Raw genomic sequence first — 113,337 nt, 5'->3', positions numbered from 1 at the left:
GTAAGCGAGTTGCGCGATGTATATATATGTATACTAGGTAAATAACCATTAGCCTCTATAGCCAAAAGCACAGATATCTACTCTGCACTTAAGGCTATATCAGATACACAAGTACAGCCAGACACTTTGTTACAAGTATCTCACTGCCCTCGTGACTCAGGAACGAAGCATTGTGCTACTGGTCACCACTGATTACTAACCCAGTACTTTCTTCTGCGTTCGACTTTGCCACTTGCATTGGACGAAAGCTTAGATTAGTAACTTAGCTAGTATCACCATGATTTCACCCAGACTCTGCTAGATCTTTCTAACTTACGTATAAGGATATATAATACCGGAAGGTGATGCAAGCATATAATGCGTCAGCATCCTTTCATCAAAGTTACTTAGCTTTAATTCATGTCATGCTACAGAAGTCAGTTCACTACATATACGGTTCTAGCGAGCGAGCACAATGGCGCCAGGATGTAAGTCCAAAGTAGGCTACTAAACATAATGTACGTCATAAGACACAGGGAAGTAGCACCTGCCTTAGGACTTCAGCCAACCTCTTGAATTTACCAATTTTTAAGAGATCTTTCAACCCGTGCGTCAAGCACCTGCAGCTCTCCATAGTAAAACGCACTCTCATAATGGAGCTGAACTCAGGAAGGTACCTCAAGTATCAAATCGGATACTAACTAGCTCAAGACCAAAGTCAGAAAGCTTATAGGAACATCTGCTATAAAAACTTCGGAAGAGTAGAGGGTAACACGACCGAGACAGTTATAATTGCATTTACATTCCATACCGTCCATGGATGGCAAACCAATCGTCAACCCTAGACAGCAGCCAATGGGAAGCCTCAAGGGATAAAGTGCTGGACGCATATGCAGGCATCTTTTTCGTGCCCTTTTCGATAGTCCTTACATAAATCGTTAATTCACCAAAGAGTTTACTATTACGAAAGCTGCAATATATAGCTAACTGACAAATGCCCAAAATATCCCACTACGAGCCTAATCTGCACCCGCTGATAAAAATGTATTTTATTAAAGGATCACCGACGCGTACCTCGCGGTGGGCAACGTAATAATAAGAATGCTCGCGCAAGATAAGACTTTAAAATGTAAAAAAACTAAAGGTACAAAGCGCTGGTACATGCTCGAGCACCGAGATAGAAAAACTAGTTTACATTCTCTTATACATGCTTTTTGGACCCCTAATTATATTGAGAAAGTGTTTCTAACTAAAGCAAGGAAGAGTCCTCTTCAAAAAGTTTAAGGAAGATCACCAAAACAATAACTCCATTACATAATTGTTGATGATTCGTTCAATGGATAGATAAAGCTGAAATCTTTTAATTTAGGTATCTTCCGAGGTCAAGCTCTGAATAGTCATATAAATCTCCATTCTATGGATTTTACCAAGCTTTTCGCCAACCAACCTATAACAGTTCGAAAAAGACACTTAGACTAGTTTAAGGAATTTAGGTTAGCTAAACAGAATTAGCTTTAAAACACCAGCACCTATTAACAAAGTTAGCTAGATAGCGCATAACTCAACATGGTACTCTAAAGGATGATTCAAGAGCAGGGTCGAAATAGAAATATACTGTGTTTTCTTAGGAAATTTACCATAAAAAAGTGATTGTGGATATGATTACTTGTGAGGCTTTAATCAAAATCCTTCTTATATGCTCTACATGATGGTTTATTCGTAAAAAAAACGGTAAAAAACCCTAGAGAAAGGATAGATTTCTTCACCCAAGCCAAAATTTAAACAAAGGTAAGAAAAATACATGAGCATCTTTAACGAATTCCAATAATGCGAACTTATTCTCACTCGTTACGATGGGGGGAGGGGGGGTAGTACCATTGATTCAATTATTTTTTAATACTTTTAGCATTATCGTCTTTGATTGACTAGACCTCTTTAGGTCGAACCTATTTCTTTACCTGTTTTAAACTGAACCAAGGCAGCAATCGCTGCTAGTACCAACTTTTATGTTATAAAAAACTCCAACTCCACCACATAGCTTTGACAAATTACGATAAGGTAGGTAAGGCTTTATCAAAGATTTCAAGATTAGTAGATAGTAACACGAGTAATGTTGAAATTGGTATTCTTAGACCAAAGAAAGCTGCAGTTGAGTTAATGAAAGCGATACAGCATTTACAGTGTTTACTATGTTTAATAGGAACTTTTTGCACAAATCAGGGACGCGTGGTTACAAAATTATCACATTGGCGAACATTTCATAGCACAAAAGCAGAAATCTTCACTTGAGCCTTACTGCCGGATTCACTAACTTCCTGCAAAATAGATAGCCGGCAAAGAGAAATTACTATGGCACCGAACCCAAGCATTTATTTAGTAAGCATTCGTTCAATTCAAAGGTTTTTAGTTTAAAAAAAGAAAATTATTTGATTTATATAAAACTAAGATATCCAAATCTAAAGAGCTTGAGTAAGTGTTAATTCAGTTACAATTTCAGAGAGCTACTTAGTCCAATATTGATCAGTATACCCAAACAAAAGCTACCCAAATGGTATTCAGAAATTATGCCGAATGGAGTACTAGCATAGCTAGTAGTAGAAGATAAGTCAAAACTAGGAAGAGAGAACACTCCTTAATCCTTATGGTAATGCACAGAGTAGCATTGAAAATGTAACGTCGTACAGGTTGGCTAAAACCCAAGCTTAATGTACCCTGAGTACTCTTTTATAACTATCGACCTTAGGTAAGCTACTTTCATTTCCATTTCAATTATTTATTCATGTGTAAACAGGGATATTACAGGAACAATCCCCCCTTTTCTTTTCTTAATTATTGCTTAAATGCTAGATTGATTCCAAGTATTGCTGCTTAAGCTAGTTTAACACAGAAAACCTACACGCTTTGGGGTAAGGTTTTCAAATGAAGGCTCATTAACTTAAGCCTAAGAGTTAGCCCAAGCCCAGTGAGGAATAAAAAAAGTTAAGGCTAAACCTAATCACAAGTGGAAAGCTTTTAAACCTTGACTTTATCGATTCATTTACTCTTCTAAGTTTTTGGCTTTAAAAATTACTCCAGACATTTGAAGATGACTAGATTACAAACCTCTGCACAAATCTAAATAAGCCTTTTATTTTTTTCAATTACGAAGGACAAATTATATAACTTTCCTGGGATGGAATCGTTTCTCTATGTTAGTGCACCGGGAGCCTGGCATATTTAAATGACAATTCGTTAAACATATAGTCTATTATATTTTTTAATAATGGCGATGATTACGTTCTTTGAAGGGCAACCACTATCGAACCAGTGTCTATTCGCGGAACTAATTTATAACTGCCAAAGATTGCTGTCTTGTCAAGGTATTGTGATATAACTCTTGAAGTATGGATGTGTTGGGTATGTTCCTTAAAAAATTGGTAAAAGCAAGGTCCAATTTTTAGTAATATACTTTCTACAATGTAGGGATAATTTAGTAATGAAAAAAAGGTATCTAATATTTTCTGGATGATCAAACTCTACTAAAAGTTTTTTTCAGTATCTAGTTGAACAACACGCGGACTTCCTGTTGTTCCTTTAGTCACGTGCTCGGTAGGCCTCAAAAGTGATTTTAATTTAAACGGCCCCTTCTAAACTTAAATTGGTTTATAGGGATGAATAACTTTGCTTTACAAATTGATAGAAACATTTGAATATAACTGTCTCTGCTATTTTGCCAGTACTGGGTAGAATTATTGGGCGATAGTTTGTGGGCTAAAGAAGGGGGTTATCATATTTATAGAAAAATAACAGTGGCTACTTTCAATCAAACCGGGAATAGTAAAAAACAAAGGGTGATGTTAATATGAAAATTAAAAGTTTTTAAGGCTTTTTAGGTGAGTATTTTAGCACGAAGGTTTTTTTAACCATCAAGTCCTGGTGACTTTTTGTTTGAAAAGGTGTTTTTCATCATTGATAGTACTCTTTTGAAGTATGTATATTCGATTAAAGGTACTTTTTTCTTAGTGGAATATAAAATATGTGTGAGAGTAATTGTCCTATCTAAAGAATTATTAAGGATGGTCGCTTAACTAAAAGACATCCGCTTTCTCTCTATCGCCGTAAACCAATACCGATGTTCGTTTTAAATGGGTACGATGGCTTTAAGTACATTAACCTGCTATATTTTTAGAGTGCAGGTCACCATATAGGAATAAGAAGTTTTTAAAACTTATATCGGTATCCAATTCGCTACTTACTAAAAATTTCACAGAGATTTTTTTGAAGAGACAATGGCTATAGCACTTTGATCGTAGAAATTATTTTTTTTTAAATTGCACTTGTTCCGATGAATAAAATCTCTGAAGGGACAAGATGTCTACTGATCAGTTTTGCACACCTTTTCCAGAGGCAATTCTATCTTAATAATATACTATGTAATTGGGAAATTTAACTATATTTCCGGGTTTTCAGTTTATTTAGCTCACAAGAATTTAATATATTTTTCCTTATAAGAAGCTCTTCTAACTCCTCTCTTTGCATCGAATGCCCTTGGCGTTCCAAATGGAATATATATGTACTTCAAGTTGTTTCGCAGGACATAATAATTTGTGAAGTTCATTGGGCAATTTGGTTATAGTGAAGAATAAAATTAATTTCTTGCTTCCTAATTTACGGGAACATTAATGATGTACAGAGGGTTTGGAATGTTGGAACCCTCATAACCTTTCAAAATGTTAAATGCCACCTTAATTAATTTATAAAATTTTAATAAGAACATTCATTTTAATAATTTTAGTTTTTTAAAAAGTACTTGTAATCAAAAATATTGTATTATAAATAATTTAAATTTTTTTTAGTAATACTGTAATTAATACTAGAACAGAAACGAATGAAATTTACAAATAACTTAATTATTTCAATGTTTTTACTAAACACTAATTAAGAATGCCCTTTTTTCTTTTTATTAGTTTAATTCATATGAACATAGTAACAAAGTAAATTTAAAAATAATAATGATTTCATAATTATTTGTAATACTTTTTAAGACAGGACTAATTAATTTTCTCATGATAATTACATAAAAACCAGTGATTATTTAGTATGAAGTATTTTAGGCTAAAAGTTTTTAAAACTACTTCACTAATGAAGTAATGCATTATTTAAAAAATGGAAATAAAAGTTAAGAGAAATTTTAAACGAATGGTAAAATTAAAGAAGATCTTTTTGGTGTAGCGCGAAGCAATTTAATAAAGCTATTGAATATGTCAGTTTTTTACTCTTGGTTAGTTAAGGAGCACAATAGTTCAAAAGAAAGAATTAAGGCAAAAGACAGTTAAATATAGAAGTATAGCACGATTATGCGAAAATTAAGGTATTAATTTATTTACTAAGTTTTATTGTGGAAATTAACCCCAACTCCAATAGTGGATGCCCCACAGTTGGGTGCGATTAAATCCGTTATAAGGGTATAAGTTCGACACTTACACCTTTATTAAGTTATAAAACTGGCATTTAATACGCAAATTAAAATTTTCATTATTAAGAGATTAACGGTGCTTGTAATTTATAAAACTTCTCAGCAATAGATTCGGTTTTTCACTTTCGATGATTTTAGAGCCAAACTAACTAATATTAGTTAAATAATGATATATATTAAAATTGCTCTAAAGAATAAAATTAAATTAAGCAAACTAAACTTTGTGAATGTCAAATTAGCATCAAGGTACGCTCTCAAGGTTGAAAAACAATTCAAAAATTATTGCAAGAGATAATTATAGTCAATATTATTATATACAAATATGGCAATTACTAAATTTGTTTTTAAAAATTTCTAGATCTAAATCAAATATTCTTAATAATGCAAATAAAAAACCAATACAGTTTTAACAATTTTTTTAATAAGATAAAATAATATCTAGTAGATCTAGCAATAATTGAAATATTTTAATATAACAACCTACGTTTTTCAAAATTTTAAAATTAATCAATAGTAGCTCTCTTAAATAACCGATTCTTCTACTAGATAGCATGTTAATTAATTATGATAGATGACCTTATTATATAAAAAAGCCTAAAAAAAATAATTTTACTACTCCAGTTTCTTTATTTAAATATTTCTGGGTTTTTGTCTCATTATTGTCATCTTTTTTATTTAGCGAACTTATTTATTTTTTTATTTATTCGTACTTCTTTAATATTTACATATTTTTAACATAAAAAAGTCTAAATAAATCTAACCAAATATACATAAACGAAGATGAGGAAGTATAAATTTGGTTTTATTACTTAAATAAACTTAATATTTAATGTATGCTTTTCCTTTGTTCAGATAAGTATAGCTACCAGAAAATAACCAATTTCCTAAACGAACTAAACAATCCTATAAAGAACTGGTAAAGAAAGAGGTTGGTGTTTATTTAAACAGAAAAGCTTTTGAATTAATAGTTGGTGGAGATTTACAGTTCCTTTTCTATAGTAATCACAATATCAACGCCCAGGATCCTTTTTTGCAGCCCTTAACATTGGTTTTTCATTCTTGCCTTTTTTGTTTAAGAAGATTTTTACAGGTGCAAGGGGTAATAAAGTTACTTTGATTTTGTAGCTATGTTAAAAATTTATTTTTTTTCAAAAATTCTTTGTAGAATTTAGCGGATGTTTTACAAAATATTAAATCTTTGGAAGTAACTAACATCTTAGGTCTTTATGATTCCTGTCTTGTTAATTTACGATATGTGAGGTTAACTATTTAGATTGGTGAAAAAAACTGCGCAATTAATATCAGAAAATATTGTACAAGCAACCCCTATACATGTGATGGTCGAATAAAAGCAATGGTGAATTAGCGAATTAAAGGTAACTCAGTAAATGATGTCATGTCGTCAAAAAGAAATTGATTAATTATAATTTAAAGTCAGAAATTATTACAAGAAATGTTAGAAAGGGTTGTGTGCAACGTATTCCCAAAAATTAAAGGAATATAGAAATTTTGGCTTATTAATAAGGTATTAGGTTTAACTAATTTCGGGTAGAGGCGTTATGAAGTTTTCGAAGTATGATTGGGTATGAAAGTTAATATATATACTATTTAAAAAATTTTTTAGCTCTGGAATAATAAGTGTATAATAATATTTACTCTTTAAAAAAAAAATATTTTAAGTTATGCTTTCAGATAAAGGATCTAATTTTTCAAGCAGCAATGTATATAAAATTTTTGACAGGGCATAGAAATTATCCATGTTACTATCCAAGGACTAAATTGGTTATTTTTTAAGCCATTAAGAAAGCAAATTTGAAAATACATTAAAATTTGTCGTATGAGATAAAATAATTAGTGAGTTCTCGTTATTTTCTTAATAGAGCCTCAAGTTGTTTAAAGCCACATTTTTTTTGCTCTAAAACCACGTTCGCTTCTTTTATGATAACACTCATATTTTGAATCTTCAATAAATAATATTATTGTTCTGAAGCCTACTCTTTATCTAATAAGACAAAAAAGATTGCTTTTGAGTTCAAATAAAGCTTAGTTGTTTTAGGCCTTATATACTATGAAAATTTATCTGTCAAAGGCAAGGGAGTGTCGAAGTGTTTTATCAATTTTAAAAATTGGTCTTGATAAAAGAGGTAAAAATACTCAAAAGTTAACAACAATCTAGCGTAAGTTATATATTAAAGTTAAAAGTACCTTCCTTTAAACTAACGCAAGTCTGTGGAATAATACACTCCCTCGAACATTTTTGAAAAATTTAAGTTTTATAAAAAACAAAGGAACTTCTAGAAATTATGAGCTTGCTATAAAAATATGATCTGCAAATAATATATAAAAAAAAGTTTTGGTCCGTGTTAATTTTAAAATATATTTTTAAAAAATAGAATGGAGAGTTAAAAGAAATTTTTTTAGCAGGCTCTGAACTCCTGAGGCCTACTGTTTAAAATAAACTGCTTAGACCTTACTAAAACACGGTAACACTCTGTTGTGCCCTTACATCTAGAATTATATTAGCAAAATACTTTTTAGGCTCTATGTAATTCTTCTGATAGGAGTACTTTGCATAACCCAATATACGATATATTTTTTCTCTACTAATTATAAGATTAATGTGAAAATAGTAATAACTAAGTATACAATCTAAAAGTACAAAAACTGGATTTGAATAGGTAATTAAAATTTTAATTAATAGTATAAGTTTAAATAAATTAAATTAAATTATTTAAAATTAAATACAATAATTATAACAATAATTATTACTATAAGAAATTAGTAAAGATTTTAGAATACCAAAAAAAAAGAATTAAATTAGAAAACAATCTAAAAGTACAAAAGCTGGATTTTAAATGTGGACATTCTTGTGTTTATTTATGACGTTAAAGAATTTAAAACAATGGCTGGATAATCATATTAAATATATATACAAAGCAAATACTAATTTTGAATAAAATATTCTTTTTCTTTCATTTTATTTTTGCTCTCTTAATTTTTATCTTATTTTGTTGGTGTTCATGTGTACATTTTTTTATTCTTTTAAATACCCGTCCCTTTATTTTTAACATTTAATGTCTCTCCGATAGGTGATCTGCATCTCCTGTTTGCATCTTTCAGTGCAATGCATTGCACATCCTTAAAAACTTGTCAAGCCCTTAATGCACTTCTTTCCACGATACTTATAAATGATAGTTTCAATGAAAAGACTTGAATGACTTCTCTAGTCGGCTTTAAATAAATTTTAAATTTCACTAACTGTAATTACATGTATAATATGTGATCCCAGGTGGTGAAATTTGTTACTCTCAGTTCAACTTCCCCCATGGGCTCTAATTCTAAAACGCTTTTTTCATTAGGATCCCCACCTAACTTTTACTTCATACTTTTCCCCGCAACAAATTTATAAGTTCTCTAACAAGTTAATTATGTAATTCCTATAAGTTCATCATTCCGGAAAGTATTCGTCGTAGTAAAGCGTTTAAGAGCATTAGTACGCAAAACTCAAACCTTTTTTATAATCGCATACTTTGCTAAGGGCGTCTTGGAAAACTAGACCGTACCCAAACTAACGAAAATTTGCAAACATTAGTTACATTTACTTTAGGCCACAAACTTTTATTAATACTACGATCATAATTAAGTTACTTTCCCAGTTTTCTTTGTTGTTATTACTATTAAGATAAATATTACTACCTTTGCAACAAGTGTGGTTACGTTTGAGCCTCTAATATGCTAATAGCATTAAATTTACCTTTAAAATTCTTTCAATTCACTCTCTGCAATGAACTGCTTTAAGTATCTAAATAAATTTGCTCATCGTTTTAGTATATTTTATAATATGTCATTTCTCTTAAGGGGGTGAGTTTATTCCTTCAACTTATCGGTATCTCTTGTTGTTCCGTAACAACGAAGTCTTTTCTTTACAATTGCTTCTTGCGCTCTTCTTTGTATGAAAATCTGATTCGATTAAAGCGAACATGTAGTAGATAAATTCAATGTTGCGTAGTTCTATAGTGCCCTTTAACTGACGAGTATTATAGGGTGCTGGCCAAGTGCGTAGTTTCATACGCTTTTATTGTGCGCTATTTTCATAGAGCTCCATCTAAATTTTATATAAACTCTAACAGGTTAAATTCTCAGGTCACAATAATCAATTATAAGTTGATAGCTGTTTATGGGGACAAAGTGGTTATGTTCGCAATCATAGAAGTCCGAAAAAAAAAGTTGAGTCGGTGGAAATCGAGCCCACTACACCTTAATGGTTAACAAGATTTTAATAAAATTAAAAAAACAATACATAGTATCAAAAAAATAATAATATCCAATCAACAAAGATTTATGATCAATCTTAGATATCTTAACTTAGTGATATATAAAACTTAAAAAAAAAAAAACGAAGACCCCATCGATTAGCTATTTATCTTACTCTGCCCCCTTTATTTTTTGGTTGTTTTTAATTATATTTTTTTTATAATTTGTTTTTATATATATTATATTTGTTTATATATTTTTATATATTTTTTCTATAGTTTTAATAATGGTCCTTCCCGCTGAGTTACGACACAATTCTCGACTCCTGCATAATGGATTTTCACATTTAACCTAATAAACTTCTCCTTCCTTATATTGACCTTTTTAGTGCGTCAAAATTTTTTTAACTGCTAGCTTTTAGTAGGCTCCAAAAGTCTCTTTAACTCTAAACGCACTTGACCGCCTTCAGCTTTTCGAATATAGTATACTTTAAAAACCATATTTCTTTGTAAGGTTTGTATAACGTTTATATTAGTAACGATTTACCAGCTTACCTATTCAAGAAACCTTTATATAAACTTACAGTGTAAAGTAAAACAAAACAAAGTAAGCTAACAACTCAGTACAGTTTTAAAGCCCAAAAGAATTTTTTTTTAGGCATTGGCATACTACGACTGGTCTTCGTGGGAGGCCTTAAGCCGCTAGAACTGCTCTCCCCTCTACTGTAGGGGTTGTAGCACGAGTACCACCAGCCTATGTCCTTTATAGGGCTATAATAACTGTCCCGAAGGACTGAAAAAAAAAAAATTCTTAGAAGTTTACACTATGTATACTCGAAGGTTATGGTTAGACTTTAATGGTTTCTCTTCCTGAAAAGTCTTTAAGTTAAAGTACCCAGTCTTTCTCGCTGTTGCCATTGTGCTTTTATTCTAAGGGTTTATTAATGCAGTACTATAGATAGGTGGAGGGGTCCAACTATGTATGACGAGACGCCATGTTTGATAGTTATTTTACCATATAGTAATTAGACGGTATAATAGGTTGTAATTAAACTTTCCTTATGTCATCCCCCATATGCATTTCAGGTTCTAAGTTCGTTTTTTGAGGTTTTAGCTTCATGCTACCTTTTTTAAACCTCTAATCCCTTTTGTTTCGATGTCCTGCTCGCCAATCTTTTTTGACTTTTGTCCTTCTATCTTACCTAATAAATTTATTTGACTCTTCTGAAAGTTTTCAGTAGTATATATATATATATATATTATGAAAACTTCCGTCTTCCAATTTTTAACGCCACTTCAGTAACTATGATATGAGATTACCGACCATACTTTAAATCAAAAGCCCCCCAAATAATTTGTTAAAGAAAAACCGGATTGAGATTGTAAAATGTTCATGCTATAAACTTCTTGGTTTTTTTTTTAAAATATATTAGGGCGTATGCCTTCTGGAACGGAAACAGTAGTTCACTGTTATTTAAAGCTATAAAAATATAATTACTCACTTATAATTGCCACAATGGTGTTTCTACTTTCATTTATAACCTCTAAGTACCACGCAAGCCAAACACAAGCAGTTTTTAACCTTTCAACCGGTTCGAACGTTTTATATACGTTTTTTAAACTGAATTTTTTTCATTAAGGTCTATTCATATTATTCAAATATATTTTTGGTGGCTTATACAAAGGCCTACAGCACGGTCACTGCTGCACATAAAAATCGGGTACGCTTATACACGTTAAAGCACACAGTTTATTACGTATACGTACCTTCGTACCAGTTAAAGGATTTCTAGTCCCATAAATAGGTCTCGACTGTTGAGAGAGCGCCTATAGTAGAAATGGTTATATAAAATTATTATTTCTTTTATTAATGATATTCTTTGGTGCTCGATCGGGTGGTAAAAGGAAAACGCCGAATTTACGAGCTCTCAACAGGGTGATAGCGTACACATTAGTTTTAAGCTTGTGTTAAAGCAACCTCATATACATATATTAAAAATAATAACTTTACCTTTAGAGCCCATTGCACTGTCGGCAACAGCGTACACCGGCTCCGATTTCGTAGTTAACCTCAACTGAGTAATCGATTGTTGTGCTGATTGAGTCGAGTGTAGGTGGTGATAGCGTTGCGTGGAAAAACATTACACAGAGATTTAATCTGGAGGGGCCTTGATGTAATACATCGTTGCTAATAAACAACGGCGCGCCCGTTATAAGGCGTAGAAGCTTGTTTTGTCTCACTTGAGGCGAAGAGACTATTGCCGGTGAGTCCTAGGCCCAGGCAATGGACGCCTATGTCATGGTCGTCCGGATGCACAACAATACAAGAGTCGTTTGTTGTGCAGCGAGAGATTGCTTCGGGCACGAGTTTGAACCGCCGCCTTAACATTCGCCGCGATATAGTTTACCTGACCACCACGAGAGCTTATTGTCGATAATGATCCCCAGGTATTTTGCCTTAGAACTTCAAGGTATTACCTTATTTCCAAAGGTTAGCGGCAGTAGTGGTGTAGTGCGCTTCTTTGTAACAAAACGGGCTTTGTTCTATTCCGCATTAATAGTAATTTTCCAACGACGACGCCAGTTGGCAAGAGCCACTAGGTGGTAGTGCTAACGCTGGCGCAATAGGGCAGTTGACTTTGACGAGGAGTAAATCGCTGTGTCATCGGAACATAAGCTAGTCGTATGTATATGTCAAAAGGGTGTGACGCATGTCGCCTACATAGAGTGCAAAAAGTAGAGGTGATAGAAGAAATTCTTGTAGGTCGGCTGTTAGTGCTCTTAGGAGTGAGCGCGTCCACATGTATATTAAGGACGCGGTCCTTAAGGTAAGATTTGATCATGTTAAAAAGAATAGTAGGAAGGGCTATGATGCGCAATTTGTGAGGCCGGCCCTTGTGCCAAACTTGGTCAAACGCTTTTTCGATATCAAGAAAGAAGTCTCCCGTTGCCTTTTTTAAATTAAAGGTACGAGTCGTCCACTCTGCCAAGAGAAGGAGTTGTGAGTCGTAAAGTGCCCTTGTCGAAATCCAACTTGGAACTCTGGCCGGGCGTGGTTAGCTTCAAAAAACGCTTTCAAGCGGCGCAGTATGGCCGCCGCAGCTACTTTGGAAACGACTTACAAGAGGCTGATATACCTGTATTTGCTTAACGTAGATGCTGGTCGTGGTGTGTTTGGGAGCATCACATATTCACCGTCTTTCAGCGCAAGGGGGAGGAGCCGCAACCCAGGGTAGAGTTGATGAGACAGCATAAGCGTTCCACTGCCACCGTTGGTAAACGTTGGTGAGACCGTCGGGGCCAGGTGCCTTTCGTGTCCATAAATCGTTAATAATTTCTACTATTTCGACTATGGTGTTTGACCGGCTCAAACTGTGTTCGCCGATACCAGCAAGGAAGTTTGAGTTCGCTTTGTAAGCATCATTTTCCGCCACAAAATTGCCGTCTCGCAAAGTGGGTAATGGCCTAAGTGTTAGGTATTTGTATTTCCTAATAAACTTCCGGAAAGAGATGCGACTATTATCGCTCCCATTCGATATATTACTTAACTTTGTCTCCCACGGTTATGGTGCGCCAACAGCTTATTCTAATGCGCAGAGTAGTCTATTAAGCGCCTATTAATCGTCGGAGCGTCGTGACATCGTGACCACTCGAATAAGGCGTAGCCGCTCGCAGATAAGGGCGTTTAATTCATCAGGCAAACAGTGAAGGTGGGGCTCAACTTCATATGTTGACGTGGCGCTTGTGATAGGACATGGTCTAAGCCCCCTCGAATTCAGCACCATCAATGTCAAGCAAAGCGGGCTTTCTGAGTAAGAAGGAAGATGCTGAAAAGGCTCTCGGAGAATTGAGCCCAGTAAGTAAAAGTTCTGATTTATGTCCTCAGTAACTCCTTTTCGTCGCCTAAATCAATCAAAACTAGCAGAGGGCCCGATGAGATAAGGGCTTCCATTGCCTTAGAAATATGAACATTATTCAAAAGGGCAATATATGATTCGTGTGGTATACCTGTCTCCGCCGTGTATTTTGGGTACTGTGTTCCTAAGACGCGGAGTCCGCGCTCGGCAGTGTAAGATTCGAGGATTCGACCGTTTGGGTATCGACACGACTTTTTCAAGGGGGATGCTTGCAGTTAAGGTCCGCATTTTGATTTACTTCTTTTACTCCCCCGAGGATATAAAATACACTTCCTCTTCGGGACTGTAACTGGGATCGCTGCTCCTACTCTCCCAGAACAAGCACTTAGTTTTTGTGAATGAGCAAAAGTCGACTGGATTCGGTCATGCTGCAGAATGTATGAATTTTGATAACTGGAAAGAATTGGTGAACGAATGTTATAAATAAGGATGTCTGGAGATGAGATTACGAAGAATTATTACAAGCCTTCATTCCAGAGCCAAAAATGAGTTTTGATTAGAGTCAATTTAGTCGATTTTATTATCAACGTGTCCTCTTGTGTAGGAGCGCCTTTACAGGATGACACCCAAGGTGAACGCATAGCCTATATTTGGGGCTGATATAATATATTGTCACGCGCCCTGTATAAAAATGTCTTCCTCATAAAGGCATACTTCTAAAACCTGCCCTATAAACATGCGGGGATGGACGAGGAATTGTAAACAATATTTTTCAAAATTGTTTCAATGTTTTGCATTTTTTCATTTTATATAAAATAACTTTTTAATAAAGTGATGGATTACTTTAAAATTTATTTACAATAAACTTCTGTTCTAGCTACATTTTAATAACACTTGATCTTGAATTGGTTTAATATTCTAGTAGGTATGAGCTTGTAAAGTTGGGAGATTATAAATAAAAATTTGCACGTAGAAAAAGTTTAATTAAGTAAATGAGGTTTTAGTAATTAGTATAGCCCCCTTTTCCCAGGATCACTGCTTCTATCCTCTTTAACATTCTTGCAATCAGACTGTATCGTTGATCCGGTATTACATATTTCCCCTTATCCTAGTTAGCAGGGGCTGATTTGTACGCTCCCAATTTCCTCTTCAAGATCCCCCCCAAGCATGCTCACTGGGATTGAGATCAGGGGATTCCAGTCTAGCACTGGGAACGATATTTAAGTAAAAATTATTCTTAATACAAAATTTATTTTGATATATAATTAAAAAGAATAATTATGTATTTATACTTATATTATTATGAGGTAATTAGACAATAAATCTTTATAACAATAAGAAAAGAAGTTAAAATTTTTTTAAAATTTTATAATATAATAATAAATAATACTTTATGATGATATTTGTTAAAAAAAGATATTAAAGTTAAATAATTATTTATACTAATCTGTTTTTTATATTTGATAAAAAAAATTTGATATGACTATTAATAAGTTATTATAAATAAATAAGAAATAATAAAAATAAAAGTTTAATAAAATTTTATTATAAAAAAACCATAAAAATAACCTTAATTACTAATAATAATAAATTTTAACTTAAAAAAATATGTATATAATAAAAAGCAAAAGTTTACATAATGTAAATTTTATATTTTATATAAAAAAATACAAAAATTTTTGTATTTAAATAATTGATAATAAAATAAATGATTTTTTTATAATAATAAGTAAAAAGCTAAATTATTATTATTATTTTTATTATAAACAATAAAGAAAATATTATAATAATAATTAAATGAAGTAAATAATATTAATTATTATTAACAAAAAAAATTATTTCAATAAAAAATAAATAAGGACACATATAGTAAAAATATACATAAAAAGTATGGTAATAAAAATATTATTAACAATATAAAAAAATTACAAAGATAGTAATAAATGGAAGATATAATAAAAATAAGTAAAGAGCTTAATAATTAATAATATTACTAATAACTTAAAAATTTTATAATAATAATAAAAAAATAATAATAATGTTTTCATATAATAGTAAAAAGTAAAAAGTTTAACAATAAATAATAATATTATTATTAACATTAATAATAATAATAAATAAAAAAGTTAAGATATAACAATAATAAGCAAAAAGCTTAATACAATATCAATATTAATAACAACAAGAAAATATTATCAATAATATACATAATAACAAATAAATAAATAAGTTTACATGTAATAATGAAAAGTAAAAAGTTTAATAAATAATAATATTATTAACAACAACAAATAAAAAATTTATATATACTCCAACTGAACCATATGGAAAAACCTCACTCTATTCCAGTTAGAAATGGACCAATATTCGTACTTTTTACAAACAAATTTTAGTCGCTTGTAATCATCTGTCAGAGAGGGTTTAACTTTTTTTTTTTCGCATGAAAACCGGCGGAATGCGATGCTCTCGATACGGTCGATTTGGAAACTGGTCTATCCAATGTTGTTTCAATGAATTTATAAAGCTTTCACTGCAGATTCATTTGTACCCATGTCATTTGTTGTACAAGTAGAGCTTCATCCCGGTTATTAAGCTCAAATCTGGGATAGCGGGGCCTTAATCTCACCACATTCACGAGCGATTTCAGTATAAGACTTGCCTTGATCTAAAAGACATTTTACATCATTTTCTTTATTGACTTAAAGTTTATGCATCATTAATTAGATTCTTAAATTAGCTATCCTTAACAGTCTAACTCCTTAACCCCCCCCTATAATGGAGTGATCATGAGATTTCGTATGAGGATTAAAACATTTTAACTTGAAAATGGGATGTCACGTGCGAAATCGTTCCACGATAAAGACTGTTAAGAAAGCAAATTCCTCTTTTACTAACTACATTAAATAAATCTTAATCTAAAGATATAATTTTCACGAAATAACTTGAAACACAGAAACAATTTAGAACGATAGTGTATTACGAATAAGTTATAAAACCTAGAAGCTATATGTCAAAGTTAAAAGGGGTAAATGAGAACAGAAAAATTCCCAATGGAAGTTTTCCACCAAGTTTACAAGTATAAATTATATTTTGTGAGTAAGAGGAAAACAGAGTTTGATTAAAAGTCAAAGCTACTGAATAAATTATAAATCATAACTCTTACTCAACTAAAAATTATAACTCAAAAACGGATAAAAAACATATGTATATGGTTCGAGAGTAAAAGACCTGCACGAGTCTACAGCTAAACGGCGAAAGCCTAGAGGCTGTCAAATCTTTACTTTAGAAAATACATTTACTGACGAGAAACCTACTTTTTGAAAGTTATTGAAAATGTTTGCTTATAAAGTCCTACAAGTTTTGAGACCTTCAAAATTAGGCAAGAAACAAACAGACACATATTCAGAACCTCGTAAGGATATGTCAGAGGAAGAATGGAAAGCATCTGGAAAAGGCAAACATCTGAAATGCCAATTGAATGTTAGCTCAAAACCACACCTGGAACTATTCGGTAAAAAGTAATAGTAGACTAAAATCTATAATTTCTAAGGGCTTCACTAATCGAAAATTACGACTATCTAGAATGTAGATCTCCGGTAATCTCTATAGAAACATGAATATAAGGTTAATTGATGTTCACGCATTACATTATCACCTAAATTGTTTACAATTTAATGTTAAGAATGTCTACTTTCATGCAGCTATGGACTATAATATGTGATAAGAGTCCCCGAGGTTTTAAGTAATTTATCTTCACCACCTTAAGGTACTAAAGCTTGTTCAAACCTAAAGAAGCATTTTGCCTTGTTCCAAACATAAATAAACATTTAAAGGGGTCAAATTTTACTGCGTTAAAACTGAAATTATGCGTCTTTGTTATAAATGAAAATGTTTGTACTGACACAAAGATGTAGCCAGAAAATTAATAATGAAACCAAAACTCATTAAGATAAGTTCCAAGAAGCATGTTTATTGGCACGAACTTTATTTACATTATAAACGAACTACTTATTCCATGAACGGTTTATATAATAATTCTTCCTGAATAACTAGGCATATACATTCCAAAATGGTTAAATAGTAATTACATTATGTAAATTTAGCAGTAATAGAAGCAGTAGAGTTGAAAGCTCTTTTTAACAAGCTATTTGGAAGTCTACGATTACCTAGCAAGACCAAAATCGAAAAAGCAATAAATAAATTTTCTCAATACTTCAAAGGTTACGATAAGAAGCACTAGGAAGCCGAGACAGTTGTTTAATATATATTTAAATGGTACGTGGAAGCTGCTAAAATTACGCCTTTGAAGTTCGAGTCCTCTCTGACGCTAGCTATAGTTGTGAAAATAGACAGAAGCTTTGAAACAAAAAAACAAGTTAACGAATATTCCATATATGATAGTTTATTAAAAAAAGTGTTTGCTTCATAAATAGCAGAAGCTGGATATGTTACTTGAAGTAATGTAAAATATCTTAAATGGATAGCTAATCTTTAACTGAACTTAATACTCCCGGTTATCCTATCCAAAAAGGTTCATGATGATAATCACCCACCGACAACATAGCGAACAAACGCAATGAAAGGATGCTGTCATGACACTAAGATGTCAACTATTACTATGCAAGGGTTAAAATCGTTGACGGGCTTGTATGTACCATATATTGTAATACTAAGGGGATGATAGCTAACTTTTGCTAAGCCATTTCAGTATCTTAATTATTAACAAAATACTCTAGGTTATACGAAGTACGCCCTAAAAAGGGTTAAGGATGTGTGTTAAAATAACCACCGATCATGGGGCCTCGTTAAGTCCAATTAAACTAAATTCTCTTATATTAGTACATTAACAAACGCAACCTGATTAATTATTAATATTTAATGTATAAACTTTAGGCTTATTAAAAAATTCAAGGTGTTAGGATTTCCTTGTTGCCTTTTAATTGTTCACCTTGTACAATAGTCAGTAAAGGTAACCCCTGAACAGAGAAGCTATGAAACTGTTATGCCTTAAAAAAAACCGTAGGTAGCTTAGTCTTAAATTCTTATAGTACACAATGTATTATATCTTTTTAGCTGTGCAATTCATGACGACTCGGTTTAACCGCCTCTTTGTTATAAAAGGTAATTGTGTTCCCGAATATCATGTTGCACTAATAATATTGGGCTGTGGTTAAAATAAAAAAAATTGTCTATAGCTTTGCCCTAAACAAATAACTATATATCAGAGTAAAAACATTTAAAATTGTCGATTATGGTTGTTATACTATATATCTTTATCGTTACATTGATCAATAATCTTTTATCATTTACGTAATAGGGGACACCACGGCCTAAAACCAGCGTTTATCTCTGTGGAATTTATTGCGGTATTTAAGAGTTGCATACCTATTTGTATATTCGTCTTGTGAGACCAGAGTATTAAAATTTCACGTACTTTGATTTTAAATATTTGTGTAAAAGTTTGCTATAATCGCAGGGCGTTCCTTACAAGTATTGTTTTCCACGCCTAAAATGACTTCTAATTTTTGCAGGTGGAAAGTTGGCTAAAGCTTAGCGCTTATAATTTAAGAAAACAAGAACTAATTAGAAGCACAAGGCAATAAAATCAAGAAGCATTGACAAGTCATTTCATATCCAATAATTGGCTGGATATATAAGCCTTATAAAATATATTTTTTTCTCTTTTCCTTTCAAAAATTGCAATTATAATAGAGATTTGTGTTTGTCTCCTAATGCTGTTTACACGTAAAATTGTTTTATTTTAATGACTAGCGTTATCTTTTTGGTGGTATGATTATATTACCATGTTACAAAAGGAGCAGAAATATTTAATTTTTGAAGTAGAATATTTAAAATAGTATTTTGGGAGTTCATGAGCTCGCAGATCTATTAAATACTTGTATTTTGCACCTATTTTATATTAGTTTCTTACTACAGTGCCCAACATTAGTGGTTCAGGTTATGTTTATAGTTCGACTAACATTTAACTAACACTTAACAGTCGGGACATTCGAGACAAACGGAGTTAACTACCTGGTCGCCTATGGCAAAGTTTCCTTTGCTTTGCGCCAAGCTCTCGTCGCTTAGCGCTAGGCAGTTGTATGTAAGTTTAGTTCGCCAATCTTTTACTCGCCGGCAATAGCTTCCTCGGGTTAATAGAGAAAAATGATGCTCTACATTAAGCAGATAAAAAAGAGTCTCAGACAAACAAGAAAAACAATTCCTAATAGCCGTCCGTCCTTTTTAAGCATAGTGTTACATAAAAAGAACATCACTATAATCATATAAATTTGGGTCCAATTTACTATTTTACAGTTCTTTAATAAGTTTTTTTAAAATGTTTACCAAAATACCTTTGTAGGTTTATCTTATGAAAAAATACTTTATGCCACAACTCATATTTTTAGCACTTATTTTTAGTTTAAATAAATTAGTTTTAAAAATGTTTTGTCAACGCGTTACAAACTTCAAAGTTATGTCAAATAAAAATACAATAAATATTTTTGCATTAAAAGCAGCACTGCATTAATGAATAAAGAAATAAAATTATTATATTGTAGGTTATATATAAAATAATGGGATGTCGGCATACACAACTAACTGTGCGAGCACTTTAACTCCTTTTATGTAAAGTTTTTTATTAGACGTTCAACCTCTTCTTAACCTAAATTTAAATTGTTTGATCTTTGTACTGTAAAAAAAGTAATATAATAAAGTTTAAAAACAACAACAAAAAAATTACAGTTAACAAAGCAATGTAATTTAAAGTATTGTAGTTTATAAATACTCTAATAATTTATTAACAGCTTTTAAGTGTCTGAGCAGCACCATCTATTTGGTGTGAGTGCATACAAAGGATAAAGTTTCTCAATATTTCTCTACCGTACCTTTATATACTGGTGGTTGTTATTCTTTCAAACCTGATTTATTGCTGTTAATAAATTTGGTTAGTAAAAATTTTAAAAGTTAATTGAATAAGCGTCTTCCAAATATACTTGTTGAATTTACGTCTGTTAAAATATGTGCAAAGTATAATAGACGTTGTATAAGCTTATTATACCATCTCCCAATTTATGTTTAAACAAAAACTTCTGGTTAAGTTAGGAAAAGCTAACATATCACTAATTTTATAGGTAACCGGATGCTTAGCACGAACAACAGATCCAAATTTTAAGAATTATTAAACAAGGCTTATGAGAATGACGTTAACACCTCTATTAGAATAAAAAAAGGAAAACTCTCCCTTCTTCTCGCCGATCTTGTTAATAAATTCATTTATAACCTACATAATTGAAGTCTTAAGTGCGTATAAATAAAATTTATGCAATAATATTAGATATAACAAAGTCCTTGTACAACTAAAAGATTTATTTTATCCGAAAAATAGTATTTTTATAAATACATTTTAAATAAGAACATAAAATTAACTTTCTCTTTACCACTTTTTGTATAAATTAGTTATATTATCTCTAATAAACCGCTGACAAGTAAGCCTTCAGGTCAAAAAATTATTTTTGGCTTTCTGTTATTTGTTTAATGCAATGGCAAGCAACAGTCGCTAATTATTTATTTATAAAAGGCGTTTTCTGGAGCTCGATCGAGTTAGCAATACTAATACTTTAGCTTTTAAACACGTTTTTAGTCGTCCAAGCGTACAAAAAAAGTAAAGTTATTACCATAGAATGTGTCCTTCGCGTGCGATTTAAACTGAACGTAGCTTTCAACCATAATACTAAGAGCGCTTCGCGCGGACGCGGAATTGTAAGCCGTTTTACAACCTGTATATTAGTTCTTCCGCTAAAAGGTAGTTAGCGTGCCCAACTTTCCTTTTTGTAAAGGGCGACGGCATCATCTTAAAAGAACTCCAGAAAATTAGTTGCCTCAGTCTAGATAAAAATTGGCACAAGGTGAGCTTTAGCTTTGGAGGGTTGGGGGGGGGGGAAACGACGAAAACTGAGCAGCCAGATGATCTACAAAAAGTTTCGCTTTGTCATCGCTTTCGACTACGGTGTCGCCGTAGCGAAGTAGTGGCCGAAACAAATGTCCGCGATATCTAACTCGCTTGACAAATATACGGAAGGAGGCGCGGCCCATGACTACTCTGATGATCCGATGACACTCGCATATTAAGGCCTTTAGTCCCACAAAAAGGCGTTTAGGGCACTTCGCAACTTCACATATCGCCGATGCATTGCGATGAGCTTCTGTCATCAATCGCTTAAATTAGACAACAGAAGTTTAGTTTAGTGGGCGTTTCGAGTGATGCCGGGAATGGTAGAAGCGCCTTCTCGAGCAATTAAGTGAACTCGTTACAAATTATTATGAGTGGGTGAATGTCTTTATTGCTTACTTATCGTCGCACAGTTCGAGCGGGAGAGGCAAATGACCCGACGACAATCCCTCAGCGCCTCAGAAGCAGTTAAAAGGCATATAATTATTAACACGGCGAAATCCAGCGCGCCCTTGTGCCCGATTTCCTCTCCGTATGTACTGGCGACTGTAATCTTAGGACTCCCAACCGCGTTCCTCAGGTCACAGTCTCAAGGAATGTAACCGTTGCGGTTTGCGATCCGGCTTTCCACGCAGGGTGTTCCCATTTAAAATCCTCGTATAGATTGGCGGAAAGTCATGGACTAAAAGAGCGTTAAGATCAAACAGTGTAAGTGGTTGACTGTGTGGTTTTTAGATTGCGATTACAATCTGAGGAAAATTCAGTAAAAGAATAATACTTAAAAAAAAGGTCGGTTTATTACTTAATTAATACTCTATATCCTAAAATTTCGGATACTGCCGACCAATGAACTTCGAGATCTCAGTCAATGAGCCTCCTCTATTTGTAATTATTTTAACTAAAGTTTTTGGGTTTGTCAGTTAAAACACAATCTTCTCACGTAGTGTCTAACTATAGCGCCTAAAAAGGTAACGAAGAAAAACAAGAATTATATATCAACAGTTTTATGGCGTAGCTCGCCAGATATACAAACAAACACTCACTGAAATTAACTATCGCACAAAAGCCTAACCTTCGCGCAAGCTTCAACGCACGCAAGAATAAGGATTCCTGTGGGTCCTTCACAGAAACCATTTATATACCCTAAAATTGAGGACATGTTAAGGTTAATTACGAACATTTTAGTATATATACTAACATACAAGTTTTACAAAAATTAATTTTTCTCATTTACTAACCTAGCTTTCTGTGGCCGTTCTATATTTGGCAATTTTTAATTTCTTATTTAGTTTTAGTTTGTGCCATGTGGCGGCTTAAATTTTTATTTTATCTCAGTTCGACAACTCCCACAATGGGAGAACAAAAAAAAGGTTGTTTTATTATAGGCAATCACAGATATCGATTCTTTCGCGTTGCATTAACTCCTGCAACTAGTGTTTTTCCTTACACCCGACCTCCGCATTTCATAAGAGGAATCGGATGTGCTCAGGCGTTTCATTAGAAACAGTTTTTTTGTTTTTGTCAAACTTAAAATTTTTTTTTTTTCAAACTTTTAAATATTTTATTATAACAGTAGTTTATAACTTTTGTAATGTAGTATTTTTTTAAATAACTAACTTTAATAGAAAGCTTTTATTCATAATATTTTTCAAAGGTTTATGTTACCCCCAAAAAAAATAATTTTATAAAAAATTATTATAAAAATTTTTTTAATAAAAATAACCTGAGGATGCTTTTTCTTCTTCTCTGCGAAGACGTTTGGCTGCCAAAAAATTCTAAGCCTTTCACGGTTTTGATCATGGTCGAGAGATTCGTCGTCAAAATAGCTAACATTTGGCGTGAAAGTCAGTTGAGACGTAGGTCATTCGCGGGGGGGAGGGAATTGCTGCGAAGCACCACATGTAGTTGGGGTAATAGTAGCATCCCAAGTGTGAATCGGTTGTCGTGGGCGCGTAGACTGGTCGGCTTTTAAAGCCTCCACGGGTAACAGTTAGAGCCCCGGTAGTTGGCGGTATAAGCTTCACTGCAATTCGCACATCTTGTAGGCGAGTCTCGTGTTTTGGTACACCTCGCGGTCAAATGATTTTCCACAATTGACGCATTGAGGTGTCGCAGCGCAAAAGCTTGCAGCGTGGACATAGTTCTGGCAGCAGTGGTAGTGGCCAACGCGATTTGCTTTTTCAAAATCTTTGACTTTAATTTAAAGTTGAAAAATCGTCTTCAGTTTTAATAACTTTTGTCTTTTGGTTCCAGGTAAGTGCACCAGCACTAATGATAACGTACGTTTCCTTTCACCATTAACAGTGGCCTCCGTGTGCATTGTCCACTCGGAGGGATGTGATGCCTTTCACGTGCAGGTCCGCCTCGATAGTGACAACGTCGAGTTCATAATAAATTCTATGGATGAAAAATTGGGAGTGTTGTCTCCAAGTAGTTCACAGGTTAAATGTACTAATTCCTGATTGCGCATGTACGTTGTGATAGCGCATTATTTTCTAGCCTTTGTCGAAAAAATTTAAATTTTAATACGGGTATCTCAACTTCGGGATCTTGACACCACTGGTTTACAAAAGATGTACAAAAATGGGCCACTTCTGTTTTTCGCAAAAGGTAATGAATGGAGTTTACTTTTTCCGGGATCGCAGGGAGGTTCCGCAGTAGCTGGTTGTTTCGTTATAGTAGGTACAGTGTCAGAAGTGCCACCCATGCCATGTGTAAAGCTCTTGAGGGATTCTGGATGGTCTAAAATTATTTTTATACTAGTTATACTTGTTATGGTTTTTTACTGTCACCCTTGCTGCTAAAAGTTATATTATTAATGACGCTGTTATGAGAACCATTAGTTATAAGATTGATAATACTAATACTATTGTTTACTATTACTATTACTATTACTATTAATATTATTCACCATGAAAAGACATTCTTTTATAACCTTTAGAGTCTCGCTATCTTTTAGTAGCACTGCAAAAGCATTTGGTTGATTTAGAAGTTGCAAGACCGAAAATACTTTGTTATTGTTAATTATACTATCAAAGGGCACCTTTCGCATTTTAGATTTATTTTGGTTCTGAGTGGTTTCAGTAATTTCAAGAAGTTTGTCTTCATAGAATACAACTTTTCTCTGACTTCTTCAGTTTTAGCCGTAAGGAGCCATGGTCTGGTCTTGAAAATGAATTCCGCAGCTTCCTTTTTTACTTAACTGCGGTGGTAAAATCATACTTAAAGGATAGAATCTTTACTGCTAGAGAAAGTTCGCCGGAGTCCGCTATTAGACAATTAATGGTGGGTGTCCCACAAAGCTCATTACTCTCTATCCCTTTACTTTTCTTCTATCTACATGTCCGTTATGCCACTATCGTCAAAAATAAACTTAGCCCAGTACCAGGATGAACAAGGGCTCTATATTAAAGTTTAATACCGCCTAGCTGGTATTTAAAAACATATTAATTCTATATTAAATTTTTTTATAATATATGTTACTCTCTTTTGTTTACGTTGGGAGTTTTATGGTTATAACAAGAAGGAGTTTATGCACTAGCCCCTTGATCTCTCACTAAACCAAACTGTCATTTCCTAGGGTTTAGGCTTGACGACAGACTAACCCAGACTCCGCATTTTTCTTTCGTCGTTTCTAAAACCAGACAAACTCTAGCCGTTTTATATCCCTTACTATGCAGGAAAAGCAGATTGTATTAAAAAAACAAGCTTTTGTTATACAAATCGGCAATTGTCCGCTGATGGTCAATGCCTCTATTGCCTGGGCCTATACCTTAAACAAACATATTTATCGACTATTAATTCTACAAAATCGATTTCTAGGAATGGTGGTGAAGCCCTTTGGTTAGAGCATTGTTAGATTTCACACTACGCCTCACCTTAAGGGGACAGGAAATTATTTATTAAACAATCGAGTGCTAACTTGCGCAACAGCCAACTACATAGAGTGTAACCTAACGTAATTAAGAAAAATTTCATGGTCCTAGCCAACTAGAGCCAGTTGTAACTTTAATATACTAATTAGGTAGGCTCTTAGTTATGACACTCGTTGCTTACACCAAGTGCTCGTGGCAAAACAGTTCTTAGATCTATAAGGGGGGAATATGGCCAAGATCACAGTTTATTTATTAACAAATTATATATAGACTTTTTTTTAATAAGGTAGCGGTATTTAAATTTAACTATACCTTTATAATAATATTGTTAATATTTTGCTATTACGTATTTATTGATATATACTAATTAACTATGATAAAGCGACCAGTTCTTCTCGTTGATGGCGCAACGTTGTTTCCGCACCCTTAATATATAGAGGGAAAGTAGATTGAGTAGCAATCAAGCTTGTAGTAAGTCAGTGTTACAAATATCAATAACCAGAAGGGATTCTCTCAGCTCTTCAGAGGAGAAGGAACTTATAACTAATATTGAAGTAAATATATTTTTTTAGAAATTAAAGGAAAAGCACTATGGAAATAAGTAAAACGTTTATCGTAAATTCTAAATAAGAAGTCGAGGTGCGCAGGCCACATTTACAACGTATGTCACGGCCGCTATGCATTAAATAAACTACTTCCATTCCCCGTTAGGGGAGGGCTGACGAGGGCTCCCTCCTTGTAGGTATGCTTCCTGCAAAGGCTATATTAGTTCCCCGTCGGAAAGCAAATATAATGTAGTTTAGTCACGGAAGAGAAAAGTATAAGCTCTGTATAATAAAACCAAGGAGAACTTTTTGTAACCTCTCACACATACAGCTTTTAATGGCTAAGCTTGCATCAGATTTTCTCGTCCTCGACTATCAAAGCCTCCGTCCATGGGACACCGTTTTGTACATCGTTCAAGGCAGTATCGTTAAATTTCGGGGCACTGCTATAGTAAACGCCGCTGACTCTTGTCTTCTTTTATAATTATATAGGATTTAATAGATCCTCTTAGTATATATTTACTTAGACTGTCTTGGAGGCGGTGGTGTAGATGGGGCAATTAGTAGAGCGGGCGGTGAGATCCTAAGGAGAGCGAGGGAAGCTTTAGTACTTATTATTTTATAAATACATTTGTGTTCTAGATAAGGTAATGTGTCATTATAAAATTCAAGTGTCTGGCTAGGAGTATGTAACAATTTTCTCTATCTTATTTTTATGCAATTAAAGCCTGTAGACCCGGAAGGTTACCGTTGTCCTGTCGGAAATGCTAAAGTAACAGTAGCTGGTGCTCTTCCCTGCAAATATGTTATTCATGCCGTCGGTCCTTGGTTTTTAATTTGTATCATAACTATTCTTGAATATAAATATATTTTTTATAGTTTTCCTTCCAACCCACCCTATGATGAGTATGATCGTCTTCTCTCTTCGGCGTACATTCAGTCCTTGTTGCGAGCTAAAGAAAATGCTGTAGAGGTATTAGTCATTCTAAAGCCTGTTAGCTTTATACCTTCGAATAGGTTTCAGTCCATTGCCTTCTCTTTAATTTCTGCTGGTGTCTTTCGGGGTACTCGGGAACTCAAAAGTGTTATCACGATTGCTTTGAAAACCATCGCCGATAATATTTATGAAGGTGAGTTTTAGCCTTTGACTTTGATGGGAAATTTATTTGCTTATTCTTGAAAGGGCTCAAAGAGATCTACGTTGTCGCGTATTCGGACACGGACGCTAAAGTTCTTGTTTCAGTGTTTTCTCACTTATTTAAAAGCCCTTAACAACTATTTTGTTTTGCTTGGTTTTATTTAATAATACTACTTAACAATGTCGTATAAGTCTTAAGGGTGCGCGTGTCCACTATGCACTTACTCCTGCAGTATCTGAATGGTGCCCAAAAGGCTAGCAGTTTCTAAGATTTTGCTAAAACTTACTTTAGTCTTTTCATTAGAACAAGGTAAAAGCCTTCAAATAATCATTAATCAATAAAAGATAATTTATTTATTATATATTGAGGTGTAATAAAAACTGTTAGCATAAAATAAATAAATGATAGAAATTATGCGGTGGGGGGTAAGGGACAGCGACGGGACGATAGAGAGCTACATTCCCCCTCTATCCCTTTTTTTTCCTCCCTGCCTCATTTTTCTCTCGATAGAGCTTGATTTCTATACCTATATTTACAACAGAAGTTGTGTATCACCTGCCGTCCTTTATAAAAGTGATGTTACTTTTACAAAACCTAAAGTTACCGAACCTTTTTAAATTCGTGAGCCTTTAATTTTTATTTTTAATGTTATTTATTTAAACAAAGTGGCTGTATTAGCGATATAAATTCCATATATAAAAGTTGAAATAAGTTTTTTTAAGATTTGTTAACTTTTTTATCTTTAAATTTATATCTCGCTTAAAAACTTTACGGGGTTTTTTAGCAATATGAGTTGAACACTTGAAACCACGAATGAAATTTTTATTCTGTAAACTTGAAAGTTTTTGTAAAAGTGGATATCGAACATAAATTGTAAGAGACGTCGCTATTAAATAAAGGGAATATTCACTTCTTAGCTAAATATCTTTTCAGCCTTATAGTCGGTTTGTAGGGTTTGTGCTCTCTCCAAGCTTGCTAACAACAAAAGGTAGTCAGGCAGTCTACTTTATAAGTATAGATATTAAGTTATTTTAAAATTTTAATCCTTTAAAAGTCAAAGAAAGTTGCGTAGAGTTCACCTTGCTTGTAAATAATTTTAAATTAAAAATTTTGATAGTTTTATAAACAAATAAAAATTGGTCAATATCCAAATTATGAAAATTTCACAGAAATCTCAAGGTGATCGATATGTAGTTTAGGATAACTCATACATAACCGATAACAGAAGCTTAGTAGTTTCAGGATTTAAACATGTTTCTTGAAGGCGAATTTTATGACTATAAACTTGATTTTGAGCCCGACCGGAACTTTCAATCCTTAACTGCTTACTTTCAGCATCTATGAAAGGGATTAGTTCTACGGTATTGAGACACATATTAAGTATTTGGGATTCATAAACTCTTAAAATAGAAAGAGTGGAGATTTCCCGAGATAGATTTTGTAAAATTTTTGCAGCTCTCCACTGAGCCGTCAAAGTCGGCCGCCTTGGCCTCTTAGTTGAAATATTTTGGCTACTGCTGACACTATGAGGGCCATTGTTTGACCCTTCATAACTATTTATTTCGATATTATTACCATCTTTACAGTTAATATTATTGTTTAAAATATGATTTCTGCGTACATTACAATTATTGTGAATAGTATTATAAAGATTAGTAGTATGACTATTTTTGATGTCATTAATATTATTCTCTGCGGTATAGGTGTTCCTGTGATTAATAAACTTATCACACTCAATACTAGCATTTGCATACTCGGAAGCCCCAGTAGGCCTGCAGCTTTCTAAAAATCCTAAAAGAGTGCTTACGAGTCTACGATTAAAGATCCTAGCATTAAGAGGGGGGTCAGCGGAGAGGTCGGTAAGTAAGATCATTGCAAGTTCACACTCTTCGCTGCCTTGATGCTGACCTATTAAAAAGCATAGCACATCGAGTATAGCGCCTAAATAGTCCTCGCCAGCTAGTGAGAGCACGATGGGGGTATTTCCCTCAACCACCAAAAGTTTGATTAAAATTTCTAAAGAAAGTCTCGACAGATATAATATATCTTCGTCTTCTGAAAGGTCTTCATCAAGGCAATAACAGCCAGTCCAGCTGGTCTTGAATGCTAAAAATACTAAAAATAGTTGGCGAAGGAGTAACGCTTGAACAGTTGAAGAAAGCATGGAAAGTTCTATGTGGCCGGCTAGATTAGCAAGAGTAACAAGCGCGTTCACCCGAGAGAGATACTTCTAGAAATTAGAGTAATTTCGTTCATAAGTTAACGCGAATATTATCTGCATCAAGTATAAACCTTAGAACACAAGTCGGCATAGATCGACACAAGAACGCGCTCATTCTTGGCCAAGATGGGACTGTTATCGGGAACAAAAGAAAAATTTAAGAGTAACGTTGAAACGCAGAGAATTTTCATCATGATTTGATTCTCCTTAACCCGAACGTTACCAAAAGCTTCTTCCAAATTCTCACCGACTGCTGACTCACCACAGAAGTTATCCTCACAAAAAGTCGACTTTTCTAAGCCAGTTTGTATATATCCGTAACTGTTGACAGGCAGGAGTGGCGCCACTCGATGAAGGCTGCTACAAGTAAACCCTAAAGCCTGTAACTGTTTGTACTTTACGTTCAAGAGGGAGTCCAGCAAACAGTGCATAGGCATATCCTTCAAAAAAAGCGGAATCTTGTGGGAAATTATAAGTAAAACATCTAGGGCCCAGTTGATCTCAGAAAGTAGACCTAAAAGCGAGTAACAAATTTTAACTAACAGAGGATTGCTAAAAAAAAGCGTACCAGACTTAAGACTCAAAACGATTCTTTCCCAACAGAAAGGATCTTTTTCAAGATAAGAGCTTAATATAACCAAGTTACTGCGCATATTAAAAAATAGTACCTAAACCTTTAACTGTAGATCTAGGGAAACTAATCAGGCGGAGACCCAAGTTTTGATTGGAGTCAGGTTGATCTTGAAGGTTAAAGGTAACATAGTGAGCGCGAATTTCTTCTAGGCATAAAAAAACACGATTAATATCTTTCTATTATAGTAAATCATTATAATAAAAACCTGGCTCACTGGAAAAGTCAAAGGATGCTGTATTTAGCTCTAGAGGAGCACTCTGGTGGTTTTCAGAGCCTACCTCATATACACTTCCAGGATGAGCCTTTGAAGAAATTTCTTGAATTTTTATCGATGGTTGAAATTGCCTTTCAGTGCAGGTAGACTGTTTTTTAGAACTACTCTCCCGCACCTGTCGAATATTAAGTGGTGTACAGTTCGTTAAGGTTGCCTGGCCATCTGGGGCAGGTTGTGGAAACTGAACGAGTGGAGCGTCACTTCCTATAACAGGTAAATTATTTATTTTATTTTCATATGGTGTGCCAATCTCCCTATCCCACTTGCACGCATCCTGAGTTTCGAACTTATTATTATAAGAATGAGACCCAGGTTTTGATTGCCGGTAGGAAGCTTTATTATCGTTGAATAAAAATTCTGCATTCTCTTCATTCACTGGCAAAGGGCAAGAAGAATCATTACAATTATAGTAACCGTTGTTAAGGCTCGATAATTTAACCAAATTTTTAAATTCGAGTATAGGAGTATTACTATTAATTTCGTTTTTGCTATAGTCTAACAAAGTTTGATTACTATAATTATTAACCGGTATATCACAAAAGCTTGTGCTCTTTGGTGAATCCTGGCGATCTTTAATAGGTGTATGTGAAGATTTTAAGCTGTCATTTAGACTTCTTTTAATTCTGTTGGATACGCGACGCCTTTTTGGTCTCCAGTGACCCACGGAATATCCCATCTTATCTGAGCTTGTCCATTCATGGTCAGTAGGTATTTTTGAAGCTGGCTGACCATTTTCAGTTGAGTGAGTAGTGCTCCTAAGGCCCAGTCGCGTACGAGATGGGAGTTTATTTAAAGAGACAGCATCTGCGACTGGATAGGTGCCTTCAGAAAGGTTCCGGCAATTAACAACCTCAACAAGATTTAGACTTTCCTCTTTCGAGTGTCCTGTATCTTCAACAATTGGTAAACTTTTACTTAACTCGTCGAAAGTTTGATGAAGCAGTTCAGGAGGGGCAGGGGTCTTTTTATCCAACGATAAGGGATGCTGAGGAGGTCCAGTGTGAGATTTTTGAGAAAAGTTAAGGTATTGAGTGCTTTGCACAGGGAGCTCCTGGGGCTGTAAACAAGGGAGTAAAAGCGATGATACGGATGAAGAAGTCGGGAAAGAGGGCATGGGATTGCCCTTCTGATATGGCTCTGAAAGTGGCAGTGAGGCGGAATTATGATAAGAAAGTTCCTGTGAAAAATTTAGGCGAGAAAAGGGATCCAACGGAGATGGTTGTCTTGGCTGGTAGCCAGGAACGACATGATCAAGGTGCCCGGAAAGTGAGTTGAGCCCTGGGGAATGACTGACTTGACTACTCGACCGTTGCGCTAAATTAGAGAGGAGAGACACATCGCCCACGACATCTTGCGACGCGCCTAAGAGCATATCAGATTGAGTAGAGGAAAGCGGTTGGTGTGTAAGAGCACTTTTCTCAAACTTATCTATATGGAGTCGTTGGTTCACTGATGTTCTAGAAAGATTATAATAATTACCTTCGAAAACTCCTTGCAATAAATTTTCTTTCCTCAACGACTCTGCTTGCGCCGGCCCAATATTATAACTAAAAAGGGGTTGCTGTTGAGGTAGGGAAACTGAGTGCTGCGGCAGAAAGTTGTATTGAGGCTGCTGAAAAGAGGGCGATGGATAAGTGCGAGCCCTAGCTTGTGAGGTTAACTCTGAAGGAGCAGGCGTAGGTTGCCTTAAACCAGCAGCCTGTAGCTGAGAAGGAATTAGATTTTGAGAAAAGTCCGTAAAGCGAGAGTGTAAGAAGTTGGTAGCCGGAAGTTGCAATAGATTTGAGGGCGGACAGGAGACAGGCATAAGGGGCGTGGAGGGCGAGGGAGAAAAGGAAAGAGGAGATAAATGAGATGGGAAGGTGACAGACTGATAACCGGCGAATGGGCGGGAGGTTTGAGAAGGAGAAGGAAACTGTTCAGTCGAGCACTTTAGGTTCTTTACAGGAGATGGCAGCTGTAAATACATAGAATTCTGGGAGTGCAGATCGAGCTGGCCAAAATGGTTGCGCCGAGGCTGCTGTTTAGGAAGCGGAAACATTTGTTGTTGTTGACTATGTTGCATATTAAAAGCTAAGCTGTTATTACTGGATGACTGAGAAGATCCAAACAACAAAGGATCTATTGAAGAAATATTGCCTGCTTGACTACTATAATCCGTTAAAGAAAGGGTATCATCCCGCAATAAAGAGTCTAAATTAAGTGGTTGACCATTTAAAATAGAAGACGAAGTAAAGGAATTTGGATTAGATGGTTCGAAGTTAGGGTGCCTATAGAGTTGTGAATTCATATCAGAAACTGAACTGTCCATAAAGCTTAAAGGCAAATCTAAAAGAGGATAAAAAATGTTATATAAAAACTTAAGTAAATAATTGTTCATAATTTATAGTAATAAAGACTTTCAAAACCTTTTCCAGTTGAAATGTGTGAAAAACAAGAAGGTGATTCGCCTTGTTGGCGTTCCTTCAGTCTGCTATTCTTATAACCCAAAACCGAAGGTAACAAAAGATCATTGTGCCTGCAGAAGACACAGTATGTAAGTTACAAAACCTAGTTATTATTAAGTATGTTATAGTGACAAATATTCGGCTATATTATAATTTTTAGAAAAACATAAAGTTATAATTTTATATTACTTAACAAAATAATCAATTATTACTTTTTATATATTAATTCTAACTTTAAATTTTTCCTAAAAATTTCACAATTGCGGTTTAACTTTCTAAGTTGTTTATCAGCTCACCTTACATTCATTTTCTTCAGATATCAGAGTTTCATGCTCGTATTTAAAGTATGAAACCTATAACTGTAACGCGTAATACAATCTAAGAACTTGATGGCAATTGCGGGCGATGATAAGGCTCTAATCGAGAATATAAATGACAATCAGCAAAGTGCTAAAATATCTGCGCTCTTATAGCCCTCATGCCCGTAACTCTTTTTTTTATTTTTAATTGCATAATGTAAAGTTAAATCTTCATTAGTAATAATGTAGTATTTTACCAGTCATTGTATTATTTTACAAGACTAATTGCATTATATATATAAAAAAATAATAGAAAAAAGCATAAAATAGTTCAAAAAGTTTACTCGAAAGTAGACCAAGAAAACATTGTAATTCAGCGTCAATTGCTTTTTTTATTTGGCAAGTTTTTAAGGGTATTCAAATATGTACTACATTTATAACTTTATATGACTGTGAAGGCAAGGGTTGCCGCCTCTGTTTATTCGTTTGCCATTTAATAAATGGGCTCCTCTCTTTAGGAAGCCGCCTTACGAAGGATAAATGATGATTTATAGATATTATTGAGGAGCTTCGTAAAGGGTTGAAGACTGTAAAATTAATTACAGGATTTTGAAAAAAATATCTCCTATTAAAAACGAGACTAAACGACGAAAAGAACCTATAGAAAATTCTTCCAATATAATTAATGATGCTAGTCCTTACTCTACCTTCCAAATACTTAATGAGCCTTGGAAAGAAAAAGTCTTAGAGGAGAGTGAAGGAAATGCCCTTATGATAAAAGGCTTTAAAAAGAATTATAACGAAACTGGTATCATTAACACTAATAATAGTAAAAATAATAATCAGAAAAAAAAAGGAATTAATAGTAGTAGTAATAAATTTAGTGATAATATCTTTGCAAATGGCCTAAATGAAAGTATCAACCTTAATAGTAAAAATATTAGTAACATCTTTAAAAACTCCATTTTTAATGATACTGTTAAAGGCTCAGAGATGCCTGATGGAGAGCACGACGATAGCCCTGAAGTAGTGAAAGGCACTTCGAGCCACCTTTCGGGGCTGCATCTCCTCTTAGGTGAAAAGATTCTGACTGTGGTCCTCTGCGGAAAAAAAGAAGTGGAATTATTTTGTAAAACTTCTGCTAGCCAAAGGCGTTAACAGCATTCCAAATTCTAGGATATACGTTAAGGAATAAAAATATTTACAACAACAGCAGACGTGTAGCGAACCATCCCTAACCTTATGCGTGATGAAGCGCTACCTTATTTCACCTACCAATTACCAGGGTGTAAGCTTTTAAAGTTTGTTCTTCGCGGAATCTACTGCGATCTCAACGTCCAAACCATCGAGAGGGGCTTACGCACGCAAGGCATTCCACTCCTTCGCGGAGCAAGGAGGCACACTGAGGGCACCGACGATGGGAAATGCACGAAGCGACCTTTACCAATGGTGTTATGCATATACCGAGGTGTGATCTACAAAAGCTGTTGGCATCAAAGAAGGTTTTCTATCTTCAGGTTAGGTTTGAAGAGCTCCTAAGGAGTAACCGGCGGACAGCGCAAGTTTCTGCTCTGCAGCCCCCCGATGCGTTAAATGTGGGTAGGGCCACTTAATTACGTAGTGCACAAAAGCCTGAGAAAGACCTGCCCGTTGTGCTAATTGCAGTGAAGCACACACTGCCAATCGTCGTGGCTGCAAACATTACCCGCGTAGACCTATACCATCCACTCAAACTGCTCCCTATTAATGTAACTCTGACAATTCCTTATGCCGCTCACTTGGCCGCAAGGACAACTTCTCAGGCAACCCCTCAACAACTTCAACCAACACTTTCACAACTGCTTTCAGTATTGACGACAAAACCTGTCAACAATGTTAGAGACAGTGAAGGGTCTGGAATCCGTTTGCAATGGTTTTTAGACCCCAAGCGCTTCGTCATATACGTCTTTTGTCTTGGAACGCAGATGGCATCCTTTATAGGAAACAAGAACGGCTGGAATTGATGCAACGCGAAAGAACTGATGCGTTATTAATGAGACGTCTTCCCAGCGTGCCGTACAATCTCCGCAATTTTTCGACGTACCACCATGACCGCCTCGATAGGGGCGGCGGAAGCGCAGCTCTTTTGGTCTTTTGAAACATCCAACACAATGCGATTTCTTTCCCAGCCCTGCAAAGCATTGGGACAGTTCTTAAGCAGCTAGGGGACTATGTCGGTAATTGCAGCTTACAAGCCCCAAGCAGGTCACTTATTACCTCAGATCTTGATGCCCTTTTTAAACGTTGTTCCTCTGTCGTTGTATACGTGACAGAAGCAATAGAGCACGTGTTTAATCAGAGTTTGCTTCATAAAATATGTTATAATCCGAAAACGCTGACCATGGGTCACTAAAATCAATCGTAGGTTAGAACATTCGGGTTCACTTCAGCACAGATATTGCACTTAATTTTCTCCTACTCCTCCTTTGTTTTATATGTTTCTAAAGTTTTTATAATTTCCTTTCTTTAAATATTCCATTTTGTCACGCCACTTAAGAATCATTTTCATACAAGGCTTAGGTAGTTAATAATATTTGTTGTATTGCATTAATATCATTGACAGAGGAGCTCTAATTTCCAACTCCTATAATTTTAGACTAACAGCTTTGACTACACTTTGAGCACAAAGTAAACCGCCTCTTACGAAGTTTTAGGGGAATCAGAAACATATGGAACCTAGCTTTACAGAAATGTTATGCACATTAGAATTCTAAACAACCACTCAAGCTAACTCTAGTGTCGTCGCCTGTTAAAACTAACAAATAAAGTTTATTGTATTATTAAAAATGTGACAACTGACTTTGGAGTTTAGGTTTATTCTCTTCGTCAATTATGGTCAAGTGACAAGTTGAACAAAAAACCTCGTCCCCCTTCCTTACTGGTGTGTGGGCAATTTAAGCTCCGGCCGGCACATTCTTGCGAGGGGCCCGCTTCTCCCGCTTTAGAATTTACTAAACAAAAATTACTGGTGTTATATCCTTACCTCAGTGTGTAAATAGTAATGCTCTATTATTTATTACTTATTTTTCAAACAATAGCCGCTCGTCTTGAAAGCAAGTTACCCACACTTCAGTTCTTTGGGCGTTATTTTATTGGCAACAGTACTGATTAATCCTTTTTTAAACCTAATCTTTTCTCTTGCTTGAATTCTTTTTAATACCACATCTCTTTTGCAGTCTTTCCGTTCACTATCTTGTTGACGTTAACCGCAACTTCACTAAAGAACGTCCCATAGTTGAATACAATTGAATCCGTTATAAGGATACACAAGTTCGACACTAACTGTTGGAAGAGTCCAATGATTTCGGTATTTTCATCCTTTCTCTTACTGTTGTTTTTTGTCTTGGTTTCCTATAGTAGTACAAAGCAAATTAATTTTATTCGCAAGAGCTTGTAACATTTTACTTTTAGCTCTTCTCTAGGTCAATACCTATCCTTTAAAACTGTATTAAACCCTGTTATTTATACAGAGTTATTACTGTATCGACGCCTTTAATTATAACGGACTAATAAGATTCATTCGATATTATACTTAATTAAACCCCTTGCGATTTCCACGCTTACGTTTAACACCTATAGACAGCTTCGATGATGTTATCGCTTATAAATTTCATTTTCATAAGGAGCATCATATTGACCAATCTGCTTTGTATATTAATTTTTATGAAGCGCTAACGCCGGTATTAGTCGTATTATTACAATTACTGTTTGAGCTGTAACTACTTTATATCTTACTTATCCTATAATTTTTCTCCTCTCTTTTTAAGTAGCCCAAAAATTTTCAGCAGTAAACCTGAAAAACTCCAAAAACTAAGTTATCTAAGACTCTAAGATACGAGGATATAATAGCTTATGTTAAGGGACTGGCATGCATACTAACTATATAAGACAAAAGCTTGATCTTAATTATTAGAAGCCTAAATCTATACATATAATATGGTTAATTGGGTTCTTAAGATTATTCTCTTCATATAAAACTCTAAGTATTATTACCGTGTTTCTATTACCAATGCCATTGGGCTTTTACTCCTTTGGTTGATAAATACACTACTAGAGAAGATTAAACGCTAGAAACATAAAATCCATACGTTACCCATAGATATAATGTGGGTATTTTTTCGTGTTAAGGCCACTTGGATCTACTCTTTAAAGAGACACTAAAATAAGCTACAAATTCTACAAAATTTTTTCGACTGTTTACCAACACCCGGTAGTTTAATCTAAACTGTATCGTTAGCAAGACTGTAAGTTCTAATTTATTCAGGCTCTGATAAAAAGCAACACAGAAAAATGTTTAGAGCGGGTCAACATTCACTCCTTAAAATTAATATCTACAATGCTGACCTACAACCCCAGTACAAAAGACCTGTTCAATTATGCTGGCAAACTGAAAAGTATTAATAATGATATTAATTATAATAATAGAAGTTGTCGAAGTTATGTACCCTTATAACTGATTAACTGCACCCAACGGTGATTGTCTTTAGGGGTTGCAATTAATATTAATAGTAATTCTAATGATGTAAGAGAAATAATAATCATAATAGGAATAACATGTCTTTTTTTAGGGTCGCAGTTAATATTAATAGTAATTTTAACGATGTAATAGAAATAAATCATAATAGTAATAACAGCTTATATAATAACTTGGCTAATGTAATAATACTAATGCTAAAATATTAACATATTTAAAACGATATGTAATTTTATAAATTAATTATAGCTTACACTTATTAAAACAACTGCAACAAGTATGTATGTTCTAGATAACCATTAGAGGGTAATTCCTCTTTCTTGCGACTATTCTCCGACCTTTCTACAAGAAAATAAAGATTAAGCATTATTAAGGGCATATATTTTTAACTGTAGCACACCAACTTCATATGAAAGTTATATATTAATTTTTATTATTTTAACATGGTAATTCACTTTATAAAATTCCAAAGTTTTGAATTGATTGATAAGTTGCTCAAGTAATTTACATCTTCTAAAGTTAATAAAATAAGTCAGAGCTCGTTCTTAGCATAAACAGATGGAGATCGTTTCTTTAAAGTGAGAGGTTTTCTGGTATTTTACTGGACGGCCTTAGGTGGCGTTGGGCTTAAAATCTTTTGCTGCCTCTCCCGGTACCACTTTAGGTCTAATGGCGAGAGTTCACCTATATTACTACCGCTTTTTACCAATTTTTTGTCAGCCGTTGGGAAGCCTACACTCGCTATGTCGCTCTAAGTTTTATTCTTAAGAGAACTAAAAAAATCAACATATAATGTAATCTTTGAGTCTCCCAAACATTTTCCGATATATGATTAGTTGTTATCAAATATTGTAGCAAGTAATTTAAACCGTTGTGCATCGTCAAACTCTATTTTTAAATAATTTGTTGTAAACCCAACATGAATTTAAGCAATTTGAATCTGTTACAACTGTCACCCAATACAAGGCCGCTCAGTACTTCCATGGAGGCTTCTTCCTCAAAGGAGGGACCGTAAGGGACTAACCTCCATACTCACCGCAGTTTCCTAGCAAAGAAAAGTCGGATGGTTTGAACTTGTGACAAGACCATAAGTTTTTAACAACATTCTTTTAAACCCCAGTAAAACCTTTGGTATAAATAAGAGCCTTAAATTTATTAATACTTCTTGATCACTTTAAACTTGGAAAACCCACTTGCAAAAAACTCATTTCTTTTAATACTTAGGCGGTAACCCAAGTATAATTTTTGGTATGATAGTCGAATTCCTGATTGATAGCTTGCAGCCATTACTCCTTACTTTAGGACTTGTAAATACGCTCTAGGTGAGCACATGAAGAGTTATGATTACAAAGTATTGATACCCTCTAACTTACATACTTGTTTCCGTTATAGTGGGCAACAATGACTTCAACCGTTTACCTTTCATTTAGCATTGAACTTTTATCATCTCCTTTTTACTGTTATAGTTATAAAAGTTTAAGTAGGGTCATTTAACTTTAAGCTGTTCGCTTTTAAACGTATCCATCTCTTTTTTGACGTTTAAGGTCTGCTTGAGAGGTAGGTGCATTATGTGAATCGCTACTGCCTTATTTACTAACAGTATCATAAATTATAATTACAAATGAGATATACTCCAGCTGTAGAGAACTTCAACTGATGTAAAACATAAACTTCGAAACTATGTCGACTTGTGTCAGAAATACCGAAGTAGCCTATTTGGCCGGGTTTCTTTGTTATAGTACTAAGTTTTAAAACAAATAAAAAAAATTTCTTCTAGCCAGAATTCTGTTGGTTCAGTTTATTAAGATATCGAAGAGGACCTAATATTTTTTAGGGCTTCGCCTCACAGCGACTTTCTGTAGACCAGGATCAACAAGCAGAAGGGTGGGAACCCTCTCTTGTTAAACTTCCAGACAAAACTAGAATTCATTTGGAATTTCAAGTGCCAGACCTTGCTGGAGTAATAACATATTTATAAAATTTAATGTTATACATAGAGCTTCACTTCTAACTTTCGTAAGATACCATGACATGTAGGCACTATACACACAATTTTAGTATTTCATAGTTACTTAAGGCCGGTCTAAAAGGCTCAACGATGTAAAACTGTATGGACCCGAATATGCTGGCTGCTTGATGTTTAGCCTTTTCTAATTATTTTGGAAAGTTATACTTGTCTACTTGATAATTTTCGCAAGTAATATTGTAAGGGCGGCTCTCTGTTACATTAAATTCCTACAGATTTCTTTGTCTTGTGCAAAATAATTTTTTCAGGCACTTACCCGGTTTTCGAAGTCAAGTTTTAAGTATTTTTCAAATATGGAAAAAATAAAGTGCTACCAATGCTATTTAATTCACTCTATAAGTTGATGTAGACCATTGTCAAACCAATCTGCATATTATTTTGAAAAATTTTTTTAATCGCAGACAATATAGCACGGAAGGAAAGAAATAAGAATTATAAGGTTTATTTTCCAACCCCCTATAAGATTCATTTAACAAAGGTCAGCATATTTAAAATTGGGTGCAAGCATATCCTTTAAAAATATATTACATTTAGAACAGTTACACTTACGGAGGATTTTCTACACGTCCTGCGGTCTTCCTGTTTCTTTTAAACAGAAGATACGCATACCCTTATCACTGTATCATCTGTGGATATATCTTCCTATTTACTTAGTACGCTGGCGACAGTCGATTGTAAAAAAGATTTAAACTATGGCTCATTTACCAATGACATTGCTTTATTCTGCTGAAAATCCTTTTAAAAGCAGTTTATTGGCATCAGGTATTATTTTACTAGAGAGATTGCTGAATTATGTGCTCTGTATTTATGTGCTTTGAAACTAATTCTTTTTAAAATTAAATGGTCGTTTCAGGGCTTGAAGCATTTGCTCGCGCTTCCTTGGTAGAACTACGACTACAACATTCTAGGCTATTATTCCTGTCATAATTATAATTTAGGGAATAAACGATCTTCAGTTGTGTAGAGTGGAACAGAGGAAGTTGCTATGAAACGTAGGGGCAAGTTGTAAACTACAGAATTCCTTTTTAGAAATAAGTTATAGAATGAGTTCTCCTAAAGTTTAACTAGTTAGTCTCAAATACACCGAAGTCAACAATTCTAAATATTTTAGCTAAGATACTACCAGTTCGCGACTCATATTTAATAACAACCTTTTAACTAATTAGACCTTGACTATATTGCTTGAGATTCTTAATAAATTTTAGTCATTCCCAATGCAGGGTCGGCTGAACATACGGACTTATAGTGCTTCTTTACAATCAAACAAGCATAAGTACCCTTAATAATACGATATAAATATTAAAAAAAAAAGTTGTATAGTCATAATTATTTTGCTCAAGTCACATATTTATAGAGTTTAATCTTATCAACAGTACTTAATGAGGTTCAGTGACTTCATTGAAGCGCCATCTAATAAAAAATTGTCATGAGTGTTAAAACGTGAAGTACAAACCGAAAACGCTGTAATTACTTATTACACACAAGGTCTTCTGCTGTTAACTATAAGTGAAAAAAATTAATTGAAATAAACTTTATTTTTATTGCAGAAAACCAGTTAAAAAATTTGTAAAAGAAAATAAACTTACATAGGTTGGTGCAAGACTTAAACAAATAAGTTTAGTACTTTAAAAAAAAATTTAATGGGCTACTGGCTAAATTAATAATAAACTTGTTCTTCTTCACTCATAGTTGCAGATTGAAAAAAGCTAGTGTTCTTTTTACTCAACCACTTCAATGTTATAAGCCCTAACCTATTTGCGTGCGTTTTGTTAGTAAAAAAATGATTAGCATCTTCAATGATTTCTAAAGTATGACAGCGAATCTCTTTATGAAATTTATGGGCATCCAGGACCTATTACAATGCACATTAGCTAACAGTTAACAAACCTTGAAGTATATAATAGAAGGACATTATACAATAAAAAATAGACTTAACGGGGACAGTGTTATCTTTAGAACCATGTATAGTTAGCACTTGGCAGTTTATTTTTCTAAAAAAAATAGAGGGAGATTTAAAGTTATAATAAAAATTCGATATTAGGTCATAAACCTCAATTCCTCTTGCATAAAATGGATGTTTTGTTCCCTGTCCAAAAGATCTTGTTTGGTAATAAGGTAGTTGCAACCTACAATTGTGATGAGGCTAAAACTAATAAGTATACTGAAAAATTACCTCTGGAACCCCATAAAAAGGAGCCGTTAGCTTTAAAGTTTTTTAAGTCAGTTCTTATACAAAACCTTATAAGGATATTAACCAATTAACTCACTAATTTGTTGCTGACTAAATCTCTGATGGGGCGTCTTCGTAAAGTCAAAACGACCGGCAATGTTAATAATCTATTTATTTAAAAATTTAACCGAAATTTGGGCAAAGTGGGAGTGCATAAAGTACGAGAGGAAGGGGCTCTATGTTTTCTTCAGTACACTTCAGAGCATAGCGAAGGACAGAAGCGACACCCTTAGAATGGCCGATCAGACAGAAGACGGTAAATCCTCCAGCTTTTTTAAAATTACTACCACAAGTATTATCAATATTATCCTTTAATAGCTTGTTAATAACACATTGTAAGTCAAGATAATCCTCAGCATAGGAGCCATACCTTCGAAGACCTATATAACTATTTAATAGAATTCTCATCAAAAGCTGCTAAGCATGAAGTACACCTTCACTGTCCCCGTGACCACGTAAATCAAATCTTAAAGAAGGGTAAGGAAGAATGTTAGCCAGTTCAGTAAATATATTATTATCTTTTGAAGAACAAAGACCGTGGACCATAATAATTATCTACCAAGATTTTACAATATTTTTAATTAATATAAAATAATCTTGTTAAATACAAGTTACCTTATTTCTTAGTTTTAAAGGACATAAAGGAGAAGGCCCCTTGAAAATGCCCCGTAGGACATTACCTTAAAAATGCCATTCTCAAAGCCTTTAAATATGGTAAATAACGCAAGTATGAACACCTTTTTCGTTCACACCTTCAAAGCCTCTTTCCATTTCTAGCTATAAGTGCCGAAGGGCGTAAAACTTTTTAAATTTTTTTTAATTTGAGAATTTAGTAAAACAAAGGCTCTCTAAAAAATCCACGAAGTCTCGAGAAATATTTAAGTGGTTAAAAATAAAATTTTTAATATTAAGCATATATATGCCTAAGGGTGAAAAGAAGGTAGAGTAATGAACCCGTTATATCGATTTGATTTCACCGGGCCAAAGGTTTTAATAAGAGAATTGTCGATGACTTTGGCAAGTAATATTTTATACTGCTGTCGAACCACGCGCATGGACATAATTATTCGGTTTGTATAAATAAGCTGAAGTAAAAATGCGGCTGAGCGAAGTGGGATTCGAACCCACGCCTTTTAACAAGACTGGAGCCTGATTCCAGCGCCTTAGACCACTCGGCCATTCGCCCTCCCAGATGGTCTACCCCTTAAATTTACTTATGTCTAGTAGAAAAGCACCGTCACACCAATCCTCAGAAGTCAACCTCGCCAGGAGCGTGGCCCGTATCACGGTAAATGAGACCAAGCAAGAATACTATGTGCTCTCCACTTATAATATCGGGTATGGGAACCGTATTTCGGAAATAAGTATGCATCTACTAAAATGTAGCTCAAAATATTTAGGCTTTGAATAGTAGTATCGGTCACCAGGAAAAGTTATATATAAAAATATGAAGGCCATTTACATAGTCAGAACTCGATAATTAAATAGATGGCTCTTTGCCCCCTAATGCGCAGGAGCCCAACTTTTAGGCATGACGGGGAGTCTAGGTTTTCATCGTTTTCAGGTTGTGGTTTTAAGCCTTGGTTTTAAATGTAATAATATTGTTGAGATGGTTACTTGACCAAATTTTACAATCATATGTTTTAAAAAATTCTTAAAAATATAATCGTGTTGCAGAAGCATGAAAATACTTTTATAAAGATTTTCTTTAAGTTGAATGGAAAAAGTAAATACAGAAAAACTGAAGTATTATATTTAGAAAATTATGTTAAACTTTCACCTCAATCCCAGTATGCATTTCTGCAACAAAAGAATTAACAAGTTTGAATAATATTTAGAATTATAAATAAACAGGTGGAAAGTTCTAATAGTTACAGCAGCTAAATTTGGTATTTTTTTTATAGTCAAAAAATGTCAAGCACTTTTAAACTGTGTATTTTAAAAGAAAAAATGAATAATGGACCAGAAAAAAATATTATTAACAGTTCCAATAGTAACAAAAATTATAGTAAATAATTCGCTTTCATTTTAATAATATAGAACAAGCAAAATCAGAATTTTTTCTTTTTTAAAATTAAGGAATCCAAGAATATTTATGGGTTTTACTAAAAAAAAGTCAAGTTTTGATGAGATGGGACCTGACCATTATAAAAAACCAAAGTTACTTTTTCCAATTAAAAAATAATGATGAAACCAAAACTCTCTAAAGGTAATAGGCATCGATGACTAAATCAAAAAATTAAAAGTAATATAGTAGAAATAAAAAGGTAAATTAATAGTGAGTTCCGGGCTCAATATAATATATACTATGAAATAGCACTATAAAACATAACTAAGTCTTAAAACCAGATTGGAACTAAGGCGCAATTAGGTTGAATTTACGCATAAGAAGATAAGATGATCGGACCCTTTAAGAGGAAGCCTTAAGTATCTGTTTGCATAGGGCTCCATTATGATCCGAGCAAATAAGGTAAGCTGGGGGCACTAACTGACTTGTAGCATTAATGTGTCATTCTCTTTTCTAGCTACCCTTTTTGATAAAAAAGCTAATATTTTTGTCCCTATTTATCACATAGCTATTAACAAGCCTTAATAACATGTGAAACATTAATATTCTGTCTAAACGCTACTACAGGCAAATATTGGCAAGGCCTAATAAAAGGTATCGTAATAGTTCTAGAAGATCTATAGTTTGTACCTAAATTGGAGGCACAAGAACTTACACCGACCAGGTTGATTCATAGTAAACTTTCCCCTAGTGGAAGGATTTTGGTTTTTGTTATATTTATAATAAATCGCCGTCGTAATTTTGTTATTTACTGCTCTATTTTGCTCTCAGTTGTGCTTTATTTTTTTTTTATATTTCAGGTTTACTTATACTCTTTCTATACATATTTTTTTTTGCTTATTTTTTTTTTGTAGTCTTGAGTTTGCCTTATTTATAGTTATTTTAAAAGTTAAGTTTCCATCATCTAATTTCGGTTAGTCTTGCATTTTTTATCTCAAAGAAAGTTGTAATCCCTTAATTTATATAAGTATTACATTTTAGTATTGGTCATAAAAGGAGTAGGAAGAACAGAAAAGAAAGAGCCCCCTTGCCATCTTTATTTTGGCTTGTGCACACAATTTTTACTACGCGTAAATATAGATTTGGACAATTTAATGCAAAATATGTTTCTATAAATGGACATATTCCTGTTTATTTATGGGGTAAAAGAATGTAAACAAATGCCGGATAATCTTATTGAATGTATTATATAAAGCAAATACTGACTTCTCGAATAAAACATTTTCTACTCTTTTTCTTCGTGTTTCTTTCTTACTTTGTTTTTTTATCTTATTTGCGCTCGTGTGGATACATTATATTTATATATACTCCTCTATATTTTAACACTACGGATCTATAAAATATCACTATACATTTTTGTGTTTTATCCAAATTTAATCATATATACCTTTATTCCTTGTTTTGTTATAAAATGTAAACTTTTACTTCTAAATTTTTTATTTTTATTTTTCAAATTTTTTTAAACTATTTTTCTTACTACTCTGGCACTATGAAACTACAACCTCAAATAACTCAGCCTTACATAATCGACCTTACACCAAAAAACGCACAACTTTAACGTCTATCTTGGGGCTCCGGCCGCACTTATGAATAGGTAATAAGCGGTCAGACAACATGTTACTTTATCTATTTAACTCTGACATCTATACAGTCTTTTTTCGGGTCAGAGGGTTTTAGCAGAGATGACTGTCCCATAGGAGAAGGAAAGGAAACAACCACCGATTATTACGTTAACAAGCAGACTCCGCAAAAGACACGTTAGCAGTGTTCTCGTCAGTGGCGGTATTCAACAATTTTTTCGCAACAATAAATCCTTTTCATTATTTTAAGTAATAAATATAAATAAACCAATCTAAGGGCTTAACCAAATAGCATTAATATTGATAAATATACTTCTGAAAATACTCCACATTTAATTTACTTTTCCTCTCTAGACAAATTTAGAAAAGCTACTAAATTACCAATAGAAAACAAGTTTGAATACTTCACTTAATTGCTTAAAGAAAACACTAATATTGGTTTTAAGAGGCTCATGTTGTGAAATTAATAAGTAAAAATGGAGAAATCTTTGTAGTAGGAAGTTTCTATCTTTTTAAAAATAATTAGGATGTGGAATTTATAAGATTATAAGCGACAATGACTAAATCCCCTTCACCTTCAAAGATTTGGGGTTTTCTTTTACATACTAAAGCCGCAAATCTATTAAACTATCCGACAATATTAGATAAATCTTGTGAGACCAAGTACATTGCTTTAAGCAAGGTTATGCCAAATATAAGGCCTTAAAAATATACTCTGGAAAAATTTCCCAGGTATGGATTAAAAGTATAAGATATAGTAAAAGGTGAAGCATCGAGTAAGAGGGTAAGAAGTTAGAATAGCTTATCACTATATTAAGGAAGAACTATAAAGAGAAAAAATTTATATTGAATATATATCCTTAAATTAAATCTGGCAGACATATTTACAAAGCCACTTTCAATTCAGAAACATAGTTTGTCGATAACTGCTTTGTTAAAAACTAATATATGGTTGAAGTTATAACAACCTAAAGGCTACCATAACTTCAAAATATGAAGTGAGAATATTCTCGAACATTTTAACCCCGAAATATTTATAAATTCTATGTATAAATGCGATACTAACCTAAAATCAAATTAACCCCTATCCTATATTTCTTTGTTTCATTCTATTACAATCATGGTTATCTAACCAATACCTCATGAAAATCAGGCTTTATGGCCTTTGAGCCGGTTTTTTGGACTTGGCTAAAAAGAATCCCTTTTCGAAGGTCTTGCTGTAGTCATAAGACATTTCAACCTCCCTACATAGTCAATATAATAAGGCAGTCGCAAATTTTTATATGACGGGTTCAGATTTTTAAAGAATAACCTTGTAAGTGCCCAATGTACAATGAGAAACATTCTTTTTATATCTAACTAAACATCTGAACTATTATAAGACGCGCACTTTAGCGAAAAATTAACAAAGTTGTTTTTTAACAGAATCGGAGCTTTGGCAAATATTCGAAGTCAACGAAAAGCTCCAGCTAGAATATGACGTATTAACTGAGCTCTAAAGTGTTTAAATTCTTTACATATTTGAACTCTAACAAAAACAGAATAAAAAATTTTAAAATTATTCAGCACTCTAACTATTTCGTCAAGGTTGCCTGCCTGTTAACTGTGGACCCTGTAAAGTATTAACGAATTAAATGCACTCGACTTAGGGCGCTTTCTTCAAAAATTGCAGTTAATGTTAATAATGCCAAAAATAAACCCTTTTTTTCACGTGTATTTAATTTTTCGTTTTTAAAGCAATAAAACAGCTAAAAAGAATAAATAGTAAGTTAACACGTAATAAAAAAATTAAAAAAAAAACGTAATTTACAAATTTGGATTTCCCGAAGTGACCTTTCTTTTTTTTACAATAAAAATATAGGATAAAAACATAATTTGTTATAATGAAGTTTTTTAATATAAAATATACAGTTTACAAAAAGGACTTTAGAGCACCTTTAATTAAAGTAAGTATAAAACATAATTTATTGTTATAAAAAGTGGTCAAGGCTGCAAGTTATCTCTTTTTCTAGCAATATAAGTAAAAACGCCCTTCATAAACAAAAACCATCCTATAAGGGTTAATAATAATAACATAAACCACTCTGCTATACTGTAGTATTTAAGTCTCTCAGAAAAAAAGTGAGATTCTTGATAAAATCTACTAAAAACAACTCTTAATAAAGCCAATCCAAAACCAGAAATAGAACCACAACATCCTGCTACTGTCCGCGAGAAAGGATATGTAAAAAGAAAGCCGGCCCATGAGAAGATAAAGGATACGAAAAAGGTAGCTAAAAAAGTTTTGTCTCCTCCGAGAGTATCGTCAGGATAAGTAGAATTGCTTATAGCAGGTTGGTCAGAGGAGCTTTCAATACTAACCTCCGTATCTTCACAGTTAAGTTGAGCTTCAATTTCTTCGTAAGTTGGTGGATTACGTTCACAATTGCAACTGTTATAAGCAGGAAGATCATCTTTTTACAAAAATATAATAAGTAAAACGAACTGTTTAATTATATAGTTAGGAAATTAATATGTATTTTCATAGCAGCTAACTCTATACCTCCATAATTTCTTTTGGATCTGGCAGCTTCAGAACTTTGAACCTCTGGATATTTAAGTTTTTCAGTATAAGAAGGCGAAATAGAGGGATTTAGTTCACTATCTTCGACGGAAGACAGTCCCTCATTAGGCATAGTCTTAACACTTTAGTAAAACTGAAGTATGTTAAAAGCTCCGTACAAAAATTCATTTATTAATAAAACAGAAACTCCCAAAGGTGCCTATAACAACCTTATATTAATAACATAAATAAATATACACGAAAGCTGAGCAAATCACAAAAGAGTAACAACGAGAAACTATTAACTAAAAGGAAGCAAACTATAGAACGCAAAATATAAAACCTAGGCGGTGGAGCATCAAACATCATGCACATCTGTTAAAAAAGCTAAAAAGTTTAAGCCCACTATTCGCAATAAGGTCGAGCTTATTGGTCTATAAATAAATCATGTCGCTTTAAGGATTGCCATGTATGTAAACCGCGAGAGTTTAACAACTAGCTTTCCAACTGCCTGTAAGTGTATATTTATCCGTTTACATATTAGGGGGTACATATTTTAATATTTTTAGTTGAACTAGACTTTGGAAAATATATAAAAAAAAACAACTTTTTTACTTATTTAAATGTTTCTTAGTAGCTCTGAATGTCTGAAAACATAGAAATTTTTTTTTAATATATTTTTATACAACAACCTCTAATGAAGTGAGAACATTATAAGCTCTAGAATATCTGCGCTTATTTTAAGTGAAAACTCTCCTGTATAATGTCATTAACTTAAAAAAAACTGTGGTTTTAAATTATATTTTACCAAAATTGGTTAGTTAAATGTATACTGACATTTTGTTTTATTTTTTTTTAAAAATTTAGTCTTTTTCAGTTTCCTAGTCGTGGTAAAAAAATTCAAAAAATATATATTATTAAACCAATTAACTAATTATAAAAGATGTATATTTTTATCAATTTTTACCATTTAAACTGAACTATTACGCTTTCCTGATATTTAGGTATGATTATTTTCTTATTAGTTAGTGTTTGTTCCACAACAAAGCTTACCTTAGTAACTTTATCTACAAAGCTTTTAAAGACATTAGTACACAAACTAATTTTCACTTCCCTCAAAGGCAGAAAGAGTCATTAAACTAAAAGAGGGGACATCATTGCAATGCTCTCTTAGGGCATTAGAGGTTTGTTATTCGGGGTAAACTGTTATTCCTGGAAAGGCACTAACGCGGGTAGTGGCTATAAAAGCGTAGATATATTTATATCCAATGTAGGGAAAAAAGTATAAATAAATTTATTAGACAAATTATATATATAGCATGGTAATTAGGCTGCTCTCTATACCACAATACGTTCCACGCAGGAACAAAGAGCAGAAAAAAATAAATCACCCCCCCGCTGGGGTGTGCTACCTGTATTTATAACCGTGACATGCTAATTAATGGACGGATGACTAACAAAACTACCAAGGCCTGTTTAATGTTGGAATAAATCAGTAGCTCGTGTAGATATACAACTAGTACCGGCATAGTGCTATTAATGTCACCCATTACCATTCTTGCTTCAATGACTTGTAGAAACAAAAAAACTCCCTAGTGGAAGGGAAAAGAGAGAGGAAGTTTTTCCCTTTCTCGACTTACCGCGAACCTATAGAGCAGTTTCCAACCGACTTGACCGAGTCAAGACTCAAAAATCTACGCTAAGGAAGTCCCAGAGAAATAATTTGTTTCAAATTTACTATAGTGTACTAAGGAAACGAGAAGACACGCTCGCGCCTGTACGACCGTCATTGTATCTATTTCATCTTTTTGGCCTTTTAAACGCAAGTCTTGAGCGGTTATCCTTCGTTGCCATGTGGCCACATCGGCTATGATTTATAGTTGGGTAGGTCGAATGACTAGAGTAGAGCGAAACTAAGTAGCACCCTATAAAATAGTAGCTAACTGGCTTGTACTACCTAAGTAGTTAAAATATGAAACTATATAGAAGTAAGAACTATTTTTAATATATTAAGAAGACTACATAAGTTTGGCCATACGCTACTTCATTTAGCAGGCGAATGCGTCTGAAAGCGCTCGAAGCAAGAAAGGTACGATGAGTGACTTTATTAGCACTACGCTCTGAGCCGGAGCCGCTAGTATGACTTGAGAATATCGTGCTGGTGTTGTAGTAGTGCTAGTATATGGAGCAGTGATAGTTACTATGAATTAGAACTCTTACCTATAATGCTATTTACCACTATATACATATAGCACACAATTTTTTTTTTGTATCCTAATTAACAAGGTATTAATAGAGTTTTAGATAGTTAGCTCCTTACTTACACGATAATACTGACTAGATTCGAACTAGTTTTCCGATGCTGATGGAAGAGTCATGCTAGTATAGTATTGTTATATAGGGATCTTGCGGAATTCTATGCAGTAGTACAGTTATGGATAGTGTTATTACCTAGTAGTTATATAAATAGCGCGCTCTTCCCATAATAGGTTGATTTACCTAACATTGCTAATGCTTACGATATAGAAAAGTACTTCTCCTATGAGTAATATCGAAATGCCACAATACATTACATTTATTCTTTTCAAGAAAACTTATACGCAAATTTAAAATAGTTTAATGAATTAATATACACGTATATAACTGTTTTTAGAAGCAATAACAATTTAGAACTCGCCTTTTCCTATTAAATTTTTTTAAAATGGTTGACCAATGTTGCGACCAATAATATTTTTTACAAAATGTAGAGAGGGTATATAAATAAGGTTACTATTATAAAAGCTAAAATTATATTAAAGTACAGCTGTAGTTTCTCAAAGCTCTTTTCAATTGCTTAGATGGCATGCTCTTTTGTAATAGCGTTATAGACCAGCTTTTGCTTTCAGACACACGCAAACTTACCTTATATAATACTAAACTGGTCAACAAAAAAATAATCACTAACCTCACCAAATATTCTTTATACTTGAATGTTTAAATTTCAACGTTGCCTTTTGAAGAAAGAAAAACGGAATTAATAGCTGAATCACCAAACAAAAAACTTTAAATTTAAGTCTTTAGTATATAACGTAATAAAATTTGTATTGGGGGAAGACGTTCACGTAACCACCAAGAGTGGGAAGAAGTAAATCGCACCTATGGAAATCGAACCAGAGTTATTTGATTTAATGTATTATATCTTGATTTTAAACGCATAGTTAACTAGAAATTAACTTTAGCTCCTGTAAGAGAAGTAAATAGAGAAAAAGAAAAGGGGATTTGTTAAATTAGTAGCTCTAGGCAGACCTTTTAGCTGACATATGATTTAGTCGAACTAAGGTTTGAAAAACTGTACGCAAATAAATTAAATTTATGAATTGAAGAAAATGAATTCTAAAAGTATGCCTAGCCTCTCTTACACTCGCTTTCTAGTTAGTTGTAATATATAAAACCCTTCAATTAGGGACGCTTGCTCGCACTCCTTCAACATATGCTAGAAATTAGCTTAAATCTGTAGGTCATTGTTCAATTTGAAAACTATCATGAGATTTGCGTAACTTTTAAAATGGTATAATTAATGTAGTGGTCGTTAGTGATAATGGAAAGGTCTGTGCTATAATTATATTATACAAATCTAATAGTAAATTTACACCTATATAAAATTAATCAAATTTTACTGATCAAGTTACTATGCTTAATAATGTATAACCGTTCATGCAGGAATTAATTTCGTATCTCCGTTTTTTTAAAACTTGATGCATCAAGATTTTATTAATATTATAGCTGTAAAAAGGATGCTTCATTTACACAGGTATGAGGAGTGTTTACATAGGAAGCCAGTAAAGGCTGTATAAATTAAGATGCTAATATCTCCTAGAAATTAATAGAAGAGAGTAAATTGCTTAAATTAACCACATCAGAAAGGGTACGAAGAAAAAGAGGAGAAAATGATCAATTTGTTTTCCCGTAAAGGAAGGGTATTTATGCACACACACGTAATAACACGTGACACAATAATGTGGTTAATAATAAATGGTAGGAGCATGTGATTTATTAAAATTAACTCCAACAAGCCAAGCGCTTATAAACTTCAAACGGGAAGAACTTTCACAGCTTACAGAACTTCTGTTACGGAGTTATAAGCCAAGCTGGAGGTTAAAGAGAAGTATTTGTTAATTGTTAACTCTATGCAAATTTAATTATTTTCCTTTTGAAGATTTTTGTATTTTTACGAGTCTCTAAACTATCTGTATATATATATGATCTTTTAAGATATTATAATCACCATGTTTATAGATAACTTTTAAAGATACTTGATTCTGAACAATTTGTTTCTAAGCCTCTCTTAGTGTTGCTTTTACGCGATCGTACCCATAAACTAAGCTGCTCCTAAGCGAGGAGGTACAGACTTATATACTAGCCTTAAATATACCTAATCTGCTGCAAGTACACAAAGTAATTTTAAGAAGCTCTTAGGTCCATGAATAAAAATATATATATATCTTTTCCTATTTTTTGGTGGTAGTTGTTTCACAGGTATCTATATATCCTCTACTGATGGATCGGTTATACTGATTTTAGGTTTATTTATTCATAAAAACAAACTAAAATTTTAATAAAATAACTAAAAATTCGATGTCAAATAGCAATGAAATATAGTTATCTTAAAGTTGAAGTTATTTTTTGTGTATAATCAAAAAATACTTTTCACTTTTATTTTTGAGAAATATTAATGATTTATTTTTTAGGGGTTTTCACCTACTTGGTATGGAGAGCTCGTAGTGCCTTAAGATTAATTACATCACAGTTGTGAGACACTTGGCGTCTTTCTTACAAATCTGTTGTGCAGTGTCGTTGAAAACATGGGGTCTAAGGTTTCTATAGTTTAGGCGTGGGATGCCAAATCGGGAAATATATTAACAAAAATTAAGTTAGCACGTGTTTCAAGTATGCAATAATTAAGAAAATTTATTATTTTTTTGATTAGACCTTCGTTAACTGGCTAATATTTATATCATTGCTTATACTTGTCCTTTTTCTATTATATTTTTTTTCTTTTAATTTTATTGCTAATACTGATAGTTTCTTCTAAATTTAAAGGCGCATAGTATATTATTATTTAACCAATGATTTTCCTCTTAGTGGCTGCTTAACTTATACGATTTTAATAAATTGACTATTGCATTACTATAGGAGACCAGCGGCGTTATGAAGTACGCTGCTTGGTCACAGAAAAGACTTTGCTCTTTGCCACTTGACAGAGAAGTTACCAAATTTTTGTTTGTAGAGGAAGGATATTTATATAATCAGAGATTTAGAGAAATTAAAAATGTGAAGGGACCCCAACAAATGAGATGCCATGAAAATAAATCATACTTATCACCTATGTGAAGCACACGCTAATATCCACCTATCTTGATATAATAGCGCACGGAGTAATCTAACACGTGCTCAAAGCCCGTGATTTTTACAAAATCACTACATTCATAGCAAATTTCGCGCCAAGCTATAAGCGCAATCAGATAGTTTTTCAAATATTGGCAATGTAGGGAGGACGCGCATCAAATTAAGACACACACCTTATTAGACTGATCTCAACCATTATAATAAAAAGACAAATAACGTGTTAAAAAGCAAAATCATGTGGAATTCACTGAAACTCAGAAAAGAAAGGTTCCCAGTATCCAAAGTATACTTTTTCAACATTCCCCCTTACTCTTATGACAAGTAATTTGTTCAGGACCCACTTTTACCACAAACTTGGGGGGTGGGATATGGGGTTCCAAAATTCAGCTTTATAATAAGGCCCTCGAACTTAAAGAATTTTTCTTAATTTTGTGACTGTTTGCCCCTGGGAATCGAACTTGTGCTTTACAGAGCACTGGGCTTAATCTTCGAAACTAACCGCAGTTCTAGAGGTAACAGTTGGGTGCGATAAACCCTTTATAAGATTACACAGGTTCAACACTTGTCTACTAGGTTAAGTCAAATTTTTGTACCTTTATAAAAACTTAATAGTTGTACTCCGTTGCCGATACCTTATTTTGATTTTGTTTCCCTGTGAGTTTAAAATACGGTCCCTAACCAATAAGCTGTTTAAACCGTTACTGATATAAACATAGACAGCTCAGTATTTTTCACAGGTTATACTACTTTTTATTCTAACAAGCTTTATTCCCCTGAAGGTACGTAAACATTTGAAGATTAAGCACTACTATACCTTAAAAACCAAATTAAACTTATAACTTTTTTTAACAGGGCAGAATTTGTATCTCATCCTATATCTTTAATAAATTTCTATTATGATTAAAAGCTATAGAAATATACAATTATAACCCGTAAGGAACAAATGCTCCTCAAAATTATACAGCTCTCGAGTATAAACAATTTGGCCTAAAAGAGTATCGCGATGATCGATAAAAATACCGTGGTAGCAATAACCAATAATATATATAAATATTTTTAACCTTCCATATTTGAAATTTAAAATTTTGCTATCAGCTTTTAAGCTCAGAAATATTTTCATGGGTGAAAGTACGTTAAAAAAACGTTGTTACTATTAGGTCCGCCCTTATCCTTTTGCTATTTTCTTCAGCTTGGGTGTTTATTTGTTCTGGCGTCCACATTGGGCTTTTTTTATTTTAGCTTTATTTATATATTAGTTATTGAAAGTTTAACACTTAACTGAGGCTTAAAATTAAATTTTGTTCACGCTAATTTTTTTTTGCTTTAGGATGGGAATAAAGGGTGTGCTCGCTATAGCAATTTTCTTCCTATGTTTTACAAGAAGTTACTGTTTACCATTTTCCAATAAGTTTCATGAACTTGGAAGTAGTGTAGTAGCTAATTTTAGTAAGTATAACCTGTTACATCTTACAGTTATTATTGTTGCTTTTAATTTTTTTTATATTACAAGACGATTTAAGAAGGAAAGTGAAAGATTATGTAGGAAGTTTTTTTATTGATTCTAATAAAGAAGGAACAAATAACAGCTACAATAAGAGTTATGCTTACCGTTATTATAGTGTTGCATCACCTCGTTGCTTAATGACGTGTGAATTTCTGGGATTTGACAAAGGTTATAAACTATAACTTGTCACTCTTTTTATGTATTTCATATATTATATAACTTCGTTAATTCTTTATTAAATTGTCTTTACTTTTATATTTATATATACTTTAATTTAACGTCGAAGAATTAGTTAAAGTATGTGGGTCTGACGGACACTTCTATGAAAATTCTTGCCTTCTGCGTCTCCAGGCTTGTATAACGGAACAGAAAATAGAAGTTGTAAACCACAGTCACTGTGAAGCACTCGAAAAAGGTATTTATTTTTTAGTTTTGTTTACTTATATAAGTTATAAAACTTATAGTTGATCGTTGCGAAAGGATATGTCCTAAAATTTATAGGCCAGTTTGTGCGACTAACGGGAAGACTTACTCGAATCTATGTTTATTGAAAGTTGCTGCTTGTGAGCTTGAGCGGAATCTTAAAGTGGCGTCGGAGGGGCCGTGCCTTCATTCTGACTTAAAAAAACCGGATCTTGTGAAATGTATAGCGGACGTCGGTATATTGTTTATCTATCGATTACTTTATATTTATTAAATGTTGGTTTCCTTTGAGCTTATTATCTTATAGGAAAAGTATTATTTAATATATGATATACTGAATATTGAAAGCTTACAATTTTATTATATTTTAATTTATTTAAGAGATTACTTGATTTCTATTGGTTAACTCTTTTGACATAAGTAAATTAAACACGTGATTAATATAATTTTACTTTATTTTTAACGCCTTTAATAAAAATAATCGTTTGTTTACGGAATGGACAAAAAATAAAAAAAAATTAAAACAGCAAATTAAGGCAATAAGTAACTTCTAAGTTTATAATTACTAAAAAAAATTTAATGTTGTACCTTTTAAAGTTAATTAAAATATAATTAACTTTTAACAATATTATTATTGTACCTGGTTAAAATGTAAATCATTTATTTTTAATATTGGTTTTTAGTATATATGTATTATAACTAAGTTTATAATTTAGTTTGTTACTTTTATAAGTAATATTAATATTTATTCATAATAATAATAATCGAATAGCCAAATATTGTGGTGAGGATTCTACCGAGCTTTTCACTTTGGAGCATAATTGTGTTTTAAGTAATTATGACTGGTTAACTAAAGATTGCAAGGAGCAAGTGGACTTATACAGGTAATAATAATTATTACTTTATTTAAAAATAAAAAAATATCTCTTGGTACTTTATAACAAAAAGTTTATAAAATAATATGAAAGTAAAGATATTATAATTGATAAAAAACTAAGAGGTAACTTCATAAGAAAGATATTCGAATAAAAAAGAAAGTGAATATTTAAAAATATTAAAGCAAGTAAAATTGTATTACAAATAAAGTACTGCATATTATAATTAGCCTTTTTTTAACCATAACATATAAGCATCTTTTAATACTAATAATGAATAATTATATTATAAAAACGTATGCTTTTTAGGTCTCTGAAAGTTAGTATATGACTGTTTGCTTTCATTATTAATAATTTAATATTGCAGAATGATTCGAAAAGCTGATGATATTTTTAACCCGTACGACTTTGTTCTAGTTGGAGGCGCTCCTCTTCTCGGAGATTTCACTATTAGTATATTTCTATTTTGTTTGTTCATTATCTATTATAACATTTTGAAGGGTTTAATTATGTGTGAAAAGCTTGTAATCACTGAATAGTAGGAATATAATTATAACTTCACGTTTATGTACTATAAACTTGATGCCTTATAATGAAATGCTATAAAATAACTTACTAAAGAGGATCATCCTTCGGTTTGTCCCTCCATATGTCCGCAGGTTTACACCCCTGTTTGCGGTATGGACGGCCATATTTACCCTAACCGCTGCCAGATGAGAAGAGGTGCATAATAGTTTCATTAGGATTTTTTAAAAATTCGAGTTACTTAATGAATACATGGAATAAAGTGCTTGTAGTTTTTATTAAATAAGTAAAACTAAAATTTATAATTTATTACTTAGAGTCCTGCACTTTAGGAAAACCGATTGAAGTCGAGAGGAATTATATGTTCTGCCATCCCACCAAAGAACAACTACCCTTCTTTGAGAGGGGTAACCACGTGGACGCCCTCAGCAAAGAAGAGCCCTGTACTGAGGATCCCGTCTGTGGCAGTGACGGTATTTAATTTTAAAAAACTTAAATTAAATTTTTTCTTATTGGTCGAATACTTTGCATTAGGCGTAGTATACTCGAACGCGTGCGAGTTGCGCCGTAAAGCTCGCCTGCAGGCCGCCACCATCGAAATAAGACCAATGGACACTTGCGTTCATGGACGTGGGCAGCAACATTTTTATTATATAATCGGGGCCTTCCTAGCGACTACTAGCATGACGTTGACTGCCATCGGTTTTTTTTTATGGAAGAGGAGCTTCCGGCGTAACTCGTCACCTCCGCCTGAGTATAAGTCTCTTAATCTCGTTGATTTGCAGTGTGTAGAAGAAAATTTACTTAAATCCTTCTGATGGTGGGCGTAAGATAAATGAATAAAACTGATAAAAGGGCCGAGTTTTATAACCTGGGAGTAACTGTTACAGATTAGTTGTGAGACCTTTACTGAAGAAACTAAAACTGAAAATTGACTACATATACGATTAATTATAGTTTTTTTTTACTGATTGATTTATATTGACTTTTGTGTGTCGCAAGAAGAGTTATTAGTATGGTAGTTATCATTAAATGGTTGTAAGCAGTGGAAGTCGTTTCTCTACAGGTTTTTCTAGTCAGATGGTGCTAGTTCAGTTATTTTATAAAAAGGGTTATAATTATTAGAAAGTATTTACAAGTACCCGTATGTTAATAAGAAGGCTATACAAAAGGTTGCAAGAATTTCCATGTACAGTCACACTGTTGACTTTTTCTATATTGAGCTATCTGCTTTATGACTCGAGTTTTTGAACATAGACATATAGACATAGTTGCACCCAATTAAATTAAGTTGAAATTTAAATATTATTACATTACCTTTATTAATTTACTTAACTTATCACATTTTATTAATTTTAATTTTGACAGCCTCTTTACCTTTAAAAAGAAATGTTATATCATTGCCGGCTACCATTCCAAGGAAAGCTCGCCTTTGGTTATATAACACGTTGACTACGTTGAGACCGGTATTTAGCGCCTTCAGCTAGTGATTTTCGCTTTACCGAAGTTACGGCGCCACCGCAACTCTTTTTTAAGTAAAAGCCCTACAAACTGCGGACCGTGGGCGAGGCTAATGCGTCCATTACTGGATTTCAGGTGTTAAAAAAACTTTTTTTAACTAATGCTCGAGAGGCGGCATGCACGCCAGCTTATTACCATTGGTGGCTTTTAATCATCGTTTGGGGACATTACGTGTCCCTTCGCCAATGGTCAGTGACGCCGGAGTAAGAAGGGCTTTCAATCCAGATGCGCGGCTACATAACATTTTACCTTCAGAGTAATAAGCGACTGGGTTTGTAGGGATTAGGCTGGTAGAAACACTGGCGCATGTTACGTGCCTGAAGCAGAGGCGAAAAAGAAGACCTCTGATTTACCCTAATTTTATATAAATTGATCTGGCAGCTTATTAAAAAACATGATGCTTATCTGGTTTCGTATACTATTTATAGTGTGTTGGAGGATCATTACAATATTTAATCCATTTAATTTTTTTGTTTACCGAAAGCTATCCGATCCTTACTAGAAGCAAATTAACTATTAGTTTATAAGATTTAAATTAGGTCCAACTACTTAAATTTTAAAATACTTTCTATGCAAATGAACACAGTTTTTAAGTTTCTTTATATGTAAATGCCCATGAGATTGTGTTTTCCGATGCTTTGTTATTTTCATAGTTTGCTACGTCTGTTACGCCCCCATCACCGTGCGGCACTCGCACTTAATTCTTTTTATATAGGAAGGATGCGATTTTATAAGGGTAGCGCCTAAATCCAGGTAGGGGTTATTTTTTAAATATCTAAACAGAAGCCCAGAAGAGTAAGCTTTTGCTTAAAAAAGGATATAATTTTCTAGAAAGTTTTATAATTAGTATTTATATATAAATAACGCGCATTTAGCCCTGCCATCGTTTATAAGTCCTAATATCAAATTACGAACTATTGAGGCACTAGTTCAACCGGGTGTGTCGAAGGTAACTGAAAAAATGCATTGTAAGCGCTAGTAAAAGAGTTGTTGTTGTTAGTAGTCCCTGAAGTGTACGAAATACAAGGTACTTGTGTTAAAAGTATTTACTTATGAGATCGTTCTTTAGTGCTCGATTGAGTTAACAAACCCGAATACTCGAGCTTTCAAACAGGTTTAGCCTCTAACATGTTGAATTATGTTATGACTTGTGAGGCGCTGTGCGCTGCCTCATGACTCGTGAGTTTTTTCGCCTAAAGACCATTAGCGTATCCGGCTGTTGTTTGATGTGACCGCTTAGCTCAACTACTAAAAACGGTGTGTCTTTTAGCATATGGTACAGTACGTAACGGTATAGTTTTGCACCCTGCTTGACTACACACGCCTTTTTAAATTGTACAATTTTCCTTCAGATAAGTTTTAATTATGACCTATGCATAAATTGCGCCTGAACAAATATTAAGGCTTACTCTTAACGAGGTTTTTTAAAAAGGCAATCTATACAATCCATAAACTCTCGTAAGCGAGGGCAAACACCTAAAGAGCGGTAGAAGCAAAATAAGAATTTTTTAAAACATGTGGTTAATTACTTGTACAAAACTATTATGTAACAATATAATTCGTTGATAATGTGTATTAAAATGGAGAAATAGCGTAAAATAATAATTTATAAATTGTAAGGGCATCATATGGCTAACATCTCTTACTTAAAGTTAGGGACCTATTCTTTTACCTTTTTTATGATAAAGCGTCATTTGTTTAGTTCTTCTTTGAGCCTCCTTTTGTCTGTTTTTCAGTTTTTAAGTGCTATATTTGTTCCAAGCAATTAATTGTCTTACCTCCATTCTCGCTCCACGCTCTTTTTATATTTACTTTTTTGTATTTTCTGTATTATCTACCTTAGTTTTTAGGGGTTTAATTTTGGGCACCTGCTGTCTTTTAAGAACCTAGGATTCTTAAAGTGATAACACTTCTCGCCAAATTACCCAAAAGTTTAATTTGTGTAACTATCATACATATAACTTCACTATGGAAATTTTACTGCGTAGCTTTTCGTTTCCCGTTTTTCTTTTTTCTTTTTTTATTACCAGTTGCAAATCTTGTAATTAGGTTGGGCATCGCAAAAAGCCGAAGTTAACAGAGTTGAAAACTAAAAAATCGTGAGTTTCTATAACGACTTACGGGGTACCGCTTACTAAGTTGAATATGCTAAAACATATCCATCTGAGCTTCCTGCCTTAAAATAAAAGATTTAAGTTCAAAATTTTGCGTTATAAGTTCCAAATATTACAGATACGCTTAGCATAGATTAAAACTAATTTATACATGATAGCCGGCAAACGTGAGTGTAGATCAAGGACAATATTTTAGGGTTTCTGGGTTTCGCAACCCTTTACTACAAAATTGTTATTTACCCAGAAACCCTAAAATATTGTCCTTGATCTACACTCACGTTTGCCGGCTATCATGTATAAATTAGTTTTAATCTATGCTAAGCGCACTTGTTTTTTTTCCATTGCTGCTCTGGTTCCATTATCTAAATTCTTTCTATTTTATGACGAATAAATAATCTGTAATCATAATAAAGGGACAGAGTTCTTAAAATAGAAGAAAAGAAATGGTTTTATCCATCATTAAATTAATCTTGTAAAGATTTTTTTTAATGATAACATTCAAAAATTTTCAATATCTACGACAGTATATTTAGTCGAAGCCTCGAACACTTACTCTTTTGTGATCCTGCGAGGCAATGGGATTCAAGGCTTATCGGGCCCAGACTCACACCATCCGGCTAAAAGTGGTGGAAAACCACTTGACATGCGCTTAGCGGAGGAAGTGGTCCTGGGTACGGGGAGAAAACTAAGGCCTCCTTACCCTAACGTTGCAGTTAGTTAGGTCTCACCTACTTTTTCTTTGATATCGTTTGCTATATATCTATTGAGTAGGAACGCGACGGTTATTATAATTTGGTTAATAGCAGTTCTTTGTAATGTGCTCCCCCTCTCCCTCCCAGATCTACCGCCCCTGTGCGGTAACAAATTTTTTTAGTGGAATATTAGTGGCCTAACTTGCTATTAAGCTTTTATAACTTATAATAGGCTACAGTTGTAGCAGTATAAAAATAATAAAGAGTAATATAATGACTTAAGGTTTAAATTATTATCTTCTTGTTAACTACCGACTTTTGGGGTTGTAAATATGATTCTTAGTCCTAGAAAGCGCCTATGGTTACCGCTACCTTTTACTGGGTTTACTTGGAATCTTTTAATATACTTTAAGTTAACTTTAAAAAGTATAAATTATACCACCATTTTTCCTAGTACCACTATTTATAAGAAAATAATCCATGAAAATGGGTTTAATCTTGATCCCAAAATAGTTTTAGAATTTTATGATAGACAACATGAACTTTTCGTAAGCTACTTAAAGGATTCTCCTAATTTCTACGCACGTAAGTTGTGTGTTTATTACAATAATAAAGTTGACTGGCTTTCAGCAATGAAAATATTATATAAGTTGGAAACCTCTAATCATGATTTGGTGGATAATTTTTCAAACTCCGAGAAACGCAATGAAATAGTTTCTACTTTGCAGTCTTCTTTTTCTCTCTGTGAAATAGTCTATACTTACTTATTTTATCTTTTTATTAGCGAGGTGAGAATGTATAAAGTAAAACCTTCACTGGAGGCTTTATACACCAAGTACAAAACAATGACTACTGTAAGAAGGCAAAATTTAAATACTTTAAGGACCGTATGGAGTTCAAATTCAAGTTATACAGGCACCTTAGACAAAAATAACGACTCCGATAATTACAATAACGACTGCAACACCAATAATAACATTGGCGTATGCAATATTAAAAAGAAGAACATCTCAAAAACCGATTTTTTTGCTTTTGAAAAGTTATTGCAAGCTTCTGAGATAAATGTTGACCTAATCTTATGCTATTACTACATAATGAAAGGAGCACTACCATCAGCTATTAAGTGTTTTCATTTGCGACATGCATCCTTTTTATTAAGCTTTGCTTTATTGCATTCTCTAAATGAAGCTCTCAAGTGTAAAGAAAAGAACGAGTCTTTCGCAGGCAATTATTTTTTGTCTTTGTTTATTTTGTCCTTTTTATAAACATCTTTTATAAAAGATAGGCGTGCTGAATTTTTATACCTAAACTTAATTAAAACAATTTTTTATCATATAAAAAAGGAATTGAAGGAGGAAGAGGTAAACTCATATAAATATTTGGTTATGTTCAACTTATATTAACTTATTGTAAGCTGATACCTGCATATACAGCTTACGCTAAATCCCTAACATCCCACAGTGTTCACGAAGACGATTTTTACCTTTTGGACCATTTAGGTAGAAAGTTGTTTTTCACTCTTAAAGCTGTAACTATCTTTTTAATTTATCGAAGGAAACATACTTTCAGTATTGTTATTTATTAATCATTTTATATTTTATATATTACGGCAAAAAATATTATTTTTTTTTAAACTGTACAAGTAAAAGCAGTACTATTCGGCTTATTGAAGTATAGCTATTGTTTTAAAGTTTTGATTATCAACCACTTTTCGACAAAGTCTTAAGGGTAATAAATACCTTATTGTACAGATAATATATTTAAACTTCTAAAATCCCAAAAGGCATGATATATTTTTGAAGGACAATCTCTTATAGACCCTCAAATTTCCACAACCAACACTATTTTAACTTAATGAGGGCATATACAATGCTTCCTTCTTAATAATATTAACTAAAACGTTTATAATTATATCAGTAACGTTATTAGTGAAGAAAGTAGCTACATAAAAATTGTTAACAATAAATAAAGTCTCCAGCACACAAATTTTTAACTTGCAGATTCCTTGAACGAACGGCTAACAAACAACCACCCTCGATTATTTCCGTGGGTCGTCGTTTTCCACGTGCTTGATGCTGAAAAAAAGGCGGGCAACTGGCGGAGAGTCCTCGAAGTTTATGAACACGCACAGAAAAATTATAAATTTTCGCCACACCCCAGCATTTACGCAAGTCTTTATTCCTAATAGCTTATGCCAATGTTGCCATAATGATACCGTCTTCATGCTACAATATTCGTTTTTTTCTTACATATATTAATAACTGTTCTGTAGTTAATAGTGTTGGAAGCCTACGGCATGTTGGGGTTCCTTGATAAAGTTGATCAAATATACAACAAACTTTTGTCTGGTCATATGGAAATACCTTCTGAAGTGTAGGTCTTAATATAGTTTCTTTTTAACTTTTAACAAAGACTAAATTCATTAGGAATGACCTTTATAACGCTATTCTGGAGAGGAAAAGGGAAAACAAAAGAGTAAGGCAGAAGGTCACCAAGTCTTTTTTATCGCTTTCAAATAATAAAATTAATTAGCCATGCGATTGTCATAAACATGTAGTCTCATAGAGTAATCTTTCTTGTAGCAAAAGGCACACTCCATTCCAGGAAACTTCTTAATGCAACTAATACAACATATTATTATTAGTAATGGAGTAAGGAAAGGTTTTATACTTCGAGTGAAATTCATGACCACACTGATATACGATAACCAACGGGCTCATGGTTCCTACGCGTTTCCTATAAAGTTAACACACACAAATAGTAAATCATGAGTTTAACAATACTTTTAATTGTCTTCCTTGGTTGGATAAAGAAAGAGGAGCCCGCAATAAAAACAAATTTCAGCTCCTTCGATGCTCCCGAGGTTCGACTTTCAAGTTATAAGAAGAAAACAGTAGGCAATACTCATGGCGCAAAGTGCATTCTACGCATAAATTTATTATTTAGATTGTTAGCCTATAACGACCAGATTAGGGAAGTTATTGAATTTCATTGGCCACTTAATTGCAAGCAGCTCCACTACTACACTTTCATAATAGAACTTTAACAGGGAGTCTTAGCGGTGTGCACTACTGCAGTGACATGCCAGGCTGGCGTATGTAAAGAGCAATCTCTTGAAACTGTAGTTGTAAGGCGATAATTCTCGTAATTCGCTATACTGTTGACAAGTTCAAGGCTAATTTTTGGGTATGTTGTAAGTATAATTACTTATTATTATCATATTTATTACGTTTGTGCCTCAAAGTTATAATGCTCATAAAAAGCAGAAACCAAATTCTTTATCTCCTTGAAATATTTCAACTCCTCATCTGCCCAAATCAAATAATTCAAATTATCTTATAAAAATAATAAAGAAGCCATTGTTGTACTTTCAAGCAACGTGTAAACAGACCTAAAGTCTCTTAGCTTCAAAAAGTTAACAAAAAAATTCAGCAACAGTTTCCTTCGAAACCCTTAATATTTATTATGGTTTTATTCGACATAAAATAAGACTCTTTATAAAACAACCATTGGGACTGGTAAATACTTTGAAGGTTCCCTCAATTGCTAGTAATGCCTAATTGGATTCAATAAAAACACCCTATAGTAGCTATAACAAAAATAACTTAATAATTCACTGCAAAAACCTTAATAAAAAGTTAATTTAATTTAAAGACTTAAATTTGTAAACTTTAAACCTATCAGCCTTTGTTTTCAAATAATATGATTCTATTAACTTACATATTAATAATTAACGTAAACTTTGCTATATGAAAACGGTTAACAATTTGTTAATTCCAGCATCCCAGCACAATTTAACAAGCGCAAGGAGAAAGAGGCATTGGGTTAATGAAAAGGCACTTTCTATAATGAGGTAATTTGGTTATATGTTGGGACGAGTCAATCAAATCTTATCCACACTTGCATTAAAAGCAAGTCACACACACCTTGAAAGTTTGTCAGAGTATTCTATGTTTGCATGTTTAAGTTGAAGCCTAATTGAGTTCCTCAAAATTTTTGCTATTACCGCATTTAAAAAAATTAACTCAAGGAGTGGCCAAAAGTGGTGATCCGAGTTCAGGATTAGGCACAACAAAAAATATTAAAGCACTAACTTACTACAGTTTACCGCGATTTACTAAGTTAATTATGTTAATACGTATGTGCGTTCAACTATGCATACGGTGCTTTTTCTTTTTACATTATATGTTTCTAGAGTTGACGAAGACCAAAAACTTATGAACAATAACATTATTAAATTAAAATGTAATAATATGTGACCATGAAAACTCCCTAAAAATCTATATAAAAAAGAGAAAACTATATTATTATAAAATATATTATATATTAATATGAGCTTAAATTGTGAAAAACAAATTTTTAGTTAAAGTTTATGGTACCTTCGCAATCACTTCTTTTTTTTTTTTATTTTTACTAAAGTTATCTAGTATTGTGAATTTGACAAAATGTTACTACTTTTAGTTTTATATTATTACTCCTAGGGATAATTATGACAGTTAGGGCAGTAATTAAGTATATGATAACGCAATATTCTAACATTAGCCTGCGCTTGTCTATCAGTAAACTTGTAACTAAATAGTGCCCTCTATGGTTGGAAGGAGAGTGCCAATTTTTTAAACTAACAATATAGAATAGCGCTGGCCTACGAACGTTTATCTAAATTTGCAAAGATTACCAAAATTATGGATAAAAAAGTGACAAAAGTTAACTTTTCGTGGAAGCAGAACTTCCTTTTTAGTTATAAGCCCTTAATTTACTTATTACCTAATTAATATTCCTCCATGTTCCATTCCTGTAATGTTGTTACTTTCATAGATGTAAGTTAAGACCCACCCGCGTAGTCCCTAGAGTTTACTGTAACCTTCCAACAAAAAAATTGATATAATGTGAGGCATCGTTCATTGTACCATCCTGCAACTGCACCCAAAGACGAAGATCAGAGAGGCCAGACGTGCAGTTCGTTCGTATAATACATAAATCATTAAATAAATATATTTCACGTGCGGCCTTGTAGGAAATAGGTTAAAATTACCTTGAAATATAGTCCAATAGATCAAAAATAAATTCGAGGTTGCCTGACCCCACCGCCCGGTCTATGAATTTCAGGCTTCGTAGCTTAGTACAAATTAGCTACCACCTAATATATGGTTTAAAAGACCTCTCATCTACGTATGATAAGTAATTTTAGCTTAATTAAAATGAGCAGTTATAAACGTAATGCTCTGATAAAGCAAAGCTCAAGATTTTCCTCTACTCTGAAGGTTTTATAAAAAAAAACAACCTTAATAGTGAACTTATGGGGACGAGAGATTGTTGTCAAGAACGCGTAAGCTCAATCTCAATATAATGAGTTTACGTATTTAACCTGTTAAAGCTACCACTTGGCGTTTATAGAATTTAAACATCTCATCCGTTACACAGTTATGGAGGTCGTAATTCGTCTTAATAACCGCTTCCTTACAAATTAAAATTCGGTCTTGGGCAGTAACCATACAGCGAAGCGGAGGATGGCAACCTATTGCTAGCCTTTAATATTGCTATTGCCAGCCTTGGACTCAAGGAATAAGCATCTGTATGGAGGCCTGTATAAGTACGATCATTCGTTCGGTGTACGATAGCGATCTGGCGACAAAAAAAACAATAATTACTAGGTTAAGGGTGTATAACATTGAAAGAGGTTCCCAAGCCTTCGTCACAGTTTAAGTCTCTCACTAAGAGTTCAAGCAACAAAGCTGTTATATCACTAATTACCTAACTTTAGATAATGCCGGGCTATAGCCTAGATCGCTATGGCAAAAGCTCATTGAAGGATTCCTGCGCGCAATTCTCGGAATAATAGGGGGTTAAGAATTAGCATGTACTATACGGAGAGCTCAAGGTGGTGTCTGCAAGATGATTTTATAGAAAAGGGAGGGGGAAGACGATAGTGCTTTTAAAGGGCAAGCAAAATTTAATAAAAAAAACTTAGTGGTACAGAGCCTGCTTCGATGGTCATGCTTCAGTTGTTTTATGCAAAAAATAAAAAAAGAATGGCAGGAGGTGGCTGCATCGCCTGTGCTGCCTCCTCAACTCGGTGATGACCTTCACCTTTTTTTAACGTGAGATGGAAAATAATGGTAGTCGTGCTGTTACCAAAAACACTGCAACTAGCACCTAACACTAACCATAACCCTTAATTAGTTCACTTTGTGTCAGCCTAAGCCTATGAGCAGGTATTAAATTCCCTGTATCAATACTGGGTGCATTATCAAAGGTGAGCGATAGAAAGTCGTCCGTATTTGAAAAATAATGGCCGAATGAAGGCCTGCCTTTCCTGGGGTCATGCCACCCTCTACGATCTTTAGGCGCCATTGGTGCTTTTTCTTTGGGCTTCATGGATATTCGTATCTCTATCTGCCGGACTTAGTTTTAACTCAAAGTCGAAGAGTTATGATTCTGTTACCTGCTTCAACGAAGCCCCAGGCCCAGGGTCCGCATGTACTATAGAAGGTTTTATGAGAGACACACGTATCGATAGGCTCTTAGAAATGGTAAAAACCAGCTGTCAACATAAGTCCTGCGGTAGGTTTTACTTAAAAATGAAAAACTAAAATCTTGATTATAAAAAAAATGTATTAAATATTAATAAGTAAAAAAAATTAAAAATTAAATTCTTTAAAAAAAAATTATTTTAAATAAGTAAAAATTAAAAACTAATTTTTACTTTAAAGAATAAATAATAGTATAATAATAAATAAATTTCATTTAAATAATAAAAATCTTAATCCTACCCTTACCTATGCCCCTATTAGGATAGTGGCTCCCTCAGATCATACTTGGACTGACCCGCTGTGGTTCCGTTTTGGATTATACCTACAGGCGCAAGTTATGTAGCTGTGATTGTTATTCGCCACCACGATTTTTGCTCACGGTCAAATGTACGCATATTATATCACCTAACTTAGCTTTTTGGTAAATTATCGCTTCCCAAAAGAATATTTATAATGTATTTACCAATAATATCCGCAGTCATTCCATACTAGGTTTAGAGACTCAATTATACTGTATCAAGAAACGGCCATGTGGTAACTTGCAAATATTGCAACTAACCATACTAAAAGTTAAGAAGCGTAAACTGAATGTGTGAAGTATAACAGCCTGAAATAATATAAAGTCATGTCTAACAAAAAGAAATATTATACTAGAATAGCTTAAACAAGTAATTAATATTTAAAACTCATTTGCAAAACTCCCATATATAATGTGCGCATGTTACTCCTTCAAAATCAAGTTATAATAACTCTATAGAAAACAAAAGGGGACTTTTCCTTAAATAATTACATGCAGACGCGAAATCCGATAACAGATGTACTGATTTCGGCAAATTAAAAAAAAATTATTTTTCACAACAAAGTTTGCCTCGCCACTTTTAATTTAAGAGCAAAAACTGTTAAGATAGAGTTGACTTTAAGCACCAAGCAGAAATTATTTATTATTAATTAAAATGACGCCTTTCTCAAAGATATTAGGTTTTAACCTTTAACATAATTATTACATATTAATAAACTATGGGCCAAAGTAATATTTTAATTTAAATATTTATTGAATGTTAGGATCTTAAGAAAAGGTGTACACATATCGTCTCGAAACAATAAGGAAAAACACGAAGTTAAGCAATCCAAGAGCAAAAATGATAAAATAAAAAACTTCTAAATTTCCTTGGTTTAAGTTGTCACGAATATAACCAGTCGACTCGCAAACTTTGATAAGATTCGAATTAATAGTTGCTCCAAAAGAGATTGCCAATAAACTAAGTGCCTGACTGACAGAACGCACGTTATTAGGAACTTCGACATAATAAAAGTCGCTAAAAGTAATAGCAGCAAGAATTTCCGCAAGACCGGATAGCACGAGTTGCGGAATCATCGTAAGGATGCTCAAGTCACTTTGAAATGGTTTTGGAGTGCCTTCACGGTATGAGCACTCGCTCAATTTGTTGGTATAAGGGCTTCCACGGCGGTATATCTCGACAGTGCCTGCAACAACCATCGTTAACGACGCCACGAGGAGACCAGCGCCTATACGCTGGAATGGCGTCACGGGGCAGCCCGTGCGGGCCAAGAGTGGAAATATTACTAAGTTAAATACCGGCACCATAGCAATAATAGTCACACCAATTGGCATGGGCAACTGGCCCGGTCGTAATAGTGTAGTATCCATTTGACAACCTTGCAACTGGAACGTGGACGACATCTGCGTGTAAACGCACCAAAACATGGCTGCAAATGCAATATAAGGGAAAAGTTTGAGAAGCTCCATCGACTCAAAAATGAACTGCTCGCTAAAGCGGCCGCTCTTAGCGGCAATCCGTAACCAGCTGTTGTCGTTAAGAAAGATCATGAGGCCCAACCCGATAAATGACAAGGACACCCCTAAAGCGCTGAGGGAAACGTGGTCCACTGCAAGGGTTATGGTAGATAGCCCTAATAGCAATGCACAGGGAGACGTCATGAAAGTATATAAAGTACGACAAATAAATTTAACCTAGGCTAAAAAATTGCAGTAGGAAACCAAGACACACCAAAAAGCCGTAAAAACTTCTACAGGCCGAATAATAGCAAATCCGTATAAAGTTTGTAAGAGCCGAGCCGGAGTGTGCGGGCTTGTAAATTTTCCTGGAAACTGTATAATTTTTTATAATTGTTATTATATCAAATCCATTAACGTAGATAGAATTTATGATTGCAACATTAATTTTTGCTACGTACGTCATTTCACTTTATAACTGTGTCACTGCTTAGTTCAAAGTTTTAATTTTTCATCGTTAATAAAAATTAAAATATTGCAACTTATGCAATGCACATAACACAATATTAAACCACTGCACCCATACGCAGTACTAATGAGAATAGCTAAATGATATAAGCCAACAGATATACAACTTAATTAATGAACGCTTGTATATTTTTAAAACAGACTCAAAAGTAAAAAAATCACTATTATCAAGCGAGCAAAATTTAGCAAGTGCTTCTCTAACTATTATTTCTCTTTCATGAGCCATTACTTAAATTCGAAAGATTATTAATATGATAGTAAATAATAAAGTTCGGCATTGTCACGCGACGCTTAACACTTTTTACTTAAGAAGCCACTAATTATACAGCCCCCCCTAAAGTCAACACTAAACGAGGACAATAAAAGGGCACAATAGGTAAGTTGACCCACCAAATAAAGGCTACCTTATACCTATTAACCCTAAGTGGGAAGCCTAAACAACATTAAGCACCTAAAAGGATGAGTAATAAAGAGGCAACGTAAGAGGCTACTGATATTATGAAGGAGTAAAAATAATTAAGTCTTCCTGAGGGGCCTCCGAATCCTAAAGAAATATCAATAGTCCTCTGAAACTATAGTCATTTCAAAAAAAGGCACATGTTGAACCTCCAGAGGCGTAATGAGAAATAAGTCCCGATGATAAGGCGGCGGCGACATTCCCAAACATATAAAAATACTGAAAGAAGTCTTTCTGCTGTTTCACTTGCTTGGCATCGTTAACATTAAATTGATCGGCCCCTGTTTTATCCACCAATCAGATAATACAATGTGCTTAACTATAAAATGGTTAGTGACCTAAAACGGTTAGAAGGGGTCGTGAGCCACCTGCGCCGAGAGCAAAAGCAACATAGCCTAAAAAATTAGTATAAATTTACTTCAAGAAATTTCTTTATTCTCAAAAAATTTATACTTTTTTATTTTTTAAATAACTATTTTTTGATTTAATAGAAAACAATCAAAATTCTACTAAATAAATATTGTACCAATAAAAAATATCCAAGTTTTATCGATAACCGGATGAGAGGAAAGGGAAATTAGCCCTGTATATATTATGTATATATGTAGTAAATTCGCTTTCTCCAAAATTATGCCCAAAATACTTCATAATTCCTTTATTATTTTTATCAAAATTTTTTAAAAAGTAATAACAGAGCCTGACTAAAAAGTAAATTATCTGTAGCCCTGCAACTTTTGTCTATACATAATTACTATTATTAGTATACTTTATTTAATTTAAAACCCTCCCTGCCTGTTTAGTTTTATAATACTTAAACTTTTACCATAGCCAATAGTTGCAATTATTAAACTCGCAAGCAGAACATGATAACGACCTAATTTTAAAATAATATGCATAAAAAAATTATCAAAAAAATATATAAAACACAGTTACGCTAAAATCTTAAAACTCGCGCTTCTCGAAACTATAAAACTGCAAAAAATACATGAGGAAAATAATAAAACAATCTTTTAAACGTCCATTATAAAGAATCAATCCATAGCGAGGAGCAAAGGAAAAAGTAAGAGATACAGGTAAATAAGATAAGAGGTATACGTAAAAACTCCAAAAACTAACTGCTAAAAATGCGCAAATACAGAGTTAGACTTAATAAGTAAAATTCTTACAAAATGCATTTATTTTTATAAAGAAAAACCATTTTAAAAAATTAAATTTCAACCGATTACCTTGGTTATAAATTAATTCAACAAATAACATGAATAAGGATTTTCAGTAGTGATTCTGAAAGTACCCGTAAATAAGCGGTTACTAGTTTTTATAAAGTTATAATAAAATTAAAGCAGGCTTAAGGCTATAAAGAATCCTAAACTTTATTTTCTATAGTGACATAACGTGTGTAATCCTTTCCAAACTCTGAACACTTAAGTTTGTAGGCATTAAAATACACCAGAAATATATATTAATTATTATGAAAAAATTATAACAAGCGAATACATTGTATAACCCCTTTTTAAAATTAACTCCTAAAGTAGAAAGAATATTATAGTATAGTAATCAAGCAAATAAAAGCTAAAATTAATAGCAAAGCCAATGATAATATATTTTTTTATCTTAAAAAAAAAAGAAGAAAAATCAAAGATAAAAAAAGTTCACCCCACTTGGAATCCGCCAAATAGCAGAAAAGTAAGGAAGCCAAACTGTTTAAAGTCCAGAAAAGTTGTGAGAGTTGAGCAGCTGTGCCGCCTTTGAATCCCAGAAGCTTCAGGTACACCGTCAGGGAAAGAACAAGAAAGAAACCCAGTCGTTCAAAAAAATAGGAAATAAAAAAGAACAGTCCTATTCCTAAAAGAACATTTCCCTTATGGGGAGGTCCTTTATTATCTGCAAAAAGTAGTTAGTAGAGAAAATAAATTAATAATAAAATAGCAGCCTTTTTATAAATATAAATCCCCAACAATATTGCTAAGCCCTACAAATTAACTAGCTTTCCAAAAAAAAAATTAAAGTGTGTTAGAAAGTCTTTAATATAAGAATGTTAGTATAATGTAAATAGTCAGATTCCGAAATTTACTTTTATAAAGGTAAATACTAAACCATTTACGATGATTATTTACTAGTCCATATATTAATTACGTTATCTAAGTTTTATTTAATCCTCAATGACGTTAATAATACCTTCGATAAAAAATTTCTAAAAATAGCGACATAATTATAAATACTGCAAGCTATAAAGCTTCCAAGTCATTAAATAAGCTATAAATAAACTTTTTAGTTTAATACATTATAAACTAAAGCCTAAATATTCAATATTACCGACTAAAGACTCCTTATAACTTTTTTCTGTATCGTCCATAGCGTAACAATAATCTAAAACAAAGGATGAAATTAAAGGGACATGTCTACTTAACATACAATAAAAAATGTTTAAAAAGGTATATATACATAAAAGGAATATTATAAAAAAAGAAGAAGAAATAGCATTGCTAAATAGAAAAGTAATCAAAAGCTACATTCTAGTTTTTCCTTAGGAGAAGCAGCCATTGGAACTTTTTACAAGGCATGTTTCTCCACAGAAACTCCTTTATTTTAATTAGTAAGATAAACAGCTACTAATCAGCTATGGAGTTTAAATTTAACATGTATTTTACAATGGCTACAATGTTATATGCGCTAGATTCATTTTTTTCAGTTTCCATTCCCCGCCAATGCAAATACGGCAGTTTTCAGAATTTAAGTTTTAATTCGTTATTTTTTAACTAACAATATTTTTAAATGAAAGCTATAATTTTTTATGAACTGCAATGCTCTCCAATATCATTCATCTTATTGTACACATTGTAAAAAAGGATTAAAATACTTTTAAATGTTTCTCCAAAAATAAGTTGCATAGTTTAACAACAGGAAAATAAAAATATATTTAATGGTAGCAAACTGAACCATTTGAAGTAATAGATTGCATATTTAAGATTATCTATAATAATAGTATGTGTATTAAGTTTGTACCACTAATTATTAGATCAAAAGTTACTTTTTTAAATAGCGTTCTAATTTACCCTGTTTTACCTAAGAGTATATATTAAAAACTTTAAGTAAACTAAGTAAAGAGAGGCTCATAGTTCCAATTAACATATAATTTTTTAGACTTGTAGTTATAAACTTTATGCATTTTTAATGAGCCTTTTAATCTTATTAATCTCACAAAAAAGTGCTTGCCCCAAGTGGGGAACTGATATATGCGAAGGTCTGGTTGGCAGCAATGCTTATTGGTGCCTCCAAAAGGCCTGGGGTATAATGAACCACCTGTCATAATAATGAATTTTAGCGGTCCCACTATACTAAGCCTATAAAGCGAAAAGCTTGAGACCGATAAGTCTCCGTCATCCCCAGCCCACTGCTGGAGTACTTGTGTATCATGCTTCGACTAAGCAAGCTGCGCTTAAAAAATTTTAAGCATCTGCCTCTCTTCGGGTAAAACTTCTTTTTGGATAAATTAAAGTACGTTGTTATATATACTACATTCGACAGTATGAGGTTTGCCTAGTTTTAAGTTAGTTGGAAGATGTTTGCTTAGTAATATAATGAAAAATTAAATATTGGTGCCCAAAAGCTGCCGAAAAATATTAAAAAATTAAGGCTTTGCTTATTAAACCTAGCTATAAACAAGTTGAAGCTTTTTCGTTTACTTATGCAAAGAAGTATTAAATAAGTAATTTAGGCTTGTAAACCAGTTATTACCTCAGCCGAAGTTTAAAATATCAGTGCTAACTAACATTGGCTTAAAGTAACTGTACAAATTTTTACTAAAGAGTATTGTAACATAAATTATCAAAATGAATTCTTTAGGAAAATTAACTTTTACTTTGTAGAAAAAATATTATAATCTTAGTTAATATTCATCCGTCATTTTACGTCTTTTCGACTATATTTTGATTTATTGTTGTTGCTTCTTTACAGTCAAATAGTTAAAAATACTTCAGCATTTTGTGGGAAAGCACCCTGCTATGTAAGAGAATGTAGTTATTTCTTTAACTTGTATGCTTTTAATTTTGGTTGAATGAAGCTTTTAGCATAAATTTGCGTGTTCTAGAACTAATTTGGCATCTAAATATAATACTAATATTAGATTACTGTACTAATGATTAAAAACTCCTGTTATAAAATTATTTGGGATACTTTATGTACTAACCATATAAAGCATTATAACATGTTGAAGTAAAAATGGCAAACAACATCAAAACATTATTTAAAAAGGGTCCCCCCTTATGCGTGAGGTGCTCATAGTTGGGGTAGCCTGTTGGAAGTGATTCTGGCAAGCGTCTCCAGGTGGCCTAGGGTCTTGTGCTAAGACTGCCTCCCTCAGTGGTGTTTTAGCGTTTTTCTACTACACTAGGCCGAAAGGCGGGGGTCCGTGTCCGATATTTTCCGCTTTTTCAGTCCGAGACAATCATAGCCCTATAGAGAGCATACATTAGGGGGCGCTCGGGCCCCGACCAGTTCTTTAAGGGGAATTCAGGTTAAGCGGTTTAAGGCCTGGAGAAGACCGGCGGTAATATACCAGTGTTAAAAAAAATTGTTTAAATGGTTTTAACTTAAAGATCTTAGAGCAAGAAGTTATTTCCTGGGTAGAGGACCAGTTTTCGCTTTACACCGCAATGAAATTAAATTACTTAGACTTTATTAAAGTGATATTACTATTAAGTGGCTTTTACTTTGTACCTACCCTTGTTATCTGCAAAGTCATTAACCTTTTTAAGTTATTTTTAAAAAAATATGTACGAAAGTTATTATATTAGCATTTCAACTAAGTATTTGCATCTATAGCTACATTAGAAAAAGCAGCTACACTACAGCTATGTTTAATAAATTTGTTTTGTATGAATTTTATTTATTATTTTATAAATTAGAAAAGATTATTATAACTTGAATTAATTAATTTAATATTCCCCATCTTATGCTTTTAATTTTTATATTTATTCTTGACCAATAAGTAGCTACCAAATAAGGAATAAGTTGCCTTTTGCATAATTAAATAAATACGCCTTGGTGACAAACGATTAACTTAAATAATTTTAAAAATGTTAATAGACTTAAAAACATTATAAACTCTAATCCTGTTGTAATTTTGACCATTTTCAAATTGTCCCTGATTATTAAGTCATTGTTAAAGTCTTGGGTTTTATTTTCAATTTGAAGTGGAACGACAAGCCAAAATAATAATATGAAAAAAAAGGGCAGAGTAAAAAGTAAAAGAATAAGTTAGCTTATATTATATATCATGTATTTTATAATCTGGTTGTGCGTCTGTTTGAAAGCTAAAGTCTGCAGGTAGATAACCTTTTAAATAGTGAATGTTAATGTTGAGTCTCTTAGCTATGAGATCGGCCAGGGGGTGTTGAGATATGGCATAATATACTATACTGGTTAAATTCATTCTTGCATAGGGTTACTAAGAGAGGAGTTAATGTTTTTGGTTACTCTTATATCAGTGAGGGTATTGCTTGCGCTCTGTATATGAGCTTCCGTGTAAACTTCACTTAGCTTTCGCTTTTATATGACATTATCATACTTTGGTCGTAGGCAAATAAGCCTATAATGGGCCTGAGGGGGAAGTAATTCTAATCTTGTTGCCTGCCCTAGCCGTGTTTTTTATTAATAGGGAAGTATCCATAGTAATACCAAAATATAAGGAGGGCGTGTAGCAGTTTATAGATATATACCTCCACTTCTCTGCGGAAATGCTTCCAATTGAAATATTGTGTAGATCTCAAACTTTTTGCAATATGCAATAAAGCATAAGAAGTCAACTGTGCTTTTGTATGCTACTACTTCGTGTTTCCATTAGGAGAATTCGTGTCTGGCTCTTGCAAGTGTAGGGAGTAGCAGCTTCGTTGTTGGTATACTTTATATTTGACAAAAATGTGTTATCAGTTCTAATTGTTTGCATCCGCACTTACCTGTGTTTTGTTCTATTTCAAGCCTAAGCAGCTTGATTAAATGGGGTTTTACGTTAATATTGCAATTCTTTTTTAATTTACGGATCGTGACTACAACCACCGAATATCTAGCAATCATTTACATAAACACCAGTTATGAGCTTTTAAAAATAGAGTAGAAGATGATATCGACTAGGAAGAATTGGACATAACCATACATTTCTAAGTTGTCGGTCATATGCTTGTAAAAGAGTCTTGTTAACTTATTAAACTAACTTATTAAGCCTGCAAATGGATATGTTGACCAGAACTACGCAATTTTTCCGGTATATTTGTAATAATTATTTAAGAGCTCAGCATGTGGCTTATTTAATAAAGAGTTCAAAAGGTGTATTTTACGTGGAATATATGTATATCACCATCTGCCAGTTATTTAGTTGCGAGAGGGTTGTAAGAGTTCGGAGTGTTTTTATTCCTTATAATGATAGTGGCGCGTGAATTTCTTTATAATCGTCAAAACTTCCTGCCTGAATTCCTTGCATACCTCTTCCAGGTTATATGTGGCTTGAAGACGTTTGTTGTTGGCATGTAGTTTACTGTAGTAGCAATCTTATATATTTTGCTACGTCCGTCTCTAGCTTTTCTTTATTATAGGTTAGCTGATATCAATTCATGGGGAGTAAGGCTTTCTTTTTTAGGAATTTTTTTTTTTTTTTTTTGTGTCGCTTACATATATAGGCCTTTCATCTTCCTCGGGACCGTTCATGGCCGTTTTAAGTTTATTACCTCCTAAAAATGAACGATCAGTGATGCTTCTTTCTTTCGGTTTTTCTTCAATCTCGATGAGATCATTTTTCCTTGATATGCCCGTGAGACCTTTTTTTCTTATCTTATTGTTGGCGTTATCTTTATTTATAGCTACAATTTCGGTGGGCCTTGCGGTCTACCTTTTCTTATACTTATGTTTCTGTGAATTTGTTGACTTTATGGAGTGGATGTATATTCTTTTCTTTGTGCTCATATTGTTTAAATTTGTAGTCTTTTGTGTAATTGTGGATGCGAGTCGCTTCCTTTTCTTTAGTTGCTTTCTTTCCAAGGATGCTTCACTTTAAATCTAACGGCGAGCGTTTTACTCATATATATATCCTGTATTTTATAGTATTTTTTTTTAGGGGATGAAAGGTCTTAAGTTATTAGTTTTTTCATAGCTATAGACGTGTACAACGATGTTTTCCTATTTCTTTGCTTATCCCTTTGTTTAGGTTATTTAAAAAGGTCTAAAAGCCGCGCTTTTTTAAATTAATCGCAGGGATACTTTCGTTGTGTGCAACTCTGTTGCATGTTCTCCTTATTTTCATCACGTTGAAGTCCTTAATTTTTTTTTTTTTTAAATATTTCAATAAAAACTTTACTTTCGTTGTAAGTTCGTATGACGGCATAGATGACAGGATTATCTTATAAATAGCCAATTTTTTTTTTGAATTTCTGCTTGTGTAATGTTAACAGAATATTTTTTGTTTGAAATGTTTCGTAGCATGTGTTTTAATTCAAAGATATATTTAACTTCTGGGATGCCCCCTTGGGGCGTTCGCTATGTATATCTGGCGAGCAACGCAATAAACTAGTTATTAAATTCGTAGCTAACTTTTGGAGGCTACAGTTACACGATATGCGAGAATAAGAAGTTTATTCGGCATGGGTAAAGAGTTGTAGTAAGTAACTTGGCACTCGAATGGCTTGTGGGTTTGTATTGACCTTTAACGAATTACAAAAAAGTTATTTGGAGTTGGTTAACGACCATTTTTGTAACAAAAGCTGCACTATGCTTTTACCCTTAAATACTCCTTTAGAGTTCGATTTGTTGTATATTTACACCTTAGTGATGTTGTGTCATCCGTTCGCTAAGTAAGTTCTGTGAGCAGTTTTTGAATATAGTAGGTATTAGAACCCTTCTGATTACTATTCGCCCTAATCTCTTCAATGAGGGCGGTATTCTTGTCGTTGTTGTCCCCTTTATTTGGTTATCTGAACTAATCTTGTTTAAAACTTTTATATTACTCTGTACACTTTTACATATGTAGCGCATAATTGTCCCCGTGTATAGACAGTACATCCCATACTTTACTATAATAGTGTATGTTAGTATAATTGTTAAATGTTTATAATCATCTTGTATTTTGTACACTATTTTAGGTTTTTCCTTCTTAATCGTTTAATGTTAAATTAATATGCTTAGTAATTTGTAGAGGGTGTTTGTTACGATTCTGGAGATGGTACTGGAGATGGTAAGGTTCTCTGACTATAGTGAGCGCCCAAAGGTGAGCTTATAAGAGTTAAATATATAATAAGAAGATAAAAAAACGAAAGTAAACCAATTAACCTTAAAAAATTATAGTTAATAAAGCTAAGATTTAAAATAAGAGTGGAACAGATGCACAACTTTATTAAAGCTGCGCACAGGTGAAAATAGGATTTAAGAAAGGACCGTAGAAATAACCGAAAGTTAAAAATTTGAAATAGAAGCAAAAGTAACATAAAGAGAAAATAGGCACTTTATACAAAGGAAATAACAGAATCAGCTCTCTCACCTTAAGGTAGGAAGCCTTAAATATTTATTTAAGCGCTAAAAATGCAAATCATAAATTTCAAGCATTGGCGCACATAACTTAATAATATCCAATGGAAATGATGATAGGGGTGCATGCTGGATTCAAAACAGTTTTTACCGTAATGTTTTTTGGTAGCTAGGGATAATAGCTGAAATATATAGCGATAGTTGAATAATAATACTGTAAGTAACAAATATTAAAATAGTAACGTAGGTTTACTAATACGGATTTTAATTATATTTATGAAGTAGGTAAAGGTTACTGACTCTTAATTAATTTCAAAGAAAACGCTTGTATATAGGTTTTTATCAATATTAGCATATATACTTTTTCTTTAAAAATTGTCTTAAAAGGCAACATCTCTACAGTGAAAGAAAGAACCCTTCCGAACCCTCTTAATTGGAGGAATAGATTAAGCTGTTTCTGTAGTTTACTCATTACAACAGTAGCATGCCAGAGCATTATATATATATAAATAATGAAGCAAAGGGTTTTCTTTTCTTGTTTTACCGCTTGTAGAATGCTTTGTTGTTGCACGCGTATCGTCAACGAGCGAAAAACTCCGTAGATGCTTGCAGAGAGAGCTAATAACAACAAAAAAAAATGTATTTATGCCTTTCTTGCACATGTAATTACTATTTTCTGTCCAGAAAACTCAGTTTGCGCCAACTCCACATGCTTTTACTGTTCTGGTGCACTCGTCCTCTTGCGCGTGCAATACTTCACAGTAGAGATAAGTTATACCTGATCCCTTGAGTAATGAGCAGGGAGGAGTCGAACTGCCGGGAGCTTTGCTCAAGGTGGGCTCAGTATATTAAATACTGGAAATCTTTAAATCAAACTTTAACTTGTGAATTTAATGAAATAGTCAATCTCCATAAAGGAAAAAAGTATCGTTAAGTTAATTTTCCCTTTTTGCTAACATAAGTAACCACTAAACCAGTACTCTTTTTATTTGTTCATTCTACTAAAGTAATAATAAAGTAATGGTTACAATATTTATTTGTACACAGTTTTGCTTCAGAGGCATATTTTTCTTTTTTAAACGGTTACGAAGCTGAAGTTTGTAAAGGCTCTATTATGGAATTTTGTTATTCGTCTTCTTCTAAGAAGTATGCCTCAGTTAATTCAATTTTGAATGAAATGGTATTTTATTTTAAACTCCTTCCATCCTCTAGAGAATTCCTTTTACCATAAACTTGGCAGAAACTTCTTTTTAAAAAAATAAACGAAAACTCTCACCAACTACAAAATATTACAAACGCTCTATTAGTGAAGGGAAAACGGACTGTTGGATTAGTGGATATAGGAGAAATAGGTATTATTGATGTGCTCTTACAATGGAACGAGCTATAAAATATTTTAAAAATTTTTTAAAAAACAGTATAAAATGTCTACTTTTGTGATATACAGTGACAGCATCACAGCAGCTCATGGCGGCCTTGAGAAGCGAACTAACACTTAAACATACAGTAGTTGAAGAAATGCTAGAAGGTTTTCTACTATCCTTACAAATATGTGAAAAGTTTACTGCTACACATGCCCAACTACTTTTTTTAAGGTAGTTTTAAGCAACACAGCGCACCTCTACTTTACTTAAACTGCATCACCGACGAACCATATTTAAACCAACCGTATCTGTTAGTTTCTTTGAAAATATTAAATGTAGCTGGGGGAAACACGGAGGACTAACACGAACTTCTTACCTGTCTTTCTTAGTTTCTTTTATATATAACTATTAAGTAACTAAGATAACAAAATCACAAATTTTTAAGGATGAGGGGAATATGATTGGCATTCACATGGTCCTGGCAGGCTTTCGCTAAACGAGTAATGAACTTAGGGTACTCCCTGCGGCTGGCGGCCCTCACAGCGCTACAGGGAATCCAACCTCCTGGGCTAACCTAGCACAAAACTCTAATATCGGGTGGTTTCAGAAAAGCAAAGTAGTACTCCTTTACCTTTCCAGTGTACACCATTTCAGCAGCTACGTCATTTCTTGTGAGTTGGTCCGCTGGCTTCCTGGCGGCATGCTCCAACACAACGGTTCTGCAGTACATGCCAGTATTGCAAGTAGCCCTCACGAAGCCAGGGGGCTAAAAACGCACGCTAAAAAAACTTACACAAACTGCTGCTAATAAAAGCGTGCTACCAAAATATCCGCTTGGTGGTCGCTGACGCTCACATTTATAACGCAAGCCGCTCGCTGGTCGTCCCACTTGCGGAAGTGTGAGAGGAATGTGCAATCCCGCTGATTAGCTGGCCAGACCCGTACGTAGCTTTGGTTGAGGATCAGTGTGTTACTGCCTAAGTCTTCTAATACTTTGCAGTTTTCCATGATAGCTAAAGAAAACTTTTCATCCTAAGCGTGTGGTCGGTTATATGCACGGCCAGCAACCTTCCCACTTCCACCGGGTTTTCAAGTCGAAAAAAAAAAAACAAAGTTCCCCAGCGGTGATGCCCTTGATAGTGGCAAAAGCAATCAATGAATCGTCAATTGACTTCTTACCGTCTGGCGTAGTGGATAGGATATCTCTTCGGTATAACCGATGATGCTCTGACAAGAAAATTAGCCAACATGGAAAATTTCTAGCACAATATTTAAAATCGGCACCGGTAATCTCGATTGGCTCCCAGGTATTATCTAAATCGGTAGCATCTTCTGCAATGGAAAGAATATTTTGAACGCAAGCTTCTATAGTGCTTAGTATTATAATATCTGAAGGAGATTCAAATGATTCTAAAGGGGCAGAAAACAAACCTTTCATAGCGAGCATAATTCGTACCACCGACTTTGGCTGGTTCGGAAGGGAAGGAAAGCTTTTGCCTACACTTCTGGTGGTCCGCAAAACTTTTTTTGATAATAACATATATAGCTGTGTAGCGAAAAAACCTCATCAGATACAGGCGTCGTTTCCTCTTTAATTTCGTGCATTGGAGGAATGGAAGCGTGAGACTGAGCAAGTTCCACTTGCTTCTTTAATTTTTCTAAACGGAACTTTAATATTAAACGCTCAACTACTATGACGAGTTTGACCTAACACGTTTTGGCGGTTCCTACGTAATGCGAGCCTTTTCTTTGGAAAACAAAGGCATTACTGACGAAGTGCGTAACGAGAATATATATAGATAATTATTATAAAAAGACATTGTGTTCTTCACTTTGCAGCTTAACTATGTCGGCACACTCGCTCAAACCTACGAAAAATAAAAGAAGCGAGTCCTACTAAAGTAGAGCGTGCGTACTCTGGTAAACCGCCTTAACGGTGTTCTCCAACTCCACCAGGCCGGGGATGATATGCGCGCTACTGTCTGCAGGGAGGAGACCAGCCAAGCGGGTTAGCGATTGGAGCAGGATGGCTTGACGCCGAGTGGCGTCCGACAGGAAATTCAATAGTTGTTTTTCTTGAGCTTGATAAGAAATAGACAAGGCCCAACTAGAAAGTGCAGAAGTTTCACTGCCTTCGCTCAGACAACTAAAAGGTATAGAAATGTATATAATAAAAATAGTTATAATCGAAGTAAAAATACCGTTTATGGTGGCAAGAGGGGACAAAGGCGGCTTTAGATTCCATTGGACCTTCAACGTATACTGGTTCGTCTACTCCAAAATTGGGCTAATTAAATATACATACTCGCTATAATAAGGGATATTACACCAACACAATAAACAGCTGTATTTTAAAAGTAACATTTGAGCAGTTATCTATAAAATAACTAAGTAACTCTTAACAACAGTTTATAAAACAAATACTTTAAATAAATATAAAATAATATAAAATTTAAACTGAGCAAAGTTAAATTTGCAGCAGTAACTCAAATTTCTAAACTAAGAGCAAAAGTCATTACCATAGCATGGAACACTTATAGAATACATAAATCTTATCTTGTATATAAAATTATTTATAAACTTTTTAAATTATCTAAAGCTGAAGAAAATCGAAGGCTTGTGATTTGACGATGAAGCTCTAAATGTTTAAGCCAGTCTTCCATTTGCTCAATTGTAAAACACCTTAAATGCATGGAAATGACTTCTTCATTCTTTAACAAGTATAATAAATCATGAATAATATAAACTTGCAAAATAAACATAACTTTTTGTGGAACAAGTATTTCAATTCTTAAGTTATCAAGAGGATGAATAGTTATAGAAGCAAACTTTAAACATATTGAACCTGAAAACAGTACATTATTAATGCAAAAAATATTAATAATAAAAAAACCGCGGCAGGAATCTAAGTCTTCGGGAGACTTATAATAGGAGAGATAGCCATCACACAAAACAAAGTAGCGTTCCTGCCAACCGTACAAAAAATTTATCCACTTGTATAAGACATCACTAGAAGATAGTATACCGTAATATAAGCATATACACCAAAATAAAGTCCCAAAACCTTTTAAAAGGGACGCAACAATTATCTCCCTCTGACATCTAGGCTATTTCACCGGAGAACAACCCGAGGCTAAGCCCTCAACATTCTGTAAGCGGTGCTTCTCTTACCCTATTACTTTTCGCTCAATCGAATTTTTTTCGTGGCCGTTTATTGGTCAGAATGCACCTTGGCAATTAAATTATTAAAAAACTATAGCATCGTTAAAGTTTCATCAGTAAGTTGGGCTATTGGATATGTCAAAAACAATTGGTATACTAGAAAAGCTAATAAAGGTATGCATTAATACCGAATTTTTGTACTTTTCTACTAACACTAGCTAAACCTATATTAAAGCCTAGGTCATGGCTGTCACAACCTGAAAGCCGTAAGGTTCTTTGAAGATAGCAAGTGAAACAAAATAAAACGAAGAGCGAAGTTCAGATATAACTACTCAAAACTGTGCACAGGCGAGAAATAAACTTTTAAAAAGAGCTTTAAACCGAACTAGCACTTGATAACCTGAAGCAGTAATGTTATACCGAGATTATTATATACAAATATGATAAGTATTTTCTGACTTTTTTTAAACGGAAACAAATTAAACACGTATATTCTAATATCTTAAATTTAATCTGAACAAATAAACATAAATGGAAATTGCTTTCTAAATTCTTTGTAAAGGTATATAAACGGCTGATTGCCTAAAACTCTTATGACTCCCACCCTCTTTGTTCTCGCCTTTTCCGTTTTTAGTGTTTTTATATTGATCTATTAACTGTTGAAATTGACCGCAAATCCCAAAGGGGACGCCTCCAGTAGAGTGCGATTAACCCTTTATAAGGGTACACAAGCTCGTCATTAGCCTTAAAATGGGGCCCACTGCTAAAGCATTATCATGAGCGTTCCAAAGGGCTGGTAGGATCGCCATATCGAAGGTCAGGGCTCCATCATTAGGCTTATTGTGATGGAATGTCGCTAAAAGCCACCAAGAGGAGAGGAGGTCCAGAGTATATAGATTCGAGGCCTTTTAGGCCACCGACATCGACTGCCCTTCCCTTCCCCCTTGACCGGCTAGCAGCTTCTAGGCCGGGGAACCTTTCATCAGATTATCACATTTAGGTGGAAAAATCTTTAAATATCTATTTTAGGGCTAGAAACGCGTATGGTTCATGAACAATAAAGATAATGCATTAGTCTTACTAAAATTTTTATAAACAAAAAATATAAGCTTACAGACGCAAGCTATGTTACATCAACGACCTGTTAACAAACTCTATCTACGTCTATGTAAAATTTAGAAATTGCACTGAAGAACCAAAACTTTGATGGGGCAGTACATGTGTGTATATACCTTCAAGTTTTTTTTAAACTATAGCCTGGTTACATTAATAAAAAAAGCTTGTTATGTGCCGTTAAGCTCAGTGAAAGTTTAAGCAAACATAAGGTAGATATTATTATTTCAATTTATGGATACCCTTAGAGGTCACCAACATCAACCGTCAACGTTACCGCCACTACCTTTAATTCATATAATAATTAAGTTTAAAAGACAAGCGTTACTAAAGTCTATATAAATTGCCTTTATTTTAGCTATCAAAATCCTATTATAGAATTATAGAAATTATAACATAAGAAAAACCCAAGATTTAAAATTTTATCTTTGAAATATCTTATCTCAAACTATTGTTATGTTTATGTTAATATACAAAAAGTAGAGCAGATACTATAACATTTTATTAATTCCTTTCGATTTTAGAACGTTTATATATTAGTCATTCATGCTTTTTGCTTATTCAGACGGTAGTGTTCAGTAAGTTTATGCCATTCCTTTAATATAGCAATCAGAGATATCTTTAACGACTAAATCTTTTTAACCCTAACATATTGTACTATAAAATTTTGCAATCCACTGTTAAGTACGTTACAGTACTTTTTAAATGTTTTTATACCTAACAATTTTTTACCTTAAAGGTCTAAAGAAGATTGCACTTAATTTACATATTGCTGAATTTTAAACTTTATGTCATAATTAAAAGTTGTTTATCTTTTAAATAGAGGGGAGGGGGAAATCTTGTCTTTTTCATAAAATTTTCGAAATTTACTTGCAAGTACATTATAGTTTTTACTCTTCATTAAAATTCTTCATGTTTAATCAAGTTTTAATTGTTATGATTAATAGTAGATTATACTTAATTTACATTACACTGAATTTTAAATATCCATGCCTTATTTTAAATAAAAATTGTTTATCTTATAAATAGTGGGGGGAGATGAGCATTGTTTAAGATAAACTAGCGAAAGTGTACCCTTCTAACGGAATAGGCACTCATAACTGAGTGGCGTCCTATTTGGGAGTTGCAGTTAATTTCAACAGATTAAGAGTTAAATACTCTGTAGGGGAGTGGGTTCGATTTCCTAGAGCGGACAAATTCACGGAGTTTCCGAGATCGAAAAACCTATGAGCTCGCCTGGGGCCATGTCAAGATAGGGGGGGATCCTAATATCAAAAGGAAGTCCAAGAGGAAGAGAAAGGGTACTTGGACCTCTAACCTACCCTAGTTTGGCGACCAAAGAGGGTTCTGAACATTTTATCACTCATAAGGGTAAGTGGTAGCGTCGAAAGTATGCACTTATAACGGAATGAACGCGCTCAACTCTGGGACATCCTCTCTCGGATTTGCGTTTAATTTCTTGTGCACATATCATTGTGTACCACTCGTACAGCTTATTTTTTATTACATTAAAAATGACCTTGTGGTATTTGCTTGTGGGTTCAAGTTTTCGCCTCATGAATCTACTTTTTCTTTATATTTTGATTTTGATTTAAATATCATATATTATATGCCTCATTACTTCCTGTGTAATGTTTGTTTCTGGCATGATCCTTTATTTTTTGTCGGTCAATGTTCTTTTCCATTTAAAAGCAGTAATCGCTCTCGTTATGCTTACTTTACCACACCCGTTCGGTTAGAATTTTCTGATTAAAAACCGGAAGAAGAGAAAAAGTAAAAAAGGGGAAATTATCACCTGTATTTATCAGATAAAATTCTTAAATATAGCTATTATAAGTTAAGGAACGTGTTATAAATCATACAGATATTCTTTTCATTGCAGTTTGATATCACGCATCGTATTTCTTACTTTGAGTGAAGCCTTTAATAAAAGTTATTGGGGTAAAGCTTCACATAACATTAAAAAAATAATCTGGGCCTTCCTTAAATAACTTAAAAATCACTTTCTTCTCAATTTAATTACCTGAGCGAGTTCATAAAATATCTTAGAATCGCGTACAAATAAATAAAAAATCTTATCTGATTTTCATTTGTGCTCATCTCTTGTGTACAAGCTAAAAGTGAAAAGTAGGTTTACCGGCTTCAAAGTTAAAAAGAAAATAAACTTTAATTTTAACAGTCCCCCAAAGATGCCCATAGAAAAACATCCCGCGCTGGTGGGTCACTTGAAATCGTATTCTATTTACGAAGGAATATTAGTGATGAGATTTTTCAAATATTTTTAACCAGGTGTTTCAGATTCATTAATTCTAGCTTTAACAAAATATTTAAATAATTCTTTTTGCATAATAGAAGTGGTATGGGGGAAACTAAACTACCAAAAAAACAAAAAGTAACCTAAAGAGTTCAACCTGCATATGTAACAAACAACATCAACTTAATATAAAGGGAGAGTATACTGGCGTTTGGGACTATTTCACATTCAAAAAAATTGTTAGTTTTCGAACGCGTAGATCTCCTGCCGAACTATAGCGGTTATATAAACCTAATCGCTCCTCCTCTCTTTCTCCGCCACAAAGCAAATAAAGGAATGTGACTTTTTGCTTACTATCTGTTATAGCTTTCATATAGAAAAGGGGTATGTATACCTTCACAGAGAGTAAAAAAACAATCTAAAATGGGGGACTAAAAAACACAGTATGTGCACAGTTCCCAACCAGGCCTAGGTGCGCATTATAAACAAATTAAATATAAGTACTCTAAAAATTGGATAGCACGCTTCTTTTTTTAATACCTTTTTAAAAATAAATTGTTGTTTTTATAAAATTCACCATTGAACGAATAAAGCTAGATAATAATAGCGATAGTTTCGCACCCCATTTGCAAACTTTCACGTCGATTATTATATGGTACACTGGAGTCACCATTTAAACAGTTTAGTTTTAATAAGCAATCAAAAGGGAATTAAAGAGTAACACATAAATTTATCTCCTAACATACCAAGCCAACAATAAATAAGTAAAATAGTCCTAAATTGTTTTCTTTGTATTTCTTATAATTTTTTTAATCCGTCCTTGTTTATCTAATATTTGAATTGCTTAGGATAAAAATAACTAAATTAATTTCATTTGCATAGCTGAAAGGCCTTTATTAACTGTGTGTTGTATATTAGCAAGTAGCCACTTGCTGTTGTGACCACAAATTATAATTATCATTAGTAAACGCTTACTGAAAAGTTAACGCAATTAATAATGATAGAATTACAGTTTTTTTTAGCTAATAAGTTAAATACAACTCTGAGTTGTCCCCTGGGAGGATTGAACAGTTATTATAGCTCATAATCGAGGTTAAAGCCTTATAGCTTTACTAACTACACTGTCATTCTTAAACGTAGAAAAGGTGCAATTGATACCAAAAACGTGGTGTTTTATTTATACCAATAATAATGGTAAGACGGATCCAATAAATAAATCTAGAAATTTATTATAGGTTACATTATTTTTTTAAAACTTACTTAAACAAAGAAGGTATTCTCAGTTAAGCATATTTCTGGCCATATGAAAATTAAAAGAACTTGAAGCTACACAAACAGTTTCCTCACAACTTTCGGTTGCGTTAAGACTTATATGAAGAATAAATAATTATGAGGAAATTTACTAATGAAGGCATGTCTCCATACTACTCTACCTCGAGGCGTTACCCTTACAACTGGGTACAGGTATATCATAAGTCAACACAGTATTGTCAAACTCTACAAAGCTCTCCCTAGGGCTGAGAGGTAATAATAAAGAGTCCGGAGAGCTATAAATGTTAAAACTCACTAACATTATAAAAATTTGTGTGTGTTTGTAACCTTAAAAGGTCGCAGTAGCATTCTTCTGGAATAGCTTCACCTTTATATTATTTGATTTTTATAAGTTTATAAAGCATCATATATGTACTTTACGCTTTAAGCATGTTGCACGCTTTAAAGAATTCAAAATTTCTAATTTGCTGCATTCAGAAAACTGTCTGACCTGAGTTTCCATAATTATTGGGTTCATTAAAAAAGGCTTTCCCTTTTCCTGACAGGCTTCCGTGTCATGCTAAGTATTATGAGAAGCGATATCTTTCCTTGCATATTTTATTAACATATTATATGCTTATACCGTTGAACCTAAACTATGACCAAGTTCATGGGCGGCGGTGTTAAGCTGGATGGCGAAAGAAACTTTTTTCCCAAACGACAATGAAGTTACCACACCCGTATTAAAGCTTCTTGTTGTCCCCTTATAAGAAATATGTCTTCCACATATTCCTGTTTCTGCTTTCTAATTCTTTAAGCGAATATAAATATTTTTTAAAATAGAAAAGCTAAAACCTTGACGTCTACGAAAGCGATAGGCCGCCCCTAAGTCGCCATGAAAATCCCGATGTGTAAATAAATAAGCGAGGCAATGCTGATTAAAATTCTCGGTGGTAAAGTTATATAAAACCTGAAGAAATGATCATTTCGTTATATACGTTAATTTTAATTCGTATACTTTAGATATTGAAACTTCACCTCATGGACAGTTTGGCTCTCGGAACTAACGGGGTTAAGGGGGCCTGGCGTAGTCCAGACTTCAAACCCTATCGTAAGTTAAGTAATTTTATTCAAAATAAATTTTAAAAGGATTACCCTCGGGTCTAATTTTTAGTTTCTTGGAGGTGTCATTATAAAGGTTACTTCTACTGATGATGTAATTGGCACCGTGTAGTATTCTGTCCATAGCCGCTATAGTTTCTGTAAAAATCATTTATTAATACTTACCTTATAAATATGGTAATGTACATAGTAACTTTCTATATGCCTGTCATTAGCCTCATAAAATGTGTGATCGGCTATCGAGTATATCTCGCAAACGTAGTGAATTGAAAGAGATGTTTCTTCGTCAGTAACCAACCATCGCCCATACGCTGGTTTTATATGATCTAATAACTGTAAAAAGTATTGTTGCAATACTTATAACAAACTTGATCAGAAAAAGTAGAAAATTTAATATTAATACTTTTATAATAACTTAATAGATTTCAAGGATATATTTTTCTCTTTATAAAGAGGATTACTGCTAAAAGAAGTAAAAATTTCGGGTTGCGCACGCATTAAATTAAAATTAACATTACTTTAAAATTATCTTCATTTAGATCACTCCTTTTATATAACATATGATGGTAGGGACCATAATTTTTATAATATCTTTTTAAATCTTCAATATAATATGTTTCATTTTCGGAGTATATGACAGCCTGGTTAAATTGGTTTTATTAAATGCCAAGCTTAATGAATTAAACGGAGACCTCAATTGCGCCCTCAATGAAATGCCCATATATATATGAACTTGCTTCTCCTAAAAAGTGTTAAGTTTAATAGCACAAAAATCTTTAAAATTTTAAACCTTCAATGCAGCCTGTAAATGCTAGTAAGTTATGTTGGTAAATCCCATACGAGCTACTTTCATTAGTAATATAGGCAAAATCCCTCGACATTTTTGCAGGTCTTATCTTTAGTTCATTTGAGCTTTTAAATTTTATTTGTTTATTATTTAAACAAATAAAATATATAATCTTTAACAAAATAAACTTTTGTCTAAAAGGAATTCTAATATTAACGCATTGATCTGTTTTCGAGCGACGATAACGGCGTAACTTTTCCAAAGGTTCAAAAAACTTTTGATAAAAGGTTTTAAAAACTTTTATTTGTTCCTTTAGCACATTGTCTACATTTTAAATAAAAAGCTAAAATTTTGTAAAACAAAGATATATATTTTACCTTGCATAGATGTTTTAGTCAAAAGTAAAAATAAAATTAAATATCTTAAATTCATCGCAATTTCCCACATTACATAAAATTTGAAAATTTTAATAAAGTAACTTTCTAGATAAACATCAATGTAAATTTTTTGATTAATAATTAATACTTTACCTGAAATAAGCTAAATTTATTTTGTTGAAATAGTATATTAGTAATATATGATACATATTAATAGGTGTTATTACCTAGTAAATATGCTATATATGCGGCGGACCAAAACTTTAATATCTTATCATTAAATGATCATTTCTCTTTAAATTATTAGAAGTTAAAAGCACGTCTATTCAAAAAGCTATAATACAAACTTTTGATATAAGTTTTTATCATTTGACTCGCTTAGTAGCGAGAGACTCTTTTGTTCTAATTATACTTTGGTTTTATTTTTTTTTTTTAAAAAAATTTAAATTTTATACACTGCAAATGTCAACATTAAATAACAATTTAGATCCCTAAAAGGGCGGTTTTAAGGGTGACTAATAATTTCTATACCTTATCATATATTATAATTATAAAACATAACTTAATTAAAAGACAAACATCAAAATAGTAACATATAGAAACTTGACGATTCCGTAACTGATTTTTCTTAATAGGCTTATAAGTAGATTTTTTAATATGTTTATATCTATTAATTACGCAATTAATCTTATTAATGTATAAAGGATTTCTTTGGTAAAAAAATTTAAGAAGTGTTGAATGAAGCCACCTGTGTCTTCTCCCCTACCCCAAAAGTAATAAGAAATCAGCGTGATGTCATATATATATTTTGGTTAGAACTCGAAATTTTAATAAAGTGGGCGTCCACTTTATGGCGTGCTGCAAGTTCTAACAACTAAAGTACACATTTTTAAAACATATAATGCCACTACAAAAATAGAAAACTGTACATTTTGTTTAGAGTCATAAACATTTATTATTTTCTTATTTTACCTCATATTCATAGTTAGTTGCCCACACTTTGCTGTGGCTATAACATATTTTGAAAACAAGAATTGTTTCGTCATAGCTTTCAAAAGGTAGTCTGCTTATTTTTATATATCAAAAATAATAAACAATATGGATAGCTGTTTTTAATACCGCTAACATTTCTTGATTATTTGTTTTAAGCACAAGTAACCTTACTAATTATGCGTTTGCCTCTATGTCCGCAGATGCAACTATTTACACCCTTACCTCTTTTTTGCAACAAATTTGTCGCATGTCCTAACGGAATCACGTACTTCCTAAACCCCAAAAAAAAAAAGAAGGCTATTTTTGCTTATACGACGAAATTTAACTTTTGAAAATGTATTACACTAAATTAGTAATTTCATGCACTAACATTCGCATTGCAAATTTTTAATGACATTGTAAATTTGGCTATGCCGTTATATTACTATACGAGAGAAAAATATTTATAGTAGACTTATATGAGCTAATATCCTAATTCGTTACGATGAAGTGTAGCTCTTAGTTGGTGTTACGGCTTCAAAACCGTAAGAAATCTATGATAATAGTAAAGAGCGTCAAAGAAAAAGGAATAACAAGAGCCTAAATAAAGACTAGTAAATATAATTTTTTAATTACTATAGGAGAACAAAAATAAACTTAAAAGCATAAAGAGCTAAACTAAGACCGAAAAACCAAGGTTAAACTGGCGCTAGCAAGCTATAGTCGTTGTAAGTAAAATTACTTAAGTAGCTTTACACATATTTTGCATGTGAAGAGTTTATAAGGGTTCTTTTCCTGCTAAATACTGATAAAGTTACATCTAGAGAAAAAGTTAAATGTTAATACCTTACTAAGTTGGGCGTTGCTAATTGTACAGCTAACATACGCTAAACGACAAGTAACAATACTGCCCCTACAAAAGATATAATACACAAATCCGTTCTGTAAGAAGATCAAATACAGGGCATTGTTATAATTAAAATTACAAAAGAATATTTTAATAATTCCAAGTACCCACTTTTAAATCTAAACTGGTAACTACACAAAGTTATAGCTAGAGTATAATTTCACAATTCTTAAAAATTTTTTGTTTAATTTACAAGCTTGGAGGAGGTATATAAATTTTTAGTAAAAATAGATTTTCTTTAGTGTAACCTTAAGCGAAAAAGTTAGAATTAACGAGAAAATTTGTGTTCGTGTGGTGGCACACATTATCCAGAATTTTAATTTTTTTTTTGTACTCCAGAAGTATATTACAAAAAAGATACACAAAATTTTCAAAAGTAAAAGAGATATTTTTTTTGTGTAAATAAAGTTTTTTTTTTTAATATTATAATAGTGGTAAAACTAGTTGACTTAGAAGTTCCCTAGGCTACTAAGTTCTATATCAACCTCAACTAAAACACCCTCTAGACTAAAACTTATATTTTTACAAAAATACGTAGTCCTCTAGAACAACATAAAACTTCAACAATAATGACTCGGTAAACGTCTAAATAGAAAGGAAGACCCGAGTAGTAAAAAGGATGAGCCACGCGAGTTTTCATTTATTTAGTCATCGTTTTGAGAAACTACAATCGTTAATTCTGCTATAAGTTAAACTACTTGATCTAAATACCCTTATTTCGGAGAGGGTTGAGGGGTGGCCCCTTTAACAAATTTAAAGCCTCTCGAGCCATCTCTCGTAAGATAAAGACAGCGTTGTCTGTGTAATTTAGTATATGATATGTTTTAAAGTCGTTATGATACTCGCTTTACTCAAATATATTCAAAAAATGTTAAGGTCGTTTTATATTATGAAATATGCGGAGATATAGTCATAAGTAGTTAGTTATCAAATTGTTGGGGTGGTCTTCACAGCTAGTAAAATAAAGAGGTTCAATTCACATTATGGATGTAGTTGGGAATTTTACACAAAGCAGGTGCGTTTGTAAACACTAAAAGGGGATTGAAGGCCGTGTATAGGCAAAGAGAAGCTGTAAGACCATGAGACAGATGAGAAACTAATAATAGGGTTAAATAGTTTTTTTACAAGGAGTTTATTTCTCAAGATTCAAATGGCTTCATTTGTACATTAACATAAGTAGCAAAAGTTATACTCAATTTTTTTAACAAAATAATTAATATGAGGCCTCCGGTTAAATCTATAGTCAATTATAATGACAAGGTTTTTACTTGATTGCACCAAGGAATAGATGTTTGCGATAGCGTTTAATATTTCAATTTCCCCCTTTTTTATTACTTTTAAGATAATCATCGCGTGACATTTTGTAGGGTTTATCGTAATTTTCTTCTTTGCAAACCTTTTTTCAAGTGTATAACGATAGGCCTGCACATATTTAATTAATACAGTTGATTTGAACTACAACATATTAAGTGTCGTCAGGGTAGAGTGATTAAGAGACTTAGTTAATAGGAGGGGGGATGTCGTGTGTATATAGGGGGGATAAAGTTGATGGTAGAGAGCCCAAAGGGACTCCAGCATAGGGGCTAGCGTGCATCCCTAACTTCTATTTCTTTGGATATTATTATGTTAAATGAACCAGTTCATGATAACTTTGAGTTGCATTTTAGCGCTTAAACAGATAGTTAAGGCTCGCAACATTAGGGTGAGGGAGCTGCGTCTGTTATCTTCTCTACAAAAAGGCCTGTTGTATGTTTTCTCTTTATCTTACTTTTGCATCTACATCAAGTGATGAGTTCTGATTTTATTCTACGGTTTTGTCTTAGGTTTTATTTCCGGCTTTGCACAGCTATGATATAGTTGTTCATCAACTCCGCACTTGCTCCAAAATCTTAGCTCTGTTCCTCAAAGTTAATTAATTTCTTTTTTTTTTCTTCTTATTATATATTTTAACTCTTATAAGTTCATCGTTGGGCGCTTGTTATCGTCAGAGAACCCTACGATATCTAGACTCATAACATTAAGAATTCAGGGGACGGTCATGTCATCTCCTATTCGTACTACATATGTCCTATCGCAAAGAATGGATATAGCACGCGCATAAGGTATTCTGGCAAATTGTATAAAAATAATTTTGAATTAAACCCTTTAAGTCAGACTTTATTAAGGGCTTTATTAATAGCTAAAAATACCATAACTGTTGATTTCTTGTAATTAAAGGTTTTTTTATTGTTCTCTACGATCCTTAAAATTCGCTATGTTGTGGGGTGTTCTCCTCGAAAACCAAATTCTATAGTTTACGAATTTTTGTATTTTGGAGAATATTGTGCATTCATCAATTTTACAAAGTAATAAAGTAAAGTATTTGGCCGATAGTCTTTAGTATAGGTGCTGGTATTATTAATTTTGGGTTTAAGAATAACTTCTGATCTGTTTTCCATCTCGTAGAAAAGTAACTAATAAATGGAATCCAATAATTTTAAAAGGTACACAACAGCCACTGGAAACAGAGTTTTTAGCATTCGATTCAGTATATCACCAGGGCCCCTACTTTATTTAATATTATTTTATCAATTTCAGTTCGAATCTCCTTTCAATTTTAGACACTTGAGAATCAAGAGGTGATACATCTTTGTGGATGAAGATAATATTTGGTTATGCACAAAAGTATCACTAAAGTAGTGGAGGGCTTGCACTAAGGGGATATACTTCCTGCAAATATGTTGGTCTTTTCCTTGTTAGAATAAGCGATTTCTCCTCTACTATTAAAAGTGGTATATCATTGAACTTGTTGAATTTTAAGATATTGTCATTTACACATATAGAATTATTGGACGGTTTTAAAGAATCGTATCTTCCAATCCCAAAGGTTGTTAAAAAAAGCATTTAGTTTGCGTTTATTTACAAAACTTATTTTATTAAAGGCAAACTTGTCACATGGTACTCGTTTTTTCATAAATATTCTTTTTAGACGTCTATGTTAATTGATAATTTCCTTAAGGTGAGAGGGAAGGATATATTTGAGGTTATTTAAATTTTATGAGTAGTTGATGAGTTCGCTGAGTAATTTGTCGTGTGCTTAAAAAGAAGGAATAACCCCATTAAATTCAAACGAAGAGGAAGGACCATTGTCTTAAAAAAATTTACCTCTGGGCTCCTCTCTGTGTTGGCCCGGCTTAATTCTCCGACCAGCAATAACACCCGGTCATGATCTGATGATAGTTCATAAAGATTACTAATGTGCACTAGGAACGGAATGTTCTTTAATAAAGCTATCTCTAAGACCTCAACGGAGCCTCTAGTTGAGTTATGTGTGGGTTTAAAGAAGGCTTGAAAAGAATTCCGTTACTTTCCGCCCAAAGTTCTAGAATCTTGCCATTTGGGTTGTCCTTCCTGCTGTTCCAAAAAGAATGCATGCTATTTAGGTCTTCACAGTCAATGATTAGGGTTAGTATTGTTAAGTAATTTAATCTAAATCCTTCAATAATTGTTTCTTCGGAATTTATGGCAGGCAATAATATTTGCTGAGCCTAGTTTTTTTAAAGTGATGCATATACCGGTAGCCTCTATTTATAAAATTTTGATAACTTTAATAAGGAGTGTTATATATGTCTCTCAATAAGTATAACTACGCTTCCCCCTTTTATGTTTTTCCTATCTTGTCGATATATATTACTTTGGTTTATAAAATATATTGCCATCTTTTTAATAAAAATTTTCATGTTAAAATAAGCTCAACATTCGTTCTACTGATCAACTCCTGGGGCTCCCGTTTTTCCACCTGTGAGCCGTCGGCATTCCAGGAAAGTTTTTTAAGATACTTATTATTTAATGGTTGCAGTGTGATTATTAAATTTTGAAATTAAATCACTAGTCGATTTCGATATTTTAGTACTTATCACTGCAGTTGAAGAGTTGATTCTCTCTTTAACAATAAGCTCACCGCGACTAAACGAAAGTTGAGTATGTTTACTATTAAATGCTTAAGTGTAGCTTTTCCCTGAATCTATCGCGTTCTCCCGAGTTTAAGTATAGGGTTATCAGTAGAGTTGTTTTTTCCAAGCAACAAAAACTTCTATAGCTTGCAGTGTGCTCACCTAATGAGGTTAACATAATTGTGTTTGTCTTCTTTAAGTTTAAAGCAGGATCTGTAATAGTGGTTTTCTGCACATTTAACACACTTATTTTGGGAAATGCAGAATTTATCAAAATATCCGAATAGTTGGCATCGAAAAAATTGACCAATTTTCTAGCATTTTTTAAAGGTTCCACTGAAACGGGAATATGACCAATGTTTTTGACTTGAGGCTTTCCTTGCATTAAAGGATCGGATAATAGTTTTAAGTTCCGCACTGGTGTAAGTTTAACCTAATTACATATGTTAGGGTAATCAGTAACTATGCAGGATACATGCTTGAGGTTATGTTTATTTTCGTTAGACTCTTAAGTAGATAAGTGGGCTTGCAGTAAGTTGGCAAATCTCCTATTTCGGTGGGAAGGTGTGGTTATGCCCGTAGACTAAGTAGATCGAATAGCCTTTTTAGTTTCCATAGAAAATTATTCTCTGACCCAGGAAACTCTAATATATTCTGCTAGCTCTTGTTAAATTAAGCTTCCAGCCCTCCTTAACCCGAGTGATGATCTCGTTGTAAAGTTTTCTAACGCCTGGAATACAAAAGTTCATATTTATGAACCTCATATTCGCCTTCTCTTGGTCAGAGAAATGATATGGCCCGATGGGTCATATTGCTGGTTATTGCGCTCTTCATATGAAGTGGACCTACCATAGGCCTCTTTTATAGCACCTTCCGTTTGCACAACAGCCGGGTCTAAATTAGGTGCTTTCTCAATGGGTACGCCATGATATTTATGTTTTTCTCTAAATGATCCCGTAATGATGGCCAAGTAGCTATCTTTTTAACTCTGGTACTCGAGCCCGACTAGTCTCCTCTCTCAATGAAGAGGGGTATGATCAGAAGAAAGTTAATATAGCGTATTGACGATGTAAAATACGTAAATATGTTGTGTTACCGTGATACCTAAAGCCACAAGCTCTTTAATCTGTGAAATGCGTAGGGCCTCCAATAACAATTAAAACCTTTTTCGTCGACTATTATTTCGGCAAACCTCTCTTCTTTGGTGCTCCCCCTGCTATTCCACAAAGGGCTTTTACAGTTTAAATCTCCAGTCATTAAGAAGATGAAGGAACACGCAAAAATCTTCAGAATAAAATGTGCCCATAACCTCAGCAAAGATTGTAAGTAGCAACAATGTCGACGTTTCCATTGTAACGGAGCTCTTTTATTCACTGCGATGACTTTTAAACTTACCAGGTCGGAAACGTAGAGCACTCGATGGGTAATGTTTTTTTTAATTAAAACAGCCACGCCTCTTCCTCCAACATTCCTATCGCGCCTGTAAACAGAATAGTCAGGTACTCTATATTCGATTACTTTTCTTCAGGGCGCTTCAGAGATTACAATTATGTTCAGGGTCATTCAGGCGATAAGTCCCTGTAGGTCTGGCTTCTTCCAATGAACGCCGTAGAATTAAATACCAAAATCCTTAAGGAACTAAGAGCTGGCCTCTATTTCTTTAAAGTTTATAATAGCTCCGTTATGACCTTTGCCAGATGCGAGTTGATCACATTGGTAAGTGTTGCTACAAGTTGGTTATGATGTCGTTTGAGGGAGCTGTATTAGTCGCTTCAGGTGGGGGTAAATTCAGTTTAGTACGCTGTGCATACCTTATATTTAGCTGAAATGTTTTTTAAATTTTTTCTCATACGCGCACTTTTCGGGTAGTGTAGGCATCCTCTATAACTTGAAGTACGCCTCCTTTGCCAGTTGGCATGAGTAGGCTTTTTATTCTCGCTTGTAGTGCAGGATTTCTACTCGTGAGGGCTACCGCATTTGAATGCATTCGGAGCTTGATTTACAGCATTCTCTGTATGTCCAAATAGTTGACATCTCTCAATCGGGTGTGATTGAAGACTTATTAGTGAATTGCCTATAATCGATAAGATGTCATTATTTTCTTAACATTAACAAATAAAAACTACCGCTTACGTGCGTCACGTGGAAGGCGATAAAGTGTTCGTCTCATGGCTCGTAAATAAGTCCGCTTACCAGAGGCGAGTAGTATGCCTGGCTAGTCTGTTGTATAGGGTAATTGCATTGCATTGAGCTTCGTTTCACACAAACTAAGAATTCTATGTCAAAACACGCAGCAATTTGTTCTGTGGCCCTTGAAATGCCGACGCTATTGCAGTGGAGCCATAGACCCATGCAGCAGACGCGTATGACATGATTAGCTAAATAGAAGACAAGTATAATTGCCGTTTCTTTCGCAAAGAAAGCTTATACTTGCCGCGAAGTAAAGGATAAAGCGCCTTGGTGACTGCCTTGACCTTCGCCACTACATAGTGCACGTTAGGCTACCAAAGAAAATTTGTGTTGACTCCCAATTATTTCGTCTTAGAAACCCCGGAATCTTCACACCATTTAAAGGTTGAGGGCATCAACAAAGGGACGCGTTTCTTTGAAATTAATGTAGCTTTGCTCTTCATCGCATTTATAGTAACCTTCCAATCACGGCACCAGACAGCCAAGGGTGTCAAGATAACGCTGTAGATGCTTGCATAGCAAAGCAGAAGACTTCGAAGAAAAATATACGGTTGTATAATTAGCGTGGAGGGAAATTCGTGTATGGGGGTCGGAAGGCATGAGCACATTCGCTCATGTAACTGGCAAATAAAAAAGGGGTCAAAGAAGTGATCCCTGGAGGGCTCCCTGCTGCCAGAGATCGGAGTGGCGACCGTGTATCTCCCACGCGCACGCTGAAGACGCAACCATTCAGATATTTCAGCATGTTATAAAAACCATAGGACGGATAACCAGCGCAGCCTGTGCAGCAGACCTTCATGCTAAACTTAATCAAGCGCCCTTTCAACGTCAAGGAAGATAGCGCCTGTTGTCTTCTTACGCTTAAAAGCTTGAGTGGTTGGCCCATTCAGTTAAGCGGGGAAGCTGCTGGACCGTTGAGTGTTCTTGCCGTAATTTAAACTGAAACTCTTGTAAAGCTTTTCGAACGTGCACGACCTCTTTTAGACGGCGCAGTAAAACGCCTCACCCACTTTGCTGGTCGCTGCCAATAGACTGATGGGTCGGAACTTGCTAGATGGTGGTTCCGGTTTGAGTGTTTTTTGGTAGCGTAGCAGCGATCGCCGTCTTCCATCGAATCGGAAAGGCGCCAAGGAGCTTGGAGCATCGAAGATTCTACTAGGCGAAGATTCTACTAGTCGGTACAGAGACTGCCCCCCTGCTGATATGGCATATTCTTCAGCATCTCGTTAGCGATGCCATCGAGGGGGTCAGGCGCGCGCTTTTACTTTGGGTAACGCTTCGACAGTGGTTTGCAGCTCGCTAACGTTAAACTAGCATCCGAGGTTTGTAGACCTCAATAAGGGGTAAGCTTAGCTGAGGGAGCCAACATTGGAAGTTAAGTGAGCAGCTGGCACACTTTGGGGAAGCAAGGAGATGAGCTAGAAGAGTAGCTTTTGTCTCCATCACACTCGGCCATTGTATTTCCTTCATGAAGGGGGGGTAGTGGGGCAAGTCCCCGATTTTTGATCCTTTTAACAAATTTCCAAAAGTAGGAGCGGTTGTTGCTGCCTGCTTTCGGATATATAGTGCGGCTTGGCCTCCCGTTTATTGTTAAAATGGGCCCTTAGCTTTTTTTTAATGTACCTGTGCAGTCGATTAAGCACAAGCTTGTCTCTGCGTCAACAGGGCCGCTCGGATAAGACGTCGACTTTGGCAGGTGAGTGCCTTTAGTCCGTCAGACAGGCGGCTGAGGCCACACATGTTTATTATAAATATAAATATATATACCCTCTTTATTAATGCAATTACTTTATAAGGTGCCTAATAAAGAGTAAATAGTTACCCTCAATTACTCAAATTTGGAATCCGTGCTATAAGGTGGTTACATTCTAACTCTTCCTTTGTTAACAAGTAAAAATAAAATGATTTTATCAATAATGAGACCTCAAACATTGATTAACGAAAAAGCAAAAAACCAAATTTAATACATTTACGAAAAAAAACTTAACCAATACATTCTTAATATCAAAAAAATTTTAAAATAAACCATTCCACCGTGGTTATAAACCCTAATTTATGAAAAAAATATATAATAAATTTGATGAGGATATATGCATTTGATTCTAACAAAAAAAAATTAATCTTGGAAGTAATATATTGTTCCATATTAGTTATTACCTTACCCTCCTAATTATACCTTACCTACTTATTAGCTGTCTATTCTATCTTTATATATCTATTTTATTAATTTATATTAATTCCTTACCGAACAGTGACACAATAGTTTGGAATACTCAGGTTGAGGACTAGGAGAATAGCCTATGGTGGCCTTGCACAAACCTCAATAGGACGTACTTTAATAAAAATAATATAACTAATACAAAGACTTTAGACTCAGGTGTATTAAAGTTAAGTTATTAATGAAGTGAAACTATAAAATATTTATCTGCTCGCATATCTTGCCTGTAGAAAAGGTTGTAGGCCCCTCTCGCTATTTTCAACTAATTTTAAAAAATGCCCAGTGTCTATAATCTGATACTTCTTAGATATTGATTGCTAGGTAAAATAATTTAACTTCTTTACTACTGATTCTAGCAGAGACCTAGAGGAAGTTAATGGTTATGTTTTCGGTGGGTTAAGGTGCATACACTCCGATTGTAAGTGTAGCGCTTATTATGTTGGGCAATTTTGTCAAGAAATTTGAAGAGGAGCTTCTGTTGCTCAAAAGTTGTGAAGAGTAAATAATATCTCTTTTATTTTTTCTCTGCAACGCATAATATTGCACTATCATCTGACTTATGTGATAAAAGATATGAACTTAAAACAGTCTTATGTTATTATTAACATTTTTAGACAACAACATTTAATTAATAAAAAATTTAAAATACTCATAATTGCGCCAAAATTCTACTTGAAAAGCCTTAGTTCGTAGTATTTTATTTTGCCTTCTATTTTTTTTTTTTGCTTTTCTGTCTTACAAAAGAGTTTCAAAATATATAAAAGATGAAACGTTACTGTTATTCTAATGATGCGCTTTCAGGTTTTTTTTAAATTAAAGCAACTTTAAACTTTATTTTTACCGTGCAATTGAACCTTCATTATTTTAAAAACCAAAGCTTTATAACTGCTAAGATAAGTGTTAAGCAGTGAATTTGAATAAAGATCTAATGTTTTGAGCTATGTTGGCCTTAAAAACATTTTCTGATAATAAAATTTGTAATTAACTTTTGAAAGTTACTGAACCATCGACTACTGAATCTTCGCTTACTTATTCTACCCGCCTTCCAAAGAATCATACGCTCAATTTTTCCAGGTAACTGTTGTGGATTATAAACTTTTTTATATTTATAAATAATTTTTTTTTATATGAAACTAAGAAATACCACCTCGAAGGGAACCGCTTCATTGACTTGCTCCTCTACCGGGACTTGCACCACCTCAACGACTAATAACACTTGCATCGGTATTTTCTAAAGCACGTCAGCTGTATAGAGGAACTGATCTAAGTTTTACTATATAAAATAAATAATGATTATTGAATAAATTTTTTTTGAGGAAGTTTCGCATTATAACAATGTAATTATAGCGGTGGTAGTCGGAAGGGGATTGGCTTGCGAAGTAGGAATGGCTGTAATGGGTACTAAATTAATTTTTTATTAAATTTAAATAGTAACCTATTATTTTAATAGATCTTCATTCGCCGTATAAAAAATAAAAGAATATACAAACTTTTATATACAATAAGGAAATTTTTTCTAACCAAAAGGGAGTTGATCCTTCTTCAATTTTCGGATAACCAAACTTTTGTCAAAACGCTTACTACGCTCGAGTTTTATGAACCTTCAGATGTAAATTTATTTGTCGTTTTCTTATATTTTAGAAAAATGTTTTACTAAAATGTTCTTAAAAATTAAGTTATATATGTATTCCTATCGCTTTTTCTATAAATTTGTTTATAACTTTTTTTATACTTCTTGCCTAATTTTCAACAAAACTTTTTACTACTACTATTTTTTCAGTTCCTTTTCTATAATGGACTGGACTCTTTATTATAATAATTATTAAACATTAAAGCTAAAAGTTTAACTCTTTTTCTTTATAATTCTTGAGCTATTATATAAGTAGTATAAATAAGTAAATACTTTAACTATTTAAGTGAGAGATTATAGTTTCATATTAAGTATTTTTTAACAATATTTCTTTAGTTGAAACTAAATATATAATAAGTAATTTATAAACTTAATAAAAACTTTTTTTATTTTGAATTTTAAATATATAATAATTTAAATTACTAAACATTTCGTGAATTTCTTATAATTATATAAATTATAATTAACAATGTATTAATTTTTTTTTTAAAGTTTAAACTGTATATACTGAAAAGACTTGTACTGTATAGCTTTTTACCAACTACCTTTGAAAAATTTCGAGAATATTTGACAATATTCCATATTTTAAGTAAAAAAAAATAAGTTTTTGAGAAAGAATTTTAAATAAAAATAAACTATTATTAATTCTGTTTCCCACTACCGCAAAGAAGTTGTCTCTAAGAAAATATCTTATAGTCAGAAACCTTCTTAACTTATCTAATATCTTCACAGTTGCTAATGCCAAGCACTGCATGCGATGCGACCAAAATATCTAGCATCTACCGGATTGTGAGCCAGAGACTCCCCTCTACAAACTTAACTTGTGTAGCTAGAAAATATTTTAATGAAACTCACGGTTTAATATTAGCCTATTTGTCATACATTTGTATATAAAAATTTAATATATTTACTTATAATTATTTATTAATGAGTATTAATATTGTTAATGTAGAGAGGATTTTAATATATTATAAATTTTATAATAAAAAAAATATACAAATATTATTAAGTAGATAATGTGATTATTATTATTTTATAAGTCGTGCAATTATAAAATATGTATATATTAATGTGATTATTATTATTTTATAAGTCGTGCAATTATAAAATATGTATATATGAAAGTTGTTAATAACTATACATTAATAATTATTATTTTTAAAATAAAATTGTTCATAATAAATTATTTTCTGTAATAATATCAATATTTAAGGTCTCGAGTGGATCCGTGAGACCAGTTGTCCTGAATCAGATTTTAGTTTAGATATTGAAATTTCTACAAAGTAACTTTTTTTTTTTCATAATTATATAAGGAGTTTTAGATAAAAAAAATGGAAAAAAACATTCAAGAGTTTAATATAGAAAAATATTTAGTTAGGCATCCTACAAAGTAATTAAATTTATAATAGATAATAAATATAAATTGACATTAAAAGTTTATCTAGGCATTAAAATTTTTACAAAGTAATTAAATTTATAGTAGATAATATATTTAAGCTGACATTAAAAGTGTATCTTTTTCTACAAAAAAACATCACTTGCAAAATTTTAAAAAAAAGAAACTTAATATTTATTTAGGTAGACATAGAAATTTTTGCAAAGTAACTTATCTTTCTTAATTAATTAAGAAATCCAACTGACATATTGTATTAAAAAAAGATTTTTTCAATTTAAAAAAAAATAGAAATTTGTTAATATTTATTTTAATAAAAGGTACTACTGTCTTGCCTCTGCCAGTGCACTTATGAAATATTTGGATTTCGTCAAAAATATTATATATGCACCAGGCATGCTAATGATTATTTTAAATTACCCATTCTATTATGAAATATTTATTATAAATATGGAAGAGCTATATTTTAATTATATTTTAATCTGTCCTTTATTTTATTTGTAAAATAATATTATGATAATACCTTTAAAAAAGAATTATGTGTCATAATTACTAAATAACTTTCTTATTATTTATTTATTATTGTTACCATTATAAATTAAACTGTGTTTTTTATCTATCTTTAAAAAAATTGTTCAAGTATTCTGTAAATCATATAATATTTATATATAATAGAAATAGTCAAATCTCATCAGTATAAATTAGTCAAGAAAAGTTATATATTAACAAATTAATTCTATAATGCTTTTGTAATTATAAGTTTCGAGTAATATTATATACATAAATTTAATTAATTTATATTTTAATAATTATTTCATTTAATCTATAAATTTATATACTTTTTTATTAACGTTTATATTTTCATTTAATATTTTTAAATAATTTTAAATAAAAAATAATTCTAAGCATTGATGTACTTGAAATTTCTAAACATTCTCTTTTAAGTTAGTTTTACTTTGGAATATTTAAGATGTTTTCCGAACCAATGAGAGTATTATTTGTTAGTTATTAAGCTTTATTTCGGCTTTCGATTAAGTGAAATTAATTTAAAATGTATTGGTTTATTTTAATTAATTTATCTTATTTAAAAAATATTAACTTAATTTTTTTCGTGTTCTTAATTAGAGTTTTATAAATTTCCTTCTATATATTATTATTTTTAGGGATTTATTAAAGCTTTTTTAAAAAATTTAGAATATGACTTTCTTTTTGGTTTTGATGCTAATTACCTTCAATTTTTATAATGATTTAACAGTTATTATTACTTTTTCCGCTTTCTAATAGAACTATAAAAAACAATAATAATTTATATGACTACTCAATCCTAATTTAACATTTTTAAAAAGTTAAACGAAATATCAGTTTCCTGTTGAGCTTAAAAAAACTTTTTTTATTATTACTTACCATTACTTTATAAGAATACATTTAATAATATATAAAACTGTTTACAATTTTTTAATGATAAATTATATTTTATAAATGAATATAAGTCTTTTAATATCAATTAAATAATAAATAATTATCATTATCATTTCTATACTTTTTTAAAATAAACGTTTTTAAAAATGTAATGTGAACTTTCTTCCTTTAAAATTTTGTTAAAAAAGATAATTATATTTTAGTTGTAATTACTTACAATATTATCAGTTTTACTGTAATAATAATATATATAAACTTATTAGGAACGTTAAAGTTTAAGTTTTTAAATGGCTTTCATGCAATGATGATTGATTGTAAGCTGTTTGTAAAGTGTATAATAATGATACTTTTATATTGTCGCTAACGTATTAATTTTTTTGGCAAACTAATAATATTTTTAATTTTATTAAAAATATAAATTTTAACTGAATTATTTTTTCGTAACCCTTTATTTCGCGGAATATCTAAAAAAAAAATCAATTAGTACAATTTCCATAATTATATACATTTTTTTAGTAAGATAGTTAAATATTTTATATCTTGAAAAGTTATTAAATAAAATAGATAATTAATTATATTTACATTTTTATAAAATGTAAAGTTTGCCAAAGTAATTATATTATTAAAGAAATTTAAATTATATTAAAATACTATAACCATTGTTATCTACTGATACTTATGGTATGCAAAGCGGGCTCTGCTAAACAACTTGAGCTTATTTGTAATAATAGAAATGTTAAGGTTCTTTTTTATTTCATATTAATAATATAAAAATTATCTAATTTTTATTACTTTATTTATTCTCTCGATGCTTTTCAAGAACATTTTATATTTACTAAACATAACTAATTAACTTTCTAGAATTATTATTACTAATAGACTTTCTCCTTATAAAGCTTATATTTAAGATAACTATAAAATACTTTGACTTTTTTTTATGGAAATAATAATTGAAATCGCAATTATTATACTTTTGTATTACTTGAGAACATTTATAAAAAAGATGTTGCAATCCATAAATGTGTATTTTTACTTTAGAGGTCACAAATATTATATTGAACGTAAGAATACTTATTAACATGAATAAAAGTTATTATTATTAAGTTTATTTTTGTAAAGCTATAAATACTGCGCTTCCAACATTCTCATATATTAGCGTTAAATTAAATTTTAGTGCGAGTTTTAACTTTCCCTTTTATTTTTATAAAATCAATTTTATTTTAATAAAATGTGTTTGTAATTTGTTATCATTATTTTTTTAAAATGAACATATGTATTTACGCTAATTTATATATTCTTAAAAATTTAAGATAATGTAATTTTTTTATTGTTTTGCTACTGATGCACGTTAGTAATAAAAATAATACGAGAATTTTTATTTTTTTTATAATTTTTTACCAAGTTAAATTGTCTTGTTAATAAGATTTACGTATGTTTTGTGCTTAAATGCCTATTACTTTCTGTATAGATTTTGTAATATACAAACTTTAAAATACAATGCATTGTCAAAAATTTAATAGTAATTTTTTTATACTTTTTATATAACTTTGTAAAATTATTTAAAGTTCTATACAAGACCTGCTTTTTTGTATTATGAAAACTATAACTTTTTACAGAGCAACGCAACATTATATGGATCTATGAAATTTACAAAAACTATTGTAAGTAAATGTGATAATTATTTATTATTATTATCTTAAGCAATCTATATATTTTCGCTCAACTCACTAATTTTATAATGACCCAACTCATTATGTCCACGTGAACTAAGCTTGATAAGTTTACTACGATACTATTATTTATATTATATTATACAACAAACATTATTTAGAATATTGAAAGTCCATATTAAAGTTTAAATCTTTTGCTTTGTAAAGTTTACTTATTTTTTATAACACTTTTTTATTATTTATTTTTATCAGATAAATTTTATTGTAAACTGCTATTCTTATTATAATCGATTATAGAAAAATTAACTGCACATTTATATAAGAGTATTATTATTTTGATTTGGTTGTAAAGTCGTTTTTCAGAAAAGTTGCACTCAAATTTTGTTTATATTATTAAAGTTATTCTTTAAAATTTTTTATTTTTTATTATTATACTGTGTTTACACGTAATAATAACTAACATATATATTAACAGGGAGGAAGTAAAATATTTTATGAAACACTAATCAAATTTCCAGCCCTTGTTTTATACTTTATTACATTCATAAATCTTATGAAGAAAATATATAAATTTGTTTGTATAAAATTTTTTTTTATTTCAAGTGCTGCAAGTTTTATTATTTATAAGTGTAATTATTATTATCTTAAATAGTAAAAAAATCACTTTACTTGCAGTAAGGTTAATTTGTATTAAATTATTAGTACCCAACTTTGTTTCTTATGCATATTGATAAGAAATATTAAAGTAAACTTTTGACTGATGCATTATTGTGTAATTGAAATATTTAATGAAAGCGTCACTTCGCAAACCTTTTAAGGACACTAAATACACCCTCACGTGTTATTATTATCATTGTGAAACGTTAATACTATTATTTTATATTCCTAAATTTTTGTAAATGTAGAGCACTTTAGTTCTTCGTTTATTATATTAATTCATTGTAAAATTACTTTTATTATTACTGATTATTATACTTAGTAACTTTTGTGTTCACACTTTCCGATGATTTATATATATAAACTGGAATAAATTTATAAAATGTTTTAATAAATTTTATCAAATTCTTGTAGGCTTTTATTAATTTATTTCAAGTAATTATAATCATTTAACTATCTCATTAGTAAATTATCTTAAGCATTTAAGTTATAAAAAAAAAATACAATATTAATTAATTTTTTGTTTTACAATAGCCTTCGATTTTAACTGATTAAAACATAGAAAGTAAATTTTTATTATAAATTTATTATAAATAATAATAGATCGTCTGCTTCGGTCTAATATATTACAACCAATTACAGGAATGTTATGTACTATTTTTATTATTTATTTATTTACTTAATGTTACTATGAACAGACCTTCAAACTATCAATTCTCGACTTGACTGCGTTAGCGAGTTTATTGAAAAGAAGGTTTTATATTTTTAATTGTATTTATTATTAATGGTAATAATAATCTCTTTCTCAAATTAGCCTCTTCTTTTTGGTGTACAGAAAGGTATATTCTAATTTTCATTTTTTTATCAAATTATTATTATGATTATTATTTACACCGGAAAAGTTTTAGAGAAGTTTGTGGATCTAGACCGACTCCTCTCCTCAGTATCATCTATATGAATATTTTTTAATTATATAAAAATAATAAAAGTAAAAAAAGTTAATACAAGTTCCGCGCGTCGAAGATCTCAATGTAGCGGAATCCTTAATAACGAATATACTCGCCCTCAAGCATGGTACTGAAAAATTATATTAAGCGAAGTAGGAAGGTTTTTTATTCTGATAATTATAATAAAACTTGAATGAAGCGGCCCTACTAATTAAACCTGTAGTAATCTTCAAGTTGAATAAGTTTGTGACAATTATATAAAAGTGTTATATCATAACAATTATTTACTTTCTTATAAAAAATATAATGAAAACAGTATATAGTTATATTACTATACATATAAAGTAGCAAGATTTGAAAATTATTTATAGCGAGAAGATATTTTTTATTGGTTATATAATAACTAACGTAGGACAATAATTGCTACCAATACAACTTTCATAGTGATGATTCATCTTGTGTCCTGAGTCAGGCGCAATATTTGCATATATCTTCCTCGTGAAGCTCAATAAATTTTATTAATCTCGTTTTGCTTCTTCCTCTTGCTTACGTGTTTTTTCTTAATGTATCTTTTAATTATTTATCATAACTATTAATAAGCTCCATAGCAATTATAAACTTTGCGAAAATAAAAAATAAACTAACGAATATTTTAAAACTTTTTGAAAATTTCCTGTAATTTTTTTAAATTTTCTATTAATATTTAAAGAAAATTCCATTTATGTAAGACATTTAATCAAATTATTTTATTTTTACTTCTTTTTAATATTAATAGTAAATAAGTGCTAACTTCTTATTATAATTTACTCCAATTCACTCCATTATAAATAAAAATTTGATAATACTATTTAATTACCCCGAATTTTAAAAAAATAATATTTTTACTATCAGTTTTTCCTTTATTAAGTATCTATTACAATTTCTTTTTATGTATTAATTGTTTATTTTCAAAAATAGTTGTATATCTATTTTTAAATTCAAATACTCTTTTAATTTTATTATGTAATAATACTAAGAAAGACTGCTCAAAGTTAACTTCATTCTACTTTATTATAAAATTTTGTATAACTTTTATTTTATTCAGTACTGGAACTAGTTAGGCCTTTACGTGAATCGCTTGAGCCTGCAACGTCTTCTTTACTGCATGGTATTTATTTAATAATATGGGAAATAATTTATTATATATTAAACATAAACTAAAAATATAAGAAGTAAAATGCTAGTAATAACATGTATTAATTATAAATTAAATAATATTGTAAAAAAATATATACAAGAATTTGGAAAATTTTATTAAAAATAATAACGATTAGTCCTTTTTAAAAGTCAAGGATATAATACTTATATTTTACGTAATAAATTATCAATTAAACAAAGTTATATTAATTATTATTATAATTATAATAATTAATAATAAATAATAATAATAAACAGCCTATTGGGAATCGCTAGATGATTACCGTTTTCAGGACATAAAGAACTTAATAGGAGAAGTTGTCAACGACGACTCACAGTATACACAGGGATTTGTTAATATGAGAGCTCAAAAGTGTTTTGCTATTAGGGTAGTAATGTATTATAATTATTATTATCTTCTAACCAGTGTTAATATTAAAATGATTTTTTTAGTACGATTTTTATTTTTATTATTAAATTTCTTTTGCTTAAAGTTATAGTTAAGTGTGAAAAACATTATAAATGTTTATCACTATTATTTTTATAGAAAGGAAAAAACGGACTTCTAGATGTTGGTACAAGAAAGTTTATATAAACTTTTTTAATGTTTTGTTAAGTTATGTGCAAAAGCAAGACAAACGTACACCGAATCCCTTCAAGATGTACAGGATGTATGCTTTTTATAAATTTGTGATATTTATTTTGTAATATTTTAAATAAATTTTAAATTATTTAACGTTTTTAGTGATAACTATTGTAATATAGAAAAATTTGGTTAACGTTATTTGCTACATTTGCTATAAAATTTTATTATTAAATAATAAAGATAAAAAGTAATATTCTCTAGTAATTACTTTTATTTGTTAATATTTTTATTATAAATTTTATAATATTTAATACTAATAATAATTGTATCATTTTCTAGTTTTTATTATACATTTTTTCTTGTAGTTTTTAAACTATTAGACGTAATTCTATTCACTTAAAATATTTGTTTTATATTGAATTATAAATTTTTAATATTACAATTTTAATTAATTTTTTTATATAACTTTTAGTATCTTTTTAAAATTGTTTATACTGTAATAATAAAATTTATATATTACCTATTATAATTAATTATACATTTTGTATTAATTTTAAATTTTTATTACGATTTTCATTATAAATATATACAAATAATAGTAAAATATAAATAATTTTCTTTTCAAATATTAAAAAAAATAATAATAACATTTAATTATATTATTATGTAAGAATATAAATAGATTTTTACGAATGTTATATCAAATTACTTGTAATAATTTTAATGAAGTTACTAACTAAAGTTTAATAAAGTTGGCTAGCGAGTATGAAAAAAAATATGAGCTTCCTTTTAAAGTTTCCTTTGCCAAGTCCAAAGGCTTTTATCTATTTCTTATTATTCTTATTTTAGTCAAAAGAATTATCGATATAATAATTTTAATTACTTTTTTGGTATTATAAAGTTTTTGTTATATTTATATTGTTTTTTTTTATAGGGTTTTTCTTAACAATTCATGCAAAGTTTAAAATAGAATTATTACCACCTGAATTTATTCAAGTTCATGTTACCAAAAATGGAAGGATTACGTGCACCTCCCATGTGCTCGTAGGAAATATCAATTATATTATATTTTATTATAAGAAATTATTAATTTTTTAAACATTCATGACCGGAAAATCTATAGAATCAGCTAAACGGTATTTATTATTGTTTATTATCACTATTATTTTTGTATTATTATTATAATTATTTATTACTTGTCTTTTGAAAATAAGGTCGCATTGAAGAATCACTTCAAGAAATTTATTTAATGTCAAGCGTGTACGCTGAAATCTTTTTATATAAATATATATACGCACTTAGATAGATTATTAATAAAAATAGTCGAAGTTTTTCAAATTTATAACATAAATTAATTTTTATTTAAGAGTACTTCGAGAAACGGTCGAAATAATAAGAATGCAAATTGGGTGTTTGTTTAAGGTCTTCTATAATAATAATATCTAGTAGTACTAATAATTATAATAATTATAATTATTATGCTCAACATTTGTTCAACTGTATAAATAGAATATACATAAATAATTGGTTATGAAAACATTTATAATTATCTTATGAAAAAATAAATATCTATATTTCAGCGTTATACTAAAAGGAAGTATTAAGAAGTTTAAAATAATCAAACTTACATTTTATTTTATTATAATTAATAAAGCAATAATAAATTACAACTTTATGTATATTTATTTTTTCCAATCAAAAGTTTACGACAAAGCAATTCCATCCTATGATTACATGTTTTATAAATATTTATAGACTACTGGTCCTTTTTTGTGGTGTATGAGATATATATACACGAAAAGTTTTTTAATTATATATTAAAGCATCCTAATAATATTTTCCATACGTAACGAAAAAAAGGACCCACTTGTGCAAATTTTTATATAAATATTATAAGCTACTAAAAAAACTATTTTTCAATATTTTTTTAATATATTAAAATATGAACGACTTAAATACTTTACTAAAATATGATTTTTGTATAAATGTGATACGAGAAATTTTAGCGAATTTTTGTACCATGAAAATTATATTATAATATTTAAAAAAAAAAAGTAAATTTAATTTTTTTAAGTATTTTTTTACAATTATTATAAAAGTTTAAATTTTTTAATAATTATTATCTTTATTAATTAATTCTACTAAACTTTTATATATTTCCTTTATTTTATACTTCAATAAATATTTTATAAAAAAAATTCTTTTTTGCTAACAACATTAATTTTTTGTATAAAATTGATTTACTACTAAATAAATATAGTTAACTGAATGCATTGCGGTGACTGACTTGTTATGTTCTTACGCTACTCTAGCTTTGAACTCTAATACCAAATATGGTGAGTCTTGAAGATAATTATGTTAATAAGGAATAAATATTAGTTTAATTAATAAGTGATTCTTAAAATTAATAATTAGAAGAAACTATAAAGTTTATATTTTTACTGTAATATACGAAAATTTTTATTAACTATGCATATAAAAAAAACTAATAAATATTATATTTAAAACCTTTCAAAACTAATAACAATTAAATGTAAAAATAAAAGGTTATATATTTTAAATAAATGATATATTAAAACGGCTTAAAACCAATAGTTATGAAAGTATTAAGTAGAAATTTTTTTTTATTGAAGTTAGTGAAAATAATAAAGTTTTGATAGTATTTATATTATGTAATAATATTATTTACTTTAAAATTGTAGATATTAAAAATAAAATTTTTATCATTTTAAAAATTTTTTTTAACAATATTAATAGTTAGTAACTTCTAATATTTATGGTAATTATAACGCCGTTAACTTTTACTTTTATTACTTTGAGTAACATTTATTTTAAACAATTTTTTCCTGTAAGTTTTATATATATTACTATACTAATAATAAATAGATATATCTATTATCTATTATAGTATTATAATTTTGTGTTTTTATCAAAATTTCTTATAAATTTAAAATTTTTTTAAACTTATATTTGGTAAATTATCTTTTTACAATAAAACTTTATTTTGTTCTATTTACATTAATATATTTAAAAAAATTACATATACATTTTCAAGAAAATATATTTATAAGTAAATTTTTTATTAATTAATTAATTGAATAAAACTTTTTCCCTTTCTTCACTAGCTAATAGTATTTTTTTAGAACTTTTAATTACTATTAACTGCTTTTATATTTATTATAAATTATTACAGGCGCACTCCGTTTTATTTTTATTATAAATATACTATTAAAATATTATTTATAGAAACTTTTACTTTTAAAAATACTATATAATATTATAAATTCATTATTAATCTTTTTTAAATTTTAAAATAAACTCCACAATAATTTTTTATTTTTTTATAAAAAATCCATAGTTTGAGTATACAAAGAATTATATTTTTTTCCTATCATATAATTTTAAAAAAGTCTTTTCAAAATTATTTTATTATTATATTTTTTAACAGTTATTATATATATTATAGTTGTTAATAAAAAAGTATTTATATACTCCACAATGAGT

At 32.1% G+C, this 113,337-nt stretch overlaps 8 protein-coding genes, 4 long non-coding RNA genes and 1 other non-coding gene across 22 annotated transcripts; 8 read left to right on the top strand and 5 right to left on the bottom strand.

Annotated features, from left to right (window-relative positions):
• The first annotated feature begins 26,142 nt into the window (after positions 1-26,142).
• LOC135145730 (macro domain-containing protein TTE0995-like) lies at positions 26,143-27,216 on the top strand. 2 transcript variants are annotated; one of them, XM_064077876.1, is made up of 7 exons: positions 26,143-26,188; positions 26,247-26,385; positions 26,443-26,522; positions 26,643-26,743; positions 26,795-26,888; positions 26,940-27,045; positions 27,099-27,216. In XM_064077876.1, exons 2-7 carry the CDS (start codon positions 26,253-26,255, stop codon positions 27,185-27,187), a joined length of 603 nt encoding a protein of 200 aa, XP_063933946.1. In that variant the 5' UTR covers positions 26,143-26,188; positions 26,247-26,252; the 3' UTR covers positions 27,188-27,216. The 2 variants fall into 2 exon arrangements, with proteins under 2 accessions (XP_063933946.1, XP_063933945.1); XM_064077875.1 differs by lacking the exon at positions 26,143-26,188 and having other exon boundaries at positions 26,190-26,385.
• A 1,031-nt stretch (positions 27,217-28,247) lies between these two features.
• Positions 28,248-32,248, bottom strand: LOC135145722 (uncharacterized). Its single transcript, XM_064077859.1, has 5 exons — positions 30,115-32,248; positions 29,944-30,054; positions 29,844-29,885; positions 29,347-29,789; positions 28,248-29,284 (listed from the first exon to the last, which is right to left on the bottom strand). Exons 1-5 carry the CDS (start codon positions 32,246-32,248, stop codon positions 28,250-28,252), a joined length of 3,765 nt encoding a protein of 1,254 aa, XP_063933929.1. The 3' UTR covers positions 28,248-28,249.
• A 3,315-nt stretch (positions 32,249-35,563) lies between these two features.
• LOC135145718 (uncharacterized) lies at positions 35,564-36,269 on the top strand. Its single transcript, XR_010283544.1, has 3 exons — positions 35,564-35,936; positions 36,007-36,069; positions 36,145-36,269. It is a non-coding gene; the product is annotated as an uncharacterized LOC135145718 (long non-coding RNA).
• Positions 36,270-39,864: 3,595 nt separating this feature from the next.
• Positions 39,865-40,724, top strand: LOC135145731 (uncharacterized). Its single transcript, XR_010283545.1, has 4 exons — positions 39,865-39,946; positions 40,003-40,230; positions 40,322-40,350; positions 40,407-40,724. It is a non-coding gene; the product is annotated as an uncharacterized LOC135145731 (long non-coding RNA).
• A 366-nt stretch (positions 40,725-41,090) lies between these two features.
• Positions 41,091-42,520, bottom strand: LOC135145729 (uncharacterized). Its single transcript, XM_064077874.1, has 9 exons — positions 42,436-42,520; positions 42,314-42,378; positions 42,133-42,253; positions 41,861-42,078; positions 41,724-41,805; positions 41,642-41,671; positions 41,519-41,594; positions 41,405-41,459; positions 41,091-41,320 (listed from the first exon to the last, which is right to left on the bottom strand). The coding sequence occupies exons 1-9, from the start codon at positions 42,467-42,469 to the stop codon at positions 41,126-41,128; spliced, it is 876 nt and encodes a 291-aa protein (XP_063933944.1). The 5' UTR covers positions 42,470-42,520; the 3' UTR covers positions 41,091-41,125.
• A 281-nt stretch (positions 42,521-42,801) lies between these two features.
• On the bottom strand, positions 42,802-42,884 carry Trnal-cag (transfer RNA leucine (anticodon CAG)). Its single transcript has one exon. It is a non-coding gene; the product is annotated as a tRNA-Leu (tRNA).
• An 11,481-nt stretch (positions 42,885-54,365) lies between these two features.
• Positions 54,366-57,457, top strand: LOC135145719 (agrin-like). 2 transcript variants are annotated; one of them, XM_064077855.1, is made up of 10 exons: positions 54,366-54,430; positions 54,601-54,719; positions 54,784-54,945; positions 55,064-55,192; positions 55,242-55,436; positions 55,973-56,084; positions 56,443-56,528; positions 56,697-56,798; positions 56,918-57,073; positions 57,135-57,457. In XM_064077855.1, exons 2-10 carry the CDS (start codon positions 54,602-54,604, stop codon positions 57,416-57,418), a joined length of 1,344 nt encoding a protein of 447 aa, XP_063933925.1. In that variant the 5' UTR covers positions 54,366-54,430; position 54,601; the 3' UTR covers positions 57,419-57,457. The 2 variants fall into 2 exon arrangements, with proteins under 2 accessions (XP_063933925.1, XP_063933926.1); XM_064077856.1 differs by having other exon boundaries at positions 54,406-54,467.
• A 4,773-nt stretch (positions 57,458-62,230) lies between these two features.
• Positions 62,231-63,088, top strand: LOC135145711 (uncharacterized). The gene is made up of 3 exons (XR_010283543.1): positions 62,231-62,288; positions 62,342-62,426; positions 62,928-63,088. It is a non-coding gene; the product is annotated as an uncharacterized LOC135145711 (long non-coding RNA).
• Positions 63,089-66,482: 3,394 nt separating this feature from the next.
• LOC135145721 (uncharacterized) lies at positions 66,483-72,739 on the bottom strand. The gene is made up of 16 exons (XM_064077858.1): positions 72,709-72,739; positions 72,512-72,565; positions 71,852-72,079; positions 71,022-71,072; positions 70,725-70,781; positions 70,537-70,593; positions 70,348-70,479; positions 70,193-70,285; positions 69,451-69,588; positions 68,540-69,389; positions 67,743-67,779; positions 67,370-67,468; positions 67,092-67,320; positions 66,794-66,812; positions 66,679-66,741; positions 66,483-66,549 (listed from the first exon to the last, which is right to left on the bottom strand). Exons 1-16 carry the CDS (start codon positions 72,737-72,739, stop codon positions 66,483-66,485), a joined length of 2,205 nt encoding a protein of 734 aa, XP_063933928.1.
• Positions 72,740-76,612: 3,873 nt separating this feature from the next.
• On the top strand, positions 76,613-80,574 carry LOC135145728 (uncharacterized). 8 transcript variants are annotated; one of them, XM_064077870.1, is made up of 13 exons: positions 76,613-76,684; positions 76,786-76,810; positions 76,870-77,000; positions 78,368-78,449; positions 78,592-78,725; positions 78,782-78,858; positions 78,992-79,041; positions 79,094-79,345; positions 79,400-79,630; positions 79,754-79,886; positions 79,947-80,058; positions 80,154-80,234; positions 80,302-80,574. In XM_064077870.1, the coding sequence occupies exons 9-13, from the start codon at positions 79,500-79,502 to the stop codon at positions 80,430-80,432; spliced, it is 588 nt and encodes a 195-aa protein (XP_063933940.1). In that variant the 5' UTR covers positions 76,613-76,684; positions 76,786-76,810; positions 76,870-77,000; positions 78,368-78,449; positions 78,592-78,725; positions 78,782-78,858; positions 78,992-79,041; positions 79,094-79,345; positions 79,400-79,499; the 3' UTR covers positions 80,433-80,574. The 8 variants fall into 8 exon arrangements, with proteins under 8 accessions (XP_063933940.1, XP_063933939.1, XP_063933942.1 ...); XM_064077869.1 differs by having other exon boundaries at positions 78,378-78,449; positions 79,094-79,630; XM_064077872.1 differs by having other exon boundaries at positions 79,094-79,540.
• LOC135145720 (ceramide transfer protein-like) lies at positions 80,501-83,203 on the bottom strand. The gene is made up of 15 exons (XM_064077857.1): positions 83,135-83,203; positions 82,964-83,079; positions 82,836-82,915; positions 82,652-82,781; positions 82,272-82,341; positions 81,987-82,216; positions 81,889-81,938; positions 81,778-81,817; positions 81,634-81,728; positions 81,502-81,575; positions 81,355-81,443; positions 81,139-81,297; positions 80,893-81,083; positions 80,702-80,836; positions 80,501-80,644 (listed from the first exon to the last, which is right to left on the bottom strand). The coding sequence occupies exons 1-15, from the start codon at positions 83,170-83,172 to the stop codon at positions 80,501-80,503; spliced, it is 1,641 nt and encodes a 546-aa protein (XP_063933927.1). The 5' UTR covers positions 83,173-83,203.
• A 15,731-nt stretch (positions 83,204-98,934) lies between these two features.
• LOC135145708 (mutS protein homolog 4-like) lies at positions 98,935-110,732 on the top strand. The gene is made up of 20 exons (XM_064077843.1): positions 98,935-99,066; positions 99,224-99,343; positions 99,433-99,459; positions 99,803-99,833; positions 101,351-101,429; positions 101,494-101,579; positions 101,703-101,753; positions 101,806-101,818; positions 101,883-101,964; positions 102,718-102,774; positions 107,767-107,770; positions 107,823-107,878; positions 107,939-107,963; positions 108,027-108,067; positions 108,123-108,198; positions 109,156-109,218; positions 109,506-109,636; positions 109,795-109,822; positions 109,878-109,918; positions 110,586-110,732. Exons 1-20 carry the CDS (start codon positions 98,935-98,937, stop codon positions 110,730-110,732), a joined length of 1,290 nt encoding a protein of 429 aa, XP_063933913.1.
• Positions 110,733-110,774: 42 nt separating this feature from the next.
• On the top strand, positions 110,775-111,247 carry LOC135145709 (uncharacterized). Its single transcript, XR_010283541.1, has 4 exons — positions 110,775-110,877; positions 110,957-110,969; positions 111,048-111,093; positions 111,201-111,247. It is a non-coding gene; the product is annotated as an uncharacterized LOC135145709 (long non-coding RNA).
• Positions 111,248-113,337: the final 2,090 nt, after the last annotated feature.

Source organism: Zophobas morio, unplaced genomic scaffold (genome assembly GCF_036711695.1).
Source record: "Zophobas morio isolate AGI-343-1 ecotype UQ-CSIRO unplaced genomic scaffold, CSIRO_AGI_Zmor_V1 ptg000178l, whole genome shotgun sequence".
Lineage (NCBI taxonomy): Eukaryota > Metazoa > Arthropoda > Insecta > Coleoptera > Tenebrionidae > Zophobas > Zophobas morio.
This window is presented reverse-complemented; position numbering and strand designations above follow the sequence as displayed.

Bases quoted from the DNA above. Each gene is read 5' to 3' on its own strand.
- LOC135145730 (XM_064077876.1), top strand. From the start codon at position 26,253: ATGGCTAAGCTTGCATCAGATTTTCTCGTCCTCGACTATCAAAGCCTC. The intron at 26,523-26,642 runs GTACTTATTATT...ATGCAATTAAAG, and splicing joins GGAGAGCGAGGGAAGCTTTA to CCTGTAGACCCGGAAGGTTA. The intron at 26,744-26,794 runs GTTTTTAATTTG...TATTTTTTATAG, and splicing joins ATTCATGCCGTCGGTCCTTG to TTTTCCTTCCAACCCACCCT.
- LOC135145720 (XM_064077857.1), bottom strand. From the start codon at position 83,172: ATGTCAGAGGGAGATAATTGTTGCGTCCCTTTTAAAAG. The intron at 81,939-81,986 runs GTACGCACGCTC...TATTTTTCGTAG, and splicing joins CGTTAAGGCGGTTTACCAGA to GTTTGAGCGAGTGTGCCGAC. The intron at 81,729-81,777 runs GTCAAACTCGTC...AGTTCCGTTTAG, and splicing joins GAACCGCCAAAACGTGTTAG to AAAAATTAAAGAAGCAAGTG.
- LOC135145721 (XM_064077858.1), bottom strand. From the start codon at position 72,739: ATGGCTGCTTCTCCTAAGGAAAAACTAGAAT. The intron at 70,782-71,021 runs GTAAAAGTTTAA...TAATATATACAG, and splicing joins AATTGCAACTATTGGCTATG to GGCTAATTTCCCTTTCCTCT. The intron at 67,321-67,369 runs GTAACAGAATCA...TAAGTCCGGCAG, and splicing joins CTGGGGCTTCGTTGAAGCAG to ATAGAGATACGAATATCCAT.
- LOC135145728 (XM_064077868.1), top strand. From the start codon at position 79,500: ATGAGCAGGGAGGAGTCGAACTGCCGGGAGCTTTGCTCAAGGTGGGCT. The intron at 79,631-79,753 runs GTATCGTTAAGT...ATTTGTACACAG, and splicing joins AATCTCCATAAAGGAAAAAA to TTTTGCTTCAGAGGCATATT. The intron at 80,059-80,153 runs GTATTATTGATG...TGTGATATACAG, and splicing joins AGTGGATATAGGAGAAATAG to TGACAGCATCACAGCAGCTC.
- LOC135145722 (XM_064077859.1), bottom strand. From the start codon at position 32,248: ATGCAACATAGTCAACAACAACAAATGTTTCCGCTTCCTAAACAGCAG. The intron at 30,055-30,114 runs GTTTTTATTATA...TTTTATGCCTAG, and splicing joins TGACTTTTCCAGTGAGCCAG to AAGAAATTCGCGCTCACTAT. The intron at 29,285-29,346 runs GTTTATACTTGA...TCTAATTTCTAG, and splicing joins ATGCCGACTTGTGTTCTAAG to AAGTATCTCTCTCGGGTGAA.
- LOC135145729 (XM_064077874.1), bottom strand. From the start codon at position 42,469: ATGGAAAGAGGCTTTGAAGGTGTGAACGAAAAAG. The intron at 41,806-41,860 runs GTACTTTATGCA...TTAAATAAATAG, and splicing joins ACATAGAGCCCCTTCCTCTC to ATTATTAACATTGCCGGTCG. The intron at 41,321-41,404 runs GTTAAGTCTATT...GCATTGTAATAG, and splicing joins CTAAAGATAACACTGTCCCC to GTCCTGGATGCCCATAAATT.
- LOC135145708 (XM_064077843.1), top strand. From the start codon at position 98,935: ATGCTAAACTTAATCAAGCGCCCTTTCAACGTCAAGGAAGATAGCGCC. The intron at 99,344-99,432 runs GCATATTCTTCA...AGTGGTTTGCAG, and splicing joins ACTGCCCCCCTGCTGATATG to CTCGCTAACGTTAAACTAGC. The intron at 101,965-102,717 runs GTAAATTTATTT...ATATCTTCACAG, and splicing joins AGTTTTATGAACCTTCAGAT to TTGCTAATGCCAAGCACTGC.
- LOC135145719 (XM_064077855.1), top strand. From the start codon at position 54,602: ATGGGAATAAAGGGTGTGCTCGCTATAGCAATTTTCTTCCTATGTTTT. The intron at 55,193-55,241 runs GTATTTATTTTT...TAAAACTTATAG, and splicing joins CTGTGAAGCACTCGAAAAAG to TTGATCGTTGCGAAAGGATA. The intron at 56,799-56,917 runs GTGCATAATAGT...TTTATTACTTAG, and splicing joins CCGCTGCCAGATGAGAAGAG to AGTCCTGCACTTTAGGAAAA.